Raw genomic sequence first — 120769 nt, 5'->3', positions numbered from 1 at the left:
GACAAATACAGTAAAGAGGTGCGTTCTCCCCCTCCATACCAGTGTTCTCAGGCACTGGTACATGGTCAGTGTCAGACACTTCACTGTCCTACAACATACCACATAGGACCACATTAGAAATGACATGTATGTAGACATGCTAATTATACCTGGCTAAATGGATGCAGTAACAAAATGTTACTAACTACTCTAGTTATTAGTTTCCAGATGTGTGCAGTTGCTCCAGTCTTACTGACAGTATACTGTTTCAAACACCAGTGCCAACATTTTATTTTTTAAATCTTAGTATGATTCTGCACCAAGACTTGTGGCCTGTTGCTCGGTAACTTATTGTCTGACTACATTAACTACAGTTCATAAACATCATTCATTTTCTCCTACTTATTTTATTCAGGTTGTATTTCAGCTGTCATAGGGCAAAAGTACACCCTGGACAGGTCGCCAGTCTGTTGGAGGGTTATTAGAGAGACTCATAGACAACCACTCACACCAACAGCCAACTAACCTAACCCCGCGCATGTCTTTGGAGTTCAACACCAGTCTGGCCGAATCACAGATAAGCAGGGTGTCTGTGCTGCAGAGCACAGCTGTGTCAGAGACTCTCGACATCAATGTAGCGTTAAGGATGCGGAGCGATGGGTGCACTAACACAATGTAAATATTAAAGTTCTCGCCATTGTCAATATGCTGTTGTGCTCTTGTTCGTATTATTGCAACCATATCTCGAGTCTAGCTTACCCTAAAAGTTTGGAGAGAATTGGTCTGTTAAGAAACGCAATCGATTGTTTGGGACTGCTCTAGCCATCACGTCGCATAAACAACTCTACTTCCGGTGGGAAAACTAATTAAGGGTAAAGTCGCACTAATAACACCTACCACTCACGTTCATAAGCATACACTATGATCACTTCCACGCAGTAACGTTGTAATAAATATAATCCCCGGTAAAGTCAATTAGCGAACACTACTGGCATGTAATGCCAATGGCGACCATTTCACAAACTGTAGAAAATGCTCAAAATGTTGTCGGCACCAAAAGTGAAGGGCTGACAGTTGTGTTTATATACGAACCGTAAGCGCTAATGTTGGTTAGCATCAGCTAAAGCGAGGAAGTTTGACACTTGCAGAGGCAGTGAACGCAGAGAGAGCTTAAAAACGCATTGTGTTTTTGTTTTTTTTTTTGCATTAAGACGTTGCACACAAAATTACAGCTATAACGGTGACTTAGCTGCTCGTTGGATAAACCCATGGACCTTAGAAAAGATCAACACTACTCGGATGTAAGCACCCGTGTATAACACAATAGGCAAAATTACGCTTGCTAACCTTTCCACATCACAGGCTTCACATTAAATAAACATTTTTTCAAATACTCACCATGATCTGAGACCGTTTAAATATTTTGTTACTCTGAAAATATGGCAGTATGAAGCTAAACCTTTAGCTTGACGGCTAAAGCAATGCTAAGATTTACACGGAAACGATCAGCGGACATCGTTAAAGTACTATTGGTCTACATTCTTCTTCTATGGTAGCAGCCTGGGCAGAGTAACAGCCAACTTTAAACTGCGCCATCTGTTGGCACCAATTACAGTAGAAAACATGATTGCGACAACACGTTTTTTGGGGAAAATAACAGAGATTGAAACTTTACTGATAATTTGTCCAAGTTGAAAAATGCCCTCCTCCAAAAATATCACGTGACAACCTCATTGCCTTACAGAATTATGACGTCACACACGTAGAATCTTACCACCATTCTTTCCTTTGATCCAAAAACCTATAAATAGGGGTGAAGAGCAACGACTTTTAGTCCGTTTCTCGCAGCCTTGATGTGTGCAGCATTGAACCGTTCGCCAGAAAAGCCTTTTGAAATATTTGGATCCTTTGCAATTGTAACTGTATCCCGACCCAACATGTCTCAAAAAAATCCAAAGGGACAAGAAGTTGACCCATACGCTCTTCCTTGGGATGAGCCACTAGACTCTTCCCTTTCCTCTCTTCCCTGGTGTGACCAAGTGGAACTAGAGGAAAAGCGTTTGGAAGAACTGGAGGATGAAGCGCTCAGAAACGCAGAGAAGATTAAGTTCTTGATGGAGGAAAATGAGCAAAAGAGCGCTCAACTAAAAAAGTTGTCATTCCAGCTTCAAGAAAAGGAAGCTATTATTGAGGGGAAACAACAGGATCTCCATGACATGGACAAAAAGAACCAGGAGCTCCAAGGAAAACTTGATGAAGCCCTGCAACAAAATAAAAAACTTGTCCAAGAGAAGAAACAAGACGGCATGAAGAAGAGAGGGCTGCACAGCAATCTCAGAGACATGGAGCTAATGTACAGTGTAGACAAAAAAAGGCTTGATCGCACAGAGCAAGCAAATGAGAAGCTCCTCCAAGAGAAAAGGCAACAGGAGTTAAAAGAAAAAGAAATGCATTCCAAGCTTCAGAGCATCAAGCAACACAACGAAAGCTTGCAAGGAAAGCTTGATCAAGCTCTGCGGCAAAATAGAAAACTCCTCCAGGAGAAGATGAAAGACAGCACGAAGAAGAGAGGGCTGCACTCCAATCTCCGAGACATGGAGCTAATGTACAACGTTGACAAAAAAAGGCTTGATCGCACAGAGCAAGCAAATGAGAAGCTTCTCCAAGAGAAAAGGGAACAAGAAATCAAACAAAAAGAAATGGATTCCAATCTGCAGAGCATCAAGCAACAAAATGAAAGCTTGCAAGGAAAGCTTGATGAAGCTCTGCGACAAAATAAAGAAATCCTTCAAGAGAAAGAGCAGCTGGACAGAAAGCAGGGAGACATGGAGTGCCAACTCCAGCTCATGGAGGGAAACAACAGGATGCTGCAGGTAAAGTTCGAAGAGACACTGCACAAATATCAAGACCTGCTTCAAGAGAGAGAACAGCTGGTCAGTAAGCAGAGAGAAGAAAAACTTCTTCTCCAGGAGTTTGAGAAACAGGAGGCAACATCTAAAGTGCTGAAAGAAAGGTTGGAAGAAAAACAAGCTGAAATAGAAGAAGTGGAGAAAAAATGCAACAAGCTGCAGAAGCAAAACACAGAAACAATCGAGGAGCTGAAAATCCTCATCCTCGAGAAAAAGGTGCTCGTGGAAGAGCAGCTGAAGAAAAAGAAAAAACGCTTCTGCTTCTTCTGGAGGAGGAACACTCCTTCTTTCAGTACTGCCAATGTCGCCTCTTCCTCTCCCACCTCTGTTCCAGCTTAATCCCCCCCTTAACTACTAACACCTCTCCCATCTCCCTCCCGTTTTTTCACAGTCACCCCCCAACCAGTCCCGACAGTTGACTGCCCCCTCTAGAGCCTGGTTCTGTCATAGGTTTCTTCCTTTAAAGGGAGTTTTTCCTATCCACTGTCGCCTAGTGCTTGCTCAGAGGGGATTGTTGGGGTTTTCTCTCCTCTCTCCCTTTACTTTCCATCCCACCCACCCACCCCCACCTTTTCTTTTTTCTTAATAATTGAACAATAAAAACAATTGGTCACTAATTAAATGTGTCAAATCAATGTCTTTATTCAAGAATACAAGAAATGGGTAATAGCTGCATGTGTGTTTGTTTGTGTGCATAATATGCATACTTTACGTGTTGGATCCAAATCCCACAAGGAATTAAATAAAACAAGAAGACAAACAAAAACAAATATTTCTCTCCCTTCCCAGGTCAGGAATCAGGATGAGGAAGAAATGAGGTCAGATCAGTGCAGGTTTTTGCACTACTGACATAAAGTTTCTGCTGATTAAAAAAAGTATGTCGATATTTCTGAAATACATTTGCAAACAAATAACTTTGACAACTTGTGTTTTTTCATAAAAGAAAAAAGAAAAATCAGAGAGCAGAGCTGGTAAAACAGCTTAGCTCCGCAGGTTACAGGAGATCAGATGCCAAATACTTTTCATGACAGTCTTCGTTATTGCATAAATCTCCCCTTTTATCATTGATCAGTAAATCACTGCATATACATTCATCTAACCGTTATAATTTCATGAGTAAAGACTCTCAGATGACTGAATGGCGGTTTTAGTAAATGTTGAACTTTATTGTGATTTCTATTTTTAGAATCAATTGCACACATTTTGATTTCGTTTTGCAAGCTGCTGATTTCACACAGATCCACTGCCCAAACGTGCCTTTGAGTTTTTCATCATTTAACAAGAATAGGCTCAGGCAATCATTGTGGAATTAGGCTTTGGGAAGGTCTGGGGACAGGTATGATGGTGGTGGTTTTAAAGCACTGTGGCACAACAGCTTGACTCAGGGAGATGTTAAAGATGCCCGCTAGGACATCAGTCAGCTGGTCAGCACGGGCTCCGAGCACGCGTCCAGGTATATTGTCTGGTCCAGCAGCTTTGTGTGGGTTGACTTTAGTGAGAGTCCTTCTCACACTGGCCGTGGACAGGGACAGCACTTGGTTGTCTGGCAAGGGGGTGGCCCTCTATAGTCCGTCTTGCGTCCCATTTAAACAAGTGCGTGTTCACACTGCCCCTGGATGTCCTGGCCTCTGAGGTTAAGGTGTACGGCTCCTGGTTGTCAACTGACCAATTTATCATGGCAAAGCCTGTGGTGGACAAAAGATAAGAGGCTGATTATAAAAATGATCCATGCACGCCTTATGACCTACAGCATGTACAGTTAACACAGCTAAATGGCTGTGAAATTGTAAAATTACTTTTGAAATAAAGCTATTCAAAGTCAATTAACTGTGACTATAATAATAGCAATGTTAGCCAGCAAACAAAACGTTAGCACTAATTAAAATAAGCTGCTAGGTGATGTTACTGTTTCAAGTTCTCTCATTGTTTGACATGTAGGGCAGATATTTTGGTGACACTGAGATCAGCCAGACACTAAACAGCAGTGTAATATCAACGCTAGATTAGATGTTTTCTAATCCGATAAAATGACATTATTCCTGTTTATAGAAGATGTTTGTCGTCTGTTTGTTTGACTGACAGGAACAGGAAATAGTGGTTGGAAATTACTGTTGGTGTTACATGAGGGTAAAGAAGGGCTTTAAGCACCTGGGTAAAAACTGGACCCATGATGAAACACTACAACAAGTACAACATATTCTTCAGTTTTAATATGTGACCATACTGTGCAGACTGCTGATGAGTTACACGGTTACATTTCATTAATCATTGTTAAACTAAAGTGGTAAGCAGTTACTTTATCCTTTCACTTAAAATTTCCAGGAAAAACACTACCTTGGCTACTTTTGTGCTTACATTTGATCTATGCTGGGTCACTACTTTTGCACTATAATGCTGCTGCTGACACCTTGGTTCACACTGACAATTAGAAAAAAGCTGATAGGAAAAGAAGGATGGAAAATGCCTGGAATTTAGTTACACTTGCAAATACTGCTTCCTCCAAACTGCAAGCATCAATAAAATGTTACAGTATTGTTTTCTATATCTGTGCATATATCCTTATTGGTAGTTTTCTCGAAATAGAAGCTCTTCATTTAAAAAAAAAAACCTCTGATAACATTGCTGAAGCTAGCGCCCACCCCTACTGCACGTACTGCAAATATAAAACTGATATATACTTACATCATGAAGCAGTTGATGTCTGGTTTCCGACAAATACAGTAAAGAGGTGCGTTCTCCCCCTCCATACCAGTGTTCTCAGGCACTGGTACATGGTCAGTGTCAGACACTTCACTGTCCTACAACATACCACATAGGACCACATTAGAAATGACATGTATGTAGACATGCTAATTATACCTGGCTAAATGGATGCAGTAACAAAATGTTACTAACTACTCTAGTTATTAGTTTCCAGATGTGTGCAGTTGCTCCAGTCTTACTGACAGTATACTGTTTCAAACACCAGTGCCAACATTTTATTTTTTAAATCTTAGTATGATTCTGCACCAAGACTTGTGGCCTGTTGCTCGGTAACTTATTGTCTGACTACATTAACTACAGTTCATAAACATCATTCATTTTCTCCTACTTATTTTATTCAGGTTGTATTTCAGCTGTCATAGGGCAAAAGTACACCCTGGACAGGTCGCCAGTCTGTTGGAGGGTTATTAGAGAGACTCATAGACAACCACTCACACCAACAGCCAACTAACCTAACCCCGCGCATGTCTTTGGAGTTCAACACCAGTCTGGCCGAATCACAGATAAGCAGGGTGTCTGTGCTGCAGAGCACAGCTGTGTCAGAGACTCTCGACATCAATGTAGCGTTAAGGATGCGGAGCGATGGGTGCACTAACACAATGTAAATATTAAAGTTCTCGCCATTGTCAATATGCTGTTGTGCTCTTGTTCGTATTATTGCAACCATATCTCGAGTCTAGCTTACCCTAAAAGTTTGGAGAGAATTGGTCTGTTAAGAAACGCAATCGATTGTTTGGGACTGCTCTAGCCATCACGTCGCATAAACAACTCTACTTCCGGTGGGAAAACTAATTAAGGGTAAAGTCGCACTAATAACACCTACCACTCACGTTCATAAGCATACACTATGATCACTTCCACGCAGTAACGTTGTAATAAATATAATCCCCGGTAAAGTCAATTAGCGAACACTACTGGCATGTAATGCCAATGGCGACCATTTCACAAACTGTAGAAAATGCTCAAAATGTTGTCGGCACCAAAAGTGAAGGGCTGACAGTTGTGTTTATATACGAACCGTAAGCGCTAATGTTGGTTAGCATCAGCTAAAGCGAGGAAGTTTGACACTTGCAGAGGCAGTGAACGCAGAGAGAGCTTAAAAACGCATTGTGTTTTTGTTTTTTTTTTTGCATTAAGACGTTGCACACAAAATTACAGCTATAACGGTGACTTAGCTGCTCGTTGGATAAACCCATGGACCTTAGAAAAGATCAACACTACTCGGATGTAAGCACCCGTGTATAACACAATAGGCAAAATTACGCTTGCTAACCTTTCCACATCACAGGCTTCACATTAAATAAACATTTTTTCAAATACTCACCATGATCTGAGACCGTTTAAATATTTTGTTACTCTGAAAATATGGCAGTATGAAGCTAAACCTTTAGCTTGACGGCTAAAGCAATGCTAAGATTTACACGGAAACGATCAGCGGACATCGTTAAAGTACTATTGGTCTACATTCTTCTTCTATGGTAGCAGCCTGGGCAGAGTAACAGCCAACTTTAAACTGCGCCATCTGTTGGCACCAATTACAGTAGAAAACATGATTGCGACAACACGTTTTTTGGGGAAAATAACAGAGATTGAAACTTTACTGATAATTTGTCCAAGTTGAAAAATGCCCTCCTCCAAAAATATCACGTGACAACCTCATTGCCTTACAGAATTATGACGTCACACACGTAGAATCTTACCACCATTCTTTCCTTTGATCCAAAAACCTATAAATAGGGGTGAAGAGCAACGACTTTTAGTCCGTTTCTCGCAGCCTTGATGTGTGCAGCATTGAACCGTTCGCCAGAAAAGCCTTTTGAAATATTTGGATCCTTTGCAATTGTAACTGTATCCCGACCCAACATGTCTCAAAAAAATCCAAAGGGACAAGAAGTTGACCCATACGCTCTTCCTTGGGATGAGCCACTAGACTCTTCCCTTTCCTCTCTTCCCTGGTGTGACCAAGTGGAACTAGAGGAAAAGCGTTTGGAAGAACTGGAGGATGAAGCGCTCAGAAACGCAGAGAAGATTAAGTTCTTGATGGAGGAAAATGAGCAAAAGAGCGCTCAACTAAAAAAGTTGTCATTCCAGCTTCAAGAAAAGGAAGCTATTATTGAGGGGAAACAACAGGATCTCCATGACATGGACAAAAAGAACCAGGAGCTCCAAGGAAAACTTGATGAAGCCCTGCAACAAAATAAAAAACTTGTCCAAGAGAAGAAACAAGACGGCATGAAGAAGAGAGGGCTGCACAGCAATCTCAGAGACATGGAGCTAATGTACAGTGTAGACAAAAAAAGGCTTGATCGCACAGAGCAAGCAAATGAGAAGCTCCTCCAAGAGAAAAGGCAACAGGAGTTAAAAGAAAAAGAAATGCATTCCAAGCTTCAGAGCATCAAGCAACACAACGAAAGCTTGCAAGGAAAGCTTGATCAAGCTCTGCGGCAAAATAGAAAACTCCTCCAGGAGAAGATGAAAGACAGCACGAAGAAGAGAGGGCTGCACTCCAATCTCCGAGACATGGAGCTAATGTACAACGTTGACAAAAAAAGGCTTGATCGCACAGAGCAAGCAAATGAGAAGCTTCTCCAAGAGAAAAGGGAACAAGAAATCAAACAAAAAGAAATGGATTCCAATCTGCAGAGCATCAAGCAACAAAATGAAAGCTTGCAAGGAAAGCTTGATGAAGCTCTGCGACAAAATAAAGAAATCCTTCAAGAGAAAGAGCAGCTGGACAGAAAGCAGGGAGACATGGAGTGCCAACTCCAGCTCATGGAGGGAAACAACAGGATGCTGCAGGTAAAGTTCGAAGAGACACTGCACAAATATCAAGACCTGCTTCAAGAGAGAGAACAGCTGGTCAGTAAGCAGAGAGAAGAAAAACTTCTTCTCCAGGAGTTTGAGAAACAGGAGGCAACATCTAAAGTGCTGAAAGAAAGGTTGGAAGAAAAACAAGCTGAAATAGAAGAAGTGGAGAAAAAATGCAACAAGCTGCAGAAGCAAAACACAGAAACAATCGAGGAGCTGAAAATCCTCATCCTCGAGAAAAAGGTGCTCGTGGAAGAGCAGCTGAAGAAAAAGAAAAAACGCTTCTGCTTCTTCTGGAGGAGGAACACTCCTTCTTTCAGTACTGCCAATGTCGCCTCTTCCTCTCCCACCTCTGTTCCAGCTTAATCCCCCCCCCCCTTAACTACTAACACCTCTCCCATCTCCCTCCCGTTTTTTCACAGTCACCCCCCAACCAGTCCCGACAGTTGACTGCCCCCTCTAGAGCCTGGTTCTGTCATAGGTTTCTTCCTTTAAAGGGAGTTTTTCCTATCCACTGTCGCCTAGTGCTTGCTCAGAGGGGATTGTTGGGGTTTTCTCTCCTCTCTCCCTTTACTTTCCATCCCACCCACCCACCCCCACCTTTTCTTTTTTCTTAATAATTGAACAATAAAAACAATTGGTCACTAATTAAATGTGTCAAATCAATGTCTTTATTCAAGAATACAAGAAATGGGTAATAGCTGCATGTGTGTTTGTTTGTGTGCATAATATGCATACTTTACGTGTTGGATCCAAATCCCACAAGGAATTAAATAAAACAAGAAGACAAACAAAAACAAATATTTCTCTCCCTTCCCAGGTCAGGAATCAGGATGAGGAAGAAATGAGGTCAGATCAGTGCAGGTTTTTGCACTACTGACATAAAGTTTCTGCTGATTAAAAAAAGTATGTCGATATTTCTGAAATACATTTGCAAACAAATAACTTTGACAACTTGTGTTTTTTCATAAAAGAAAAAAGAAAAATCAGAGAGCAGAGCTGGTAAAACAGCTTAGCTCCGCAGGTTACAGGAGATCAGATGCCAAATACTTTTCATGACAGTCTTCGTTATTGCATAAATCTCCCCTTTTATCATTGATCAGTAAATCACTGCATATACATTCATCTAACCGTTATAATTTCATGAGTAAAGACTCTCAGATGACTGAATGGCGGTTTTAGTAAATGTTGAACTTTATTGTGATTTCTATTTTTAGAATCAATTGCACACATTTTGATTTCGTTTTGCAAGCTGCTGATTTCACACAGATCCACTGCCCAAACGTGCCTTTGAGTTTTTCATCATTTAACAAGAATAGGCTCAGGCAATCATTGTGGAATTAGGCTTTGGGAAGGTCTGGGGACAGGTATGATGGTGGTGGTTTTAAAGCACTGTGGCACAACAGCTTGACTCAGGGAGATGTTAAAGATGCCCGCTAGGACATCAGTCAGCTGGTCAGCACGGGCTCCGAGCACGCGTCCAGGTATATTGTCTGGTCCAGCAGCTTTGTGTGGGTTGACTTTAGTGAGAGTCCTTCTCACACTGGCCGTGGACAGGGACAGCACTTGGTTGTCTGGCAAGGGGGTGGCCCTCTATAGTCCGTCTTGCGTCCCATTTAAACAAGTGCGTGTTCACACTGCCCCTGGATGTCCTGGCCTCTGAGGTTAAGGTGTACGGCTCCTGGTTGTCAACTGACCAATTTATCATGGCAAAGCCTGTGGTGGACAAAAGATAAGAGGCTGATTATAAAAATGATCCATGCACGCCTTATGACCTACAGCATGTACAGTTAACACAGCTAAATGGCTGTGAAATTGTAAAATTACTTTTGAAATAAAGCTATTCAAAGTCAATTAACTGTGACTATAATAATAGCAATGTTAGCCAGCAAACAAAACGTTAGCACTAATTAAAATAAGCTGCTAGGTGATGTTACTGTTTCAAGTTCTCTCATTGTTTGACATGTAGGGCAGATATTTTGGTGACACTGAGATCAGCCAGACACTAAACAGCAGTGTAATATCAACGCTAGATTAGATGTTTTCTAATCCGATAAAATGACATTATTCCTGTTTATAGAAGATGTTTGTCGTCTGTTTGTTTGACTGACAGGAACAGGAAATAGTGGTTGGAAATTACTGTTGGTGTTACATGAGGGTAAAGAAGGGCTTTAAGCACCTGGGTAAAAACTGGACCCATGATGAAACACTACAACAAGTACAACATATTCTTCAGTTTTAATATGTGACCATACTGTGCAGACTGCTGATGAGTTACACGGTTACATTTCATTAATCATTGTTAAACTAAAGTGGTAAGCAGTTACTTTATCCTTTCACTTAAAATTTCCAGGAAAAACACTACCTTGGCTACTTTTGTGCTTACATTTGATCTATGCTGGGTCACTACTTTTGCACTATAATGCTGCTGCTGACACCTTGGTTCACACTGACAATTAGAAAAAAGCTGATAGGAAAAGAAGGATGGAAAATGCCTGGAATTTAGTTACACTTGCAAATACTGCTTCCTCCAAACTGCAAGCATCAATAAAATGTTACAGTATTGTTTTCTATATCTGTGCATATATCCTTATTGGTAGTTTTCTCGAAATAGAAGCTCTTCATTTAAAAAAAAAAACCTCTGATAACATTGCTGAAGCTAGCGCCCACCCCTACTGCACGTACTGCAAATATAAAACTGATATATACTTACATCATGAAGCAGTTGATGTCTGGTTTCCGACAAATACAGTAAAGAGGTGCGTTCTCCCCCTCCATACCAGTGTTCTCAGGCACTGGTACATGGTCAGTGTCAGACACTTCACTGTCCTACAACATACCACATAGGACCACATTAGAAATGACATGTATGTAGACATGCTAATTATACCTGGCTAAATGGATGCAGTAACAAAATGTTACTAACTACTCTAGTTATTAGTTTCCAGATGTGTGCAGTTGCTCCAGTCTTACTGACAGTATACTGTTTCAAACACCAGTGCCAACATTTTATTTTTTAAATCTTAGTATGATTCTGCACCAAGACTTGTGGCCTGTTGCTCGGTAACTTATTGTCTGACTACATTAACTACAGTTCATAAACATCATTCATTTTCTCCTACTTATTTTATTCAGGTTGTATTTCAGCTGTCATAGGGCAAAAGTACACCCTGGACAGGTCGCCAGTCTGTTGGAGGGTTATTAGAGAGACTCATAGACAACCACTCACACCAACAGCCAACTAACCTAACCCCGCGCATGTCTTTGGAGTTCAACACCAGTCTGGCCGAATCACAGATAAGCAGGGTGTCTGTGCTGCAGAGCACAGCTGTGTCAGAGACTCTCGACATCAATGTAGCGTTAAGGATGCGGAGCGATGGGTGCACTAACACAATGTAAATATTAAAGTTCTCGCCATTGTCAATATGCTGTTGTGCTCTTGTTCGTATTATTGCAACCATATCTCGAGTCTAGCTTACCCTAAAAGTTTGGAGAGAATTGGTCTGTTAAGAAACGCAATCGATTGTTTGGGACTGCTCTAGCCATCACGTCGCATAAACAACTCTACTTCCGGTGGGAAAACTAATTAAGGGTAAAGTCGCACTAATAACACCTACCACTCACGTTCATAAGCATACACTATGATCACTTCCACGCAGTAACGTTGTAATAAATATAATCCCCGGTAAAGTCAATTAGCGAACACTACTGGCATGTAATGCCAATGGCGACCATTTCACAAACTGTAGAAAATGCTCAAAATGTTGTCGGCACCAAAAGTGAAGGGCTGACAGTTGTGTTTATATACGAACCGTAAGCGCTAATGTTGGTTAGCATCAGCTAAAGCGAGGAAGTTTGACACTTGCAGAGGCAGTGAACGCAGAGAGAGCTTAAAAACGCATTGTGTTTTTGTTTTTTTTTTTTGCATTAAGACGTTGCACACAAAATTACAGCTATAACGGTGACTTAGCTGCTCGTTGGATAAACCCATGGACCTTAGAAAAGATCAACACTACTCGGATGTAAGCACCCGTGTATAACACAATAGGCAAAATTACGCTTGCTAACCTTTCCACATCACAGGCTTCACATTAAATAAACATTTTTTCAAATACTCACCATGATCTGAGACCGTTTAAATATTTTGTTACTCTGAAAATATGGCAGTATGAAGCTAAACCTTTAGCTTGACGGCTAAAGCAATGCTAAGATTTACACGGAAACGATCAGCGGACATCGTTAAAGTACTATTGGTCTACATTCTTCTTCTATGGTAGCAGCCTGGGCAGAGTAACAGCCAACTTTAAACTGCGCCATCTGTTGGCACCAATTACAGTAGAAAACATGATTGCGACAACACGTTTTTTGGGGAAAATAACAGAGATTGAAACTTTACTGATAATTTGTCCAAGTTGAAAAATGCCCTCCTCCAAAAATATCACGTGACAACCTCATTGCCTTACAGAATTATGACGTCACACACGTAGAATCTTACCACCATTCTTTCCTTTGATCCAAAAACCTATAAATAGGGGTGAAGAGCAACGACTTTTAGTCCGTTTCTCGCAGCCTTGATGTGTGCAGCATTGAACCGTTCGCCAGAAAAGCCTTTTGAAATATTTGGATCCTTTGCAATTGTAACTGTATCCCGACCCAACATGTCTCAAAAAAATCCAAAGGGACAAGAAGTTGACCCATACGCTCTTCCTTGGGATGAGCCACTAGACTCTTCCCTTTCCTCTCTTCCCTGGTGTGACCAAGTGGAACTAGAGGAAAAGCGTTTGGAAGAACTGGAGGATGAAGCGCTCAGAAACGCAGAGAAGATTAAGTTCTTGATGGAGGAAAATGAGCAAAAGAGCGCTCAACTAAAAAAGTTGTCATTCCAGCTTCAAGAAAAGGAAGCTATTATTGAGGGGAAACAACAGGATCTCCATGACATGGACAAAAAGAACCAGGAGCTCCAAGGAAAACTTGATGAAGCCCTGCAACAAAATAAAAAACTTGTCCAAGAGAAGAAACAAGACGGCATGAAGAAGAGAGGGCTGCACAGCAATCTCAGAGACATGGAGCTAATGTACAGTGTAGACAAAAAAAGGCTTGATCGCACAGAGCAAGCAAATGAGAAGCTCCTCCAAGAGAAAAGGCAACAGGAGTTAAAAGAAAAAGAAATGCATTCCAAGCTTCAGAGCATCAAGCAACACAACGAAAGCTTGCAAGGAAAGCTTGATCAAGCTCTGCGGCAAAATAGAAAACTCCTCCAGGAGAAGATGAAAGACAGCACGAAGAAGAGAGGGCTGCACTCCAATCTCCGAGACATGGAGCTAATGTACAACGTTGACAAAAAAAGGCTTGATCGCACAGAGCAAGCAAATGAGAAGCTTCTCCAAGAGAAAAGGGAACAAGAAATCAAACAAAAAGAAATGGATTCCAATCTGCAGAGCATCAAGCAACAAAATGAAAGCTTGCAAGGAAAGCTTGATGAAGCTCTGCGACAAAATAAAGAAATCCTTCAAGAGAAAGAGCAGCTGGACAGAAAGCAGGGAGACATGGAGTGCCAACTCCAGCTCATGGAGGGAAACAACAGGATGCTGCAGGTAAAGTTCGAAGAGACACTGCACAAATATCAAGACCTGCTTCAAGAGAGAGAACAGCTGGTCAGTAAGCAGAGAGAAGAAAAACTTCTTCTCCAGGAGTTTGAGAAACAGGAGGCAACATCTAAAGTGCTGAAAGAAAGGTTGGAAGAAAAACAAGCTGAAATAGAAGAAGTGGAGAAAAAATGCAACAAGCTGCAGAAGCAAAACACAGAAACAATCGAGGAGCTGAAAATCCTCATCCTCGAGAAAAAGGTGCTCGTGGAAGAGCAGCTGAAGAAAAAGAAAAAACGCTTCTGCTTCTTCTGGAGGAGGAACACTCCTTCTTTCAGTACTGCCAATGTCGCCTCTTCCTCTCCCACCTCTGTTCCAGCTTAATCCCCCCCCCCCTTAACTACTAACACCTCTCCCATCTCCCTCCCGTTTTTTCACAGTCACCCCCCAACCAGTCCCGACAGTTGACTGCCCCCTCTAGAGCCTGGTTCTGTCATAGGTTTCTTCCTTTAAAGGGAGTTTTTCCTATCCACTGTCGCCTAGTGCTTGCTCAGAGGGGATTGTTGGGGTTTTCTCTCCTCTCTCCCTTTACTTTCCATCCCACCCACCCACCCCCACCTTTTCTTTTTTCTTAATAATTGAACAATAAAAACAATTGGTCACTAATTAAATGTGTCAAATCAATGTCTTTATTCAAGAATACAAGAAATGGGTAATAGCTGCATGTGTGTTTGTTTGTGTGCATAATATGCATACTTTACGTGTTGGATCCAAATCCCACAAGGAATTAAATAAAACAAGAAGACAAACAAAAACAAATATTTCTCTCCCTTCCCAGGTCAGGAATCAGGATGAGGAAGAAATGAGGTCAGATCAGTGCAGGTTTTTGCACTACTGACATAAAGTTTCTGCTGATTAAAAAAAGTATGTCGATATTTCTGAAATACATTTGCAAACAAATAACTTTGACAACTTGTGTTTTTTCATAAAAGAAAAAAGAAAAATCAGAGAGCAGAGCTGGTAAAACAGCTTAGCTCCGCAGGTTACAGGAGATCAGATGCCAAATACTTTTCATGACAGTCTTCGTTATTGCATAAATCTCCCCTTTTATCATTGATCAGTAAATCACTGCATATACATTCATCTAACCGTTATAATTTCATGAGTAAAGACTCTCAGATGACTGAATGGCGGTTTTAGTAAATGTTGAACTTTATTGTGATTTCTATTTTTAGAATCAATTGCACACATTTTGATTTCGTTTTGCAAGCTGCTGATTTCACACAGATCCACTGCCCAAACGTGCCTTTGAGTTTTTCATCATTTAACAAGAATAGGCTCAGGCAATCATTGTGGAATTAGGCTTTGGGAAGGTCTGGGGACAGGTATGATGGTGGTGGTTTTAAAGCACTGTGGCACAACAGCTTGACTCAGGGAGATGTTAAAGATGCCCGCTAGGACATCAGTCAGCTGGTCAGCACGGGCTCCGAGCACGCGTCCAGGTATATTGTCTGGTCCAGCAGCTTTGTGTGGGTTGACTTTAGTGAGAGTCCTTCTCACACTGGCCGTGGACAGGGACAGCACTTGGTTGTCTGGCAAGCGGGTGGCCCTCTATAGTCCGTCTTGCGTCCCATTTAAGCAAGTGCGTGTTCACACTGCCCCTGGATGTCCTGGCCTCTGAGGTTAAGGTGTACGGCTCCTGGTTGTCAACTGACCAATTTATCATGGCAAAGCCTGTGGTGGACAAAAGATAAGAGGCTGATTATAAAAATGATCCATGCACGCCTTATGACCTACAGCATGTACAGTTAACACAGCTAAATGGCTGTGAAATTGTAAAATTACTTTTGAAATAAAGCTATTCAAAGTCAATTAACTGTGACTATAATAATAGCAATGTTAGCCAGCAAACAAAACGTTAGCACTAATTAAAATAAGCTGCTAGGTGATGTTACTGTTTCAAGTTCTCTCATTGTTTGACATGTAGGGCAGATATTTTGGTGACACTGAGATCAGCCAGACACTAAACAGCAGTGTAATATCAACGCTAGATTAGATGTTTTCTAATCCGATAAAATGACATTATTCCTGTTTATAGAAGATGTTTGTCGTCTGTTTGTTTGACTGACAGGAACAGGAAATAGTGGTTGGAAATTACTGTTGGTGTTACATGAGGGTAAAGAAGGGCTTTAAGCACCTGGGTAAAAACTGGACCCATGATGAAACACTACAACAAGTACAACATATTCTTCAGTTTTAATATGTGACCATACTGTGCAGACTGCTGATGAGTTACACGGTTACATTTCATTAATCATTGTTAAACTAAAGTGGTAAGCAGTTACTTTATCCTTTCACTTAAAATTTCCAGGAAAAACACTACCTTGGCTACTTTTGTGCTTACATTTGATCTATGCTGGGTCACTACTTTTGCACTATAATGCTGCTGCTGACACCTTGGTTCACACTGACAACTAGAAAAAAGCTGATAGGAAAAGAAGGATGGAAAATGCCTGGAATTTAGTTACACTTGCAAATACTGCTGCCTCCAAACTGCAAGCATCAATAAAATGTTACAGTATTGTTTTCTATATCTGTGCATATATCCTTATTGGTAGTTTTCTCGAAATAGAAGCTCTTCATTTAAAAAAAAAAACCTCTGATAACATTGCTGAAGCTAGCGCCCACCCCTACTGCGCATACTGCAAATATAAAACTGATATATACTTACATCATGGAGCAGTTGATGTCTGGTTTCCGACAAATACAGTAAAGAGGTGCGTTCTCCCCCTCCATACCAGTGTTCTCAGGCACTGGTACATGGTCAGTGTCAGACACTTCACTGTCCTACAACATACCACATAGGACCACATTAGAAATGACATGTATGTAGACATGCTAATTATACCTGGCTAAATGGATGCAGTAACAAAATGTTACTAACTACTCTAGTTATTAGTTTCCAGATGTGTGCAGTTGCTCCAGTCTTACTGACAGTATACTGTTTCAAACACCAGTGCCAACATTTTATTTTTTAAATCTTAGTATGATTCTGCACCAAGACTTGTGGCCTGTTGCTCGGTAACTTATTGTCTGACTACATTAACTACAGTTCATAAACATCATTCATTTTCTCCTACTTATTTTATTCAGGTTGTATTTCAGCTGTCATAGGGCAAAAGTACACCCTGGACAGGTCGCCAGTCTGTTGGAGGGTTATTAGAGAGACTCATAGACAACCACTCACACCAACAGCCAACTAACCTAACCCCGCGCATGTCTTTGGAGTTCAACACCAGTCTGGCCGAATCACAGATAAGCAGGGTGTCTGTGCTGCAGAGCACAGCTGTGTCAGAGACTCTCGACATCAATGTAGCGTTAAGGATGCGGAGCGATGGGTGCACTAACACAATGTAAATATTAAAGTTCTCGCCATTGTCAATATGCTGTTGTGCTCTTGTTCGTATTATTGCAACCATATCTCGAGTCTAGCTTACCCTAAAAGTTTGGAGAGAATTGGTCTGTTAAGAAACGCAATCGATTGTTTGGGACTGCTCTAGCCATCACGTCGCATAAACAACTCTACTTCCGGTGGGAAAACTAATTAAGGGTAAAGTCGCACTAATAACACCTACCACTCACGTTCATAAGCATACACTATGATCACTTCCACGCAGTAACGTTGTAATAAATATAATCCCCGGTAAAGTCAATTAGCGAACACTACTGGCATGTAATGCCAATGGCGACCATTTCACAAACTGTAGAAAATGCTCAAAATGTTGTCGGCACCAAAAGTGAAGGGCTGACAGTTGTGTTTATATACGAACCGTAAGCGCTAATGTTGGTTAGCATCAGCTAAAGCGAGGAAGTTTGACACTTGCAGAGGCAGTGAACGCAGAGAGAGCTTAAAAACGCATTGTGTTTTTGTTTTTTTTTTTGCATTAAGACGTTGCACACAAAATTACAGCTATAACGGTGACTTAGCTGCTCGTTGGATAAACCCATGGACCTTAGAAAAGATCAACACTACTCGGATGTAAGCACCCGTGTATAACACAATAGGCAAAATTACGCTTGCTAACCTTTCCACATCACAGGCTTCACATTAAATAAACATTTTTTCAAATACTCACCATGATCTGAGACCGTTTAAATATTTTGTTACTCTGAAAATATGGCAGTATGAAGCTAAACCTTTAGCTTGACGGCTAAAGCAATGCTAAGATTTACACGGAAACGATCAGCGGACATCGTTAAAGTACTATTGGTCTACATTCTTCTTCTATGGTAGCAGCCTGGGCAGAGTAACAGCCAACTTTAAACTGCGCCATCTGTTGGCACCAATTACAGTAGAAAACATGATTGCGACAACACGTTTTTTGGGGAAAATAACAGAGATTGAAACTTTACTGATAATTTGTCCAAGTTGAAAAATGCCCTCCTCCAAAAATATCACGTGACAACCTCATTGCCTTACAGAATTATGACGTCACACACGTAGAATCTTACCACCATTCTTTCCTTTGATCCAAAAACCTATAAATAGGGGTGAAGAGCAACGACTTTTAGTCCGTTTCTCGCAGCCTTGATGTGTGCAGCATTGAACCGTTCGCCAGAAAAGCCTTTTGAAATATTTGGATCCTTTGCAATTGTAACTGTATCCCGACCCAACATGTCTCAAAAAAATCCAAAGGGACAAGAAGTTGACCCATACGCTCTTCCTTGGGATGAGCCACTAGACTCTTCCCTTTCCTCTCTTCCCTGGTGTGACCAAGTGGAACTAGAGGAAAAGCGTTTGGAAGAACTGGAGGATGAAGCGCTCAGAAACGCAGAGAAGATTAAGTTCTTGATGGAGGAAAATGAGCAAAAGAGCGCTCAACTAAAAAAGTTGTCATTCCAGCTTCAAGAAAAGGAAGCTATTATTGAGGGGAAACAACAGGATCTCCATGACATGGACAAAAAGAACCAGGAGCTCCAAGGAAAACTTGATGAAGCCCTGCAACAAAATAAAAAACTTGTCCAAGAGAAGAAACAAGACGGCATGAAGAAGAGAGGGCTGCACAGCAATCTCAGAGACATGGAGCTAATGTACAGTGTAGACAAAAAAAGGCTTGATCGCACAGAGCAAGCAAATGAGAAGCTCCTCCAAGAGAAAAGGCAACAGGAGTTAAAAGAAAAAGAAATGCATTCCAAGCTTCAGAGCATCAAGCAACACAACGAAAGCTTGCAAGGAAAGCTTGATCAAGCTCTGCGGCAAAATAGAAAACTCCTCCAGGAGAAGATGAAAGACAGCACGAAGAAGAGAGGGCTGCACTCCAATCTCCGAGACATGGAGCTAATGTACAACGTTGACAAAAAAAGGCTTGATCGCACAGAGCAAGCAAATGAGAAGCTTCTCCAAGAGAAAAGGGAACAAGAAATCAAACAAAAAGAAATGGATTCCAATCTGCAGAGCATCAAGCAACAAAATGAAAGCTTGCAAGGAAAGCTTGATGAAGCTCTGCGACAAAATAAAGAAATCCTTCAAGAGAAAGAGCAGCTGGACAGAAAGCAGGGAGACATGGAGTGCCAACTCCAGCTCATGGAGGGAAACAACAGGATGCTGCAGGTAAAGTTCGAAGAGACACTGCACAAATATCAAGACCTGCTTCAAGAGAGAGAACAGCTGGTCAGTAAGCAGAGAGAAGAAAAACTTCTTCTCCAGGAGTTTGAGAAACAGGAGGCAACATCTAAAGTGCTGAAAGAAAGGTTGGAAGAAAAACAAGCTGAAATAGAAGAAGTGGAGAAAAAATGCAACAAGCTGCAGAAGCAAAACACAGAAACAATCGAGGAGCTGAAAATCCTCATCCTCGAGAAAAAGGTGCTCGTGGAAGAGCAGCTGAAGAAAAAGAAAAAACGCTTCTGCTTCTTCTGGAGGAGGAACACTCCTTCTTTCAGTACTGCCAATGTCGCCTCTTCCTCTCCCACCTCTGTTCCAGCTTAATCCCCCCCCCCCCCCCCCCCTTAACTACTAACACCTCTCCCATCTCCCTCCCGTTTTTTCACAGTCACCCCCCAACCAGTCCCGACAGTTGACTGCCCCCTCTAGAGCCTGGTTCTGTCATAGGTTTCTTCCTTTAAAGGGAGTTTTTCCTATCCACTGTCGCCTAGTGCTTGCTCAGAGGGGATTGTTGGGATTTTCTCTCCTCTCTCCCTTTACTTTCCATCCCACCCACCCACCCCCACCTTTTCTTTTTTCTTAATAATTGAACAATAAAAACAATTGGTCACTAATTAAATGTGTCAAATCAATGTCTTTATTCAAGAATACAAGAAATGGGTAATAGCTGCATGTGTGTTTGTTTGTGTGCATAATATGCATACTTTACGTGTTGGATCCAAATCCCACAAGGAATTAAATAAAACAAGAAGACAAACAAAAACAAATATTTCTCTCCCTTCCCAGGTCAGGAATCAGGATGAGGAAGAAATGAGGTCAGATCAGTGCAGGTTTTTGCACTACTGACATAAAGTTTCTGCTGATTAAAAAAAGTATGTCGATATTTCTGAAATACATTTGCAAACAAATAACTTTGACAACTTGTGTTTTTTCATAAAAGAAAAAAGAAAAATCAGAGAGCAGAGCTGGTAAAACAGCTTAGCTCCGCAGGTTACAGGAGATCAGATGCCAAATACTTTTCATGACAGTCTTCGTTATTGCATAAATCTCCCCTTTTATCATTGATCAGTAAATCACTGCATATACATTCATCTAACCGTTATAATTTCATGAGTAAAGACTCTCAGATGACTGAATGGCGGTTTTAGTAAATGTTGAACTTTATTGTGATTTCTATTTTTAGAATCAATTGCACACATTTTGATTTCGTTTTGCAAGCTGCTGATTTCACACAGATCCACTGCCCAAACGTGCCTTTGAGTTTTTCATCATTTAACAAGAATAGGCTCAGGCAATCATTGTGGAATTAGGCTTTGGGAAGGTCTGGGGACAGGTATGATGGTGGTGGTTTTAAAGCACTGTGGCACAACAGCTTGACTCAGGGAGATGTTAAAGATGCCCGCTAGGACATCAGTCAGCTGGTCAGCACGGGCTCCGAGCACGCGTCCAGGTATATTGTCTGGTCCAGCAGCTTTGTGTGGGTTGACTTTAGTGAGAGTCCTTCTCACACTGGCCGTGGACAGGGACAGCACTTGGTTGTCTGGCAAGCGGGTGGCCCTCTATAGTCCGTCTTGCGTCCCATTTAAGCAAGTGCGTGTTCACACTGCCCCTGGATGTCCTGGCCTCTGAGGTTAAGGTGTACGGCTCCTGGTTGTCAACTGACCAATTTATCATGGCAAAGCCTGTGGTGGACAAAAGATAAGAGGCTGATTATAAAAATGATCCATGCACGCCTTATGACCTACAGCATGTACAGTTAACACAGCTAAATGGCTGTGAAATTGTAAAATTACTTTTGAAATAAAGCTATTCAAAGTCAATTAACTGTGACTATAATAATAGCAATGTTAGCCAGCAAACAAAACGTTAGCACTAATTAAAATAAGCTGCTAGGTGATGTTACTGTTTCAAGTTCTCTCATTGTTTGACATGTAGGGCAGATATTTTGGTGACACTGAGATCAGCCAGACACTAAACAGCAGTGTAATATCAACGCTAGATTAGATGTTTTCTAATCCGATAAAATGACATTATTCCTGTTTATAGAAGATGTTTGTCGTCTGTTTGTTTGACTGACAGGAACAGGAAATAGTGGTTGGAAATTACTGTTGGTGTTACATGAGGGTAAAGAAGGGCTTTAAGCACCTGGGTAAAAACTGGACCCATGATGAAACACTACAACAAGTACAACATATTCTTCAGTTTTAATATGTGACCATACTGTGCAGACTGCTGATGAGTTACACGGTTACATTTCATTAATCATTGTTAAACTAAAGTGGTAAGCAGTTACTTTATCCTTTCACTTAAAATTTCCAGGAAAAACACTACCTTGGCTACTTTTGTGCTTACATTTGATCTATGCTGGGTCACTACTTTTGCACTATAATGCTGCTGCTGACACCTTGGTTCACACTGACAACTAGAAAAAAGCTGATAGGAAAAGAAGGATGGAAAATGCCTGGAATTTAGTTACACTTGCAAATACTGCTGCCTCCAAACTGCAAGCATCAATAAAATGTTACAGTATTGTTTTCTATATCTGTGCATATATCCTTATTGGTAGTTTTCTCGAAATAGAAGCTCTTCATTTAAAAAAAAAAACCTCTGATAACATTGCTGAAGCTAGCGCCCACCCCTACTGCGCATACTGCAAATATAAAACTGATATATACTTACATCATGGAGCAGTTGATGTCTGGTTTCCGACAAATACAGTAAAGAGGTGCGTTCTCCCCCTCCATACCAGTGTTCTCAGGCACTGGTACATGGTCAGTGTCAGACACTTCACTGTCCTACAACATACCACATAGGACCACATTAGAAATGACATGTATGTAGACATGCTAATTATACCTGGCTAAATGGATGCAGTAACAAAATGTTACTAACTACTCTAGTTATTAGTTTCCAGATGTGTGCAGTTGCTCCAGTCTTACTGACAGTATACTGTTTCAAACACCAGTGCCAACATTTTATTTTTTAAATCTTAGTATGATTCTGCACCAAGACTTGTGGCCTGTTGCTCGGTAACTTATTGTCTGACTACATTAACTACAGTTCATAAACATCATTCATTTTCTCCTACTTATTTTATTCAGGTTGTATTTCAGCTGTCATAGGGCAAAAGTACACCCTGGACAGGTCGCCAGTCTGTTGGAGGGTTATTAGAGAGACTCAGACAACCACTCACACCAACAGCCAACTAACCTAACCCCGCGCATGTCTTTGGAGTTCAACACCAGTCTGGCCGAATCACAGATAAGCAGGGTGTCTGTGCTGCAGAGCACAGCTGTGTCAGAGACTCTCGACATCAATGTAGCGTTAAGGATGCGGAGCGATGGGTGCACTAACACAATGTAAATATTAAAGTTCTCGCCATTGTCAATATGCTGTTGTGCTCTTGTTCGTATTATTGCAACCATATCTCGAGTCTAGCTTACCCTAAAAGTTTGGAGAGAATTGGTCTGTTAAGAAACGCAATCGATTGTTTGGGACTGCTCTAGCCATCACGTCGCATAAACAACTCTACTTCCGGTGGGAAAACTAATTAAGGGTAAAGTCGCACTAATAACACCTACCACTCACGTTCATAAGCATACACTATGATCACTTCCACGCAGTAACGTTGTAATAAATATAATCCCCGGTAAAGTCAATTAGCGAACACTACTGGCATGTAATGCCAATGGCGACCATTTCACAAACTGTAGAAAATGCTCAAAATGTTGTCGGCACCAAAAGTGAAGGGCTGACAGTTGTGTTTATATACGAACCGTAAGCGCTAATGTTGGTTAGCATCAGCTAAAGCGAGGAAGTTTGACACTTGCAGAGGCAGTGAACGCAGAGAGAGCTTAAAAACGCATTGTGTTTTTGTTTTTTTTTTTGCATTAAGACGTTGCACACAAAATTACAGCTATAACGGTGACTTAGCTGCTCGTTGGATAAACCCATGGACCTTAGAAAAGATCAACACTACTCGGATGTAAGCACCCGTGTATAACACAATAGGCAAAATTACGCTTGCTAACCTTTCCACATCACAGGCTTCACATTAAATAAACATTTTTTCAAATACTCACCATGATCTGAGACCGTTTAAATATTTTGTTACTCTGAAAATATGGCAGTATGAAGCTAAACCTTTAGCTTGACGGCTAAAGCAATGCTAAGATTTACACGGAAACGATCAGCGGACATCGTTAAAGTACTATTGGTCTACATTCTTCTTCTATGGTAGCAGCCTGGGCAGAGTAACAGCCAACTTTAAACTGCGCCATCTGTTGGCACCAATTACAGTAGAAAACATGATTGCGACAACACGTTTTTTGGGGAAAATAACAGAGATTGAAACTTTACTGATAATTTGTCCAAGTTGAAAAATGCCCTCCTCCAAAAATATCACGTGACAACCTCATTGCCTTACAGAATTATGACGTCACACACGTAGAATCTTACCACCATTCTTTCCTTTGATCCAAAAACCTATAAATAGGGGTGAAGAGCAACGACTTTTAGTCCGTTTCTCGCAGCCTTGATGTGTGCAGCATTGAACCGTTCGCCAGAAAAGCCTTTTGAAATATTTGGATCCTTTGCAATTGTAACTGTATCCCGACCCAACATGTCTCAAAAAAATCCAAAGGGACAAGAAGTTGACCCATACGCTCTTCCTTGGGATGAGCCACTAGACTCTTCCCTTTCCTCTCTTCCCTGGTGTGACCAAGTGGAACTAGAGGAAAAGCGTTTGGAAGAACTGGAGGATGAAGCGCTCAGAAACGCAGAGAAGATTAAGTTCTTGATGGAGGAAAATGAGCAAAAGAGCGCTCAACTAAAAAAGTTGTCATTCCAGCTTCAAGAAAAGGAAGCTATTATTGAGGGGAAACAACAGGATCTCCATGACATGGACAAAAAGAACCAGGAGCTCCAAGGAAAACTTGATGAAGCCCTGCAACAAAATAAAAAACTTGTCCAAGAGAAGAAACAAGACGGCATGAAGAAGAGAGGGCTGCACAGCAATCTCAGAGACATGGAGCTAATGTACAGTGTAGACAAAAAAAGGCTTGATCGCACAGAGCAAGCAAATGAGAAGCTCCTCCAAGAGAAAAGGCAACAGGAGTTAAAAGAAAAAGAAATGCATTCCAAGCTTCAGAGCATCAAGCAACACAACGAAAGCTTGCAAGGAAAGCTTGATCAAGCTCTGCGGCAAAATAGAAAACTCCTCCAGGAGAAGATGAAAGACAGCACGAAGAAGAGAGGGCTGCACTCCAATCTCCGAGACATGGAGCTAATGTACAACGTTGACAAAAAAAGGCTTGATCGCACAGAGCAAGCAAATGAGAAGCTTCTCCAAGAGAAAAGGGAAGAAGAAATCAAACAAAAAGAAATGGATTCCAATCTGCAGAGCATCAAGCAACAAAATGAAAGCTTGCAAGGAAAGCTTGATGAAGCTCTGCGACAGAATAAAGAAATCCTTCAAGAGAAAGAGCAGCTGGACAGAAAGCAGGGAGACATGGAGTGCCAACTCCAGCTCATGGAGGGAAACAACAGGATGCTGCAGGTAAAGTTCGAAGAGACACTGCACAAATATCAAGACCTGCTTCAAGAGAGAGAACAGCTGGTCAGTAAGCAGAGAGAAGAAAAACTTCTTCTCCAGGAGTTTGAGAAACAGGAGGCAACATCTAAAGTGCTGAAAGAAAGGTTGGAAGAAAAACAAGCTGAAATAGAAGAAGTGGAGAAAAAATGCAACAAGCTGCAGAAGCAAAACACCGAAACAATCGAGGAGCTGAAAATCCTCATCCTCGAGAAAAAGGTGCTCGTGGAAGAGCAGCTGAAGAAAAAGAAAAAACGCTTCTGCTTCTTCTGGAGGAGGAACACTCCTTCTTTCAGTACTGCCAATGTCGCCTCTTCCTCTCCCACCTCTGTTCCAGCTTAATCCCCCCCCCCCCCCCCCCTTAACTACTAACACCTCTCCCATCTCCCTCCCGTTTTTTCACAGTCACCCCCCAACCAGTCCCGACAGTTGACTGCCCCCTCTAGAGCCTGGTTCTGTCATAGGTTTCTTCCTTTAAAGGGAGTTTTTCCTATCCACTGTCGCCTAGTGCTTGCTCAGAGGGGATTGTTGGGGTTTTCTCTCCTCTCTCCCTTTACTTTCCATCCCACCCACCCCCACCTTTTCTTTTTTCTTATTAATTGAACAATAAAAACAATTGGCTGCTAATTAAATGTGTCAAATCAATGTCTTTATTCAAGAATACAAGAAATGGGTAATAGCTGCATGTGTGTTTGTGTGTGTGCATAATATGCATACTTTACGTGTTGGATCCAAATCCCACAAGGAATTAAATAAAACAAGAAGACAAACAAAAACAAATATTTCTCTCCCTTCCCAGGTCAGGAATCAGGATGAGGAAGAAATGAGGTCAGATCAGTGCAGGTTTTTGCACTACTGACATAAAGTTTCTGCTGATTAAAAAAAGTATGTCGATATTTCTGAAATACATTTGCAAACAAATAACTTTGACAACTTGTGTTTTTTCATAAAAGAAAAAAGAAAAATCAGAGAGCAGAGCTGGTAAAACAGCTTAGCTCCGCAGGTTACAGGAGATCAGATGCCAAATACTTTTCATGACAGTCTTCGTTAGGCGTTTTATTAGTTCAATATAGCAATCATTCTATGTTTGAGTAGTTTACAGAACCAGCAGTTAGCAGCTACAACTCTGCTGCTTCAATTCAAGCATGCAAGCATTCCTTTATACACAACATTTCAGTCAGGTTGAGGTCTGGGCTTCCATGCTGCAGATTTGCTTCTGTACCTGGGGTCATTATCCTGTTGCATGGCCTAATTTATTTGACTCTAGAAAACTTTGTCATGCAGAGGAGTTTGTCACCTGCAAGCTTACTATCTCTTGTGGCTGCAGAACAAGCTCTTTTTGAAAAAATCACCACCCTTGAACCAGCATAGTTGACAGTTGGTTTGAGGTGTTTGATTCTTGCTGAAGGTCCTGCTGTGCATTATGGCCAAACCTCCACTTTGGTCTCAGATGCAGCTCTTGGGTAAAGAGTATGTGTGGGGAGTTTGAGTGTGTGTACAGTGTCCATTTCGTTTTGTCTCCATGTTGAGCGAGTGTCGAGTATTTATATATGTGTGCATGAGGGTGGGAATGCATGTTTGTGTATGTGTGTGTCTGTGTCAGGTCGGGTCTTAGACAATCTGGGAACATCTCAGGTACCCTCAGACGTCGGTGCATTGGTGGTTCTTGCTGTCCAGGACTGGGCGCTCAGGTATGTACCGGTTCACTACCGGTACCTGCTTTGCAGGGTCTGGCGCCTGTGGCTCAGTTGGGTCCCCTCTGGGGGGTGGGGGGGTTCTCGGACCCCAGGCCTCAGTCTGCTCTGGCAGCTGGCGGAGCCCACGGACACGTCACTGCAGCTCCCTGTGGCTTCTGCACCGTCCCTGCTGCGTGACCCCACATCTCGGGCTCTCCTCAGCTCCTTCCGGGAGGGTGGCGCGGCTGCCCCGCCGATGGTCCTCCTTGGGCTCTCGCGCTCTGGGGGCTTCTGGATGTCTGGGGCCTGGATCTCCTGCATGCCTGCTTCATGCCCTGGGGGGCAGGGCTATGGCTCCCCACAACCTCTAGCAGAAATTCACATGGAGAAACCTTTTGAATACAAGCGCACTCATCTACACAGGTGTGCACACGGGTGATCACGGACACAAACTATATCTATCTTGGCTGCTATCGTGCGCTGTCGGTCTTGTGTGCTGCAAAATAACATTCACTATTTAGTATTTATTGTTACTTACACTTGTCTAGGTTATTGCTGTGGTCTTCATATTGTTTTGCTCTCTTTTTGCTTGTTTTCTTCTTTTTTTTCTCTTCTCTCACTGTCCCTCTTCCTCTCTGTTTTTCTTTCCCTCCCTTTCTTTCTCCCTTTCCCATCCCCCAGTCATGTCTGTCCAGTCTGTAGTAAATAAAATAACAACAACAACAACAACAACAACAACAACAATAATAATAATAATAATAATAATAATAATAATAATAATAATAATAATAATAATAATAATTCGCTTTGGTGGCCTCAGAATCTCATCTCTGATTTTTGCAGATGATGTGGTTCTGTTGGCTTCATCGGGTGAGGGCCTCCAGCTCGCACTGGAACGGTTCGCAGCCGAGTGTGAAGCAGCGGGAATGAGGATCAGCACCTCCAAATCTGAGGCCATGGTTCTCAGCCGGAAAAGGGTGGAGTGCCCACTCCGGGTCGGGGATGAGTTCCTGCCCCAAGTGGAGGAGTTCAAGTATCTCGGGGTCTTGTTCGCGAGTGATGGGAGAAGGGAGCCGGAGATCGACAGACGGATTGGGGCTGCACCGGTCCGTCGTGGTGAAGAGAGAGCTGAGTGTAAAAGCGAAGCTCTCAATTTACCGGTCGATCTACGTCCCTACCCTCACCTATGGCCACGAGCTGTGGGTAGTGACCGAAAGAACGAGATCGCGGATACAAGCGGCAGAAATGAGCTTCCTCCGAAGGGTGGCTGGCCTCTCCCTTAGAGATAGGGTGAGAAGTTCGGCCATCCGGGAGGGGCTCAGAGTAGAGCAGCTGCTGCTCCACATCGAAAGGAGCCAGCTGAGGTGGTTCGGGCATCTGACAAGGATGCCCCCTGGGCGCCTCCTGGGTGAGGTGTTCCAGGCATGTCCCACCGGGAGGAGGCCCCGGGGCAGACCCAGGACATGCTGGAGAGATTATATCTCTCGGCTGGCCTGGGAACGCCTTGGTATTCCCCCGGACAAGCTGGAGGAGGTGGCTGGGGAGAGGGAGGTCTGGGCCTCTTTGCTTAGGCTGCTGCCCCCGCGACCCGGCCCCGGACAAAGCGGATGAAGATGGATGGATGGATGGATGGATGGATAATAATAATAATAATAATAATAATAATAATAATAATAATAATAATAACAAAGGTCAATCAAGTTACCATAATGATCCACTTGGTAAAATTAATTCATTGGGCATCTTTCTTGGCCTTCAGACAATAATTCTGATTGCTAAAGTACCAAACGGGACAGGCAGAATAAAAGAAAAGAAAAGAAAAGAAAAGAAAAGAAAAGAAAAGAAAAGAAAAGAAAAGAAAAGAAAAGAAAAGAAAAGAAATCATCATTTTAGGGGCAGCCTGCTCGTCCCTTGTGAGTACACAGCATCTGTGTTAGTCTTTCATTTCAGGCTTGTCCTCTTCACCCCAAGTCAGCATCCTGTCCCAGGATAGACACGGGCCACGTACCCGTCCTCTTTCTTTTAAAGTCCATCGCCATCTCTTTTTTTTTTTTAAAGTTTTATTCACATTAAGAAGCACACGATTCCTTTCAGACAACTCCATAAATCATCCACTAGTGCTCTACACTCCTCCTCTGCCCATCATTAATATGTTCAACCACTACAGAATTATCAGAGTACTTCTGTAAGTAGGATGACCTGGATTTGTACTGAAAGTCTGAGGTGTACAAGGTGAACGGAATTAGAGACAACACAGTCCCTTGTGGATCTTCTGTACAGCACACCAACAAAAATCAGACAGAGCTCCACATTCTTCCGCCTGTTTTGTCAGGTATTCATCCTATTTTAATTTAAGAATGCGCTGAGTAAATAAACCAATTAAAAACACACTGGCACAATTAAATTTTGTTTTTGATTATATCCAAGGCTTATTAGACTCTGGTCTGGTTCCACCAAATCATGAGAAAAATATCTGAAGTATAGTAACGGCTAAATCGGTCAGCTGTTGTCATTTTATTTGCTCGTTGTTTGGTGCTGGTGAACAGCTGTTAGCTACAGGTGGAAAAAATTGACCTCACCAATGAGTTGGGTAAAAGAAAAGTATTTGAATTTCATTACTAATGGAAACCCATTTCACACCCCATGAAGTAATCTGAGAGACTTACTATTCATTGATTAGTGCAGTTTTCTGCAAATTCTGCAAACACACGCTGACCAAGGCAACAGTGAGAATGTATTTTATTTTGATGAGTGCTTTCAGCAAACTTCTATAAAATGTAATCGTTACTGAAACGTTCCCTGAAATATTTTGCTCTTATTAAAATTTATCACACGAAATGAAGCTCTAATTCCATAAGGTGGCGCTTGTGTCGCATGGTTGGATTAGTCAGGCGCATTTGCAACCTTAACAGTCTTTGTAGACTAAATTTAAAAAAAAAATCAACATACTGTTTACAAGAAAAGAAAAACTGTCATTTCCACGCGCCTCATGGAGACGTAGTCTGTGGTAAGCGGCTCATGATATCGGCCTTGTTATTTTCACTATTACTACAGCTACAGCTGCATTACCACGCAGGAAACAGCCCCCAAACGAGCGGCAGAAGGTCGGCGGAGACACGTATTCCATATTAAACACGAAAGTAAATCAAAGGCTTAAAAGTCCTTTCCCTCATAACCTCAAATACCATTTTCAGTGTGGTCTTCTAAAGCTGCCAGACACATCTTATCTCCAGACATAGGTATGGCCCACTTGAGAATTAAACCACAAAAGGTAAACTTCTCGTAATTCGGTGAACACGAAGTTCATGCCCACTTTATTCTTTTTTAGGAACAGTATCTCCAGGTTTCAGACTCACACTATGGATCGTCATACTAGTGGGTTATAATGGCAAGTTCTTCCTTTCCACTGTTACTCATCTGTAATAGCCGACGGTTAAATAAATATGAACGATTCCTTTGCACATTTCTGTAGATATCCTTCGAAATTGAAAATGTTCACAACCTTTACAGTAGTCTAAGACACGCTATTGATTTACAGAGACTGTGCTGCTTTATGGGTTATGTAAGTGTTATGTAAGTATGCCTTGTTATGAGAAACTGTCAGGGTGGCTGGCTACAACACGTTTAAGCCAACAGGCAGTCCAACACAAATTCCACAGGGAGGGGAAAAAGCTTTATTAATACTTTAATATATATCAATAATACTTTATATACAAAATATGTACATCCTTTGCATTACATTTCAAAATAAAAATCCCAAGTACCTCTTTCTATACAAAACTATTATATTTGTTTTACTTTACATTCACTCTCTTTGCCACAGACACATTTAAAGCAAATATGTTTGAATCACCTGCCACTGTTTGTGTCTGTGTTAAAACGAGTAAAGGCAACAGCGTGAGCTAAAAACAGGCCTGGACTCGACTGGAAAGCAGTGGGCAATATGCAAATCAGGCTGACGCCATATGTATACTGTACACGATGTCGCAACGTACAGCCAATCGCTCCCTCAGCCTTTCCCTACAAAATACACTCAGTGGGTCACGTATCAAAAATAGAGATGTACGAGTAGTATAAGCAAAAGAAATAATTACAAGACACTGCTTCACAGGAACTCCACCTAAAAAAATGCAGAAACAGTCATGAGCAACAAATGAAATCATAAAAGCGTGTATGGCCACATCATTCATCGACAGACATGAGTGACACACCTCGTACGGCGACAACGCCCTGAATTCTTTGAACTCTAAACTCTGCGTTCATTTAGCTTTGCCATAACTGAAGGAGTTAAAGGGGCAATATTTTTTTTTTGTTTTGTTTTTTGTGGTAGGTCTAAAACAATAGTTTGTTGCATTTACAGGAGCAACAAACACTGAAAGTAGATCATCCTTAAAAGTCATTCAAGCAGCATCTACGACGGAGCTTTTGTTCAATCTTTACATTCATTACAGACTGGCGTGTGTGTTTGTGTGCGCGCGCAAAGAAAATAGCTCCAAAATGTTTTTAAATGGGGTGTGTGTTTGTGTGTGGAAGGGTTAGTCTACACCTTACATTCTAGGTTAACCTTTGACATTCAACAATAAGTGCTGAGATGACAGGTATTGCAGAAAAACACTTGCGCGCTCCCTCGTGCACTCTAAACTGACCGTATTAAAACTCACAGTATTTCAGAGCCATGCAAAAGGTCTAACATGAGCCTTCTCGTGGCCATGCCAGAATCCCCACAGAAAGTCTCATTTCACTTCAGGAGCTCATGGTAGATGGAGGTGGGACACAATGGGTCAAACTACAGCTGCTGTTTAATGGGATACCAGTGCTTTCGTGTTCGTTTATCCCATTCGACATTCAGAGGACACGATTTGTGACACATCTGCTCAGTCTTTGGTTTCCAGATTCAAGGGAGCGACCTGCTTTAAAGCTTTGTGAAACGTGGGGGAGTCCATGCGACTCTGGTGGTGTACTGGAGATCCTGCCCTCGGGGACATGGACATCATCAGAGACGAGGGAAGTGCCTCTGGGGGTAGGCCTGCTGCAGAACCGCTCATGCCTGGGTACATGACAGGCAAGCCCCCAGGGTACCAGCATTTCTCCAGCATGGGCAGATACGCTGCTGCTGCGGCTGCTGCGGGGGGGATGAGGTAGAAGGGAAGGCAAAACGGGTTCTGGTTAGGGGAGAAGCTCAGGTAACTACCAGGAACTCCTGTCGTGTGACTGGAGAGAATTTCATCTTCCGGGGAGTCCGATCTCAGCTTCTTGGCCCGAGGCTCATCATCCTCCTGCTTGATGGCACTGGCCATGCGCTCAGATCCCAAATGGTTGAGCTCCCCCTCCATCGAGTGGCTTTCTGACCACTGGGCTTTGGGGTCCCGCTTGTCATGTTCTCCCCCATAGCCACTGTCAGTGTCTGTGTCACTACCGCTCAGCTCCCCTGTCCCGTGGGGATAAGTCCTTTGAATGACTGGGACGCAGTTCTTAGCAGGGCCTTCAGAGGCCCTCTGTGGCTGTCCGGCGGATTTCTTCACTTTTTCAGAAGAGCCCACATCCTCATCCGGCCGAAGGCTGCTTCGATGCTGCAGGACTTCCGCTGCTACCTTTTGGATGTGAGTGATTACGTGCGAAGGAGTCAAGTCCCTGCTGCTTTCTTGGGTGGCCATATAGTGCAGAACCTCTTTGGCGCATAAGTGAAAGCCAGAGCGGAACATCTCCTCACTGCTCTCAGCGCTGTCAACTCCATGATCACCTAGGTGATTAAAAAAAAAAAAAAAGTTTAAATCCTCTTTACAGCAAGTTTTACCTCAATAAAACACAACAGACCACACAGTGCCAGCCCCAGTGATGCCTCTGTACCATTTCCACTTCACAGCCTAAACAAATAAGAAAAATAAAAATGAAAACTCAAACTTACCAAGCTGCAGGTCCTTCTGTAGAGCGATAATTTTCTGCTGCTGCTGCTCCAGGAGAGAACTCAGGGCTTTCACGTGCTTGAGAGTGAGTTCCAGCACCACAGCTTTCTCCAAATGACCCAGCGTCTAAAACAGGAAGACCTTCAATAAGCATGTTGATCTTTCTTATGTAACACATTCTGCAGCTGAACAGAGAACAAGTCTGGAACACCCGGGAAGTCATGCAGTCCATGTACACACGTACAAAAACTTCTAGTAACAAATTTTAAAATAACAGCAATTAAATGAATTTTTTTTAAGTACGATTGCAATTAAAATTTAAAAAATAAAACTTTTTAAAAATTATTATTATTCGGTTCTTCTCTTAATAAAAAATAAATATAGATATATGTATATAAATATATATTTTTTAAGGCTTCAAAGCTGAACTGAAAATATGGCGCAAACAAACTGCTCAGCAGAACCATGTGGCGTCTCAGATTCTCTGGCTGTTAGCAAACCTGCCATATGCTGAAATAATACTCACTGTAAGCTTAAGATGTTCTGGCAATAAATCTTTCAGTTGGGCAATGCATTCGTTTATTCTGTCGCGTCTCTTCTTCTCGATAAGTCGATGGGGCAACTTGTAGGTCTCCTGGAGAGGGTTGTGAAAGGTGGTCAGTGAAATTCTGCTCAGATTTAACTGTTTAAATATATTACACTTGTAAAAACTAGAACTTACCTTGCTCTCATTATCTCGCTTCATGCCCCTCCTGGGTTTATACACATAAATTGGAAAATCCACTCTTTGGAGAGAAGATTAAATTAGTTGATTTCACAGAGCTTCAGTATAAAGTGCAGAATGACATTTTTTTATGTAATAGAAATTGCTTCGTTTACCCTTGCATGTCAGCTATATCCAGAGAGGGGTGTTTTGGCATACAGGGAGGTGGTTGCGCGCTGGTAATCCTCTCCATGTCGATTAAATGTAAAACCTGAAGAAAATGCTTTTTTTTTTTTTTTTTTTTTAAAAACTCCAAAATTTGTCCCAGCAGCCGCAATTCAAAATGAAAAAAAAAAAAACTTTCCAAGATAAAAGAAATAAATGAGAAAAAATTATTTCCTCTTATCCAGTGTGAGTGTGTTTTCCTGTTGTGAGCTGCAGTCGAGCGCAGCTGGAGTTTTGTCGCCCTTAGGTCCGGGACTCAGTAGTATGTCTAGGGAGGCTCCACGCCCGGCGCAATGTGTGAGAGCTGGGTGGATTTCTGACTACGTGTTAAATAAACCCTGTGACTGCAGGCACGTCTCTCAGCTACAGACACAGACTCCGCTCCGTCACATGAGCCTCACGTGTTGGACGGTGCTTTCAACTCCTCACCTCCCCGCTCGCTCCGCCCCCTCTCTCTGCTGCTGGAGCACACCCATTTGTGTAGTACTCCTCCACCGGGGCCGAGTCCCGTGTACCACCACGCTTCGGATCTCGGGGGTTGAGTCGTGTTTGCAGAGCAGAGCGTGTTTATGGAGGCAGAAAGTAGAGCAACAGATTTCCCCTGGACAGTTAGGAAGTGTGGAGCCGTTTTCCCCATGTTAACTGGCATAGTAAGCTTCATAGTAAGCTGCACTATAGAAACACTAGCATAAAATACTATAGCCTCGACGCTGAAATACAACTTTTTTATTTTTTATTATTGGGTATTAGCAAAAGGCCTACATTTTGAGATGAAACAAAAAGTGTGGTAAAATTAAGCGAAACTAGTTAACATGTAGAAATTATAACGCAGAAGAAGCTTTTATCATTAAGTTGCAACACTTGTTTACAAAAACTCTTCCAAGACTTTGCTCATTTTAGACGCTTTATTTTCTCACGCTAACATACTTACACTGGGCTCAATGCGGGCGAGACAAACAGTTGCGACACGATGAGTCACGCGATAATTATCTATGGGGTCTCAACGTTTCAGTGCGGCCAGCGGGCCACTCATTTTAACTCTCCGCATTTTCAGAGCCTGCCAAGTGTCACGCGCTCAATGTGGCGTGGACACCCGTGTAATTTCATTCTGTACGGGTCTGGTGTGCGGCACGTGCACGTGCACCTGCGGCAGGATGACAGAGTCCCTGTGGTGGAGCGTTTTCTTTCTACATACCCGCACCGTGCTGGTACTTATTAGACCTGCTTGTACCCAGCGCGCTGTCACGTTGAGCTCCTCATGGCTGGGAGAGAGCCGAAGAGCGGATCCCTGTCGGTGACGTCAGTCCAGCAGACGACCGAGAATGCCCGACTGGTCGGTCGGTTCCACCCGCCGACGTCCCGAAGCAGACAGACTAAATATAGAAACAGCTTCAAAACAACGGAGAGGAGGGAACGGGAAGGGGTTGCAGATAAGATTTTGCACTTAATTCCGATAAGGGGGGAAGGGGGTGCCAACTACTGTTTTCAACTCATCTTTCCGTTTTCACTGTTCTGTGGAGATGCAACTGTCTGCATTTCTTATCATTTCACACAATTAGGTGCCAAACTGTGTGGTTTTAAAATAATATTAACAGTATCTGATTACCCCGAACTGTGTGCATATAGCCTACTCCCATTAGTGTAGAAAATTTGCACTCGTTCTCCGTGCCCTAAAATATTAGTTGATATAAGTCAATATAAGTTGTTTAAGAATCATTGTAACCACGCTGCACCCTTAAAGTTTGCATTTACAGATGCAGAAAGTCTGCACCTACTACCACCTTCTTTATGCAAGAATCGGCATTATGAAGCATGAGCTTCTCTGACCACAGTTTATCTGCTGAAAAACACTCAAGCAAGAATGCTGATTTTGCACCGAGGGACTCGTTTAAGGGTTTTGGAGGGATAATTTTGTAGAAAATTGTTTACATTTTTCTGGAAATGACTGACAAATGAATGGCTCTTGTATGCAGACATTTCATTAAAAAATGAATTAAAAAAAAATCTAAATATCAGGACACCAACTGATTGAACCTGGACAGTTACACATTAAGTAGAGCTTGGTGAACATATACTTGGCTGTCAGAGAATCAGGAAAGTCCCTGATCAATGAGGATATATTCTACTCAGATGTTCCTCGTTTCCAGTCAGCATATACAGATTCTCTGAAAGCCAGAAGAATAATTCGGGACGTGGCCCAGTTTAATTTTTAAACCAAACTTTCCGTGTGAACCCATATAGAACATTTTGCTTATTGCCAGTGAGCGGCATTTGTATTTCAGTATCCATTTGTGTGATCAGATGAAGACAAATTCATACATTTTTCTGCTTTATAAGTCTGCAGTTACTGAAATAAAGATACAAAGGCAGTATTAAAAGAAATGAGTCATGTGGTAATGTACGAATGTGTGCATTTGTAAACAAAAACACATTATAAATCCTGTAAAAGCACATCAATAACAAACACAGCAAAGGGAGTAAAGGATAATTACATCAATTTTAATAAATAATTCTACTCCAGTATACAAATTGATAGCGCCTAAATTTTTTTAAGTAATTATAATATTCATAAGTAACCGTTTTTTCCCCCCTCTTGTCATTTTTCTATACAAAAGCGAAGGTAAGCAACAAATTGTATATACACATAGGTAGTCCAAAAATGAGAGAAGTCTAACAGTAGCAACTAATGAGTTTTGGTGGAAATAAAAGTGACTCAGCACAAGCAGCAAACATGTCTCAGACTTAACTCGAGGACCAAAAACAGGCACAAATGGAAGAAGTCTGCTGCAAAAACTGGACAAATTTATTATTGTAAAAATGACACAACTCCTGAGCAAATATTAGCATGAGTGGCACTAAATGTCCTTTACGACCCAGTTAAATAAGAAAGCAAATATATCATAAAATTAGTTAGCGCTGAGATATGACACTGTTGGCTTTACACAGGTGAAAGTAAACTATCCGTATATATTGCTCTCAAACAATATGCTATCTATACTGAGTGCCGTTGCCCCTCAACAAGTACGCACATTTTCAAGAAATAAAAGAAGAAAGTAAAACTGAGAAGGCCAGCTTATTAAGTATTATCCCTATCTGTGTGTAAGTACAGGCAACCAACAGCTCTCTATTTTATCCAGAGACAAAACATCGGGCTGTGCTTTTAAATAAGACAAAAATGATGGAATTTCAACCCACACACCAATGAGGTTGCATATTTAAGTTAATATATTGCACAACATACAAAAATAAGACGTGTAATACTGCTCATTATTCTAGAAATATAAATAGAGAACAATAACATAAAAAAAAGAACAACAAATGGGACTATTCCCTCTTGTCCAGTCAGCTTTTTCCCCCCATTTCAAGTTCAACCAGTGAAGGCCTTGTGGTCAGAAATCCAAATGATTTCTACCTAGGAAACATTTGGCACCAGTTCTGACAGGCCTGAACAGAATGAGGTGGGTGAGTGTCACGTTCTAGAGTAACACATGCGTGGTGGGTAGAGCTACACATCGCCTTATGACTACCTATGTTACAGTGTTTCCCTACCGTTATAAGTTACACTCAGTGCAGTATACATTATGTGCAACCTCGGCGTGAGGAGTGCGCGCTCCACCTGGGCGCAAAGCCGACGCGGAGCTCCTTCAGGGCTGTGTGCCGGTCGACCTCACGCAGGCTGCTGAGGGTTGACGTTCATGTGCTGAGGGTGTCCCAAAAGGCCGATCCGCTGCTTCTGCTTCCTCTGCTCTGTCATCTGAGGGGAACAGAGAGGGCTCGTTTTGTTAAAAGAAGAAAAAAGAAAAAATTATTCCACCTTCTCTGCTCTGCAGTCTTAATCGATTCAGTCTTTCGTAGCACCTTATAGAAACTGACAAAATGCAGCAGCAAACTCTGCATGCAGCTCAACTGAAACACATTCTTCTGAAATCCTGCCAGCCTTGTCATCCACTTTGCTGTGTCTTCTGACGAAAGCAGCCGAATACAAACTACTAATCCTGAAACTCAGTCAAGAGAAATTTCAGAGATCAAGAGAAGCGCATGAGTCAAAACGCAGGTGCTAACCTTTATACGAGCAGGAACAAGAGAGGGTTTTCTGCTAAGAATTTACTTTAATTGACATAAAGTGGTGATTTGCACCTCGGCAGTGAAACACAACAATATTAAAAGTGAGAAGACAAAGTGGTCCTGTAATGAGTGTTCCAGCAGAAATAATTCTGCGCAGAGGGACGTGTTAGACAAAAATATCATTTAAAGTCAGACAGCAATAGCATGCTGTCCTTTTTGCGCTATAATTTGCTAATTATGGCAATCTTTTGAGTGACTCAACATGGAGAGCGCTCATGGCATAATTTTCACTCTCCGGTGAATAAACGTTGGTTTGTTCCTGAGAAAGTAAAGAGTTTAAATTCATCAAGCGAAGGAAAAGAAATCAAAGCAGGCTGTGCGAGCATTTGTGCGTTGCAGCGCGATGTGACAGACGTTCCTGTGCCCGTCATCGCTCTTGGAGGCACAATAATCATTTCCCCCACTGTCTGGGTCAAAATGTCTCTGAAACATTCACTTCCTCACAAATAGTTCTCATTTCGAGGGTAAAAGGCTTTTTACAATTCTGTTTACTAGAAACAGCAGACAATCGTCTGCAACAATCGTCTTGTTTTCCTGGATATGCAATACCAGCAGAACTGTATCCTTACACAACTTCTAGTGTGTCTGCTGAATGCAAAAAGTAAAATCTTTTACAGAATAACCAAACTGAACTGAAGTTTGGTTTAATAACGCACCGAAATAAGACAGATACAAAGAAAAAAGCTTAGCTAACGGGTCTATAATCCAGAGAAACAAAAATGTGCTTATAACTCAGTGATGAAAATAAAATCAGATTGAGAATCTCATGAGCGGTGCTGTGAACTATGACTCACCACCTTTTGCATTTAGAAAGCTTTGCATCTAAAGGGCAATGAGGAGCAAACAAACAAACAAAACTGAAAAAACGTCAGCTTTGCTCTTTACAAAAAGAAAAAGAAAAAAACCCCTCTAATGCTTCATGTTTTCTCCCCCTGACAAAGTGTCAGACATCAAAATCAGATTCTCGGTCTTTTGATCAACTTTAGCTCAAACCGACCTGTTCCTTGAGCTCGGTCAGCTGGCCTGAGAGGTTGGACACCAGTTTCATTGTGGACTCCAGTTTCTCCTGCAGATTTCTGATCTCATTTTGCTCCCCATCTGCGTCACTGCTGACCAAAGACATGGCCCGCATTCGTGGAAACCAGTCCAAGTTGTGCTCCTGGTAAACAGAAATTTGATTTGTTAGGAGAGGTATGAAGACACAATGAAATGTATTTATCACGTTCCCCGTGACTGCCTTCAGGGTGCTGGAACCTTTGCAATTTTCTAGGAAGTTTTTCACTTCTCATTCTAATTTTAACTCACCAGAACAAGCTTAAATGGCAAAAGGCCATATGAAATTTGTACTCCCCCCCCCCCCCCATCTAATGCCCAGTTTTAGTGTCTGGCTTGTGTGCAGTGATTTAAAGCTGACTCTAAAAGTGGAATCAAACTAATTAGAATGGGACTTTCCATATTAGAATCACATGGGATACGCAGGCATTCTTGAAATCACTCACACGAGGCAGCTCACTTGTTTGATCTGTTTCTATCACGCCTAATCTTAAAGAACAGACGATCACACTGGCAGGCGTACAGAAATTTTCTCATATGACTCCACATTCTTTGCATCATATACACAGATAAACACCGAGATCTCGAATGTTCTCATCACTACTTCAAAATGCTCTCTGAGATATATATATCTATATATATATATCTATATATATATATATATATCTATATATATATATATATATCTATATATATATATATCTATAGATCTATAGATCGATAGATCGATAGATCGATAGATAGATAGCAATACTAATATATAAAAAAAATAAAATGTTAATAATGTTATTTAGATGAAGCAGCATACAGAAAGGCATGTCATGTTCCTTAAATCAGCACAACGATCTGCCCTAATGCTGCATGAATGAAATGCAAGTGTGCGGCACTGCAGGCACTGTCCAGAAATCGTGCAGTGCCAAAGAACTGGGCTGAAAAAGTCCCCGCGTTTCAGTGGTCGATTTGGAGACATCGACGCAAGTGAGGTGGCCGTGCATACCGCAAACCAGCCCTGGGTCAGACGGCAGCCCGAGGGGGAATCACACAACACTAAAATAATGAGCAGCAAACAGTCATTCTGAAAGGAGGAGAGGACGGCTGTGAGCAAGTTCCACTTCCTGAATGCAAAGAGACAGAGGCTGTGTTTACTAGTTTACCTGCCTCCTCCCACTCTAACACGCACTTCTATATCTGAGGACAGCTACTGCAATATTTGGTACGTGTAAGAAATTAAATTAAATAAAAAGATACAAATGTGCCATTTTGATTATTGGAACGCTCCAGTTTCTCTAAGAAAGATTGTCATCTCTCGCTGACTGTCACAGATATAATAATTTGAAAACACCTTCCTGTTCCCAGACTCGGCTCTGCTTAAAAAAAACAAAAGCAAAACAAAACAAAAAAATCACCTAAACACGACAGAGGTCATTTCCCCCATTTGGATGTAGCCCGCAGGTTGCAGCCACACGTGTGTTTGTTTGACGACTTTATCACTTAACGGCCTAGCCTTCTTTCCATCCCCAGTGTTTACATATGAAAGCACTTCCAGTAAACTGAGAAGTGCAGGCATGACTTAAGAGTCTACAACGTGCTGGTTCAATGGAAATGACGGAAGTACATTTTTCATTATTAAAACCGCACGGGCCATGACAGAGAAACAGGATGCTGTGTGGTTAAAATAGCAACACAAAACGTCACAGTCATGCCACAAGCCACCTGATGAGCTGACGACCCACTCACTTTACAAATATGCAAATAAAGGCCCCCCCTTCTCCCCCCTCCCAGAATTATCACAGTCTTGAACGTTTACGGCAGCGGATGATTGGAAATAGAGCAAATAGAGCATGGGTGTCATTTTTTTTTAAGCGTCGGACATAATTAGAAGTAGGACAATGGGTGCAAACTGAGCATCGTCTTTTTTTACTGTTTTCTTTTTAACACCTTAGATATGACATTTCACCCAGAGCCCTCCACCATTGACGTCAGTCCCAGTCATTGTCAGAGTAGTCTGACTTCTACACCCCCTTATGTCCCGCTGCTTCTTCCACGTTAGTGCAGCATCAAAAAAATCGAAACACAGTGGGAGAGAGGCAGCTCAGATTGAAACACAAGAGCCTGAAAATATACCATCTGCTAATCAAATCACTGGTAAATACAGTGGAATATGTCTGTAATAAAAGAAAAGAAAAAACAAGAGCTAACAACTGAAAAAGCTATAACAAAATAATTCATTAATAACTCCTATTACTGTTGGCAGAAATTATATTCATTATTATTATTATTATTATTATCGTCATGCAACTTTTGTGCATTCAAATAAAGTTTAACACAGCAAGTATCCAAAAATTGGAGAAAAATCAGAAACCAGCACAGTTGAAATTAGCTGTATGTTGTATAAAAAAATAGATGTATGTATGACTGTACGATAATTTATTGGCACTACTGCACTCTACATTATTATGGTTTAAAAAATATGAATATTATTGTGAAGTTTTATTTAATGTAGATAACATTACATGTTTACTTACATTTTTTCATGCAGGATTTTTTTAATATCTAAAAAATAAGTTAAATAAGTTGTATGGTTTTCCGTCTGCCACCCAACCAAAAAATAAAACCAAAAAACTCCAATAAACCTCATCCCATTTTAAAAGCTGATAAAACGATATCCTTGCACACAACGTGACTCAATTTAACCTCTGTGAATGATTTACTGAATGCGTTTTATGACAGACGCTCTATGAATGATATACTCTTTGTAACGAGACACAAGGACACTTGCTGAGAGTTGATGTTAAGGATGACTGGGCACGCCAGCATCTTTCAAACAATGTGCAACTTCTTCTGTTTGGCTAAGACCCTTAACCCAGTCGGAATGAACCCTTGACAAACGTATTTTGGCTCAGTGGGAGTACACCGCTAATGAGCGAGAGGACAGGGAGTTAATCCCAAATCAGGTGGTTCCTCACAAGACTAAGGGTAGCAGATCAAGGCAAAAAGCAGGAAAGTGGGCTAAATGGCATCGAATGAGAAACTGGGTCAAAAACTGACAGCAGCACAAGTGCGTCAGGGGAGCAACCACTTCAGAAACAGGGGCTTTCCTGTGGCAGTTAAAATGCTTTCTAATTGCTCACAGACTACAGGTATGATGCAGCAATCAAAACAATCACTTTTCAGACCCTTTTATTTTTCTGAAAGGCACAATTCTACAGATATCCACTTGAATCACTTTCTCCGCTGGCTGTACATTTATCTGATTGGCATAAACACGAGCACTTGGAATTTGCTATCTTATAGTATTTTATGATAGCAAAGCCTTTGTTGGAACTAATAACAGTGATGACGTACTTTCTATACAACACATAGAAATATGCATTATGTCAGGATAGAAAAAAGTAAAATAAATAACCCAAGGTTTCAGTGTGTTTGCATGCCAAAGTGGCTGTCATGTGGTGATGTAAAGGGTGCATGCATGTGTGTTTAATGATTAAAACAATGCATGCCTCCTTCGGAGGATTAAAACCTTTTATGCCAATGGCAGACTGTGCCTGAATGTTAATTGTCCATTCATAAAATGGACTGATGTGATAATGCTTTGGAAGGATTCAAGGTCACAGAGGTAGGGATTACATAAAAGCAGAGCTGGTACACTAGAGCACACGAGGTGAAAAAAAATAAATATTACTGCCTGTCACAGTGCAGGAAGCGAAAAAGACTGCAGTAATCACTTCTGTCCGAACCCATATAAACCTTTACGCCTAGTCGAAGCGCCTACAGTGTTCTTCACGAGTGAAGGTTAACCTCAGTTAAGACCACAGCGGTAGCAGATACAGTGTTGCACCGTACGTTTTGCTAATGTAGGCTTTGAGGCACACCTGTAGCACTGAAGAAGATGAGCGAGAGCTCTATTTTGAGAGGAAGGCAGCTAGAAGAAAGTGAAAAACAAGTCGATTACAGAATTTCCGGAGTGTCTGTGAATTTGAAGGATATAAAAAAAAAGAAAAAAAGATTGACGATCAGGTAGATGTATCAGTCTGTAATATAAGTACCTAGTAGCTCAGTTCTTAATTAGTATCAACCCCAACAAAGCAGAAAGCAAATAGATGGAAATATACACTGTTGAAAAACAAATTTAAGTAAATTCATATTATTAGGAACTGGGACTCGCATACTACCTTACTGAAGTAGCTTTAGCAATAATTAAATTAACGTCTAAAGCAAAGAAAGAAAATATCCACAACGTACCTAATTAAAATAAAGGTCTTTCAACATCTTCTTTGGGGCTTTTTTTAACGCAACTGAAATCAAGACTCGGAAGACTTGCAGCTACACTAGTATTTACTCCAATAAGACCCTCATTAAACTAGTGCATGTCAGTGACAACATCCTTACCCGGATCATTTCAGCCACATAGCTCTCTGGGCCAGTGTACTCTGTTGAGTCCTTGACCTTCACCAGGACAATGAAGAACAAGTAGTGCCACATGTTGTGCTCAACTTTGATGTGCTCTTCAAAGGTGACCGTCTTGTTGTCAAACTTATCTCTTTCCAAACCTAAAAATAAATAAATAAATAAATAAATAAATAAATAAATAAATGACATAATTTCTCTCTCACACACACACACACACACACACACACACACACACACACGCACACACCAAATAATCTGTCCTCTTTACTTCTTAGGAAAAGTGAGGAAATAAATTTTCTTATGCAAGCCTGCATCATCATTTTTGTGACCTAAATAATGACAGATGATGATCTTTTTTTTTTTTTAAAGACAGGAAATGGGGGTATGAGGGAATGGGCAGACAAAACAAGCGAGCACAATTTCAACTTACTACTGATTATTTAGTTGAAATTACCCTCCTGACATAAAAAAAGAAGAAAAGAAGAAAAAAAAGTGGCGGTGCAGTGACAGATGAGGCCAGTGTCTGAGTATGTGTACTGTCTAACATGGTCAAGACCCATATGGTAACAGGAAGAAACACTCCTCCTCCACATCAGCACCTGCCATGACTAACCATTCATTCTGGGAAGAGGAGGCGTTTGGTTGTTTACCCAGAAGAAAAAAAAGAAGAAAGAAAAAAAGCCCCCATTTGAAAACAGACCTGATGTGAAGTTGCATCATAGCAGGAGCATGCTCATATGAGAGCTGAGAACAGGGCACTCGTTTGATTTCCCTTAATTTCATCATCATCATCCATTTGCATCGTTCACACCCGCAAAATTACCGAGTCTGTAGCGAAACGTGTTGCGTATTGACTGTAGCTTCGACTCGAATGGAACTAAAAAGGCATTTCCGCTTTTTCTTTTAAACTTGAAGAATGGAGTGCTACTAGTACATAGAAATGAGGGTTAAAAAGACAGGAAAAGAAGTGTCAAAGGTCATGAGTCATATTCCCATAATGCTGACATATTACAGCGTTTGCCGAGTAGGCAGAATGGCTCTAAAAGTAAAACTAGAATTACCACCTAGCTGTTGTAGGCCTCCTCCAACTAAACAAGTTTCCCTTCCCACCTTTGTTTGAATGTGTTTGAATTCTCACCAACTTCATCGACTCATTCCATTAGATATCAGTGTTTGTCATGGCAAGCCTCACCTTTGACACTAATTTCTAATTATTTCATTCAAAAGAGGTCCTAGATGTCAAGAAATTCAGTCCAAGCCTTCCTGATATACTAAATTGGGGATGCACATACATAAATTTCCTTGCCTTCATCATTTCAGCACTATTGGATGTGTAACTTTATTTATAAACTGAAGATAGCATGATGGACAAAGACAAAGACCCACAGTTTGGGCAGAACCTTCAGAATAAAAATATCACATCCAAAATAATGGCCCGTATTTATATAGCGCTTTACTAGTCCCTAAGGACCCCAAAGCGCCTTACATATCCAGTCACATCCACACACTGGATGAAAGAAAATGTTAAGCTGTGCGTTTAACTTTGTGTGAAAGAAGTGTGCTTTGAGTCCAGGTAACCATATGTTTGAAACTAACACAAGAGCAGGACTGATGTGAGGTCATGTAATGTTTCATAACCCAAATCTAATCAGTTCACACTGAAGTCTGTGAGAACACCAGCGAAACGTATAAATACCTCCCAAATTAAACAATTCTCACTTTCATGAGAATAGGACAGTAACCTTGAGCACAAATTAAAATGGGGCCATTGAAAGCATAAATAGCAGCACTTAAACAGTCTTAACTATTTTAAAAAGTTATTTTGCTTCTTTCCTCACCGCAAATAAAACATGTTGTCTTCAGAATTTCCTCTTTCTTCTGCTTCTCACTTCTCAGGTCAGCAAATGTGTCAATAATGACACCAAAGATGAGGTTAAGGACAATAATGATGACCATGAAGAAGAAGAGCAGGTCGTAGATAACCCTTGCTGCAAAAAGTGGTTCCTGTTGAAGCCAAAGAAATTGGGGGGGGGGGATTGAGACAGGCAATGAAAGCTCGCACGTTATGTCAGCCAATGAGAGCATTTTTCAGTTTAGAAGGTCAGTGAGGAGCAGAGAGAAAAAACAAACAAACACATGTTACTAAATCATTACTCACAGATGAAGCTGAACAAGTTTTCAAAGCAGTCTTACAAGTACAAGCACTGACCTGTGATTCTGAAAACTTCTAAGAGAATGCATAAAAATATTATGTCCTTTGAGAGGAGTGTATATACATATATAAGAACTAAGTTAACATATTGGTATGACTCAGTGCCCTTTTGCATGGGTACAATCCAGCTGTAAGGTTGTGTTTGGCAGGCTTCTGAACAACTGAAAACAGTTGTGACATCAATGCAAATGAGCAATAAGTTATATGAAGTTAATAAAAGTGTGAATGATTCATAATTCTTTGTGCCATCTTGTGGGTTGAGTTGCAGGTCTAATGCGTGGTCGTTACAAACTTGTCTTCATCCTGTGTGTTTTTGCTATGTTTGGAGCTTTGAAAACATCCTCCTTGTAAAGGACAACTTTCAATCACAGACTTTCAGACATACTGGACTCCTGATAAATGGACTGGTTCTTATATAGCGCTTTTCTACTCTACTGGAGCACTCAAAGTGCTTCGTATCCTCTACTACACTTATTACCTCATCCAACACATATTAAATTGACAGCATGTCTACTTTTACTTATAATGTTTAATATTAAATTCCTTATTACAAGACTAAATACACCTTTAAATATCTGTTATCTTCTCAATTTAGCTGAACTCGAGTTAGACTTATTGTGCATGGTAGGGGGATGTGCCAGTACGTCTCATCTGTGTTGCTAGACTTTAAAGTAAAAACAGGAAAACCGATATTTGGTCATTTTATGACTCTTCTTCACACCCTCAAAGGTGTGATCTCTCCTCATTGTTGGGTTCCTGTTTTTTATACCTCTTTGGATGGTTTCCGTAGGACGTCCCCGACACCTCCCCCACTCCTGAGGCCGTGGCTCAGTACTGTGACAATGCACATGAGCAAGGAATCGCACGTCCGCTCCTTGTCCTCAATCACTACCGCTGACGGCTGGATGGCAAGGGAAGCTACAAAGACACAGCGAAGTGTTACTGTAGGATCCTTTAAAGTTTACTCTGCATTTCTATCATCCAGCAAAAATACCTTTATATATGGTTTCAATAAAATAAGTGGCTACCTTACTTAAAGATTCAATTATATTACCAAAATAAATTAGGAGGTTTTAATGTGACTGAGGACATTCTTCAACTTCCCACACAAAGGCTAGTCACCAGACTACCCTAATTAGCCTGCCTGGTGATGACGGATGGGAAGCTCAGACAAGGTCAAGCTCCAGCAGTTTGAGGATTCGACATGGTTGGCCGATCAATTTAAAGGTGCTACGTGTTCACCTTTGAACGATGGCTTTATCCCAACAAGGTCGGATGGTTTGCAAAAACTCATTGTTTGCAGTTAGAGAGTCCCCGCACCATCCCTGGGTGGACCCATCGACCTGCTCTAATCTCTGACCTTTCAGCTATGGGCCCCTACATCAAGTCTTAGGCTTGGTACTGTGAGACCACAAAGTCTAAAGAGTCTAAACCCCTGGTGTATGACCCAGCTCCCTGAAAGCCCCCAGTTGGCCCAGTCAGTTTTAATCCCATGACCACCCAGTCGCCTAGATTTGTAGCTCGGTGGGACGAATCTCTTCTGGGCAAGTCAGAAATGTGTGAGAACATAAAGCCCTTCACACAAACACGTGCACCCAGCCTCGTGGAAAAATTCAAGAGATTCACAAACAAACATGGATTTACACTTAAAAAGAAACCTTCGACCCAAGCCTCCACCCCATGTACACGCACTCACATTTACCTTTCACTTTGTCAACCTACCATCCATCGTGGCCTCTGCTGAGCAGTTTTCTCCATTTTCTTTCTGACAAACTCCACCAGAGAGGAACTCTCCCACCATGCTGGCTCCATGCTCTGTTCAGTTGGGAACGGAAGAAATTATGCAAGTATCCAAACTATACAAGGTTCACATTTGAGAGTCAAACACTCATTTTTATGCAATGCATTTTTGTGGCGACGAATAGTGATAGTGTAGCTGGATGCTAAGAGCAAGTGAATGTACAAAGATCCTCCACACTTAATATTTTTCATCTTTGGTTTTTTTTAGTGATTCAGAATGAATGAGTAAAAACATTCCATGCGTTCTGGCATCTGGGTAAGGCATGACATGCATTTTGGTTCCAGCAAGGAAATGGCAAGAAGCCTGTATTTCAACTTACCGAGAGTTTTGTTGGGTATCCGGTCCACAGCCAAAATAAAGTCGTCCTTGAAGAAGATGTATCCCACAATAGAGAAGAGGTAGACGAGGATAAGCGCCAACACAGCTGTCAGAACAATTGAGCGGCCATTGCGGGTTACGCTCTTTATTACGTTCAGCAGGGTTTCTTCTCGGTAAACCAGGTCAAAGAGCTGGAAAGAACAAGGGTTTAGAGATGTGTGTGGAACATCTGGAACTGGGTTAAATCTCATATATGAAATGTGTATAGGATGAAGTATGTGTGAGCTCACATACTAGTAGACTGTAAAAGAAGACATGGACAAAGACCCCCAAGCTGCAGATAATCAAATAGAGCAGGTGGTACAAGAACTCGACATCCATAATCATGGCTGTGTATCCACGTGTAAAGGTTCCTCTGTTTCCAACGAAGCTCATCAGGAAGATGACCTTATTACATAACTGAAGAACAATGGAAAACACACAGCATGTATAATCAGTATGGTAAGGTTTGTTCAAAGGCAGTGCAAGAAGAATTTCAAACAGTCAATGTTCAGACTACTAAATATATAGTGCAAGTGCTGCATTGTCAGCGTAGTGTGGAATCTCCCTGACCTGATATACAAGATTTAAGATTTAATGAGTGACATTTGTATTAGCGGCTGTTTGAAGGCAAAATCTTGCTTGAACAGAGTCCGTGTTTCTGTACTGCATGAAAATTAAATGTCAGGTTCATGCCCACTTACATTAAAGCCTCCTAGTAGGAGCAATGTGGGCTCGAGGCCCACCGAGAAGATCAGGCGCAGGATGGTGGAGGCAATGAGTGCCCTGATACCGTGAGGCTGAGGCAGCACTATGACAATAGCCAGTGAAACCAGCATAGCCATCCACAGCAGGGCAGACAGATGGGGCTCCAGAGTGCCTGAGGATGAAGGAGACGTCATTAGGGCGAGATGAGAAAGCTTTCACTCAATCTTTTCCATCACAGCCAACTATTTTAAGTAGTTATTAATTCTTTTATCGAGTCAAATGATAATCCAGTCAGTCGGGAGTGAGGCAAGTCACACTCGCCAACATCGGTGCGCCATGACATAAATGCATCAGTTTATCTGTTTAAACATGAAAGCAGCTGTGTGATCGTTGCAGTGAAGCAAACACACAAGCCCTTTTCAACAAGGCCATCTTTCAGATGTATTCATTCATAAAAAAGCTTCAGGAAACAGAATAGTAAGCCTTTCATTTTTAGAGAAGGAACAAGAGTTGTTTGTGCTAACTGTGGTATCAGAACAATTGCTACATTGAACAAAACATTTGTGCCACTACATCAAAAAGTAAATGACACAAAGTGGACATCAGGTGAAAAGTTGAAGCTCACTTATTTTTAGTTGTGAATGTTGATGCCTTACAGAAATCTAACTCACATTTATTATTTGTTCTATATCAGTTAATGTGGTTCAGGAAAGCAGTATTATGAGCTCATGGTGCACTGGCATCACCCCATAATCTGATTTCTTCATGAAAACAAAAAACGAAAAACAACTTTTGTGTCAGGTTTGCTTTTCTCTGAGCAAGGACGAAGAGCACTTTCGATGTCTCCCTCCATTCCCGTCTTTCTGAAGCCTCCTTCTCGTCTCTCCGTGTATACCAATCACATGGCGGGTTGTTACATAACCTCCCACTGGCTAAAAATATACTTTGTTCCCGCCAAATGTATCAGCGATGCATCCCAGGTACTGCATCGTAACAGGCAGCCTGGGCGCTCAGACTTGGCAGCCATCCCAGACACAGCAGCTTTGACGTCACACACCTACTGTCTAAGGCCATTCATCTCTCTTACTTGCTTACTCTGCAGTTATAAGAAGAGAAGCGAGACTGACCTTCACATTGAACTACTTGCACTACACTTCACATATCCACATGGCTTGCATTGTTGACAGACAAAAACAATCCGTTTCTCCTCATATTATAGCAGCCACCTGTGACAGGGTGGAGGCTCTGGCAGTTTGACCACCTGACTCGGACCTCGTCATCGAGCTCCTCCACTTGTAGTTATTCCGGGTGTTTATTTTTAAGGCTTACACACTTCTGCTTGCTACTAGAAGTTTGCAACCACAGTTTCTCTCCAAACAAACCGCTTACAGCGAACCATCCACGGTCACTGTAAGTGAGGTTTTCAATAGTATTTAAGGGGATTCCATGTAGCTTAAGACAGTATGAAAGTGAGGCCTGCTATGTCTCAATGGCAAACTTGCAATAAACAACATTTCTGACCAATTTAGCTTCACTGGTAAAATTTGATATTTCTTTGCAAGAAGCTGGTTTTAATATTTAAATGAAGCATCTCAGCTGGTAAGAAAATAGGGCATGTTATGTTTTCATGCACGCATCTGTGTGGCGGTAAGCATTCACCATTTCACACTCATCCAGGCTGGAGAAACTGATCAGGAAGGCTAGCTCTGTGGTCGGCATGAAGCTGGACACTCTGGTGACAGTGGCAGAGAAAAGGACACTAAAAAAAACTGCTGGACATTATGAACAATGCTGGGCATCCTCTGCACACGGCCATTAACAACCAGAAGAGTCTGTTCAGTGACAGGTTGCTTCTCCCCAAGACAAGAACTAACAGACTTAAAAACTCCTTTGTCCCACACGCCATCAGACTGTTTAACTCCTCTCTGCAGGGGAGAGGGAGGGGAAACAGGAGGACAAAGGAGGGGGGAACAACTAAGCTGTAGTGCCTCTTCACTTCACTGTGCAATACCTTTTGTGCAATACTTTTGTTAATAGTCAATGGTGCAATAGACCTCAATACTTTAAATGTGCAATTCACTTGTATTTTTATTTATTCTATTTATCCCCTTCGTATATTTTATCTGTGTATATATATATATATATATATATATATATATATATATATATATATATATATATATATATATATATATATATATATATATATATATATATATATATATATATATATATATATATATATATATATGTGTGTGTGTGTGTGTGTGTGTGTATATATATATATTATTTTCTGTAACTTCTGTCGGTGCTGTGCTTTTGGAGACCGAATTTCCCAGAGGAACCCACCCGAGGGATAAATAAAGTTTTATCTTATCTTATCTCTTAAATGCCTAAATCACCTAATTTTGCAGTGAGTGGTGTATCCTGGAATGAACCTCTAAGCTCTCAGAAGGCCTTTAACACTGAAAACCACATCAGGTTTCTGAAGCTAAGCTAACAACCTCTTTTTTTGTCTGCTCTACACCACTGCAAGGAAGTTCAAACAAAAGGGACCTCGCCGTTTGACCCCAGACAGAACAATTGAAAGTTTATGCGAAAAACAATGTGCGTCTTCTCTTTGCACTGGAACAATGGAGGCCTTAACGGCTGAGGCTTTTCGCGTCCCCACAAATATTGCCCTGAAGCAGAACTGAGAAAAAAAACGGAAGGGAATAAGAGACGGCAAATCAAAAAGAAAACTGAAACTTCACACAAAAACATGCTCAGGTCTGCTTATTCCTTTGGCTTGTGAAGAATCTCCTGTAATCACTCAGAATCTCTGTTTGAATGAATATTCAGTCTTTGAAGTTACAACTTGTGACCAAACACCAGACAGAGTTTTCCCTACCCCTAAATTTAGAAATGAAAGCCTCGTGACAGCCCAGACTGATCTGGGATTATAATCATTTGGGGAAGAAGGTCAAATCTGGAGATCTCAGGGATAATAACTTTTTATGTCCACATCCTTGTTGGTTAAAAGAAAAGGAGTGTATTTAATGTATTTTAAATGAAGATCAATATTCATTACGCTGGTTTGTTTTGGGTTTTTTTCCCACTTTTTTGTCCTTTTTACTCAATACATTCAATTGTTTGTAGGCATTAAACTGACATATATTCTTCAGGGTGATTACTTCATACTTTGTAGTGCCAAAATCTACACTTTAGGCACAAGAGACACGACAGCTTTAGAGCAAATCAATTAAATCAGCAGAGCACTGAATTTCTGTAGGTGCTTATATGCTTACATAATTTCCATAGTTGTGAACACGGGGTTAAGTAAATGCATGATGGATGATGGACTTTGGTTGACATAACAAAACCTAACCATAACCCATGTCAGAAACTGATAGGGCATGAATGGAGCATCACTCTGAAGACACTTTTTGCTAAAAACAAAAGAGAAGAAAAAAAAAACTGTTTGGAAACACGTTTAAATCTAATCAGCGTCGGCAAACGGTGACTCTAAAAGAAGGATGGCACACAGAAAATACCGATGTTAAGGAATGAATAACACCATCTGTAGTTTCAGTATCAAAATGAATGGCCTCAGTTTTTAAATTCTGGCTAAGATTGGATCTCAGTTTGGTTTTGTAAAAACATAAATGCTTCTAGATGCCTTGTAGCATTTGTTGTGTAGTTCTGGTTTTGTGGGGTGGGGGTGTGTGTATCAATCACAAAGTCCGCTCTCGTCTTAACCCTCTCCAGGCAGACGTTGCAGATTTGCAACAGTTAAAACAACAACCTGATTACCCCACATACATATTTTATGAGGTTTTTTTACTCAGAAGTACCACTGCAGGACTTGGTTGTGCATTAGCAACAAAAAACTTAATTTGAGCCTGAGAGGGTTAAAGTTGTGACCCCTGCTGTCTGGCTGTATCAAAATGCAGAGGTCCGTTTCAGAAAATGGGTTTAGTGAAACTGAGAGATGACGATCCACTGGGTTTTTTGTTTCAGACAGAGCTAAATAAAACTCTGGGTTACTCATCAGTTATTAATGGAGTCTGAATCCACCTGTTCCTTGGCAGGTTTTCTTCAACAAACACAGAGTTTCTTTGCGATGTCTTCCCTTTTCCTAGTCTGAAGCAGCTGTGTGAAACTTGATTGGTTTCCTCATTGATACAAAAACTTTAACACCAAGTGCATGTCTTTATAAACATCAAGCTGTTACCACAGAATTGCTTTAAAATGACAGCTTTTATGAAGAATCGGCCACCAATGTGATGACAAATGCTGCTGACCAATTTTTAGCTGTGAATACAACCTTTAAATCTTCCTTCTTTATAGCTCTGCAGATATCACTGAATCATACTGTCACAGTCTGGCGAGGGCAGACTGTATGAATTGAAAAAGGACCCAAAATGCAGACTCCAAGGAACAGGGAACAAAACTTGAATGTTAACAAAAAGCGAGCCGTTTAATATGGCTGGGAAAAAAGGTACAAACAAAGGGCAAGGCAAACTGAAGCAAAATTAACAAACCTAAACTGGGAAATCTAAACAAACAATAAGAAAAACCTAGACAAGAAACTTGGAAGCATGGCATAGGAAACATGGCGTGGACAACAGACGACCTGACAATCACACACTGAAAACAGAGGACTTAAATACACAGGAGGTGATTAGGGGAAGTGGAGACACATGAGGAAACAGCTGGCACACATGAACATAATGACGTCACAGTGGGAGAGTAAAACTGAACATGATGAACACAGAACACCAGACCTCTTCACAATAAAACAGGAAACATAATGAGACATAGACATGACAACCCGAACTTGACAACGTAAGACACAGACATGAAACGCATGAAGAGCAGGGGAGATTTAACATGGTTGGAAACACGAGGGGAAAATAATAACTAGAAACACTTAGGCATAATAATACAAACTTGATAACATAAGACACGCAGCATGAAACACGAAGGGTGAGGGGAAGCTTAAATACAGGGGAAGAAAACACAAGGAGTCTAATAACCAAATGAACTTAGATAACCTAATGAACAAAATAAACTCAAACTTAAAACGCTGGGTCAAGAGACCCAGGACCATGACACATACACCAGAGCTTACTTTACTGATAACCGTTTAGATAAAACATGTCTGTGAGAAGACAATGATCAGTCATCAGTGTCATTTGTCATGTGAGCACATGTGAAACAGCTTTATCACAGTTAGCAAGTCATGTTGTGTGTGAGTGAAGGACACTGTGGTGCAGTCTTCCACTTTAATAGGGAAACTTTATGATTTCTGTCATAATGTGTTCTGATAGCATTTCATGCTCAACTACGTTCACACTTATACATACAGTCATTTTGATCAATAAATAATAGCATAATAGCGCTTGGTGTTGAACTAAACACTAAATACTAAAATTCACTATGACTGGCATTGATGCAGTAGTTTGCACTTTCTCTGCGCAAGAAGCAGCAAGAAGGCTCCTGGGTGAAATCTCGTGTCATGTTTTCCCTGTGCTGCGTGGGACCTCTCTGGGTACTGCCTCCCACAGTCTACAGACATTCATGTTCAGTTCATTTGTGATTGTAAATTGACCTTAAAAAATGGTTTGTACTGTAAAGCATTATGAGTTCGCTTTTACATTTAAAACTTCATTTAAAACAGATCACTGCTTGGACAAATATTTATCAGTTGTAAAGCAAGACATCTGCCATTTGAAATCTTGCTGTATGTGTCCCTGACGTGATTCTGGCTTTTTAAGGTGGTCACAGTATTAATAGTCTGGGTGAATCTATCACATACCATAATTACCAGAAGTCACGCAAAGAGAGAAAAAAAAAAAAGACCTCAGAGGAAAAGAAGTGCAAAATCAATATTTTATGACACCACTGCAGTTCAAGATCCAGCTCTTCAACCGGGATTGCATTCTCTTCACAGCTGTAGCGATGCTCACACCTCCCCAACTTTGGTTAGGGAGGTGTGAGGCTACACCCAAACCACAAGCACGGGAACATACAGCATTCTGTAAGGTCCTTTAAAGCTATGCACTCACAATTCCTTTAATCTGATCAAGTACTGGCTGCAACTGTGGAAATGAATATTAAAAAGGTCTAAACATAGAGCATTTCGTAAAGGATGTGAAAATTGGGACGCAAATCAACAAGCCAGACACCCCTCATACATCTCTGAACAGCAGCCAGATCTCAAATAGATTTTAGTTTTTTTGTTTTTACTTCAGATTAAAAGACAGAAAATAAGCAAATGTGACATTATGTAATTTTTTGAGACATTGGACAGCTAAAGGTATTTAATTGTTGCTGCAGATATCCACATTCCTTGGTAGATGCTAATATAACCAAGAGTTGCTAACATTAATCAGATTTCTGATAACACTAGTTTTTCCACTTCTAACATCTGTGACTCCAGCACACACAACACCTTTTTTAATTGCTCTGTGCCAGTAACAGAAACTTGGTGAAGGAAAAAATAAACTATTGCATTTCTCTGCATATATCAAAAAGATTCCTGCCATAACTTTACAGGCTAATCTACACTTTTTAGATCACAGTTTGCCTCGAGTGGTCGAGGACTACTTTCTGTGAGCTGGAAGGTCTAAATATGCTGAGGTGTTGCGATACACCTGATCATAAAATGAAGAAATTGAAGAGTAAACACTCAGTTTCTTTCCTGTTCTTTTTAACCAGGTCTCTGATAACACACATGTTGCACTCTCTGCATCCCGCCCCACCCCTGATCTCAGCAGTAATGCTTGTGTCACTCACTCCCATTTCCTGTGTTGTAGTAGTCACACTCATTGTGTTAACCACAGTGCACACACACACACACACACACACACACACACACACACACACACACACACGCACGTACACACACACACACGCAAATAACAATCAGGGCATAAGCAATCTGTTATTCTCAAGTGTTAAAGTTGTAAGTTGTAAGACGAAGGGTCTGTCATGGTGTCCACATGTGTAATCTTCAGCTCAGGCACGAGAATATAAGCAGCCATGAACTGAGACATGCTAACAGGATGTTCACATAAAACAAAACTCTGTTTATCTGTCTACAAGCTGTAGATTTCTCATAATGCTGCTTCAAATTGACCTACACAGCAAAGCTTATCTCACATTTCACCTCGGACACTTCTGCTACAGCACACCACCTCTACTGCTGGGTGTTCGACCATAAGCAGCTCCGAGGATCGAGTCGATGAATCGTTTCTACTGTTAGTAGCCATACACTATGAACCAGATGGCAGTACCTACACAGAATATTTACAATATTTGTTCTGTGTTTAAGAATATTATAGCATGATCTCAGCTGCAGAAAGACTTTTTGTTTGTGTGTTTTAAACTCTGATCCAAAAGAAAACTGACAGAAGTCATCTTAACAGGGCAATGGCAATGACTGGGTATCATATACAGAGAAAGACTGAGAGTGACTGACCTCCACGGATGCCTTCCAGAGGGTAGAAGAAGGCCACGAGGAGGTTCATGAGCACAGCCAGGTTGAAGGAGATGCTGCTCCAGAATGACATGTTCCTGGAGCACCAGTACAGGATGGGCTGGGCTAGAGGACAGCATAGTGAAGCACATTAACACAGATGGCTATGCTAAAGCACTCAGATGTAGTGCGTACATGTTTGTACTCCAAAAACTGTCCAGTGTTTCAGACCAACCAAGTTTCACTTTCAATACCTTTGAGTCAAAGCTGAAAAAAAAGATTTATACAGATAACCAACTTTGCACCAACCCTAAATTACATGAACTGCTTGAACTCTCTCTGTCGCTGTCGACAAACACTGAGCATGGCAACTATAAAACTGGTGCCATTAATAGTTTCTTTCGTAAAGCCAATTCCAGCTACTCCCTTGTCACAAGTGGCAACCACAGCGAGCAGCTCTGCTTCTTTGGTTTAGAAGAACCAAAACTCGCTGAGTGAATACTCTGGATATTTGATTTGGTTAGTAAATTTGGTGTGAAACACAGTCAAACAAGTCAGAATGCGAGTGTGTACATTTACTGCTAACATAACCACCTAAACAGAATAATCTGGGACACCTCAAATCCATTTAAGTACTCAAAAATCACACACATTTCACATTTGAAAAAGGAAAAAAATACCCTCAAAAAAGCCCAAACAAACTTGGGACTCTGTGGAAAATGTAAACAAAAGAATGCAACAATCTGCAAATCATTTAAACAATAAGCATCTGAATAGAATTTCAAATTATGATTCATCAGACCACAGGACATTTTTCACTTCTGCTCAGACCATCCCGAATTACCTAAGGCACACAGCAGATACTAGTGTTTTGCTCAGTTTATTTTATTTGATGTTGTTGCACGGTAGTATGAACATTTGGAATTTTTGGATGCTGAATGTTTTCTGAAGTATCGCCGAGGCTTTCAAGTGATTTACACCTGTAGGTTTTCACACTGTCCCTTGTTTTCAGGGATTTCTCTGGATTCTCAACATTTTTATGATTTATCATAGATGATGAAATCTGGAAATTCTCCTCAGTTTTCCAAATCATTATAACCTCTGTGCACTGCTGCATTTAGTGACCCAGTAATTTACTGACAATCTGCTCATCAACCAAACTACTTCCACACATAGACATACTATTTCAAAGTTGGTGAATCCTTTTAAATTTGCCGTATTTCTGCTTTATATGTCCTAAAGCCTCACTGAAGTTTAGGATCGGAGTTATTTTGAAGGTGAAATCAGAGTCACATGTTTCAGTCAGGTGTGGGTGGGGGCTCGGTTTTATTCAACGAATGGGGATTTATCAAAGTCTGACTTTCATACATTTAGGGAAGTGATTCACAGCACGAAAAGGAAAAGAAGTGTGTTTGCAAAACCTAACTTAAAAGTCTGAGCACCAGACTTTGTGTAAAAAGAAGAAAAGGTCATATGCAAGGTCACAACTGAACTGCAAGTAACATCCGAGCAATTAAAGGCGACGCATCGGCTTATGTTCATGTTAATGAATGCACCAAAAACAATAGTGTGTGTGTGTGTGTGTGTGTGTGTGTGTGTGTGTGTGTGTGTGTGTGTGTGTGTGTGTGTGTGTGTGTGTGTGTGTGTGCGTAAACAGATCAAGGGGAAAGCCACTGATCTTCAAAAACAACACTGCTACTGGTTTGACAAATAAGACCTTGCACAGAACCTTTGTTATAAACGAGAATCTTTGCATTTGGAAAAAGGACAGCACGACATCTCAGCAGCCGAACTTTATATGTGAAGCATGGTGATGTCAGCGTCCTGTTTTGGGCCGGGTTTTGCTCAATCGAAGCACAGGTTAACAAATAGCTTCTTAGTCTTAACACTTAATATGCGGTTTGTGCTAAAGCGTTGAAGTTTAAATAATAATGCAAATTATTTTGCTGTTGATTCTTTTTGTTTATTTTCCATTTTAGACAGCGACAGAGTTTTTTTTGGAAACAGGGTTTCGCACTAAACGCTTTTCCTCTTTTGAGTAAAAACAACTTGCACGCACATATTTGCCCGCACACTCACACAGACACAGCATATTAGACCTTGGTCAGGAGATCAGTATCGTGGCTAATGCCATTTTGAGGTCGGCTATTCATTAGAAAAGAAGAACTGTGGGTGGGGACTTTTGGCAACAGAAGTCACTATATTGATGACAAGCGGTTAGCACCAGTGGAACAGCACAGTCTCCAGCTGTGCTGATTCATTCACATAGGAAAGAGGCTGGTCTCTTCATATTTTTTTTTCCACATTATAGGCTAACGCTGTCTCTTCTGGCCTGACCGTATGACGAACCACAACCTTTTCTTTAACCAGCAAAGACAAACAAAAGCAAAAACTGGCAGAGTCAGGTAGGCAGTCGTCAGGAACCGGACCTGACCTTAAAGGGAAAGTCAAAGTAGTGCTATTGAGTGCATAACTAAAATAACTTAAGATTAATGAACAACAAAAGATTAAAGTGAAAATGACATCAGGGCTGAGTTTTTAATGCTTTGCCTTTGTGTCCTGTTCCTGCTTTCTTTTAGCCCAGCTTTGATTGATGTCAATGTGAGAATAACCTTACAGCTGGTATGCAGGTAAAGTACATCAAACCATTAATCCCATTATGTTGGGAAGTTGAGGCTTTTAGTTTCCAGAAAAACAAAATACAGGAACCTGAACATTGTAATATCACAGCAGTATACTTTTGTTTTTATCGAGATTAGAAGATGTGATAATATCACAACATTGGGAGCTATATGCTGTATGCTTTGCTACTAATATTTATTATTAACAAACCAACTCAGTGATTACAGTGCAATTTAAATATAAGCAGCTTATAAAAGTTTACATGCTCTCTCGACTTTCATCTCTCCAGGGTTCAGCATTTTGGCAGCCTCTTTCAGACGTGGACCCTCATCACAACATGTCTCTATGGGTCAACTTTATTCTGCTACCAAGAAAGAACCGTTCTTGCAAAACTTTGAACCAAACTCATTTTTGAGTTTTTGTGTTTTCTTCGTGTTTGTGCGAAGTAGGTCCAATTTACTCTGATGCAACAGATCTTGTAATGCTGCTGCAGCTAATCTCTGACAGATCAGTGGTTAGCACAATTCAAAGTTGAAGCTATGAGTGAGACCTGTCTGAGGGTACAATATAGCTGTGAGGTTCTGTCTGCTGATAAAACATTTGAAAACCCCCATAAATGCTGTGGTAGTTGAGGCCTTTATATTCTTTATTGGGATATGCGTTTTTGTAATAATGTTATATGTGGAGGACACATTTGGAGTAATCCTACTAGAGTGAGAGGGAGGGAAACTTTGTGCTTATCCCTCATGCCAATATGTAAAACATAACCTGTATGCAGTGTATGTGTCAGAAAGGGGCTTGGGGCCTGGAGGGATGCAAGAAGAAAGAGCGTAAACCAGGCACTAGTTCATAAAGAGTTGAGGAGAAAGACGCACAGGGAACGGTGTTTGTGTTACCAGTAGCCTCTTGAGTACCTCGCAGCTTCTTCTGCCAATTCATCTCATTGAAGAGATCCTCAGAGCGCAGGAAGAAGTCATTGATCTTGCTACCTTGCTCATCTCGCTCTGTGGTGTAGTATACACGCAGCTTGGACTCTTGAGTGAGGAACTCGCAGATGTTGGGCACAGGGAAGACGATCTGCTCCATTGTGCGATCCAGCCGCACAATCTGGACACCAAACAGAGCAACAGTCACCGATCAAAACATCTGTGACTGCAGCAGGTAAATAATTCCTTATTCTTTTCTTATATGAAAACAGTTTGTATCCTTAAAGAAGTCAAGATTATTGTAGTTATAGTAAAAAGAAACTGAAAACTAAAACAATACTGTGGAAAAAAAAAAGATTTTATGAGCTAAACAAAATAAATAAAAAACAGTTTTATTTATTAGTTTGGCAAAATCTATCATAACTTGACTGACGAGGCTTTGATGGATAAGTTTATTGAGACTAAAACCAAAAAAAAAATAAATCTAAAACACTGAAGCTAATAAAAATTAAAGTAAATCTAAACATTTTCAAACAATATGAACTAAACTGAAACAAGCAAACCCACTCTGGAAACTCGCTGAAGCTGAACTGAACTAAAAGCAAAAAGTAAAAATAGTGGTTATATTTTTTAAAATGAAAAATATAACCACCATGACACCTCTGATTCAAATGGACTGCCTGGCATAAACTGCTCTTTAGAGGAAAAAAACAAAAACAGGGTTGTTTTCTTTCCAAAAGCAGCTCATGAACTGAACCAACAACTTGAGCTTGGAATACTGCCAGCAATCTGCATTCCTCTTACTCATCAAGTGCACCAAACATGCCAAAGGTACTCGTCATTCTGTCACACGACACAAAGAAACACAAAAACAAGCCAAGAAAAAAAAAGTATCACATGCTCCAAGTCAATAGTTAGGCCAAAACATGTCACAGTCCCCTTAAACCAACACTGGCATCTTGCAACAGAGATGTTAGATAGAGTTCATCCAGAAATAAAACTGTGGGAAAATGATGAATTGAAAATAAAATACAAGACAGACGGCAGCAGGTGAACATTAGCGGAGTTTATTTACGACATGGAGCCAGACACTGACCTCAATCTGAGCGGTGTGTTTAGCATAGAACTCCAGGGCCTCGTCGCCCTCGCCATATGTCCCTCCTGGCTTTAACATAGCTTGCAGCTCCTTGTTGTGGCGGGCTAACTGAAAACAGATGATTGACAGACACTCGTCACAAGTGTTACTTCCAGCATGTCAAAAAGGTTGGGCAACACTGCTTGTATTTAGGTTAACTCTACATGATACTTTTCCTTTTTTTGAATGTGTCAGCTTTCATTCCCCAGCAAGGTTGCAGGGTGGGGCTGTTTAGCCCCATGATTAAGATAAGATAAGATAAGATTACCGTCATTCCACTAATTGATTGTATAAACAGGCCCTCTGTTACCGAGCAGCCCACAGCCTGAAAGCTTTCAAAGAGGAAATGATTATAAAATGAAAAGTATCATGTGTTTTCAGGAGTTACTGGAAATCCACTGGTCTTATTTGCTCATGGTGTGTTCCCCTTTCCACACCTATTTTATAGCGGCTTACTTGATGTGCCAAGATGTAGATGTTATGACCAACATTGCGTGGAGACGCGGAGTGCTCCTCCTCTCCATCCTCACCCTCCTGCGGCTCCTCAACCTCTATCTCTCCCTGCATGTAGGCCTTTTTGATCACCTCCACCTGCAGAAAAAGTTGACTGTCATAACAGCACCTGCTTGTTACTATGCAACTGTTTGCACTGCACACATACCAGCTCTTTAGGTCTCATGTTATACAGTATCCTCTCGGCATTCTCGCTGTCATGGCGACTCTCCATAATTGCAAGAAGCAGCTTGGAGGCATTATTCTGGGCAAAAGATGACAAGAGACAGATTGGCTTTTTTACCTGCTTGTCAGCATTCCAGACTTCCAGAGACAGTAAATCAAATGCAAGTGTTCTTTCACGCTTTACTTATGCAATTTGTGATGGAGCACAGGAAAAACCCGTGCTGGCCAGCCCTGATTTTGGGTAGCTGATTCTACTTTCAGCTACTGTCAGTGAAACTGCAATTCCATGAATTTGAATGTTGTATCTAAAGCTTTTGACACTGTAATGACACAACTACCACATTACTTCTCCTACAGACATGTAACACCTGCATAATCAAATCAAATAACACCTTTTAGACGGATTACTAAAAGTATCACACCACTTCAGAACACTCACTTTGAGTTCCAACACCAGATCCATCCTCTTCTTGCCAAGGGGGTTGATGTCATTCAGGATGAGAGCAATGATGATGTCAATGCCATTGCACTCATGTGTGGCAATGCAGTTCTAAGGAGCAAAGAAAAAGAAATGGCAAAACACAAGCTTGACAGTAGTTCTGGGTTAAAAGAATGTTTAATCTCTGCTGTTGGTGTTTTTCATGATATAATCAGTAAAACCAGCAGGACAGCAGACCAATTGTTTTTTCTTTAGCAGTAATAAGATAAGAGTCTGATCCATTTTCCTGTAAGTCAAGCTCTTCTCTTTTTTCTGCATCTATTATTTGTACTTATGCACACTTACAAATAAAGATTTTAATAAGTGCGAGATGGACGAATTGGAGGGTTTTATGTCTGAAATGGCAAATTTGATAGTGCATCACAAATTCATGCAATGTGACAGCTGTCACAAACCTACAGCCAGTTATAAGGTGCCAACTTCAAAGACAACATTAACCGGGTCTCTCAACAGATTACGTATTCACTAAGAAAGTGGAATTACAAGAAGAGGAAACAACAGTAAGTTATCCAAGAAATCTGGAACCATCTATCAGGTGGTATCTAGAAAACAACCAGCACCATTCTGAAGGCGGGAGTGGCAACATTATTTACATCTCATATGTTCTTTGAAGGAATTCTCACTCTAATTTCAGGGACTGTAAATTTCACGCAGTGTTATAAAACACTCAATTAAGTTTCTTAATCTTTATTTAACCAGGAAGTGAAACTACTGAGATTAAGAATCACTTTTCTGAGAGCGTCATGGGCAGAGGGTACGATCAACATCCTGGAGAAAACAGGTGGGATGACAAAAAAAAGGGCATAAAAAACAAACAAACAAAAACAAAACAACTTTGTTCCAGATTTCATTTGAAGCCAGATTGCCCTCAGGTTTTTATTCCCGGCACGGTAAGGTAGTGACGAGGCAGGTCACATATCATAAATACTGGCCACGTTTCGGAGGCTTCACACTCATAAATCACACGAGCTGTCAAACATGTACCACACCTCAGAACTGAACAATAAGTGTGGAAGCCAAATGGTTTGGAGTGACTTGATACAATTTTACAAACAGGACATGCAAAGCACAAATAAAAAGAATTCCAGCACTTGTTCCCGTTTATTCTCTCTTTGTGAACAAAACGCTGTATTTAGTCTGGCAATGCCCCTCTGGCACTGTGTAAAGGAACTGGAATCAATTCAAACAGAGACTGTATTTAGCCAGTTGCTTGTTTAGTCATGCCAGTTTCACACTTGTTATAAAAATGACCTCACAGCGGCAGGAACAGAGGGTGCCGCCATCATGTGAGAAGACTACTAACCTATGCCAAAGAACAAACAGAGGCGTCCTACCCGGAGTAGGCTGGTGTTAGCGTGCTTAGGAAAGACAAGAGCCTGACACATTCCTGACTACAGAGAACTCAAACAAAACTAGCATCACGATCACAGCCGGTCATCGATTTGATAGCTACAGAATATAAAAAGCTCATCTTGCACACAGGTGTACAGTGTGTTACCTGGTTCTCGTGGCAGGGGCCTTGGCAGTATTCAGTAAGGCTCTCCACAGTCTGGTTGATAAGTCCTACATTCTTCTCATTGATGTAAAGTCCCAGAAGCCCCAGTCCTCCTGTGGTGCTGCCACAGATGCAGTCCAAGAACTGAAGAGTCTCACACACCAGATTATAGTTGTTCTTGTTATTCTGGTTGCGTAGAAAATTCTACAGAAGGACAACATGAAAATAAACACTCAACATGGAATCTTTCTTTACTTGGACTCATCTCATCAAAAACTTTAAAAGCCCCTGTAGGGAAACATAAACACTTTGTTAACAGTTAGTCACAAAATTAAAATATATGTGATGTGGCATGAGGTAAAACCAAGAGATTTAATATGAGATGATTCACGAGAGTGTTGGAATCTGCAGAGATGGTTGGCAAAAGAGAAATTCCTCTACTTAGGTAATCTAAACCATTTTCTCTTTCTCGCTGACGTAAGAACTAAATATAAAAAGTCGTGATGGCTTTTCCAAACCTACTGTATACGGCAGCAAGACAATTACTGCAGTGACGTCTTTGGAAAGAACACAAACATCTCAGTGAACTGATCATCTGTGCAGCGAGGCTAGCGGTAAATCAATATCTGGCTCCTACACAGGTTCAGAATGGGAGAGACAGCACAGAGCCAACCAGCATTTAATGAAGGCCTGTCCCAGTTTGGAGTGCAAGAATCAGTGCAAGCAGGAAGTTTTCTGTCTGGGCTGCCGGAGCTAGCCACTACCAAACACGAGCACACTCATCATAGTGAAACCAGACCAGCACATACAAGACTGTGTCAGGAAGTTCTGCAACTGGTGCCTATTTTCAACAGTTTCATTTCTGTATAAGATGGTGTGATGACTGAAATTCAGAACACGGGACAGAAAAAGTTAACCCTGCTCCCATCAGCCCATGGCAGCCTATATATTATATGTATATATATTCAAGGATTCAAGGAGCTTTATTGTCATTCGCATCATGTTAAGATGAGGTGGAACAAAATTATGTACACACGGTCGAGCGAAAAGAACCAAAATAATGAAGAAACAGCTTTTTTTTTTAAAGTAATAAATATATATATATTTTTAAACAAACAGAATAGCAAGTAATAAAATAATATAATAAGTAGGAGTGAAACAACCTGAGTACCAGTATCGAGAATGGTATAAATACTTTAGCAGCAAAGGGCATGATGACCAGCACTGATAAAGTGACAGTGTCAGTAAGTGTCGTATATATAAATAAAGGACTTATAATCACAAGCTGGTCTGATGATGGCTGACCTGCAGCTCTCTGTTGTGGTTCTCACACAGCAGCTGCATGAGGCGCAAGATGGGCTGCATGATAGTGATGGTAACGCTCATCTCGCCCTCTTCCTGGCTCTTATCAGCAGTTGGAACAGGAGAGCCATCAGCTGCAGCTTGGTGCTCTTCGGCTTCGGCCTCACGACGATAAGTTGTGTAAGCCTTCTTGGTGACCGCAGAGGCCTCAACTAGCTGCTCCTTCACTTCCTCAGTCACCATCGCCACTACCGGCATATCTTTCACTAACCACAGGTAAAGAAGAGGCAGTCAAACACCACAGACCATTGGACAAGACAACGGTTACAATGACTGTTCACTTGACAAGTTAAGAATTTATGTACTGATCCTTGCTGTCATTTACACATACAGAGACATGTAGAAATGATACATGTGATAAATAATAATTTTGTACACGGCTATAATTAATAATGAAGAAACGGATCTACTGCCTCGTACGAAGAGTGCAGCAGAGGTTTGCTTTTCCAGTTTTTCATAGTGTCATATGTGACTTATTTGACAATGCAGTCAAACACTTCCTTCTCTAGCCTATTGTTATGTTGGTAACACCAACACTTGTCCGCTGACCTTTCTTGCGTGCCGGTGTGTCTTTGTCTGGTGGTTCCTCGTCCTTTTTCTTGCTGCCCAGGTCACTGGTATTGACAGTCACAGTGGCTTTGATCTCCTGCTGGGCCAGCTTCATCCGCTCATAAAACACTTTAAAGAATTTCTCAGACTTGTTGTCTCCCGTTAAACGATGGAAAAATGACCTCTGGGGTGGAGACACAAAAGAAAGAAATTAAATAATACGAGTCGCTCAGACAATATCCTTATAGGTTTTTAATTACCTTATAGTGTTTACATAAAAATCGGCATTTACACCAATATTTTAAACGCATTTTAATCTCTTATTGGCATTTCTTATCATTGTCTCTGCTAATTGTTCTGCAGCGCTTTTAGCCAGAGGTTTAGTGAGAATTAGTTATATAATCCTGCTCTCACAGTGCCAGGAAAACATGCTCTAAAGGCTCACCTGATTTTACACTATCTGCTCTCTGCTCCTTATCAGAACTTGCTTCTGGCACCCAGAGTACTCAGATGGGTCTTAACATGCACAAGTACATGACCAAGGGCAGAAACGAAGACGAGCTCTGGGATTAGCATGCAGCCACATTTAAAAACATGCACACACCAAAAGAAGCAACTACACAACCTGTCGTGCAACCTGTACTTCACACGAGCGTACATGTAAGCAGGAAAATGCACACAGCTGTATAAACGTGTTCATAGAGTAGGGCTCACTCGTGCTGAGTGCATTTGTTTAACGGCAAAAAAGCAATTACTTTTTGCTTTTATAAGCATTCAAACATGAAACACGAGACGTTTTCCTCAAAAACTTCTTACTCATACTGGAGCAAAGGAAATATTCTGCAACCTACAGCTACGCAAAGGCCAATCTGGCTTGAAAGCCCTGTTACATGGAGCTGTTGTTTTTCTGCAACAGGCTCATATGTTATGTCCCATTTTCCTCTCAACAATCCCTCCTTACATAAGACCTGTAATCAGCTGAGTGGTTACAGTGAGGGCACAGAGCGCCAACACTGTTACATCAGCCGCAGAGGGCGAGCAGTGAGGGAGAAAGAAAATGGGAGCGGGAGAGGAAGAGAGGAAAACCCTGCCCTACTTTTCACTGCCAGAGCGGCACGAAGTGAGCGTGTGGTGTGAGAGGGAGGTGGAGAAAGGGTCCGAAAGTGGGAGGTGGGGTTGATGCAAGCAGGAGTTATCACGTACTGAGATTCTGGGGCAGCTTTCAAAGTCTGTTACATAAGACTCTCTCCAGGTTTAGCTAAACTCAGTTAAGTTTGAGGAAAAAGGAGCAAAGCATAGAAACAGTACAACATCAGCAGTGCATTACGCTGCATGAGATAAGCAACATATGCGCAGGAAATCAAGACAACTGTTGAGACATCTTTCTGCAAAAATCACCTGACTCAAATCCCAAGAGGAGCAGAGCACTCAGTGTATTAAGTTGTTTCCGTCCCTTCCTTTATGCAACAGTTTCTTTTTCAAGCCGTTAACATCGTGTTGTTGACGAGGGTCATTCACTGATAGTGATCTGATTAAAAGTCAGACTTATGCAAGCAGGCAGACTTCTCCCAACAACAGCTCCAGGACAGCAGCTTTACAAGATAACTATATTAAACAGAACTCATGACTGCGGCCATAAAAACTCAATTTCTCCACTAATGTGAAGAAAAGTATTTTGTCAACACTTGCTTGTTATTTTTACTGAACAGCAAGCAGCAGCTGTTTTCCTGTCTGCACACAGTCAGGGTTGGACACCTGTGACATGTTAAAAACATTAAAAACTGTCAAAAGACAGCACAAGTTGCTTACTCACACTCCTTTGTTAGATATTTCCAATTTTTTAGAAGTTAAAGGCTGTTTTGCTAAGCAACTCTACAGCTCTGTAGCTGACAGGAAGATGTACTTATTAAATCAGCATTGTTAGATGGCAATTCACTCAATAAGTGAGTCCAATTTCCTTCAATATGACAGGATCTCAAGCCTAACTCAGATAATCATTTATACACATGTTGCAGGCTAAATTAGCAACACTAATAAGGATACACCTAGACAATGAAATGGGTTTGTATAAAGACTTAAATCCTTTCTTGCACTTGTACTGCAACACTTTGGCATGGATCGCATCTTTATTGCTGGATTGTAGGACCTCATAAACAATAAGGCTTTAGATCTGGTTATCGGTGCTGAGTAGCTACAGCTTGTTGGAGGTGGAGCAAACAGTAAATTAGGTGGGTGTGAACTCAAGTTTTGTCTTATCTGTGTACTTGGGAAGCAGTCAGAGAGTAAGAGTACAGGTCCAACCACATGCTAACTGCCACATTGTGGCTTACTTCCTAGCAGAGAGAGAGCAGAGCTAGCTATCGTGTGCCACGATGAGATAGAATTGAAAGATTTTAACTTTAAAAAAAAAGTCCCGGTTACAACTTTTATAACCCTTTGAAGAATGTGCCTAGCTGCAGCTTCTTTGCTGACTGCTGAGTCATTCTGTAGAGAAAACTGCCATCACCTAGTGAGTCTCTGTTTGCCATCTGAGGCAGTTTAAACGTCTCCCACTAAAGAGCCAATAAGCCTCCTGGAAGCAGTTTTGATTCTGCTGCTTTAGGTTGACTTGAAATCTTCCTCCTATCTTACAGAATCAATAGGACAGCACAGCAGGCCCTCCTGTCTGATTATTCTGCACTTCTACTTTTCCCTCCATTTCCCGTCAGCTGCTACCCCAGCTTCTGGCATCAACACGAGCCGGTTATGTAAGGCCTGTTTATACCACCAGCTCTCCCTTTCTTTTTATCCATCTCCCGCCTTTGCAGCCTGACACCTTGGTGAGTGACAAAGCCATCTCTGTGCTTATTGGAGGGCTTCAGTTGCGTACTCTGCCACCGCCCAGCTGGTATCCACAGAGATCTGCTCTTTGAAGCTATAACAAGACTTCCAGATAGCAGGTTTAAATCAAAGCAATCTACACGTGATTGCGTTTTCTCAGAAATCTGCACGGGCAACCATCCACACAGTCTAAAAATGTATGCAGTGACTTCAGCAAGTAATGATTGAAAGAAAAAGGTACACATGGCAGGACTGAAATAATTGGACCTCCATAAACTATAAACTGGGATCTAAACAGTAATTTCCTTGCCCACGCCGCAGTTAAACGAGAGCTGGTATGCTGAGGGCACCGATGCCTGGAAACTCACTTTGCAGAATCTTTTTAAAGCTTTCCAAGAGGTAGCTGTGAAGTGAAACTGAACCGAGAAGAGGCGGGAGGGGGTAAAATCACACTTGGAGGGGGCTGAGGGCAGCGGTGTGCCACAACAAGCCTATTGAGTAAGAGCAGTCGCACCTGTTCGTGCCTGTGACAGTTAGGGATCTGAGGTCCTGATGACAGCGATCACAAGATGGATGGGGGGCTCGGAGAAGCAGAGACTTTACACTTCGTCTCTTACATAACACATAGGCACACACTCCCACAAACTCTAAGGCTGTTTATCAAATAAGCTTTATAGTCTCTAAGTATAACCTGCAGTATGGCTGCGTACATGTGTTCATGAAGTGTGCATTTGAGTATGCACGAGTGAGGTTTTATGATCGCTCTAGTTTTGCTGTGTGCAAGCTGAAAATTACTCAGGGGCTGTCACAGTGTTTTACTGCTCATCTCTGAACCACCTGGAGGGCACGAGCATACGTGTCAGGCAACATGTTATCCTGTCCAGGGTGAGCTGTGCAGGTTTTGGTCATAATATGAGAGTTATGTAGGTCAAAAAGTAATGTTAGACCTACAGCATGTATGCTGCACAAGACAGGCAGTGCGTCATTTTATTGTCAGACAAAATTGACAGAAGTAAAGTTGGCAGATTTTGTTTACTTAAAATAAATGTTGTTACTTTATGTATTTGAAAGTGAAGATCTTATTCTCACTTAGACCAACATAGTGAGACGCCTGCTACGTGACTGCTGAACATGAGTATGAACACATGCGGGGTTGACTTACTTACTGGTGACAGCTCTGCCCTTTGGGTAGATATGTAGATAAGTAGATACAAAAAGGCTTAAAAATGTACTGACAATGCATCAAAAACATCTTTTGTTCGTCTACCAATAGTTGCGTGTTTGATGAGGTGCATCGGTGACATCAGTGAGTCCTAGGTGTTACTAAACAAAGTTGGCATATCTTGACAGGCCTAGATTGGATTCCCATGACTCGGTGAAAGCATGATGTTTCAGATCTCCAGTTTCTAAAGCTCTACTTTCATCAGACAGACACGCCTGGGTAGAAGAAAAGACAGGTAGGACTGTGCTATGACCCATTTCTTTCTGTCTTTACTAAGACATTGACTCCTTCTCTCAGGGCTGTGATATTAAGTCCAGCTAGCACAGAGCTCTGGGCCCTGTGTGAACCCTTTCTGAAGCAAAGGAAGCGTGCGCTCTCTCTGTGTCTCTCTCCCTCTTTCATTTATTTATTTTCTAGAAATTCCATTGGCTAGGCTACAAACCTGGATTACCTAGAAAACAAACAAGCAGCCTTCTTGGAGAAATCTGGGGCCATGTTGTTGTCCTGCTTTTCATTTAGACAACAAGAACCCTTCTGTCCTAAAAGAAGGGCAGGCAACCAATCGTTGTGTAAGACAGGAAAATGTGATGCATCTGCTGATATGCTGTAAATTAACTTTGGATCATACATGACTCCTCAACAAAGCTTACTTGTCCCAGCATCATTCCAAGGAAGCAGAAAAACACATTAACTCAAAACAGGACCTTACTTGATAAAAATGTTCTTATTTAAGATCATGAACTGCTTTGCTTATCAGGTTCACTTTGAGGTGCTTCTGTACCAGCAAGTGTAGGCCTCGTCACAGTAGGTGTCACAGGTAGAAATGTATACATTTACTAACGGCTCAAAACTGCTTCTACACTTGTAATGTGCACAAGAGACTCACTGAAAGCTGCAGTTAAAGCAACAAAAGTAAGCTACAGACTGCTTTCAGTAGTGGACATCAAGCTTTTTAATTATGCCCAGAATTTAAAAAGTTACAAAAGCAATCCTAAAGAAGGCTACAGGTCTTTCCAAAGGTAGCAGCAAAGACTGTATGAAATTTAACGGCTCTCTTTCAAGGCCTTTAAGGATCACACCTTTCATTGCCCTCTTAAAAGGAGCAAAACATGACCCAGATAGGAGTCTGTTAGAAGGACTGGGGCTCTGTGTATTATTCACCTAGACACAGAGAGAGGCAGCAGCTTTTGTAACAGGAGTCATGTGAGAGCCTTTGCATACAAAGTCAGGCCTTGTCAGGTAACGATACTATGCAAATAGGAGGCTATTATGCAACAGCCTTGTTTATGCAACACAAATACTAGAGCACACATGCATAAACCACAAAACCAGAATATTCTGATAGACAGCTTATGAGCAGCATGCACATACAAACACACACACACACATGCACAGACACACAGACATACAGACACACCGCAAGGCTGAAATAATGCAATAGTACACAGTGGTTTTCTCCACTCTCATCCTGCTTTCTGTGAGGTTTGCAAAGAGTTAGTGTTGCCGTAGCAACCCCTGCCTGACAGTAGAGAGGTGATGACGTGCTTGGCTGCACAGCTCGGACATCTCCCAGCAGGCTACTGTTCATCTTCCTTTCTGGTTCTTGGCCTGAGCTTTTTTTTTTTTTTTTAAACATAGAAAATGTGACAACAACATGCTTTCTGTATTGTTGTGAAGTCGAGCTTTTAAAATACAGTCAGGCGGATACTCTGACAACAAATATGCGCCCTTTTCCTGAAGGCATCTTTAGCCTGTGTTGTTTTATGTTGACAGCAGCAGAGCAGCACCGACTTAAATTCTTGACATTGCGGGTGAACACATGAGATAGCATCTTATTGAGATTCTGCTCATGCCTCTGTGTAGGGAAAGGCTTCAGTGCATTTAATTGCTGGTTAGACTTGTAAGTGGTGAACTTTTACTTGTGAACCCTGTGACCCACTCCCCCTCACTTACCTGAATGACTGTGTTTCCACCCTCCAGGAGTGCAATGGCTAACAATATGCTCTCTTGGAAAATCCGATCGCTGGTGGCGTTCATGATGAGGTCAATGACCAGATCAGAAGCCCCTTCTTTGTCCAGGTGACACTGGACCTCCGCTAAGCTCAGCTCCCCTCGACCTCCGACCCCAGAGCTGACAACTAAGGGCAAAGAAGTCAGAAGCCCGATCATTCCCCTTCACTGTTTCCATCAAAGTACAAAGAGCAGCAGTTTTATCTAGACCAGGGGTGTCAAACTCAAATACACAGTGGGCCAAAATTCAAAACTGGAACAAAGTCGTGGGCGAACATTAATATTTATTGAAAAAAAAAATCTTCCTCCAGATATAAGAATGAATCTTTTCTTATGGACTCAAATAAGTTTTGCTGGAAAACTGAATATGGAACAAGCAAAGCTTAATACTAAACAATATATATATATATATATATATATATATATTATCTGTATAATACCAGTAGGCCAGCTCTAATAGTAATTTGGTATGGCTTTGGTATGGCCAAATTTGGCCCGCAGCCTAATTACATTTGGCCCGCGGGCCAGAGTTTGACACCTATGATCTAGACACTGAGTGAAAGGGAACATTTAGTGCAGAATTTATTTAGGAACTCTGTAAACTAGCTCAACTAACAAAGAGAGTGGGATATCAAACATGAATACAGGTGGATTACTGTGACTGTTAGTATCAGGTATTTAGTGCATACGCAAAACAGTTTACTGCTGGCCTTCAGACCAACCTGAATAACCAGAGAGATACTATAAACACTGGGTTATACCCTTATTACCTCTACCAAGGACATTATGTTTTAGTGTGAACATCATTCTGACATTATGTCTGTAAACATGACAGCTTAAAAAGTTTTGACTGAAGTCTGCTAAAACTTTGTAGGGATGTAAAGTTTTTAGCCCCACCAAGGTATTCAAGGGCAACTGAATGACCGACAATGACCGGCAAAAACAAAAAAAGCCTTATAGCTTACTTCTTCTTGTGTATTGTCAATATATGTGTATGTGTATGTGTATGTACACACACACACACACACACACACACAAATTAATTAATTATTCCCTTAAAAGTAAATACTGCAGAGACAGTGAGCTACTGTGGCGGAGGTTTGTGTTCTTTGAGTCCTTGTTTGGATATTTGTTGGTTGCACAGGTATTTGTTTTTTTAATTTCAGGATTTGTATCTTTTTGTGTGTTTTTAAAAGGTGGACACGGCGGACAGTGCTGTGCATTTAGCTTATAAATATAGCTAAAATCACAATGACATTTGGGAAATTCCTAATAATTATATTTTTAAAAATCTACATGTGGTTGATTCAATCACGAGCAATTGTTTCAGTTCGGTTTATTTTATTTAAGATGCTATTGGGTAAGGAGGAAGTAAGGCGATTTTGAGTCATGTAATAAGCCACAGGTGTCTTTTCAGCCACCACACACTCAAAGAAAAGAAAAGAAAAAAAAAGCACGTTAGATGTGTCTCTAATCCACTGAGGTACTTTAACTCCTACTGCTGCCAACCATAGCCAGTAAGAGAAGAACTGGTGAGATAACAGCACCCATCAGAGCCGTCTCTGGCTGGGCGAGTCACTGAATCAACAACACATCCCATTCTAGATGGAGCTTGGCTCTTTGGTCGCCTGGCAACAACACGACCTGCGTTATGCGGGAGACAGAGCCAGTACGCTCAATAGCAGAGCCCCTCAGGTCCAAGGGCTTAAAGCAGTGCAAGGCCACAGCTGTGAATAAGATCTTTTTTTTTTTTTTTTCATGCCTTCTAAAGCATTATAGACCAAATATGAGTCATCGCTGATGAGAGACACGGCGTGACTCACTGGAATAGGTAAATGTCACTTACTAATAATCTATAAAATTTATGAATGTCAATCTCATGTAAGCAAAAAGAGTGAGGGGGGATAAAAATACCACTTTAACCGTTTCCTGTACAAATTCCTGATTTGGTGAGACCCTTGGTAAATAACTAAGGACACATTTGCAAATCCTTTATACTTTACTGTATATTTCTTTGCAAATATCAAAATGGCAAAATATTAAATGTTGATAAAGGGACATTTTATTCAGTTTCATTGAGGCAAACTGAGGCATTTTCAAATCGGATGCCAGCAGTATATATTACAATAAATTATATGTACTTTTTTTTTTTTTTCTTTTTTTTTTAAATGGACCATAAAAAAAAATACAAAGGTTATTTACTTATTTATTTATTTATTGTTACGGTAAGTTAAAAAAAAAAAAATGTATACACATATGACAGTTCCGGAAGTACTGCTGCTTTTTCTCTGTCATTTAGGCCTAACTAAGGTGAAGTGAATAACTATATTTTTACTAATTAGGCCCACTGGTCAGAAGCTTAACCAGAAGCAGAAATTCAGACAGCCAAGAAGAGTTTTACTGCAACTTCCTTGGCCCAAATGTCGTTCACCACTTGCCTTACTCACCAGATTTGCCTCCCTGTAACTATGTCCATTTTCCAGAAATGAAATTCAAGTTTAAGGCTCACTATTTAGCCACAGTGGAGAAGAAACAGGCATGGCAGTGGTACAAGTGCAAGCAGACAGATGCAATGGGAAAATAAGCAAAGCTCAGAGTCCAGAGTGGCAGCAGAAGATGACCTTGATGGCTTTAATTTGACCTAATAAACAGGTTTTTTTTGTTTTTGTTTTTAAATATGCTAACATTCAGATGATGGCTTTTTCAGTTAAGCGCTTGCTTTTTTTGACAACACAACGCCAACCCACATTCTCAACCTCTAAAATGTATCCAAAGTTAAAGAGCCACAGTTCAGCCTACCCGTTTCCACTGCTTCACAAAAAATCCGAAGCAGTATGACAACGGAGGACCAAGACAGCCTGAGCACCTGAAATCACTTTCAGTACTACAGCAATGAGTCTCTTCAGTTCCTAAACACTGAAGACTTAAGACAGTGGTAAATGTCAATTTCAAAATTCATTACAGATTCAACATTTGCCGTGTTGTCCTTTACTATTTTCAAGCAAATGCACAGCGTCTATCAGGTAAATGACTGTGAATGTGGGCGCTGAGTTTAAAATACAACATTTACAAAGTATGTTCCAACACAATGCTCGGAGCACGCTCTGTTGACTGCTACCCACTGGAAACTGTCACTCACTCACTTTTCCTTGTAATCTGTGCAACTAACAGAAATATTTCCAGCATTATAAGGAATGTAAAATAATCAGTAAATACTTTGTTGCGAATTTGTAAATAATTTAGACTGTTGACAAAAACCAATTACTCTGTAAAGAGTTAAATGACACAAACTCTTTTATTATTGTCAAAGTTAAAAGTTTTCCTCCTTAAGAAGGTACATTTGATAACATTTCATTTATGTACATGAGCATCTGGTTGTAATAAGTAGCAATTAACCTATTTAAAAAAATACTGAATAATAAAAAAAAGGAGGGGGAGAGAGAAAGTCTTTCTGGGTAAAGTTATTTTGAATACTGACAAACAAAATGTGGTCAGATTAGTCTATGATCAATTTACTTATTTATTTTTAATTAGGTTAAAACTCTGTGTGAGCATTGTTACTGTATTTTCCCATGTAATTCATCAAAACAGTAATTTTTAAGCAGCTTGTTTAGTTTAAAAAAATATCTGAATAAAAAATAAATAAAATTACTTTTACAGAAGCTTCTGCACACATGCTTTGACTTGGATATAAATAATTATTTCCTAATGAAACTGTAATGACTGCAGCTATCAAAACAAACGGTTTAATAGAACTAGATGGAGCTATGCAGCGATAGATGGAGATAAATAGCTGAAGCAGACTGCAATGGTTGAAAGATTTCATTACAGGAGCTGAAAACCTAATTATTTAATAGCTCTACCCAATTATTGAACTTTATTTTAAAACCACATTTCCATAATTGCACAACTGAAGCTGAAATTTTTCATGTGTTTCTAGCTAGCAGTCATATATTATAGCTGGCAGGCTAAAAACTATTAGGGATCTAATTTTTATGTTGGGTGTGCAGCGCTGTCCCACCTTCCCCAAGTAAATCATTTCATTTCATCTTATCTTTACAGCATAACCATGTAGACACACAGACACGTAGAGCATCGTTACACAAACCTGTAGGTGATTTCCCTTGCGCTCCAGGCGTGAGTGGGCCGTTACTGAAGGTTGTAAGGCTATCTCTCCTCTGGCCAGCTTTGATATTACCATAGTATCGATTGACCAAAATCTGCCGCAGAGCCTCTCCCTACCAGGAAAATGAATGTTAGGAGATGAAGATCTATTTCTGCTATAGAAATGGAAGTTGAACCCAGAGTTACCATGCTGACACAAGACTATCAAATTGATACAGAATTGCACTCATAGTAGTATGTCCTACATACACAAAGCCACAACATAAAGCCATAAAGGGTTACAAGATTCCACATAAACCAAAAATGAAACTTCATTTTGTAAAATGAATTTCTGAAATCTCCTCGCTTCACTTGAAAGGTTTCCTTTTGGTTTTTCATGTCATCTTGGTGTTTTATGGCATTTTATGGCCATACACGTGCCTTGAACTTTTGTGCAAGTAAAACAAAACTTAGAAAGAAAGAGAAAAAAAAATTAAATAAAGATGAATCTTATCAAGATGTCCACCTGGGAAAAAATAGAGCACACACACACACACATTTTTTATTTGATCCTTGCACTCTGACCTCAGTGATGTTCAGAGTTGACATTGTGCTCTTTCTCGGTCTCAACATATGCATTAACCCTCGGCCTTGTATGTAAATCACAGCAGTGTGTCACCTCTGTGTCAGTCTGTAGCAAACACAAAGCGCAGACTGAGAACCCACATTAGTGTTTCCTGGCTGATCTCTGTCACATGTTTTGTGTCATAACTGGGAGGGGAGTGAGTGAGTGCCATGCTGTAGCAGCAGTGCAACAGTGAGGGCATCACAATCAGTCAGTCAGTAAGATGCAGGCCTGTGCCAGACCACAGCAAACCAAACTCTTTACCTACCCTCCTTTGATCCTCCAGTTGCTTCAGCGGCTGGTTGGGATCAAGCTCCTTAAAGGTGAGGTGAGTTAGCAGAAAGCATTAAAATAAGAAAGAAACAAAAAGGTTGGAAAGGAAAGTTGGGGAAAACAAAAGTAGGGTGTCAATACAGTGCAAATTAGTTACTTTACAAGCATGCAGGAAACTGGGTGCAAAATTGATCATGCAGTTAAGAGGGAAGTGGTTGTGTCAGGGAAGATGTGAGGTCGAGTCAAAGGCGTGCAGGGCTTCATGCAGAGGAGGACTGACATGCTTTTTTTTTTAACACCTTCAAGAAGTTTTTGAAGTAAAAATCGTACATTTTTAAAATCTAAAATTATAACCATTTGTCAGACTACCTCCCTCATTACTTTACGCTCACAGTGGAAAAAGTGCCTAAATTATTTACATAAAAGAATGATAGACTGCTGGAGGGAAAGAAACAAGCCATGAGCCATGAGAAAAGAAACACTTCAGGTTACATAACAGAGCAGTGAGCTACTGACACACACTGTAAGCACCAATCTGGCATGGAAAAACACCTCACCCATGACTCCAACCCCCACCCCACCCTTACAGCAACCCCAATGAAAGGAGGTCAGTGAATTGGACTTTCATCAAAGAGCTAGAAGGACAGATGAGCGGATGGGAGAAATGACGGAGGCAGAGAGGAAAGGATGAGTAGAGAAGCGGAAGACTGTATGCAAACAAGGGCACATATGTAGCAAGTTCCACAGAAGCAGCAGCGGCAGAGGGGTGATGCAGGAAGGGCGGGGGGTGGAGATAAAAGTGGAAATGCATAAGGAAAGGTTGTGACTTTTCTTTGTTTAAATAAGGATCTGGAAAACGCACAGCACAAATAATACAGGATGGTGGCCAATCATGAGTATGAGTGATGATCAGTACTGACGCATGTTAGTGGGCAATGGGCCAATATGAGTAAAACACACCTCGGCCGGGATTTCGGGCTCAGGTGGCGGTGCCAGCTGATTGGAAATAAAAGGACGCAGTTAGTTGGGGTTAGAAGTAGTCGGATTAGTTAGGTCACTCCATCTCCAAGAGCAGCTTCCAAAACCAAAACTTTCTATTACCAGTAACGTCAACGATTCATCATCAATGTGCAAAGAGCCAGGAGCAGAGAAAGCAGACACAAAATGATGTTTGTTTTTTGTTTTTTTTAAGTGTTTCTCAGGGTTTGCTTGATGACAGAGCATGAGTGATAAGCAGCATTACCACATCGCAGCAAAACAGCAAAAGCTCAGTTGCCCCCACCTCACCACAGACTGCTGGTTATTAAAGCAACACTGGTGTGTTTGGTATTCTGTGGTTCCCTCTTAATAAAATGATAATAACATTACAAACCAAAGATGGCAGAAGCAAATATGCACACTTTGATTCTTCTAAGGATAAAAAGAAATAACAAGAGATATTTATGACTGAGCGTGTTTTCAAACCATAGTCATGATATGCTTGGTTTGACTACAATCATATTGTTACAATCATATTGTTACAATTGGAAAATTGCCTAAAAATAAATTAATAAATTAAAAAAGTAATTAAAAAAGTAAAAAATTACAAAACCTTTCCCATGCTAGCTGTTTGAACAGTAAATGTATGTATTGCATGGTCAGAGATGCAAAAAGTACAACATATTTTCAATACATATCTTAAAGTAATGAAACCAACTCAAACCAACAGATACATAATAAATTCAGAGAGAGAGAAAGAGTAAAAAAGAATAAATAAAAAAAATAACAGAAATGCTAATAATTTCCTACCACATAGTAAAACAATGAATACTTTGATGGCATAATTGTACAGAGACGCTTTGTAGACATTTACCTTAAATGAGTTAAAATAAAAGTCTATACACACACACACACACACACACACACACACACACACACCTCACTGCAGATAATGCAAGAAAAAAAAAGACTAAATAACAAATACACAACCAAACATGGGTTGTTTCTGTCTCTCTCGGTCATGACTGGGTTACCAGTCATGCTGCTTTATGCTGATTAATTGTGCAACTGGACAGGAATTTCCCTGCATCAAGCCTCCTTTAATGTCAACACACTGACTTCCACAGAAGAACGGTGATGCATCACACATCATGCAACTTAAGTTATATTCAGCAGCTAGTTAGTAGCAAAACTAACTTCTCTTAATATACTTCAAAAACTAACACGTGCATCGAAATCTGACCGTGAGGACAGCCCGACCCTATAATTGCCAGCATTTTTAACGTTTCCAGAATGTGTGATTAAAATGACTACAGAGGCGAGGCCTGGCAAATAAACACAATGGCACTGTGAACACTTGCAGTAAATAGTGGCAGCAAGGGTCACATGGTCTCAGTGACCAGGAAAATCTGTTGCACTTTCTCTCGAGAGTCAGTTTTCAAACCATCTCTCTATTAAGAATATTAGAACTAAAAGCCTAAACCTACATAGGATTAGATGGAGCTATATTATCTATTTTTTCTATATTTTTATAAGTTTACCGGGAGTAGAAAGCTGGCCCTGTACCATGTGCTCATTACTACCCAAGTTAAGGCCTCAATTTTCTCATGGCAGTCCGTCTAACCTAACTTGAGCTCCAGCAATCCTACTGTCTCCTGGAAGACGTGTCTGAAGTGCTTTTATTTCCAATTACCACTGGAGATCACACATCAGTGGAGAGTTTGAAATTCCAGGAAAACAGAGAGGGGGAAAAAAATGCTTTTGGCTCTTATGTAACTGCTGCTTGATAGCTGGCTTGAGCCCAAGAATCGTGCAACTTAAGTTAAGGAAACTGGGACAGCGCAGCCTGTTGCTGAGAAACGTCCGCAGCTCCCCCTGTTGAGAAGAAAAAGCAGAGCAGCTCGGAGTCTCCAGAATTCAGTCACTGTAGTGGGCAGAAGGATAAATGAGGACAGGAGCAGGCTATCTGAGGCAGCTTGGCAGAGAGAATGATGGGAGTGGCAACTGGTAAATACAGAGAAGGCTAAAAGAGGAAGTAGGTAAAGGCAAAGAGACAAAACAATGTTTGTGTGGGGATTGGAAACAATGTGGTGACAAAAAAAAATGCACAAGAAAAATAGAGGAAATAGTAAACTCAAAACCTCCCAAAAACAAACTCTGATTGGCTGAGATAATGAAGAGACTGTTATGGGTTGACGGTGGACAAAAAGAATTTGGCGAACTGGAAAAAGACATTTGCGCCCACACAGAGAGACCGCAAAGAAATAGTTCCCTTATATAACCTTCGTGTCCGGTTACACGCTCGGCCTCAGCTAATCTCTCTGTATCACCTGAATTAGAAGGAGAAATGATCTCCATCTCGCCCCCTTATGCTCGTGCAGCCTCTCAAACGAAAGCCGTGCACACGAAGCGAGAACAAACGCGCAGCGATTGATGTGATAAGGCCTGACAATGAGTCCGCCTAGCTGGTCAGGTCTTGTTTTCTCCCGGCTTGCATTTGATCACGTTGCTATTTCTGGAAGAATGAGATAAGCTATTCCTAATGGGTGAAAAGTCATTCCACTTGATCCTGCTCCCTCATCAGCCTGACTGGATATGCAAAATCCAGTACAGCGTCTGGGCGTGCAGCAACAAGAAGCACAATGGAGTCTGTCAGACAGTAGTGAACTAACAGCTGCACTCATTCCTAGAGGTCTCTGGGTGGGTGATTCTGAAAGAGAGGGGGTGTGTTGTAAAAGGTCAGGGAGCAGCAGCAGGCTACACACTTGAGTTACGTAACTGCTATAATGGCAGTTTATCTTGCTGCTGATGAGGGGAAGTTGGGGTTTTGGCCCGTCTGCCTTCCTGCCATCAATCTGAGTACCCAGAGACGTGCTGCCAGCCATCAGCCACGCCGCTTCATGCTGTTGTTAACGCGAATGAGTGGCAGAGAACATGTGCCGAGTGTGTGGACATTCTTAGGATGCTGCACGTGGGAGGAGTTGATGAAACAAAGTGGTGCTCTGTGAGAACAGCCCTGTTTTTGTGGAAGCTGGGGATTTCCATCACTTGAGCAGTATATACGGGGAGAGAGGGAAGGAGGGAAAGCAAGACAGAGACATAACAGAGAAACTGAGAGCATGCTGCTTCCTGCAACTCTGGAAAGACCCTTTCCGACAATTTCTCCATTTCCTTACTTAACAGCTTTGTTCACTTCTCTTACACACAGACGCACGCCCTGCACCACACTCTGGATTAAGTGGCTATTGTGATGTTGGCGTGCTTTTAACTTCAGTGTTTCCTGCTGCCACAGAAACGCTTCCTCCCGTGCAATACTTTCAGTTTTAATCAATTTAGTGATTACAATACAAGCTCCCAACTAGGCTAAACATATAGATATATAAGCTTTCTATTATTCAGAACATTAAGGTTTCAGTACATTTTAAATCAAACCGTGAATCACAAGGTCAAGAATTAACTTTGATGCTTTGATGAAAGCCAGCAGAAGTCCCGATAAAAACCCAGTGAAGCAGAGAAATGGGTTCAGGTCTTTTTATCCAATTAGAGCAGAATTGGAAAAAAATACAAAGTGCTTTACAATAAAACACTTTAAATCTGGTTCCAGTTCTTTTAAATATTTAAAGAAATTCCAATGCTGGGAGGCACATGTTGAAACGCTCAATAACCCTGGCCAGAAACCGAAGAAGACTGTACCAATTTAAAGCAACAATACAGTCATTAAAGCAATACTATAGCCCTAAAACTGAGTCTAGAACCCACAGTTCTATACTTAAAATGGCTAAACTATAGCAGCTAGCCTGAGAAAGCTGAAGGCTGGTGAACAGACATCTAGTATGAGTAAAGATCTGGCAATAGGTCAGTAGGAGAGAGAGCAAAGTGTGAATAACTCCTACAAAATGAGCTTAAAAGATTTGTAAGTTTAGCTGTAAACATCAAATAAAACGAAACTCCTCACAAAACATCTACATTCGTGTAAAATAGTAATCTTTTCGCAATACTGGTCTGAAGTAACATTTCAGATATGTTGTGGTTGTGGCGGCACCCATAATCTTCAGAGAGCAGAAACATGTTTCATCAGCTATTTTAAAAGGCCACACGGCCCGATGGCCTGTTTTACAAAGCTAATAGATGGAGTATCCCCAGCTAAATATACACTCACACCTGCTCTTGTAATTGTGGCAAAGGGCTTAGAAGAAAAAATATGCCATCTTATCACCATCCATCATCAGGGGGCTGTGCGACATTTAGAGTGACTCGTGCCACAAATAGAAACAGCTCTACGATGTAATGCAGTGTAACAAAATGGCCTTACAAATGTTACTGCTAAGCCGCCTGTGTGCTGACAGTGACGCACTGAATGAATACATTTATCGAGGAGCCTGTATTAGCTATCTTTAAAAAAATACGAGTACAGAGTTAAACAAAAAATTTAACCTGCACAAAAATATAATCGTTGTTTGATGGATGGATAACTTTTGTATACATGCTATATCCAAACATTAGTAACTATTGATTATAAAATGTCTCTCGAATTTCTCAACTACTTCAAGAAAGTTTGAACCAAGTTATGCTTTACATCCATGTCTCTGCAGACTTCTACTGGATATGCAGTTCTGACAGTCCACAAACTTGTAGCAATGACAGCAGACAGTGCTTTAAAAAGGGCACAATGCAACGAGGAAGACGATTCAAATTCTAGCAGGTGGATGCTTCACACCCAGCTTTAAACCACATGCACAAAAGATCTATTCAATAAGCACAGTCTCGTCTTGAGACCCCAAAATTAACACGACCAATCCAGGGTCTAACCAAAATATGTTAACTTATGTTATTTAAAAATAACAGTAACAGTAAGATCCTGTAGGATATATTCTACAAATGTAACACGTCTTTACCTAAACAGTTCACTCAAAAAAAATATAGAACAAAGTACAGCATGGCACAAAAGCACATACAGTATACTGACAAAAGCACTGGGCCACACCTCAGTCCCATTACCACAGCTGAATAAAATGCAGTCTGCCTTTACAAATATTTATATATATTACAAGCTTACTGAATTCACGTGTGGTACTGTAATAGGAAGCCACCATTGCAAAAAGCAGTTGCAACAAGTGAAATTTTTCCCCTGCTGTATATTCCAGCATTAACTGCACATGGTATCACTGCAAAGTGGAAGTGTTTAGGAACCACAAAAACTCAGCCATGAAGTTGCTGAGCTGCAGTACTTGGTAGCTGCACTCTGTAACTTCACCAAGTGCTGACGTGCATAAAAGATACATGACTCACTAACTTCAGAGATCAATGCACCTCTGGCATTAACATCAGCACAAAAACTGTGCACCGTGAGCTTCGTGGGTTTCCATGGCCCGGCAGCTGTTTTGGTGGCCCAGTACTATTGGCCATATAGAGTTTGTGAGGCAGACATTTTAGCATTATGCTACTTATTTCCATGAAATTCAGGAGCAACTCTTAACAGGCACACGGCGGGGAAATGGACTAAGCTGCTGACACAGATGGGGGATTGAAACGCTAGAAAGCCTACGTGAAACACAAGCACATCTATGCTGTTAGTGGGAGACAAATGAACATCGCAATAGTAAGTAAAGTGATCAACCTCAGCCACATCCATTTCATCATCAAAGGCAATCAGCTGCAAGAGAAGAAGTATAGGAGGCAGAGAGTTAGTAGAGCTAGATTAGTGAGTTAGAGCTCTGTAACAAGTGTGCAAATGTAAAGCCTCTGAAACCCACACACAGACGCAGCATGTCAGGTTAGTGAAAAAGGGCGAAGAAAGGGCTGTCAAGGCTCAAAAACAGAACAAGTTAATTGCAGTAAAGACACCTTTTTTACATCATCACTGTATTGCATCAAATATTTTCATGTTAAGAGAACTGACTATAAAAGTGCAAGTCTTTGTTTTTAAACACAGTTTGGTTGAGAAGGTGAAATATTTAGTATTTTTCCCCCAACCAGTTGTTTTCTTTCCCTCCCCGTTTATCAACACAAAAATAATGTCTTCATTTTATCAGTTATGGTTGAGTTTTGTTAAACAATAAAACGTGAAATAGTCCATCCAGCAGATTTTGAAGTTGAAATTGAAGATCTAATTAAAAAAGTTTAACCATTTTCAAACACCACAAACCCCCCCCCCCCCCCCCCCCCCAAAAAAAACTAACTAACAAAAAAAAAAATAAAGCCCTTTCTGAAGGGCTTTCATCACAAAGAAAGCAAGCAGATTTCTTTCCAGAATGAGCTCAGTCTGTAATGGACCAAACAGGTTCAGTATGCAAACCAATAAAATGAGACTGTTGTGATTAAAGTACGCTCTCCTGTTAATCTTACTTGGCCTGATTAAAATGTTCTTGAAGCTTCATAGATTCTTACACCAAACTCAAAGGGACGTTAGCCATCATTCCCTGTTAAATATCAGATTTAACTATTTTTTTAATCTCTAAAAAAGGCAAAGAGGAGCCCCGATTTGAAATAACCATATGTTGATGTTCAATTATCCATCTGTTGAGGAACCATTCCCATGCAACAATTAGGACCTGATCCCTTACAAGCTTCTTACTTTTTCTGCTTGCCACACACACACACACACACACACACACACACACACACACACACACACAATCCAGTCATTACTAAGCACTCAAAAAAACTAATTAAAAAAAGTGAATAAATCACAGGGTAACGTACAACAAATTCCCTGGCAGCAAATCTAGATAAAAATAGTTTTATTTTAGCAGTTAAAAACAGCAAAAAGATTTTTGAAAGTTGTTTTAATGTTTTCATCTGATATTAAAGCGCTTTTACTCCTTTTACTGGAAAACAAGTTGGCACAGTTGAGACAATTTATTTAGGATTAGTATAAGTGATCATTAGTAGCCAATGAATGGTGCGTAAAATGGTTGAGAGACAATGTTGGATCATGCACATTGTTAATAGAGTTAATAAAGCTGATACACATAACACTGTTTTTTGTTTGTTTTTTTAATTTAAGGAGAAAAGCAACATGGGAATCTTTTTATCATTACTTTTTGCAGACTCTTAAAAGCACTAAAACTAGAAAAGAAAAATCACAAACTGCCCTGGCTGCAGGAATATCAAATGAAAGACTTGATGACGTTCGCTGTGTATGAGTCATTTACTTTTTTGTGTTCTACAGAGGCTCCAGAGGTAAGCAGAGAACACTCAGTTTTGTTTTTTGCTCTGTGATGTCGTGTCTTACCCTAGGTTTTGATGCAGAACATCCTGACATGTCAGAAAAGTGTTGTAACATTTTAACTCGTGTGTGGGAGAATCTTGTGCAACACTAGAACCAGAGAATGAGAAACAGGAATGAAGGAGGAACATACCTTCTCCCCATAGCCCCGGTCTTTTGACATCATTTCCCTCAGTGTCTGCAGTACTTTGATGCACAGGCGCTCCTCGTTCTCTTCTAGCAACTGTTTGGTGTGTTTGATCAGTCTGATCAAAGAGAACAGGGGCGGGGGGGCAGAATCAGCACAAACAATAGAAATAGACTGATGAACTCATCACCTTCCTCCAAAACTCTATATACTTCAAGTCTCACAGTGACAGAAATCATTTCTATGACACAGTGATTATCCTCGTTCTAAACAAGAGACTTGGAAGTTATGGGTCTAAAGCATATTTAGGTGCCTTGGGCATAACTGAAAACGGTGATTTAAGAAAATGACTTCAGCTGACTACAGCAGATGCTTCATGTTCACAGAAAACTTAAAGACTAAGTGATTCCCCAAAGCCAGTGCAGGCTGATGCCAGCAGCCACAGTTGAGATAGTTTTCTCTGCTTTTTCACCTTCAGACGTTTCAGAATGTTACAGTAGAACTGATTATGAGGAACAAATTTACTGTGCAGAACCACATGAATATCTAGGAAATAAAACAACAACAAGCACGCTCCTGGCCCTGCTACAGACCCTCCTCTGCTGAAAAACTAGTCTCATCAGGTTGACAAAGATGCTTGTCTCCATTCACGTTTGAGGTACACGACAAAACTACAAATGCACACATGCGAGTGGTTACAAGGGGACTTCCAAAAGCGTTCCAAAAATAGCAACAGCACTGGAAGTGGTTCAGACAACTTTAGACTCACTTTGATATGAATCCTCCACTTTCACATTTCTTGCGAGCGTCCGTGTTTTCAGGGAAGAGCAGTTCCGGACGATGCAGGACATCCACCAGCACCGAGAGCTCAGCCTGGACCAGAGGTCTCAAACGGTCCTCTAGGGCAGACACGATGTCCTATTGAGCAGAACCAAAGGTTAGAAATAACCCAGAACTGTGTTTTATGGCAAACAGCTACACTGTTATAATTAAAACAGTCTTCCTATTCCTGCATTTCGTTCAAAGACATCCAGCTACAGTCAGCCTCACATTATTTTGCTTTAATATTAATTTAATATAGAAACAGGAAGGGACACATCCAGTGCATTACACATCAAATCACACTATAATAAACACCACCGTGCCACCTTTTGCAGTGCACTTCCTGTCACGCCTGGTGATGATTACTGTGAAAATGAGTGATTCCGTGTTGGGTGCTGATTAAAGAAGTTTGAGAACATCAAGAGGTGGGAAAAACCACTAAAGCTGTGAAACTCCAGCAGTCTTTGCAAAGACAACAGGAATTTGGGAAGTACACAGTTGTGGGAACCACATAAAACCCCGTCTAGAAATGGGTGGATTAGGAACGAAACATCTAAAACATCACTGAAAATGTATTTCCATAACAAAACAGCTTTGCTTTATCGTTGGAATTACAGGATAAAAAAGTCCTAAGGTTTCATAAGTAGTATCAGCAGAGTGCAGACTGATCCTTGGCTTGATTTTTCAGTCTTCCAGTGAATACTGAGTCATGTCTTACTAGAGAATAAGGTGGAGCAACATGGTCTGCTGCTAAAACCACACATTTTTCTAGACCGAGCTGTCTTCATATAGTGTTAACTTTCTTCCACAAAAAAACCCAAAGAGGAAGTGGAGATTCACTGCACTCATTCTACTGCCTGATAGGTAGAAAACCTGTGGTAAATATCAGACAGTCATGTTGCTTTAAGAGACTTTTATAGATTTTAATCACTTCTTCTTCAGAGAAATACCAAATACCCTAAAAGATAAGACATCAATATTAGAGCAAAACTTTCATTTTTGAAAATTTGAATTTTACTGCAAAACACAAATACTATAAACAATGAATCAGTACAGATCCATTTATGTAATCAGTCTGGAGAGAAAAGCAAAAAAGCTGCATGTTTATGCTGTGCATTTGGAAATGTAGGACATCTACACCCTGTTTAAGAGAGCTCCTCTGTGCCAGACTGACAATGGCACAAATGGTCATATTACCACAACTAACAGAACTGGATGTCCCGTACCACCATGCCATCTGATGTGTCGATAATGGGCTTCATAAAAGCACTTACTGCTTTCTGTGCCCCCTGATATATTGGCCTTCTTTATGAACACACAGGTACACAATCTAAAAATAACGTTTTCAAAAGATTGGTTAAAAAAAAAAAAAAAGGCAATGCATTTACTTTAGCAATGTTTAATGCAGTCAGTGTTTTTTTCTGTCTATGTTTGCATTATTTTTTTATAGCTTTTATTGCTTTCATTGATGTTTATGTTTCATTTTACAGGATTTTTGGCTTACGATTAAATAAAGCAGACAAAAAATTTAAATGGATGAAAATGGATTAAGTTTATTACACTGAAACAGCAACAGACCGTCTACTGACCTGTAGCCTCTCAATGATGTTTCTGTAGTCTTTTGAGGTGGTCAGGCCGGAGTCTCGCCTGGATGTGTTCTTAGCAGACAGTCTCCAGTTGAGGATGCTCTTCTGCACGACATTGTTGGACTTGACAAACAAGTTGTTCACCTGACTGTCCAGGTCCACTGGGATAGCAATGGCTCTGCTCTTAGCTAGGCAGAAGCAGAAAGTACATATAATATGCGCCACTTTTTAACACTGAGAGGTTCATAGTCTGTGTTAGTCTTAATATCTTACCCACGTCTGACAGTACTTTAATGCAAGCCTCAACTGAGGCCTTCTGGACAGGGTTAAGCCAGTTACAGTGGTAAACCCTAAACACTCCTTGAAGAAGCTGAACAAAAACGGGCTGACGGGTCTGTAAGACAGGGGGAAAACTAATTACATCTTGCCTTTCAACAAAAGAAGGAAGGAGGAATCGTGGTGTAAAGGAGGGAAACTGTTAACAAATATTTAATAACACACAGAGTGACTATTGTGCTCTCTGAATAGCTTGAATTCATAACCCAGTTTGTGGTAGATGTGACAACGTGTGCATATAAGGGCATCAAAGGCAGACGGGTTAACAGCTTAAGATCCATTGGGCAAGCTTCCTAATCACATGCATTCCCCTTAAAACAAACCAAACCGGTGTTTAACAGAGAGTACAACAGATTTCTACCTGGCCACAGCCCTAAAGTACAATAAGTACCTCAGTCATCTTTCCAACAATGGCTGCCTGTTGCAAGAGAAAAAGGAAAAGGGTTGCGGAATTATCACGTAATGGTACACTTTAGCGAGCGTAGTTCCCAGGAAGTGCAGTTGCATAAAGGATAATCGCCATTTTCTAGTGGAACCAAATAGCAACAAAAAAGCTCCATACACAGATAACAGGAAACAAGTGTCTAACACAAAAAACCTCAAAGTTACTGTACCAAGGATTTGGAAATTGGAGGTTATTGGTCATGACTTATTGGAAAGTCGTGGGGGAGAAGAAACAGGGCTAGAACAAGGTCTAAGAAACACAGTAACCACATTGCATCAGTACATCATCTGCACCAGCAAAGTCCCAGCAAAACCTTGTGCAACACACCCACAGATCTGGGAAGAACAGAGTCTGTGTGCTGACTAAACTATGACCATATAAAAACCCACACACTGAATACTTCTTCACATTCACAGCCAAAAGTTGGGAAATCAAATTTGGGGAAGTGCTAACATTACTTACATAAATGGTAAATGGCCTGTATTTATATAGCGCTTTTCTACATGCTACATATATATGACGAGCCAGCTATGTAAAGGGAAAAACGTTACATTTCATGGTATGTACGGTACATGCATGAGTACAGTTCCTTTTTTTCCCCCCAAACAGTGCTGAGAAAGTGTCTGATTTCTAGTCTGCACAAAGGACTCGCAGTAGCAAAACTGCTTGGAAAATACATTAAAAAGACATGCCCATTTTACCTGAAGGCTTGTGCTCTGGTCAGAAAAAGGAGAGCTGAAGAAACATGTGACAATGCTCATGACTGTTTCGGTTACATAACGCTCCAGCATGGTGTCCGCGTGCTTCCTGTCACTGGTGTTGTTGCACACCTAAGCAAGGATAGAAGAGACGTTAGCATGACACACGGCCACTGGATCGGACTTCCTGCATGTGGCCGACGGGTAACTTGCTGTGTGTTCACTTCACGATGTGCTGACTGGATTCTCTGTCTATTTATTGTCAAATATTTTGTGGCTTACCCTACAAATGTCCACCAGGAAGTTCTCAAACAGCTTCCACATGTGGTTGGATGTATAAATCTCCTTCATCTCCACCTCTGTATCCACATAGCAGTGGTTCAGGAAGTTGATATAGGCAATCTTCACCTGTTGGATTGTTGGAAACTAAATGAGTGCACTGGTAATCAAGGTAGTTTTTAAAAACATGTATTCCCAATGCTCTTCTCGATCAGAATAAACTAGAATAAAGTGTATTCACTCAACTTTAAAGTGAGTGAAGAAAAAGTCTTCCATACCTCAGGAATGCAATCTTCATGGGTGACAACCCGCACAATATCATCCAGGGGCAGCAGAGAGTTGCACTTGATCTCGGTGTAGACGTTCTTGCCCTCAGTGCAAACAGCCAGCAGTTCGACCAGGTGTATGTGGTACATCAGGGGACTGTTTTCATCCATGCGATCCCGCTCTGAACGCATCATCTGGACAAGGGTCTGAAATGAGGCACGGTCGTTGTAGAACACCAGGACATCCTCGCCGGAGTTTACCAGCTGAGTGGGAGAGAGTCACAGCCAAGTGTACAGTGTTATTCCCAAACTGTCGCCCCTGTATTAGACACCACAAGCATTACTCAAACAACAGACCTCTGCCATGACAATGTCCTGACACTTCTTGATGAATTTGTTCTCGGCCTTGACAATGGTTTGCAGAAACTTGAGATACTGGACATGCCGACCATGCGACTCAGTACAGTGGACAAAGTGCTGAACCACACGCTCGTTAATCTCGCTGCAGAGCTGGAAGTTATTCATGAAGATGTGCTGCATGGTGACAGCCTCCAGGATCTGGGAATGAAACAGAAGAGAACATACATTTTCCCAATATGTGGTATTTTGGGATATTTAAGTCTTCGACTCGCCCAAGGAGTAGCTGTGAGATGCTTGTGATGCTTACCCCCGGGTTGAGAAATAAGTTTATATGCTTGTGGAGAAGAGCCTGGTTCTGCTGATTTCCTGCACAGAAATTCTGCAGGAACTCGTGGGCCAATTTCATGATTTCCTGCATCCGTACATCCTCACCCTGGTGCAGATAATACAGAGCTTCTTTTCAGTTATGTAACATTAATGGACAATTGCAAGCAAAGGAAAGCAATGAGGATCTTTAAAGCTTTTTAACGATTCTGCATTTGTATTCTGTTTCAGTGTCTGACCTTCTCATAGGGGATCTGTAGGAGTTCTAGCACCACACTGTGAGCTCCCATGTTCCTCAGCAGCCTCTGCTGCTGTTTCCTGCTCTTTTTCCCTGAGCTTCCCTCCTGGACACACAGCTTACTGAGGCGCAGCAGGATCTAAAAAACACAGACACACACAGAAGCAACATTTTAATAATCAGCAGTAAATCTAAAATGAAAATATAACTTAAAAGGCAAACAATTATACCTCTTTTACAACTCTGTAGTTGTAACTGCTGGTACTTTCAGTCTTCTTCTTGTCTGAATCTCCCTGTAAATCAAGAATCAATTATGAGTCCTTTCAATAATAACTCTACATTCAGGAAAACCTTTCCACATTCAAATTTTCAGCGTACCTTCTTTTTGTTGTCAGATTCTGAGGGGCCATCTCCGTCCATCCCATCTTCTCCTTGCCTTTTGTAAACCCACAGTTCAGACTTCTCCACAATAGAACGCAGCTGGTCCAGATCTGACTTGATCTGCTTGTAGTTCTCAACATCCTGACTGGTCACCAGGAGCTGGACCTTTTAAGGTTTAACAAAAAAATTTTTTTTTAATGTTTTCATCAAATTTAACTTCATCTGTAAAAAGTCAAGTTATTAGAATTATTTCAGAGGACTTGCTATTAAAATCAGGTGTGGATGACTTACTTGTTTGAAGGCCATGAGGACCTCTTGTCTCTGGCTGAAGTGTCTGAAGAGCAGGTGAAGCGCTCCAGACACGAGGGGCGGGTAGTCATGCATGGTCAGGTGCAGAAGGACCCGCAGGAAAGTGCGACCACCATGGTCATCCAGGTCTAGTGGGGTGTTTTCTTCACTAAACAAAAAAAATGACAAACACTACCTCAATTTTACTTTATTAAAAAAAACTTACTACAGGCAATTAAAGCCCATTAAAAAACTTAAGAATCCAATTTAAGAATCACCTTCCTCCAAAGATCCCTTCTGCTTGTTCCTCAATGTTTTCAAAGTCAAAATTTCCTTAAAAAAAAGAAAAGAAAAAATACTTCAAATAAGTTCTTTATAATTATATACATATATGTTAAATAATGTAATTAACAAGGTTAAGAGTTTCACACCTGGCATCGGACCTGTGACATTATTGGATCCATTCTGAATAGCAGTGTTGTCTCCTTGTGGGTTGTTCTCATCAAATTCTCGTTTGAAAATACAGAGCAGGCAGGAGATCCTGTAGTCTAGCCGAACGTTCAAAATGAACTGAATAAAACAGATAAAAGTTACAATATAGTCGAAGGATTTTTAAAAAATAATAATGATAATGATCCTGATGTCGTGCCTGCAGAATCTCAATGATCTTGAGCTTTGTGTCCATGACCATGATATCTTCTCTCTCCGGTTCAGTCTGAGTTTTAACCACATCGCCCTCAGGCTGATGAGTTGGTGTGGTGGGCAGCAAACCGCCTCCTCGCAGCACCACCTGGGTCATCAGCTCCCCAACTCCGTGAATGGACTTCATCACATTACTGCCACCTATAATACAGACAGAGCAAGAAAACATTCAAATCTGCATGAAGGAAAAAAAAATAGTGAAATGAAACTCTATTTAATTTTAGGTCAGATGTTATTTGTTGATACTATTTCTCCTTAAAACTCTACACACCTGGAAAAGTGAGAGCTTGATAAAATTGTTGCTGCAAGAAAGTATTCAGGCTAAGGGAAAACATTCACTCTTTACCTTTGTTTTCTTCTTCCTTCTCTATCTTGTTAATGGGGTAGATGGTGTTGACATGTACACAGTCTAAAATGTTCAGTAAGATCTTTGTCAGTCGAAGCAGGTCACTGAAGTTGTAAAAACCAAAGTATATGAGGTTCCTTGCCAGGTTCACGACCTACAAGCAGGAAAAGAACCAACAAATGATTTACAACTTTAATAAACGGATGTCACTTCTCATCTGTTCATACCACAAACAAAGAAGCGTTACCTCGAAAGTAAGCTTGTTTTTCTCCTTGTCAGAGAAGGGAATATTCTGCGACACCACCTCTCTCAGGTAGTTCTCCACAAAATCCATGGTGAGGCTGAAGCGCTCTTTGATCTCATCCCGTGTGGTCCCATCGTTGTCATAGCTGGATAATTAGAGGAGAATCGCTTTTAAAAGACACTGCGTCGTTTCTGAAATGGCGATACATGCCCCTTTAAAGGGTTTATGATATGAACTCACTCATCAATAGCGATTTTAGATGGAATCTCAGACCACAGACGAGCATATTTGACAGGCGTGACCTGCTCCTGAGGGTCACGGTCGACATGCATGTGCAGCATCAGACGGCAGAAAGATGCTCTCAAGTCGTACGGCAGGTCTTCATCGGACATACAGCGCAGGATCAAATCCACGTCCAGCTGACCGGAGATCTTGTTGATGGCGAGATATTGACGGTCCAGACACATCCGGGCAAAAAGGTTCAGCTGGCACCTGGGAAGAAAATGGATTCTTAGTCCTTTCTAAATCTGAGCTGTAATCTTTTTATTAAAATTATCATCATAAAGACACGACACCTGTAGTAGCTGACCACCTCCTGATCCTCCTTCTGGCCTTCCTTTGCATCCTGGGCCAACTCCCGGATGCTCTTACTCCGGATCTCCTTAGAGTTATCTTTCCAGAAGAGCCACACCTCCTCTTCATCTTCCGCCTCCACTGGATTGTCCTCGTTTGTCGCCACCTCAATCTCAAACCTCGACAGAACCAATCTGGTACACAACACCAACATTTTTTGTAAGCTCTCATTTCAGTTTACCACATTAAAGCACCTGATGAAAATGAGCATCTCACTTGGTTTCAATGAGGATGTCAGCATTGCTAGAGTCCAGCACAGCATTGCAGATGAGCTCCTGTGTCACAGGGATGGATTTGTTCATGGACACACAGAGATCTGACAGGTAGTCCAGAAACCTGGTGACAGATGACAATATATTAAATTAAAAAATAAAGAAACAAATTTCAGACTACAGTGGAACCCCGACTTACGAAATTAATTCGTTCCAGAGGGTCTTTCGTAAGTCAAAGGTTTCGTAAGTAGAAGCACCTTTTGAGTGAGGCGATGCGGCTGAAGACGAAGGTCTTGGTGGAGGCTGAAGAAAGCATATGTATGCATGCATGCATACGTACGTGCATATGTACATAACATTAGGGAATTTAATTCTAAACATCAAAACTAAAACTTACATTTACGTTAATTAATGTACGTACGTACACTGTGCAATGACATTTTTTTTACATTTTTTTAAACTCGCTCATATTTATGCCTTATGCCGGCCCCATTATGAATGAACGATAGGCTAATTGCAAACGAAAAGCACACAAAATAGCGCACTGCAAACAACAATACGTCTTTCACGTGGAACAGCGAAACGCATTTCGCAAACTGATTTCGTTACACGGGCATTTTGTCGTACCACGGGCAAAAATATTGCCGTTAAGTGCCTTCGTAACTTGAATTTTTCGTTAAATGGGGTCTTCGTAAGCCGGGGTTCCACTGTACATACTATCCTATGTGAGGAAGAATAAATAAACTACTGTATATTAAAATGTTCTTGGCCGTTCCCCCTGCCTCAGTACTCTAACATTTCAAACAGTCCTCTCTGTTTGAACCACTGGATCCACCTCATTCACACATCATTAACAGCAATTTACATGACATAAACAAAATACATTTACGCACTAGCTGTCAGCATATTCCCTCTAGTACCGAGGTCCTGCACAAGCAATTCCACTCATATTCGTACTTCACTCATTTGAATACGTTTACATAGATTTGCATTCCTTCAGAGCTGCTAAATAAGCAAATCTGACCCAGTCTAGCCACAGGGGCTCCTTGTGTTACAGTTTGAAGAGAGCAGCCAGGGCGTGTCTTTCTGTAAGCCTTACCTTGGTTCCCGGTTCTTCCTCACTAGTGTGACGAATGTGTCTATCTCAGCAGCAGTTATGTGTTTTTCCAGCAGCTTCCGGTTGTTGTGAAGTAAAGCAGTTATTGTGTCTTCTGCCAACACATCATATCCTATCTGTTTCTGCATGAAGCGAAACTGTTTGGCTATATATTCCTGCAAATCAGACAAAGGAGGGGGTAATCAATGCAGAGAAAATGTCACACTACCCAAGCTCTGAGTGAAGCTGTGGTGTTGAACCTACTTGGTTCTTCCTGTAATCTTGCTGGGAATGGCGGAGCACTCTGTAGCAAAGCCTGCAAATATGTCTAAACGGTGCGTGGCGCTGGTCTCCCAGCTCTTCCAGTCGCAGCATGGGACCATCACCACTGTCAGTGAAAGGGGCTTGAAGAAGTTTGAAAATCTGTAAAAGGCAACAGGGATTTGTTTTAGTGCCTAAAGTGAACATTTTAAACCAGTACATAAACTGTCTCATAGGTTTAAGGCCTACCTGTTTAAGAATATTCTGCTCTCTCATGAGTTTCTGTCTTTCCCTGTTAGGTTTGTTGACCATGATCTCCAAGACATCCTGCCCACTGTTGGGGATGTCTACCACGAAAAAAACTAAATCTTCCAGGAGCTTTGTCACAAACCTGGAGAGGGTACAAGTTCCAACTCAACAGTTTAGTCTTAATTTCAGTGAAAAATGTCCTTCTATACTTATACTATCCAAATAAACAACTTACAAATAAAATATAAAGCCCAATAAGAAAGTTAGCAGTCTGGTGTCATACATACCTCCTTTCATTTTGTGTAATGGTACCCTTTTCCAGCTTTCCAGCAATGGACGCCAACACTTTACTTGCATCGTTAGCAAAGTCTAAATCACGCACTTCTGCTGGTGGCACTGGGACAATGGCAAACGCTTCTTTGTCTTCCTTTACTGCTGATGTTCCAATCTGGAAAAAACATCAAATCAATCACTGTAACTGTTAATAAAGACTCATTCGCATGTTGATCCACAGCAACTACTCACCCGTAGCATAACAGGCTTCTCCTCCTCTTTGTCAATGGGGAGGTTGGTGCTATGAACCCATGTGTTGGTGCACAGATGTCGTAGCCTCACATAGGAGCTCCTGTAAATAAGAGAGGAAGCTGATGTGATGAAATAAAACAAAAGACAAACAGAAGCTGCGAATCAGCTACAGAGCACAGTGGAGTGTGATGGGGACAAGTTAGCATAGCGCTTCAATAATCAGACTAATCATGGAGTAAAATCATTGTTAGCCCATGTATAAGCCTTTGGTGCTATCAACAGCTACAAACGCAACCTTGTTTTAATGTTGTGGGCATTCTGTGATCAAGAATAGATACGAAGGCACATTATATTTTCTTTCTTTAATAACTTTCTAAATCTTCTGTTTTAAATCCCGTTGTGTTTTATGAATATTAGACAGATTTAAGGAGGCTTTGAGCGTTCAATAAGACAGACAGCTCCATTCAACAAGCTTTTATTCCACTCTCAGGCCAAGACCTCCATTTTCAGCTCACAACATGGCTCACAATTAAGACCTACAAAAGACCATAAATCAACTCCTGTCTGAAAAAACACAGAAGACCATAAGCACTCTGATTAGATTTATTATTGGACGCTGTTATGTGACAAACGTGCAGCTGATAATTGTAAACAAGCTTCCTGGTTCTGGAAAAGGCTGCTTACAGTGGCTTCCTCAGGAAAGTGTGTTGTTTGTACAGATTAGCCAGCAGTGACCTGTACAGTATTATCTCTCTTACATTAAGCACTCAACCTTTACACATAGTAACGTTTGAGCCAACTACGTCCTTCATTCTCAAAGCATCCAGCCAGCTCCACGTGTGTGAGTGAGTAAGCGCGTGTGTGTGTGTGTGTGTGTGTGTGTGTGTGTGTGTGTGTGTGTGTGTGTGTGTGTGTGTGTGTGTGTGTGTGAGAGAGAGAGGTCTTCAGCACAGACAGCAGCCATATTCTTGGCAGGCATTACATAACCGCCTACTGAGGCTAACAGGCTTACCTTTGTGTACTGGTTCTGCCAGGCATTAGTTAGTCCCCTGGCTGAAGTTTGAGGGACAAGGTTATTTTAGGTTGGAGTGGGAGGCGTAGTAGTAGCCTGCATCATGCAGACACACACCTGACTATGCCACACAATAGAGGCTTTGATAGAAGGTGGGGAGAATCTAAGCTCACCTTATGTGCAGTGACAATGACGATTACACAATTGTAATGTTAGAACGACACATTCTCTCTTTAACACAGTGATGTCAGCTGGAATTGAGAAACCAAACTGAGGCTCATTACGAATAAGCCAGAGGCTTATCACCAACCTTAGGACAGAGACTACATGATATATTGCATCGTGCGACTGCTTTTGTATCATCAAATTTTAATCTAAGAAAATAAATCCAAAAAACATTTCTGCCAGATGTTTTTGTTTTTTTTTAAAGTGTGTTTTTAAGTGATAGTGCATGTCATCTTAGAAAACTGAAAGTTTTTCCCTTATTGTGAACACTATCCAAACCTCAGCGGTTTCCTGTTTCATGCCATACTGGGACTTTCCTAACTCTCCTTGGTAAGTTTCACACAATCTCAAGCTTACCAGTGTGACACACACACACACACACACGCACACACACAGGCTCCATGATTTCTGAAAGTAAATAAAACAAAAAAAACAACAACAAAAATTTACCCAAACAACACAACTACGTCTTTGTCTCTGGTTTGAAAGATGTGTCAGACCACTCATAACAAAACTGGCCCTTGTCCAGCCTTGCAAAACGCAGTCATCACCTCAGAAACTCCCTTTCCACTGCCGTTCCAAATTCCCCCTCACAATGCACATGAGTCAAAAGTTTACTATTGTCACTGTTTGAACTGCTGAAGTCTTGACATCATTGCGGTCTTTTTGATTAGCCAAGGTGTTGTTGAGATATTTGTCATCTGCATATTTCCCCCATATTTTACAACATTCCTGATGCTTTTTCCCCCCCACTGAAATAACAAACAAAAAAAACACTACTGAGGCATCTATGAAACCACTTATTGGTCTGATTGGACGTGTCTGAACATTAATCTTAACATCTTTTATGATTGTACACTAGGAACATTTTACTTTTGATTTCTGCATACTGTGAACTTGCATAAATTCAGTGGCTTCAGAAGCAGTATTTGTGGCATGCTTATGTGAATAAAAAAGTTTGTGTTAAATGCCAAACCTGGGCACCATGGAGTCCCCGCCTCTCAGAGTGGTAGGGTCCAGCTCAAAGATGGAGGAAATATCCATACCATCAGGAACAGGCACCAAAGTGTACATGATTTTCTCCTGTGGACCCCGCAGGCGACCACGTAAAGCTTCATTATCTCCATCCAGCTAAAGGAAGAAAGCATGCAGTGAGGAGGCGCAAACCACTAAAACACAAAATGATTGCAGCTTACGGAAAAAATATGGCTACACTATTCAACTATACTGAGGCAAAGGCATATCCAGGTTGTCTTCTTACGTCAACCCACTAATCACCAGCTAATCTGATTTTACAAATTAGATTTAATATCTGATGGAAGTTGAAAAAAAAACCAAACAATTGATCATACAGCTGGACTTTGCTGGACCAACAGCATGATCAAACCATAGATAACAACACTGACACCTAATGGCAATTTCACTTAAGACATGCATCAGGTAGGATGCTAGAATGGTGACACCATGTGGTTATCAAGTGCAACTAAACACACACAAAAAAAATGAACAGGGTGCCACAAAAACTGCAGCGAACAAAAAGGCAACAAGCATGCATGATCAACATTGAGACAACAAGAAATGTTTGAAATACGTTGCTGCAACTATGTAAAGACTGTGTGACAGTACCTGGAAATTAAAGGGTGTAAAGTCCACCACCTAGAGCAGGAAGCACAGACCCAGCAGAGATTTTAACAAGCAAGATTAATAACGGTGAGGCAACCAGCAGGGCATTGCAGAGCACTCAGGGGGGAAGCGATCAGGCTTACTTACAGAGGGCCGCTGCTCGGCATTCTCCTCCTCAAAGTCGGGATTAACCTGGCAAACATACATTAAAACAGCCTCCTCAGCATCATTACTTTTCATATTGCTGTCCCTTTGCTGTGCTTTCAACATCCCAGCATGTGTATATACAGTAACAAAGCTTTGAACCAAACATTTCACAGTATTGTTCTGGAAGCTCATGACAAAGTAGCATGGGTACAAAGTGATAACTGCAAATCAAAAATACGAAAGTAAACATGGTGACACACACCTCACCCATCTCAGCAGCCAAATAGCACCCTGTGGCCAAATGTTTAAACCTGAAAAGGCTGTTCCAGTAGCCTGCACCTCCCCTGCATGGGTCATGGTGAACCACCTGGCAACGGCAAAACACGCAAACACAAATTACAATAAACCCGCATTATTTATTTGAGCAACATCACTTTTACTGTGCTCAAAGATAGTGGTGAACATTAAGTTTTAAGTACTCAATTATCAGAAAACTGAGCTTCAAAGGCATTGTGCATTTACATAATTACTGACCTCAACTTCCCACAGTGCTTTGCTGCTTGTGGCAGAAGTCGCAGACTGCCGGCCGGTTGTCCTAAGAAAAACATATTGCTTCTTCCTATAGTCGTCACAAGTGAGAAACTTCTCCTGCTCCGCATGGAACAACCGGACTACATCGCCCTGCAGTTACATTGATAAACACACGTGGACAGTTACCATGGTTTTTATTCTCTTTCGACTGTTTTATTTTCAAACCTAAATGGTGTTTTTAGGTTATTGTTGTTCCTATTAAACTGCGTTTCATGTGTTCTAATACGCCTGCTTTGTAGCCAGTAAGGATGTTATATGTACATTTGGGGAAAAAATGCTTAATGTAAAAAAAAAAAACAAAAAAAAAAAAAAACAACCCCACAAAAAAACAACCACATGCAGAAATCTGAGCTCACTGACCCCCTTGAGTATCGTTTCCTTGTTGTCGCTCCATTTCATGAAGAGAACAACTTTCCAACTTGTGTTGCAATTCACAGAATTAACCTGAAAGATAGGAGTATTTTATTTTACTTCATATATATATAAAATAAAGTGTATGTGCATTCACCCAGAATTGGATGGACAGAAATGAAGTTTAACAAAACTGTGTGTTTTGTACCTCATTGCACCCTGGGTTGTCAACTAGCTGGTGGCTGCTTGCATGCAGAGGTTGTCCAGCATTGACGGGGTTAAGGACTACTTTATCTCCAATCACCACCTGCAGGAGCAACAAGAGAAACAAAGAAAATGGTGCATTAAATGGAGGATGGTTGGGATAACTACTGTATATTATTTTGCAATACTGAAACAAGCTTCCAGTCAACCACTAGGTGGTGCTGTAGACCATACTGTGTGGGAAAGAGCCTGAGGAAAATAATGAAATTGTAGCCCTTGTCTCTAACATTACATATTCACCACATATGACATATGAGAGCAGGTATTAGAAAATAATAAAAAGAAACTTCAGTCTAACAAACATCTTTTGATCAACAGCTGATTCGTTTTTGCTGCACACAATCTGAACATTAAAAGAAATTTGAATTAGGTGAAGTAATTTAAAAAACAGTCTCACAACAAGTTTGAAATCTCTGCCTTTCAGGCAAGGAACCAGATCAACTTTAATAGACAAACTTCTACTTTCTGCAACCAGTCCAGCTGACAAGTATGAGACATTTGTCCCTCAAAGAAAAACCTTCATATTCAAACAGAATAGTTAAAGCCTTTAGCCTCTCCTGTCATTTCCACTGGTGGCGCTGGTGGAATGTATAAGTTCTGCACTGGAGCAGCCCCTGTTCCTGTGTAGGGAGGATGAATCATGCAGAAGAAAAACTGGTCCAAGAGGATTAATAAAATGCAACTTAATTAGCTGATCAGTCGTCTTAACTCTATTAGCTTCCATCCACCAGGAGTAGAAAAAGGAGCCGGAGGATTAGAGGTTATGTCAGTGTAGTGTGTGCTCTTTCCATATCACCGCATCTTACTTTCCAGGTCAAAACCTGGCACCAACAATATCCACAACATAACTACACTACTAATAGTTAAAGTGTGTTAAACCAGTAGCCTCCAATGTAGCTGCTAGAGGCAAGTGTACCACAGGTAAGGCCAGGTAAGGTAAATCCACTTCTATTTAACTGCACACACCTAAACCTGCAGACTTCTTAAGAGGTTGAGTGCAGTTACATGAATATTTTTTATTTTAATATTTCAGATTTCTTGCACCTAAAACTCCCAAACACAAATACAAAAACAATAAAATCTATAGTTTTCCATTAAATCCACTTAAAGAAGGACATTAACTGATATGCACTCACTGGTCACTTTATTAGGTATACCACTTTAACTGTAATACTAATCACTAATACAATGCTAACCAGCCAATCAAATGTTAGCAACTCAAGTCAATGGACATAGACAGCACAGCCTGCTGATGTTCAAACCATTCAACTTCGAGCTGACAGGAAGACAACAGGACATCGCTGAATACGCAGCACGCAGATGGGCTACAGCAGTAAAAGACCAAATTCTAGTCAGCCTAGAACAGGAAACTGACGCTACATTTAACGAGCGCTCATCAGGATTGGACTGCAGAATATTGGAAAAATGTTGCTTGATCTGAGTCTTAATATCTGCTGCAACATTTGCACAGTGGGGTCAGAATTTGGCATAAACATTGTCACATCTAACCTGAGTATTGCTGCTGACCATGAGCTTTAGGAGCACAGTGCACCAATCTTGGCTTAAATCATTAAAGCACCTTTAAGATGTGGCGGAAGGAGACAAATCTTCAGCAACTTTGTGATGCCATCATGTCAATAAGGACCAAAATCTCTAAGAAATGTCCCTCACCAGGCTGAATATCTGCCACAATTAATTACGGTAGGTCAAAGGGGAACAGGGTTCAGCCTGATACCTAATAAAATGTCCAGTGAGTGGATATAATAATTTATTACTATGTAGTTATATATTTAATAAGAACTGGCTTTTAAGTATTTAACATTATCATTGTAAACTAGTAAAACTGAAGCAAATGTTTACAGTACTGACATAATTTGGGGCTATACATTAAAAATAAATAAATAAGTAAATAAATAAACCTGAGCCGTCTAAAGCAGGTTGCTGAATGTTTGTTTGTTTGTTTGTTTTTTTGGATACTGCGAAAACAACTGCAAGAACCCAGAAACAAACTGGGAGGACTTGAAAAAGTTTATCAGTAGTTTAGTAGTCAGCAGGTGAGTGTACAATTGCTAAATGTAAACCTATTCTGGCGTTCCAATTTTCTGCGCTACACATCAGTCTACGTAACTCCTGTTTTCAAACCTCTTTAAAAGTCTAAAAATATATCCTTGATTTCTCTTGCTGAGCATAATTAACTTGACTCCCACACCCTGCTCTACCCACACTGTCTCCCAGGGATCTGAGCTTGTAGAAAGGCTGGATGTAGAACCAGGATCCCTCGTTTCCTGCAGAGTCCAGCGTCACTCTCATGGCATTCTTCTCCAACAGTGCAGGTAAGCGCTTGTTCACTGTCAGGTATTTATTGCTTTTCAAGTGCAGCAACTGTTGGCAACAAGAAAAAACAGAATCACACGGTCACAACCCCCACAGCTACTATCATAATGAGACAGTGGAAAGAATTACAGAGCATGGATCATATAAGCTGACTGATACAAAAGCCTTTTATTTATTAATATTTTTAAAATGATCTCCCCTGAAACCAGTTAACCAACAAGTCACTGATATACTAACATATACACTGTATAGCTATTTATCCATGACCTACTGTATATACTGTAGTCCTTGTGGGTGTCATAGACTACATTTCTAGTTACCGATGACCTCATACTCGAGTGCAAAACATTCCTTTGTAATGTGTAAAGATAATAGAGCCTGCAACAGATAACTTTACAGCACATCTTTGTGCTGTAGCAGTTATTTAAAACGCCTCTTTCATTAAATAGAGTTATCTTCAATCTTAAATACTGCAGCTTTTCTGTTAAGCAAAGAACCTTATCTCACTGGGCCTTAAACGCACCTGAATGACATTTCCATACTGGATAACTGTCCCCAGCAGCTTTCGGTTTTCAGACTCATTCTGCTTCTTCTCAAGATCAGCAGCATGCTAATGCACAGAACAGAGGTACAGAGATGGAAACATGCAGCATTTTTGTCTGTGCACATTTTCTACACAACAGCACAAAGTTACACAGCACTGCAAGATGTTGGAATGGTGATGTCAGACTTACATGAAGTTTAGTGAGGAGGACTGTGTCAGTAGTGCTGTTGCCTCCAGGTTTTGCTGCCTTCCAGAACTGTTTCTGTGCCGAGTATCTGTTCATAGGACACAGTTTGAAAAGGCAATCTAGGGGGGAAATAAGAAGAGGAAGGTGAAAAGTTACACTTCATCTTTTCATATCAGCAGTGGTCTGCTTGACCTCAGCAAACAGAGGAATGTGTCAGTAGAACAAAGCAAGGTTTTGGCACACTGTGGAACTGAAAATGATGACCTGTGTGCAATTTAGTTTGATAGTTTTAAATGTTGAAAGACTAGAAGTCTTACAGAGTCGCACCAAACACTGTACGCTCCTGAGTTTAATTTTGAAAAAAAAAAAATATATATATATATACACAAGTTATTTTGTCAACACAAATGGCACAGGACACTCCTCTCCAGAGTTTGTGCAAGATGTTCAATACAATATAGTACTTTACCCTGCATTCGTTTTACAAGATATAACCTTAATACAATATCATACTAGAAAAAGTTGCATTTCCTGCTAAAATGCCGTGTAGCAGAAATCATGTCCCGAAAACAGCTGAAGAAGCTGAACTGCCTGCTGAAGATGGCTTTATTTGAAAGGGTACACTGAAGAGTGTCAAGAAAGCAGAGGGAGCAAGAGCAGGGAAAACATGCAGGTAGGACTCGAACCTGCACCGCCCGCTCTCTGGGTGCCTGCTTGTCCCAATGAGGCAAACCCGCACTCATCCCAGAGAGAAATATGACGAAAGAAAAAACTGCTTCAAATCCAGAGTTTGAAATCTGAGAGAAGGACAGGTTTCCTATCCTGAAACAAACGTAATTCATGGAAAAACGGTAAACGGTATCAAAAAAGTTCTTTCAGTGTCAGTAGTGTCTGAAGCTATACTGGCACATGGCTCATGTCTCTGGAGTTTAAGAGATATGACGAGTTGAAATGTTATAAAGCTTAATATTTTAAAAACTATAAAAGTTATGAGCAACAAAAGATGTACCTGGCATTAGCAGAAATAACAGAACAGTTTAAAATTTGAATGGTTAAAAGGGAGCAAAGAATAAAGAAACAGGAACTCAATAGGTTGATGTAAGATACGAGTATGAACATAAATTTCCCCCACTGTCACAATGAATGCTGGTCAGCTGATTGGCCCGATTGCCAAAACAGTTTGGCTCCATAACAGAGTTAATCCCTACAGACGTACACACTAAAGTGCCCTCAAAGTTTACAACATTAAACATGTTTAAAGCTTTAGGTATAAAAAGCTTTGAATTTTATGGACACCTACTTCCTAAAGAATGTGAGAGTTAGGAATATGGGCAGATTCAGCTGGCATAAACAAATATTTTTAGAGTGTTACATAGCAATAATAATCAGCTATGTGTGACTGTGCGGTACATGGACAGGCTGCTAGTATTGGCTGATGACTTATCCAACATTTCATCCAAACATGGTAAATTGTGGCTCCAAGTAACACAGTGATGGACAAAATGCTAACACAGAAGCTTGAAAATTGCTAAATCTAAGAACCAGTGGTTGATTTCACTGTGACACCGACGACCTGAGCATCTTCACATTTAGCTGTTCATGTCAAGATTAAGGATAAATTGCCAGTCTCTCAAAAACAACACCTCAAAACAGTGAACTACTAAATCCACAAATAGTAATGATTATAACAGTAGAACAAAATAAAATTTACTTGTGTTGCAGGTATTTATAGATAATGTTTGCAACATGAAGTAAATTAATCGTCTTTTATCTGGTCAGACTGAATTACCCACTAGAAGCAAACATGCTCAATTCTTTATAGTATACTGTAGACACTGTACTGTATATGCTAAGTGAAACAGGAGACCCAGTGAGCTATAAATGTGGTACAGTTTTTTTAAAGCCCGAGTGGATGCTGCTGTTGGAAATGCAGCCACTGCAGGAGCGTCTCAGAGTTATCTATCATGTGGCATGGGTAGAAGAGGGAGGACAGGATGACAGGAGGCCAAGGACCAACAGAGAAAAGTGGGCTGTGGCAAAAACATCTGTCTGATGGGGTAGGCAGCCAGGAAAAGACAAAAATAGACTGGGAAGAACCTAAATATTACGGGCAGAGAAGTATTTGCTTGAAGGAACGATAATAACATGAGAAAATAGTGTAATTTACCTAAAAGACTACATTTTTTACAGCATTTACCACAATTAGGCTCAACCAAAAGCGAAAGAAAAACAAAAAGAGATGGAAGTAAGAAACTAACACATTACAATCGCTAACGAGCAACGAAATTGAGTCCTTTCTTTTAGAGCAGTTAAAAATTTGAATTTTTAACTGCTCCAAATCCAATCTTTGAACAATAAAACTCTAAAGCACACCTTTTGCACACTTAACCAATTATTATGCAAAGAGTAATAAGTATGTAGGTTTTTAAGGGAAAATCACTGAAATAACAAAATAAAGACATTTATATACACTTTCCTGTCATCATTGGCATTTTAGAGAGCATCACGAGTTGTCATAGCAGAAAACTACAAGTGGATCCATTTTACTGAATGGTAGCGTCATTCTACTCTGTAACATCAGTGAATAATGAAAGAAAAAAAATAGGTAAAGCAGTATTTCCTGTTTTAGAAATACTGCTTTGTAGAAAATGAATTTCACATTTGGCCTCTGATTTAAAGCTCGCAATTTGCTCCAACAGAGTGAAGTGAGGCAACCCTGATCCCTGATTCATAGTAATAACTGTGAATTTTATCTGGGTTTAGGAAGTAAGACGAAGCTACAGAGACTTCTACAGAGAATCATATTTTCAAAAAATGAAGGCCTTACACAGTGCATCCAGTACAATACCCATGCATTACCCTTTTACGCTAACATGAGGGCAAGTGAGTAATTTTTCCACTCATAAAGACCACTGCTTCTTTCTCTTTTATTGGTCCCTGTCTCTCTGCCTTAGCTCTGTTAAGCCTACCAGTGTAGTTCCCCCAGGCATCCTAATGTAACAGAGCAAAACAAAACCCTCAGAGTAGGTGTTTTCCCAACTGATTACTTAACATTTCCTGTTTCTTTAACAAGCTAATCATGACAAACTTCAAAAGGAGATGTCAGTGCCTGAGTGATGGTTCTTAAACATCTCTAATTCAATCTCTTGCTTGATTTCATGACTTTGGTTTCCTAATTCCCAACTGAAAGCTGTCATAAATAACAACCTTTTTCATTCATTTAAATGGTTTAAATTCACATTTTTCATTCCTCATGCGCACTCAAGCCCTACTGAAAATACTTGTGAAGAAATAATATGTTTACTCTGAGCCTGGAAAAAAAGAACAAGATTGGTATACATACATTCTTGAAAAAAATTAAAGGGAAAATTTTCAAAACATCTCAATAGGGGGAAAAAACTCCCTTATCCTGATAGGGACTGAGTAATGTGTTAGGAATTAAAAGATACCACATTTTTTGATAGAAATGTAGCAGCGACACCGACCCTAGCCAAATGCAAACTAGCAAAAACAGTCAAAGATGATGAGGAGGAAACATGTCAGCTCTAAATCATTTTGGGTGTTGTTTCAGTGTTGCCCCTCTAGTGCACCTGTTAATTTCATTAACACCAAAGCAGCTGAAACTGATTAAAACCCCCTCTCCTACTTAACTGTACCGTTAAATAGCTCAAAAGTTAACTGACTTGATGGTAAATTAATTAAAAAAAAAAAAAAAAGCAGTAAAGTGAAAGAAGTCAGGGTAATAAATGAAATTCTAAAAGGCCAAAAGCTCTTTGTGGGTTTTCTTACACATTAGTTAATATTTGGCTGTATTTAAAACAGCAGGTAGAACAGAAATGGGGACATTTATTTCAAATATTTTACTTGCACATTTGGTGCATGACGTACATTTTGGGCACCAAAACAGCTCTGATCCACTGCATTGTAGACTTCTCAACGAGCTCTGAAGGTGTCCGGTGGTTAAGAAGAAGATGAGGCCTCCAGGGATTTGACTTGCTTGTCCAGCACATGCCACAGACAGCTGATGCTACATCACATCAATTCCCAAAGCAGTCATGAACAGTTTCTTACAGTGTGGCAGGGCAGGTAAATTTACATTTTTAAAACATCCCATGCAGTATGCGGTCTGAAGCATAGAATTCACATAAATGCCAAAACCAAACGTTTCCCCTGCTAACCATGGCTTTTTGCTCTTGCCTTTTTTCCTCTTAGAGCATCTTGCTACCTGTTCTTTCTCAGGTAAATAACAAATGAGTCCAACAACACATTCCAGTTTTTACTAATTATATGCAAAGTGCAGCTTGGATGGCATCTCAAATTATATAATATTTATCAGTTTTCTGGATTTTGTGTTTCTAACAACAAAAACAGTCATAATATTGTGCACGAGAGGACGACTGAGCAGAGCTGAGCGCCAAGCTTTCCTGTACCCACAAAGTTTTATATGCACAGGTAAAATGACATGCAATCATGGAGTTAACCTGTATGTGAACATAGACTGACATACACGTAGATTTAAAATAAAACTGGTTCCCTACATACATCCTTGAGATAAAGACTTTTTAAACAGCTTACAGGTTCTATTATTACCAAACCAAGACGTCAGGATTTAGCTCTGGTTTCACTCTGTTTCTATTGAACACTCGCCTTAATAGAAGAGGTGATACTACTGTCTGTGGCTGGATTATGTATTACTTCACAATACCACCCCCCCCAAAAAAAAAAAATCTCTTTATTGCTTCCTTGACTCATAAAAATGATCTGTAATCTAAATATACCATTTTATTTAGGATAATATATGTAAGTTTATGTCATAAAAGGAACCCTAGCATGATACCAGAAGTACATTTATACAGTTCCCCTGTGCAGTTACTGCAGTGTATTCATTAACCACATCTCTGAATATGATTTGAATAGGTCAGTCAGACATGAACACATTTCTTTGCATCCTCAGCTGGAAAAGCAGGCCTTGTTTAAACTCATAAAAGACTGCTGCCTATCTGCTATTCATCCAAATTTTCCCTGGTACAGAAAAGCAGCATATAAGGCTTTAAATGTGCAAGACTCATAAGGGTAGTGTGTCTGAACTGTGTGCTGACGACAAAAGTAATTCAGACTGTGAGACGAAGACAGCGTCTCTGGATATTTTTTTCTGTGTACTAGTTTTAACTTCCAACTTCACAGAAACAAAATGTGTTCCCGAACCTAAGCTGTCATTTCCACCACAGAACTGTGGCCACTTTTACTGCAGTAGCCTGAGGGCAATGTTGTCGTAAAGAAATCAAAAGATCTGCATGATTCCTGAAGTGTTAAAAACATGAATAGGACCCGCTAAGGACAATTTACTTTATATTGTGGCTGGAGCAGTTCCTGGTTGACTGCTCCCACTAAGTGGTTATGAAAATTACACCATTTTATTAAACCTAAAATGCTCCACTCCCCCAATAGTGACTCAATCAGATCCCCATGTCATCACACACAGCTGCAAATGTTCTACTTTGAATCTGATGCTTCAGTAAATCAGGTCAGTCTATGGTTAGCATGCTATGTGGAAAGCAATTATAGCTAAACTATGAATATAACTGAACAAAGAAATGGTTCATGCATGTGGTGTGTGGTGTTTTCCTACACAGTGCCAAACAGACAATACAGCTACACTGATGAAAAGCATAATGCATTTTCAAAAGAATACCATGATTTAAAGAACTAAATTAGTTTGAATCAGGTATTCACAGGTTTTAGAAGGAAGAACAGGACGAGTTCTAAGCACTAAAGTGAAAATATTCTGTGCTTTTTAAAAAAATCTTAGTTATGTATTAAGACTAATTTCAGGAAACACAGAAATAAAGTCAGCGATTAAAGAATGTGTATGAAAACTGAAAGAGAAGCTAGAAGAAGCTAAACTCAGTGATTCAGAGCATGTGACACAAATTATCTACATCCGAGAGGTACACTGAACACCATCTGCATAAAAAAAAAAGAAATATGATAAGACTGAAAGTCTTTTGTTGTACCTAACAATAGGTTGGCCCATGAATGCCCATCATAAAGGCTTTGGTTATATTTTGTAAACACTGTTGGAGCTCACGCAGCTCTTAACAAAGCCAGTCTGATCTCAATGAATGAGGAAGGTGATGTATAAATCCTCTTTGATAGCGTTGGCATACAATCAAAAGCAGAACTGTACTTGGTGTTCAAAAGCAAAACACAGTCTTATTGTATTTTTAGACACATGCCTCCTAGTTAATCTGTGCATGTGTTCACGCTGTCAGTTTAGACCCTGCTATTTAGCAGGGACGGCAAGTTCCTGTGACAAGCTTTTTGTTTACAGCTGCCTGGCATTCTGCCTGAAAGAAACTACATATAAGAACAATAACACAACCACACGTGATAGAGACAAAGCTATTATGTCCACACAACAACACTTGCTAGACTAGAAGACTTGAATCTGAAACCATCAGCGTACTAGTCGGGAAACTGCTTACCCTAGGCCAGTAGATATAAAGGATCAGCCATTTCTGGCTGCCTGGTACTGACACTATATGAAGATAACCATCAAAATGACACTTCTTTTTATTCATTCTTGATTTTTCTTTTGGTCAAATAATGTGCAGGTTTATCTTTGGCTTTTTGGCTCTGGGCACAGACTATTCTCCTCCTGGATATCATCACTCAGGGATGACCTGACATAAGAGATCATCAATTGAGACATGACAGGGACACTTGAAGTCCTGCTAGGCTTCTCATGTCTAATGAGACCAATTTAATCTGTTTGGAAGGAGCACTGCTACAAGTCAGTGGATGTGTCCTTGGCAGCTGTGCCATTTCACTTGCAAAACAACTCAAAATAGGGTCAGAATTTGTAATATGAACAGCAAAATTCATGAATCCATCACAGCTAAAAAGGGTTTGCTGTACAATGATATGTCAAATGTATTCTTACTCCCTTTGCTGCCAAGAGAGTATATCTGAACAGTACTCAACTGCTTCAGGTAATTATGGCAACGCAGTCCTTCTAGGTTTTCCCTACTCGACATCCTAGTATAACCATTGCCCTTTCCATCTCGAAATTATTTCACAAGCACAAAAAAAGTTGTGCACACAACTTCCAAGTTAGTCACCTTTAATTGTGAGGGTTAATATCCAAAAAAAAGAGTAAAGACTATTTCAAACCATTTAAAATATATTGTTAGTTGTTCTGAAAACAAACAGGGCTTATATAACTTATTGGGGTTGTATTATACTCTGCATTTTCTAAATAGTTAAATAAAAGATCCAAGCAGACAATGTATGCATATAATCCATCCTGAGCATGGGCACAAATGACCACAAAACAATTTGCTCATGAGTAACAGGTGAGACTGATGCGTTCTCCTGCATGTTTCTACGGCATCTTTCAGTTTGAATGTAAGGCAGCAGTGAGCATAAAATGGCAGCAACACAGACTCATTTCATGAAATGTTCATCAAGAGAGAAGCGAGTGATTTTTAGACCTTACCTCTGAATTTCTTAGGGGGGTTGTTGAGGTCACCTGTATCTGGTTGTACCACACAGCGATCATCCACAAGCCTGCACAGACAGCCATCATTATGAGTGAGTCAATAAGGACATATGCAAATGAAATTTGCTTTAATCCTCAGAAGGGTTTAATAACTTTTTGAATAACAGCATTCCTAATGATATTACGATATTATGAGAGAGTCATATTAAATTAGGGCGATAATTCAGGTAAAACCCATCACTATCTGGATTATTCTAATTCATGCAGCTCATGTACCCAAAATATGACTGAATACAAAAACAAACAAAAAAAAACTTTTCTTAAATAAGCAAAGTATTGTGTTTCCAACACTTTTTACTTTATTTGTTCACTGTAGCATATTCTATGGAGCCCTGTAGAGACAAAAATGGTTATTGTGTGGCCTTGAACTAGTAACATATAGCTACCAACTCAATAACTTCTGGCCACAAGTTGGCGTTTCATGGGAATGAGGTATGCAAATCTTGTGGCTGTATCTTAACTGTTTATAGTCAAAATTAGGGATGCTGCTTGGGACAGGCATTTTGAACAGCCACATTCTCTGCAGAGCCCAAAACATTATCAAAGACCGTCTCACCCAGGTCACCATCTGTTTGAACTGCTGCCTTCTGTAGGCGTTACTGATCCATGAAATCCAGAGGTACCAGATTCACTCACAGCTTCCAAATCCAGTAATCGCTCCCAACAAATAAAGATAGCTCCATAACGGTTTTATACTGTGCCCTTAAACATATGTCATTTTATGTATTTTAAATATATTTTATGTATGTGTTTATTTTAAAGCACCACATTAGAGCAGAACACCTAAATTCACTGTAATGCCAAGTACAATGACAATTAAAGGCTTTCTGATGTCTTAACAATTCAAAAATCGTTTAAACAAGCCAAAAATGGAGAAGAAGTCTAACAGCAAAACACTCAAAATACCGAAAAGCATAATCTACCGGAAAAGGTTAAATACTGACCATGCAAACAGTGCATGAGTATTCAAGAGACATACTTTAATAATCAAATTTAATGCTTTAAATGTATGGAATATAGGCCACACATGTTTCTGTTTATGCCATCACAGAATTATGCAGGCACGCACACACACAAACACACACACAGGAACAAACACCCCAAGTGTGCAAATGTAAGGAATGCTAGCAGCAGTATCCCGCTTTTCTTGCATGCTAGCATCAACATAGCTGTATCAAAGGTGGTTACGAATTGCTTTAGTTGACTGGTCATATTGCTGCTTTACCCTGACACAGCCTATATAGATGCTCTCATTTTCTTCATTTAAAGTACTGCAGAGCTGTGCTGGTTTACACAAGTGTCATGCACTTACTCTTCACCTAGCTTGTTTAAACCCTTCACACAAAGAGTAGGGGGCATAGCCTTCAGTCAGGGCTGCAACCCCTTATAGAGACAGTGGCATCATAAAATCTTAAAACCAATGCTCTAATGCTTTTATGCATTTATAGAATAATTTGTTTATATTTGTAGTATTTCTGGTGCCAACTCCCAAAGGTAGCAACTTTTAAACATGGACTTAACTACTAGTGTACATCCCTCGACCAAATATCCAGAATCTATGAGTGCTGTGAATGTTGACTCACTGGCCTGGATTTGTGGGACACTTAAGCATGTGCTGACCAACTTTAATCACCTCAGTGCGAATGCGCAGAACATCAAAAAGAAAAAAAAGAAAAAAGAAAAATAGACACACAAACAAAACCCTGAAATTGACTTAACTTAGGGGTACTGCACTGACCGGTCAAAGTTCACCGTACACTGTTTTAGACTCCACTGTACCCTTAATGATGAGTTTTAACACTTTTGTATTTATCAATAAAGATTGTTTGATGACCATTAGAATAGATTCCAGATGGTAGCTCCAGTAATCTACACTATATTGCCAAAAATATTCGCTCATCTGCCTTCACAGCCATATGAACTTGAGTGACATCCCATTCTTAATCCATAGGGCTTAATATGTTGTCAGTCCGACCTTTGCAGCTATATCAGCCTTAGCTGTTCCACAAGGTTCAGGAGTGGGTTGCTGGGAATTTTTGACCACTCTTCCAGAAATACATTTGTGAGGTTAGACACTGATGTTGGACAAGAAGGCCTGAGTCCGCTCTAATTCATCCCAAATGTGTTCTAAGGTTGAGGTCAGGACTCTGTGCAGGCCAGTGAAGTCTTTTACACCAATCTCACCCATCCATGTCTTCATGGACCTTGCTTTGTGCACTAGTGAATAGTGTTGTGGTAAAAAGAAGGGGCCATCCCCAAACTGATCCCACAAAGTTGGGAGAATGAAATTGTACAAAATGTCTCTAAATGACAAAGGATTAAGAGTTTCTTTTACAGAAGGGGCTGAGGCTAACTCCTGAAAAACCCACCCTCCACCAAACTTTATACTTGGCACAATGCAGTCTGAAATTATTCTTATACCAATCCTCGTACCAGCAAACCCAGACTCGGCCATCAGATTGCCAGTTGAAGAATTGTGATTCATTACTGCAGAGAACATCTCTCCACTGCTCTAGAGTCCAGCGGCAACATGCTTTACACCACTGCATTCAACACTTTGCATTGCAATGGTGATGTAAGGCTTGGATGCAGCTGCTCAGCCATGGAAACCAATTCCATAAAGTTCTCTACACACTGTTCTTGAAGTAATCTGAAGGCCACATGAAGTTTGCAGGTCTATAGCAACTCACTCTGCAGAAAATTGGTGACCTCTACACATGATGTTCCTCAACATCTTCTGATCCTAGTCTGTGATTTTACGTGGTCTACAAGTTAGTGGCTGGGTTGTTGTTGTTCCCAATCACTCCCACTACCACTAACAGCTGACTGTAGAATATTTAGTAGCAAGGAAATGTCATGAATGGACATGTTGCGCAGGTGACGTCCTATCACGGTACCACGCTGGAATTCACTGAGCTGATGCTTAGGTACTAGGTTGATGTAATGCACCTGTGACCATGGATGTGATTGGAACACCTGAATTCAATGATTTGGATGGGTGGGAGAATAATTTTGGCAATAATGTGTATATAGGCAGAGGCTGCTCTCACTATGACTTTTGATGCACACCCAATCATTCTGTTCTGAAAGCAGACCTGAAATGTGAAAGCAACTGCTCAGTTCAGAATAGAGAAGCAAGGTTAACTCTAGTAGACGTCCAAGGTGTAAACACTTAATGTCTTGCCAGCTCAAATATAACAGAGGAGCCCCATCCCAGCATTAGTAGCTTGTAATAATACAAATTTTTTAACTTATTCAAGGTATTGTTTTTTGGTGTGTCAAGTGTACAGCACTTTGTTTTCAGCTGGGAGTTGTCTGAAAGTGCTATATAAATAAATTGGTTGCTTGAAACTAATTACTAACTGCTACTTTCCTCCGTATTTTACATGCTTCTACAATCATAGATGAATTAATCTGACACAACAGTATATGCAATATTAATTCTGCTCTGTCACAGCTCTGTCAGTCAGAAGAAATACAAGTTTCATTGTCATGACAAATCTTTTTTATGATGTCCCCAAAATGTTCCCAAGCAAGCAAAGACACACAATCTCTCCAGCATGTCTTGGGTCTGCCCCAGAGTCTCCTTCCAGTGGGACTCACTTTAATGACCTCATCTAGATGATGTCCCTGGAGGCATCCTAGCTACCTCAAATTTCTTCTGATGCAGAGGAGAAGCAAATCTATTCTTACCCACTCACAAATAACTAAGCTCCTCAACCTAAGGCTGAGCCCAGGTAATCTTTGCAGATATTTTTGCTGCTTTGTATCTATTTATCGTATCATTTGGGGTACCATCCACAATTTATCACCATAGGTGAAGGTGGGAACACAGACTGACCAGTACATTGACAGTTTCAGCCTTACTGTCAGCACTCCCTTTGCTGCAAAAGAGAAATCTGTCCAAGTTCAGATGTGACACCTGAGTTCAAAGAACTGGACAGATATTAGGTGTCTGAAAGCCTTTTTTTAGAATCCAAACAGTGTAAACCACCACATTTCAAAGGGGTTTGAGAAGTTGCTGAAATCATTCCTGTAGCTTAAAATTATAAGCTGTAAGCAATTCTCCTGTCTTTCAGGGCCTCTATTTTGGGAACATTATTCCTCTTTGAATCATAGTTTTCTAAATCATCAACCTCCAGTGAAAGCACAAATTTAAAGTCAGTAGTACGATAATTACAATTCAGGGGAAGCCCCTGGGATAACTATAAGACAGTATATCGGCACAAAGAGGACACTTGTGTAGGATGCACGAGCAGGTTGATTCAGGTGCATCTTTTTATAGGTCATTCTGTACACACTTGCACACTGCAGGAGCCCTGTGACGATGCAGAAGTCACATGTCGTGAGAAACTTCGCTGCAGAAATGAAAAGCTGATCACCTCGATCACACTGATGCACCGATGGGCCGAGCTCCAAAAGAAACATGAAACTCAGGAGTCAGTGAAATCCAAGGGCAGAAAGTGGCCTTCAGGGCTACACTATCATTGATTGTCAGCCTTCCCGCACCAGTCGTGATCCAGGTAAATGCACCTGTCTCTCAGGAGTGCAACACTTAATACAATAAATCTATTTATAGGTACGTCCTCTAAGCTATTCCCTTTAACAGAGAGCGCTCACAGAAGCGGATGGGCTGGGAGGGGGGATTACTTGGCATAACAACACAAGATAGGAAAATTGACACCGTCATGGTGGTAGCCTTCAAAGCTGTGCTCACATTTGTTGCTATGGTAGGTGACGCATAACACTAAAATTGTTTAAGAGCATAGCGTCTGAAGGCAAGGAGAAGGGCTCGACTCATCCTCTGGTAAACGGCAAACTGAAATAGTGACAAGGCAAGAGCAGAAAAACTGCAGCTCTTAAAAGGGAGAGGGAGGACAGGACAATACAGATGCTGTGCCCATTTTCACCTCAGGAGAAGAAAAACAAACTCCCCAGGACAGCAAACAGAAAGAAGCAGGAGGGAGAGAAACAGGCTAATTCTGGGTGCTGAAGCCTAAGATGCCAGACGCTGGACAGGAACATTCACATCAATGATCGCCCACTGTTCCTCTTTTAGCCTTCTGTTTTTCCTCTGTGTGCCAGTTGTGTGTCAAGACTTTCTCAATTTCCACATAATGAGATGCACTTTTAACTCACTGCCTACAATTAGGAAGGAGTGGAGATGTCAACTAGTTGAAAACATGGTACTCAGCATGTACCGGGAGAGTAATTTCAGGCACAGAACAGCAAGCAAACACAAAATAAATAAATAAAGCTACAACTACAGGACCTAGCACTTCTCAGAGAGAACACTGGACTGACACAGTTATCCAGAGTGACATGGTATGTTGCTGTGTATTCATAGATAAGAAAAGCTACACATTTGACTGAAATAAGTTGCAACACATCAGGTACACACAGCATAGATGTCCTTAAATTTGAAGATTACAAGCACGGTGTATCAGCGTCTTCTGTAAAAGCTGCTAGAGCTGGTAGATACTGTGTTCTATTTTAAATAATTTACTAAGAGACAGCATTTACCAGCCACTGCTGGTAAAACCAAGCAACAAAACTGCAGCATAACGAACAAGTTCTACCCATTACTGTACTAATATTTGAGCTAAAATATTGATGCCTGGCCATCTGCAAGACAGGCTAAACAGTGTGCAAAATAAAGCCTCCAAAGGACCAAACCCTGTTACGTTTTCCTGCCTAGTCCAAATATTTTTCTATCCCAGTCTCTGCAATACATCAACTGAACTGGAAACACCTGAAAAAACCTCATCTTTCTTTTTCATTAATTTTGGTTAAATCAGTTATTCACTATCACCTTTTTTATGTTGACTAAAGACTGGCCAATCTGATATTTGTTAGAGGCCAATATATACATTGGTATCGCCATTCATGTTGTACATTATAAGTGAAGCTTATGAAAGAAAATTGGGTGAGATACTTAAAGAAAAACAACACTTGGGTCTTTTAGCCTTGGCTCGAAACAACTCATTCATTACATGGGTTAGTTTGTTCGTTTTGCAGTGTGTTGGAATAGGGAGATGGTGGAGGAGTCATGAAAATTAAGATAAACACAGGAAGGCTTACCCTAAAGTGCTGATAAATCCACTGGTGGAGCCTTCTGCATACAGGGAACAGATGTCCCCGATATGGAGGAAACTGGACATTTTGTCTGACATGGTTTCTCTGTGGTGATAACACCTGCAAAAAGTTGACAACATGAGAATTTAAAGAATCATGACAGACAGCAAATACAAGCAAGCCATACTTATTTAAGACATTTAAATCATTTCATGCAGTAATACAATTCAGGTGTACCTATACTGTAAGCTGCAGTGGTTATGATCACCTATTTAAACTATTATTACCTTTATGATTTTGCTACCCATTGTTTGTCTACTTGATTTTTTAGGCCATTCTCAGAGCACCACCTACTGCAAAATCACCAATGGCTATAACAAAAACTACTATTATAAACATTAACCACAAATAACTGAACTACAAAGCCGTCCATTCCCCTTGCATGGCTTTATTTTGTTGCCAGTTCTGCCTAACAGTACAGCTTGTACATATTTATGCAATATTCGTTCATAGATTTGTTAGAAATGAAACAGTAAAAAGCTTCATGTGTATTGTGCTGTTATAGCTGGGTGAAAGCAATAGGTCTGGTATTTAGGTGACCTGTTTGTTTTCAGGCTACGAGACCTCAGCTCGAATGAAAGACCACCAGCTATACCTTCTGTGGTCTATATAATCTGTGATTTTTGCAGTTACTAAGAACCACCCAAAACCTATGTCACCATCATTTCAGACTGAGAAGCTCATTGTCTGTAACACTGTAGCATCAAACATCACTAAGGGGCAAACATATTTATAGTCCTGGATGTGATTGTGAAGGAACAGAGACATTTAACAAAAATAATAAAAGATTAAAATTAAAAAAATGAAATCAGAAGTCTCAATCCACGCTAGACATGTAAACTTTCTATTCCCTTCTCTACTGCCCTGTGTCAAAGCACGTAAACTAATTTAAACGTCTCGTGGCACATTTGAACCGAGTTGCACGAGCATTCTAGCTACATTACATGTCAGGTCGCACGAGCTGCAGCAAGACAACAGAAACAAACGAGCGCGTGGGCTACTTCCTTGACAGGGATGCTTGCATCTCAGTGACAAAATGAACAAAGCCCGAGCCTGGAAAAAAAAAAACTAGCGCGCACAGGCAAGGACTTTACCTGACAGAACTAAAATGAAGGCGTCAAAGGATAGAGGCAGAGAGAACCGCGGGAAGAAGTGGGTCAGCACGGGATAATTTCCACAGTCCTATCCTCGGTTAAGTCCATGGCAGTGAAACTCCAGGTCAGAGCAGCCTGAGCGACGTTATCTCTGACAGCTGAATGCGTCCTCGGCAACAATCCTCTTCTTACCTCCTCCACATGTCACCGCAGGAACGCCCCTTTCGTTACTATTTATAATACGGCAGTGCTTCTTGGGTAATGTAGTTCTTTAGGCATTTAACTCAAAAACAGAAACAATTTTCAACCTGGAGCGGAAATACGTGACCTTAATTATTGTAAATAAATACAATGTATTCATGCCCAGTGGCATAATAATAAAAAAGTAAAATATGTATATATTTTAAAAATGTATAATTAGCCATAAGAATGAAGAAACTATGGTGTCTTTTAAATACTCTGTAGATAAATGGTACTCTATCCGAGCACTCAAAGTACATTATGTAACTTGCCTAACACAAACACGCTTTCTATCTAACATTGATATTCCAAGAGATGCATCAGAGAGCAACTCAGGGTTAGCATCCTGCCCATTTGGCATGCAGACTGGAGCAGTCAGGATATCGAACTTACAACCTTCCGATAAGCAAACGACCTGCTCTACCGCCTGAGCTACAGCCACCCCATAACTAACACTGATAAAACGTCTGTAATATCACATGCCGTAAGCCTTTTGAATACAAATAAAACCCATAGACACGTGTTCTGGACTAGTAAACATATCTCTGGGGGGGTCACATCCATGTGACTTGTTTTTTTGTTTGTTTGATTTTTTAGTGTCTACATTATTGTACGTATATGATGTCAAAAACAGAGGCAATCACACTGCCTTGTAAAGAGGGGGTCATGCTGTGCATGCCAAAGTGAAAGGACACGAGATAAAGACATCCATTGTGTGGGCAGCCTCCTGTCAGGAACACTGATTCAGTCGCAAGCAGTCAGATTCCTGGGTTTGTAATGTATTTATTTGCTTTGCTTCCATTAAATTAAATGGTCTATGCATCCTAGAAACAGAGATGGACCTGCCTACTTGCCAACAAGTTTTTAAATTTGTAAGGTAAGCTTTGGCAACCTCACAACCTCAGTCTCTCTCAGTCAATTTTGAGTGATCTATTTTTTTTTTTTTTTTTTTTGCAGCGACCCAGTAAAACCACAGTGTGTCATTTTAGGCTACTGAACTGGAACAGACTCTTCTGTGCACTGAAATAGTTGTAAGCACTGCCAGATGCCAAATTTACAAAGATTAATAAAAAAAATAGGAAGGAGAAAGTCCTTAAAGTGATCCTAGCAATTCTTCCAAAACACAAATATCTGAAAATCCTTAAAAGCTTGATTAATTCATAATGAGTCATAATTGCAATTTCAATGAGGAAGCAAGAGATGTACGAGGAGAAAGAGCACTTTCATCCCAAAAATGGGCCCAGTGGTATTAACCAAGCCCATCAATTAGCTCTTGATTTGGTTTCTTAGCTACCGGATGTGGAGAGATTGTAAGAGGACTAAATGGGGTTGGATAAGTGTCCATTACCATAAAAGTGCTTCTTTTCACTTTCTACATTCCACATTTGCTTTTTACACACACAGTGGGGTCTTTCAGATGTAAATGGCTGCATGTTGTTATGTAGTAGAGCTATCTAAGGCCAAAACCCCTCTGATATTCATGCTCTTATGCTCTGTATTCTTTGTGTTGACCACATCTCGCAGTCTACTTGTACAAAACCACTTATTATTACTGCGTGTGTTACGTCACTTTCTGTACAGTGAATTGCTCTTCCAGCTTAACGGCTGTCCAATCCATCATCGTTACCCAACTATGAAACAATCTCGATCAAAAGAGCATTAAAAACCACAATGTAAAAACAGACTGCCCGAATCATTGGGGGACAGATGGGAGGTGGGTGACTTGTCTCTCAGCATCACTGTCAGGACTTCACGACATCAGACACTAACCTTTCTTTACTCTAAAATATTTAGAAGCTTTGGTTGAATTTGACATTAAGTGAAGTTGAACACAAATCACTGAGTACTCAGTTGTCATGGATACACTGTACAGACGACTGGCTAGGGAGGAAGTTTATAAATATAAAACTGGACACAACTGCTGCTGTGTTTTGTGAATTGCAGAAAACGATGTCAGAAATGGCTTGATTTGTAGCTTGGTTAACACAGTGCCCTCTTTATTCTCTGGGTTCCTTTGGTCAGCGTTTTAATTCTAGTAGCCTCCTTTAACGTGAAGAAGTCACGTGCTCCAGGAAGACACACACACACTCACACATAGGATGCATGAACACAACAGACTCCGCGGTATAGATAGATATGAGGCAGGATAGGTGTGGAGACAGCTTGATCTCTCGTGTAATTTAAGGGTCGTGGACAAGAACCCAAGATTGGTTGGAAGGACGGGTGATTCATCTCGTAGCTGACGGAGATGCACTAAATTTACAAATGACTATCAAATTAGCAAATACAACATCTGCATGCTGGGAGTGCAAAGGAGACAGTGGGATGACAAAATGCAGCGACCATCTGTGTGGGAGCAGAGATTGTGAGACTCATCATTGTGCATGTGTTACAGCGAGTATTCTCATGCAGATTCCAGGCCTTCCCTTTGCAGCAATGTGTAGGCACAATGGCTGGTAGTATTCTCTTCTGAGCCTCTGATAGGCCCTGTGTGGGCCACGCTTGCGAAACCAAGCCCCGCATTCATCAGAAATGATGGTATACAAGCAAAATAGGGGAAATTGAGGAAAAGATATATTAAAAGGCAACAGCTCAGTTTAGATCATTTCTTGGTGACAGAGTGTTCACTGTTATAACGTTAAGTTCCCAAGTCCACATCAGCTCTACAGTGTTGAAAAAAGGAGGAAAGGAGGGCTCTGTAACCCTATCACTCTCTTATTGGTGTTGTGGATCTGGGACAGGAAACCACTCAAGGCATGAAGCCACTGGGAGCAAGAACCACAGATAATGACTTATTAGCAATTTCAAGCTAAATGTAGAATACTGGTAGAACTTCACTGTCATGGTTCCTGTTATACTTCTTTGTTTGGTTTTGTTTCGAGATTCTCTTGCAGTGGTATTTTCTAACACTAAGAAGTGAAGTTAGTTATTTCCTGTTTTTACTTTGACGGCATGTTTTATTATGTGTCCTGTTGTGATACTATTTCTTCCTTTCCATCCTCCATGACTGCCTGTCCCACTGTCTTAGCTTCACGTATTTATTTCCCACCTATGCCTAATCACCAGTCACCCAGTGTGTATGTGTGTGCATGTACTAGTCCCTTCTTTACCCTGTTTTGTGTAGCCTCTCCAGTGTTCCTGTACCAGGTTCTTGCTTTGTGTTTCTCAGTTTGTTGCATCAGCTTATAAAGGCTCATTTCTGTTTTAGGTTGGCTGACTCCTGGTGCTTTTTTAATACTACTTCTGAATCCCAACGGAAATTATTTTTATTGGACTTCCTAAACCAATAGCTTAGTCAATATCAGCATGCAACATGCACAACTGTGCGGCAGATGGCGTAAACAAATGTGCCGTAAACAAATGTGGTGTAAAAACACACTAACTGAGCACAGGATCTTCTTGCAAAGTCTGAAAAGAGACAACAATCTGCTTTCCTCTCCTGGTCTCCCAGCCTTTTTCAGTACGTGACGTATGCAGGCTGTGAATGACATCACACCCCCGTGGAGTCGAGTCCACACATGGTACTTCAGTTTTAGTCAGATTGCACACACAGAACCACATGCAGACAAGTGGTAAGCAGGGTAGT

General features: G+C 40.8%; 7 protein-coding genes across 7 annotated transcripts; 5 read left to right on the top strand and 2 right to left on the bottom strand.

Moving 5' to 3' along the window:
* The first annotated feature begins 1832 nt into the window (after positions 1-1832).
* LOC146631598 (uncharacterized) lies at positions 1833-3227 on the top strand. Its single transcript, XM_085353011.1, has one exon. The coding sequence runs from the start codon at positions 1833-1835 to the stop codon at positions 3225-3227; it is 1395 nt and encodes a 464-aa protein (XP_085209137.1).
* A 4203-nt stretch (positions 3228-7430) lies between these two features.
* LOC146631597 (uncharacterized) lies at positions 7431-8825 on the top strand. Its single transcript, XM_085353794.1, has one exon. It carries the CDS (start codon positions 7431-7433, stop codon positions 8823-8825), a length of 1395 nt encoding a protein of 464 aa, XP_085209920.1.
* Positions 8826-13033: 4208 nt separating this feature from the next.
* LOC146631596 (uncharacterized) lies at positions 13034-14428 on the top strand. Its single transcript, XM_085353793.1, has one exon. The coding sequence runs from the start codon at positions 13034-13036 to the stop codon at positions 14426-14428; it is 1395 nt and encodes a 464-aa protein (XP_085209919.1).
* A 4207-nt stretch (positions 14429-18635) lies between these two features.
* LOC146631595 (uncharacterized) lies at positions 18636-20030 on the top strand. The gene has a single exon (XM_085353792.1). It carries the CDS (start codon positions 18636-18638, stop codon positions 20028-20030), a length of 1395 nt encoding a protein of 464 aa, XP_085209918.1.
* A 4213-nt stretch (positions 20031-24243) lies between these two features.
* Positions 24244-25638, top strand: LOC146631594 (uncharacterized). The gene has a single exon (XM_085353791.1). The coding sequence runs from the start codon at positions 24244-24246 to the stop codon at positions 25636-25638; it is 1395 nt and encodes a 464-aa protein (XP_085209917.1).
* Positions 25639-30437: 4799 nt separating this feature from the next.
* On the bottom strand, positions 30438-34181 carry bhlhe40 (basic helix-loop-helix family, member e40). The gene is made up of 5 exons (XM_085353790.1): positions 33755-34181; positions 33597-33660; positions 33402-33509; positions 32878-33001; positions 30438-32712 (listed from the first exon to the last, which is right to left on the bottom strand). Exons 1-5 carry the CDS (start codon positions 33829-33831, stop codon positions 31847-31849), a joined length of 1239 nt encoding a protein of 412 aa, XP_085209916.1. The 5' UTR covers positions 33832-34181; the 3' UTR covers positions 30438-31846.
* A 3289-nt stretch (positions 34182-37470) lies between these two features.
* Positions 37471-117087, bottom strand: itpr1b (inositol 1,4,5-trisphosphate receptor, type 1b). The gene is made up of 64 exons (XM_085353789.1): positions 116944-117087; positions 115796-115909; positions 109652-109722; positions 102157-102272; positions 101946-102032; positions 101312-101470; positions 99033-99131; positions 98834-98917; positions 98417-98563; positions 98145-98249; positions 97883-97927; positions 97739-97768; positions 97089-97243; positions 94876-94975; positions 94638-94798; positions 94351-94492; positions 94105-94263; positions 93844-94016; positions 92749-92868; positions 92475-92666; positions 92140-92391; positions 91903-92044; positions 91656-91809; positions 91257-91450; positions 91039-91177; positions 90886-90940; positions 90611-90776; positions 90317-90484; positions 90169-90231; positions 89940-90077; positions 89684-89809; positions 89374-89574; positions 89029-89280; positions 88754-88879; positions 88475-88603; positions 88284-88301; positions 87720-87746; positions 87266-87386; positions 86996-87180; positions 85354-85502; positions 84591-84702; positions 82847-82882; positions 77212-77247; positions 76247-76294; positions 75358-75487; positions 71193-71377; positions 65198-65381; positions 64592-64854; positions 63290-63490; positions 61732-61842; positions 61276-61371; positions 61071-61205; positions 60576-60683; positions 59429-59660; positions 55935-56057; positions 48466-48641; positions 48017-48181; positions 47724-47913; positions 47326-47418; positions 46373-46521; positions 45230-45395; positions 43371-43531; positions 38926-39087; positions 37471-37557 (listed from the first exon to the last, which is right to left on the bottom strand). The coding sequence occupies exons 2-64, from the start codon at positions 115885-115887 to the stop codon at positions 37471-37473; spliced, it is 8391 nt and encodes a 2796-aa protein (XP_085209915.1). The 5' UTR covers positions 115888-115909; positions 116944-117087.
* Positions 117088-120769: the final 3682 nt, after the last annotated feature.

The sequence above is a fragment of the Diplotaxodon limnothrissa genome, linkage group LG5 (assembly GCF_057381915.1).
Source record: "Diplotaxodon limnothrissa isolate DT_005_m linkage group LG5, D_limnothrissa_male_GT1.1, whole genome shotgun sequence".
NCBI classification, from domain to species: Eukaryota; Metazoa; Chordata; class Actinopteri; order Cichliformes; family Cichlidae; genus Diplotaxodon; species Diplotaxodon limnothrissa.
Note: the sequence above shows the minus strand (reverse complement) of the source record. Positions and strands in the feature narration are given on the sequence as shown.

Coding starts and splice junctions, on each gene's coding strand:
- LOC146631598 (XM_085353011.1), top strand. CDS start 1,833: ATGTGTGCAGCATTGAACCGTTCGCCAGAAAAGCCTTTTGAAATATTT.
- LOC146631597 (XM_085353794.1), top strand. CDS start 7,431: ATGTGTGCAGCATTGAACCGTTCGCCAGAAAAGCCTTTTGAAATATTT.
- LOC146631596 (XM_085353793.1), top strand. CDS start 13,034: ATGTGTGCAGCATTGAACCGTTCGCCAGAAAAGCCTTTTGAAATATTT.
- LOC146631595 (XM_085353792.1), top strand. CDS start 18,636: ATGTGTGCAGCATTGAACCGTTCGCCAGAAAAGCCTTTTGAAATATTT.
- LOC146631594 (XM_085353791.1), top strand. CDS start 24,244: ATGTGTGCAGCATTGAACCGTTCGCCAGAAAAGCCTTTTGAAATATTT.
- bhlhe40 (XM_085353790.1), bottom strand. CDS start 33,831: ATGGAGAGGATTACCAGCGCGCAACCACCTCCCTGTATGCCAAAACAC. Junction 33,661..33,754: donor GATATAGCTGACATGCAAGG/GTAAACGAAGCA, acceptor TTCTCTCCAAAG/AGTGGATTTTCCAATTTATG. Junction 33,002..33,401: donor CAGAACATCTTAAGCTTACA/GTGAGTATTATT, acceptor TTCCTGTTTTAG/ACGCTGGGTCATTTGGAGAA.
- itpr1b (XM_085353789.1), bottom strand. CDS start 115,887: ATGTCAGACAAAATGTCCAGTTTCCTCCATATCGGGGACATCTGTTCC. Junction 89,281..89,373: donor AGGACATTGTCATGGCAGAG/GTCTGTTGTTTG, acceptor TCTCCCACTCAG/CTGGTAAACTCCGGCGAGGA. Junction 59,661..60,575: donor AACACACCGCTCAGATTGAG/GTCAGTGTCTGG, acceptor TTTGGTGTCCAG/ATTGTGCGGCTGGATCGCAC.